Source organism: Cryptomeria japonica, chromosome 5 (assembly GCF_030272615.1).
Source record: "Cryptomeria japonica chromosome 5, Sugi_1.0, whole genome shotgun sequence".
NCBI classification, from domain to species: Eukaryota; Viridiplantae; Streptophyta; class Pinopsida; order Cupressales; family Cupressaceae; genus Cryptomeria; species Cryptomeria japonica.
In genome coordinates this window covers 142,382,017-142,526,195 of record NC_081409.1, presented here as the reverse complement: position 1 = coordinate 142,526,195, position 144,179 = coordinate 142,382,017, and the positions used below count along the sequence as shown (strand labels likewise).

Genomic DNA, 144,179 nt, shown 5'->3' with positions numbered 1-144,179 from the left:
TCAAATTTCTTAATTCTAAATGTTGACTGATTGAACTAATTGGAAAATAGAATTGAATGAATGCAATAGTTTCTTGGCAATAATTAATAAGGAAATAATCCTAATGAATTGGGAAATTGCACTTTGTCTTGAGCAATTCCATATAATTTAAAATTTTGGATTATTAGATAATATTTAATAATAATAATTATGGATTAATCAGTTATTTTTTGAAGTAAATTATATGTTTTAGGATCCTATAACATTAAAATATAGTATTCCAAGGATTTTATTATTTATAGATAGTTGACATGAGTTTTCCACAGTCCATGATATATTTACAAGAATGCTTCTAGAGATACTATGTAGGTTTTTTGTGTCAACGTTTTAGATTGCACTTAACAATCCTCTTCCTAATGATGGATTGTTGAGTGCAATTTGAAATGTTGACACAAAAAAATCACCCAATTTCTCCATAACCATTCTTGCAAATATTTATAGATGTTAAATAGCCTTATTAAAATATTGAAAAATAGTGCTTTGTGAAATTTTTAATGATTTGCAAGAAGATGCATTTACAAAATAGTAATAGGGGGGATATAATAAAGAAGGATATGGTTTATATTATACTTATACTGACAAAGAATAGGAGCCTCTTGTTACATCTCTCATGTGAGCTCCACTCAATAATGTAATATAGTCAAAAGGTAGAACTCTTGTAATTACAATTGTGTATTTTCTTTATTCTATATCAAGAATGAACTTATATCTATAAAAAAAGATTCATATTTAAATGAGAATTATTCCTAATTAGAGAAAATGAAAGAGGAAACAATGATTTGGATAAATGTGACAGTGGGATCTAGTTGGCCTACTTGATTGAAGGAAAGACATTGGTCATAATGGAAAGTCAAAATAATTGTGAATAGATGGAAAATTGGAGTGGTAAAAGGCCTATTTAGTGGCTAAGGGTTAGTCCTAAGTTAAGGGACTAAATTTGGTGAGGTATTTTAATCTATGTCTAAACTAACATTCATTACATTCCTTTTATCTATCATTATTTAATTTGATTTACAGGTTGAGAAAATTGGTGTAAAAATTATATTTATACATGTTGATATTAATGAGGAAATATTTATGAAATAGCCTTATTTTTTGTGGTGAAGGGGTAGGAGAACTTGGCTTCTAGGTTGGAGTGATCTATGTATGATTTGACATAGGCCACAATAATATGGCATCATGAATTTGATACTTTCACATTGGGTCATGAGTTTATTATAAGCAAAGCTAACCAATTATGTTTATTTTAAATTAATCAATCATTGATTGCTAATCATTGTTCGATATAGTGATGATGTTTTATCTATTGGAAATGATAAGGTATTTGTTAAGGAACTTAATGAGCAATCATCTAATATTTTAAAAATGAAATGTTTCTGGAATAAAAATTACATTTTGGTATAAAAATATGCAAGGATTGAGCCAATTAGATCCAAAAACCTATACCAGAAATATTTTGTAGTATTTTACCATAAAAGTTTATAAGCTATATATTATTCATTTAATAGTTGGCACTAGGCTTTCAATGGAATAGTCTCCTACAATAGATGATGAACATGAAGAGGTGTAGAATATTTTGTATTGTTGGAGTAATTAGGACAATTATCTAATTATTTATTAATTAGGTCCTCTAATTACTTTTTCACTTAAGCTAAAATTAGTTACTTTTTCATCTAGAGTTATGCTTTTCTAGATTTTAGTTCAACAATAGTTGAGCTTAATTTGTCTCCTCATAAGTTTTCATTAGTTCTCCTAATTTAAGGATTAGGGAACTTTTTGTTTTCTATAAAAGAAATCCTTCACTCATTCTAATTGTATCTCCAATACATGATAGGTTTTTTCCTTGCAGAATATTTTTCGCTCATGTAGTTGTATTATTAACTCCTAAATAGTATCAAAAAATAAAATTTGTCAAGTTCCTATCAACATGCTTGAGGGTTCTAACCTTGAGTGATTTTATATTATCATATTGGGTATAAACAGAGGTTGACATCATGTTTACAACATCCTAAAACCCTAAGATTGACCATCATTTCATCAAAATATGAGCAATTGAAATTTGGGTCAATTTAGCTAAAGGAACAAAAAAATCAAGGCAAACTCTAGGGGTAACTAAAAAATTTGGGCACTTGGGAGTGAAACAAAGGTTACCATGCACTCAAGAGTCCCCAAAACCCTAAAATCATCTTGCAAAGCATGAAAATCCATGTAGTTAAACAAAATTGATGTTTTTTAATTTGGTATAGTTTTTTTAAAAATTTGTATGACTTTTGTACACAGTTGTGCATCAGTGTCAGTGCAGGTGGCTTTCAAAAAAAAATTATAGGATTTTTTATAAAAAAATTGTAGGGTCAACAAAAAAAAATTGTAGGCAAATTTAATTCAAAGGGGTGGAGTTTTTTATTAAGTAAAGGGTACCATCATACCCTATCCTTGTGTTACCTTAATTTTTGTAAGTGGTGACATATGGTGTGTCTATCCTACTAGTGGCATCAAACAAAAATCCAACAACTATTTTAAGCAGAAAAATCTCAAAAGATTTTGTAGAATCTCAAAACTTTGTTGCATCCACAAAAAATTCTAGTGAGTCAACATTTTTGACTAGCAGCTCTATTTTTTGGTGATTATGAAAAAGATTCGACGAATAGGAGGGCATTCTTTTTTCCTATGGATCAAGAATATTATTAAAATATTCTAGATTGATGTCATGTTAACATCAACATGACATTATTGTACAAATTGCATATGCAATCCCAAGCCCTAATTTTTATTTTTACCAAGTCTTTGTTATTAAGCCATAACTTCATCATGTAGGCTCAAAATCAATCAAAAAAGATATCATCAGAAAGATGGTTCTGACAACAATCCAAATTTGAAAGTGGTTTTGTCAATTCTACTTGAATTTTATGTATCAGGCCTCCAAAGTCAGCCTTCATATTTTCACTTCTGGGGCCATAACTTACAAATTCCTACTTGATTTTTTGAAACCAAATATTTTTAAAAAGATCCCAAAGTCCTCTATCTAGATCGTGGGTTAGTTTTTCCAAAATATTTACTAAGTAATCAATGATCACACTTTTTTCATTTCTTGATGTGGTGATTTCTCATTTTTAATAAGTGCAAAATGGTTGTTTTATTATTGTGGGGGGTAGAATCATCATATTTCATATTCCTATATTGTCCTAACCCTAGCCTAATGTAAAAAAAATGCAACATTTGGTGGGTCCTTCTATTGATAATCTCACACCTCATAATTATCATAGCTAGAAGACCACAATGACCAGATTGCTTAGGTCTAGTGGTTTATGGTCTTATTTAGATGAGAGCCAACCCAATTTGACTTGTCAATTTGAGATCATTCCACATAGGGATATTATAAATGATGATATGGATTCGATTGGCCTACATGTTTTCGATAGCTTCTAAATCCATATTGACTCTTGCACAACTCCTAGGGCTATGTGGTTCAAATCTGAGAAAATATTTGAGGGTACTAATGAATTTTGTGCACTTTAGCTTGAGACAAATTTAACAACATTGGTGCCTATTTACCTTTCTATATATTGAGGTTTCTCTAGAGTTGTTTGAATCCTTCGAATCATAGCTACAATGTTATGGCAAGGAGAAGACTTACAAGTAGTGTATCTTCTTGATTATGTTAAAGCTTTGATTTTAATTAGCTCTTTGTTTCCTCCTTTTTATTAAATCATGGATTCTATGGGTGTCACATTCATTATGCCTTCATTTGAGTTGTTTTGTGAGTGCTTGATATGGGAGCAGGCTAAGTTGTCATAGCTTGATTTAGTTTTTGGTTTTAAATATTAGGAATTGGTACATTGTTGACTTAGTCATCTTTAGGGTCACAAGAACATGATTTAGATTCTTCCACCTCTCATAAGAGTTCTTCATCTAGAAAAGAAAAGCTTAAGTGTACTTATTGCACTAATATAGAATATGATGAGCATCAGTGTTATACAATGTAGATTGATGAGCTGAAAGAGCCTCTTTGAAAGAATCATATTTATTCAAATTCATCTAAAGCATCCTATTCCACCACTTCAAGCCCTACACATTCCAGATTAGATTCTATCACACATGGTGAATTAAATATGAAAGACCATGTTTTCATTGCACCAATACCCATTATTTATTACAAGATCGAAACACTATTTTCCTAACAAAACGCCAATTTTTAGAATCAATCTCTACTTAGATTATTTAGCAAACCAAGTTTTTTCTTTGTAATCTTTCTTTGTGCCTACATGACTGATAGTAAGAAAATACTTGCTATACCAAGGATCCATATATTTTCTTTCTATATTCTCATATGGCTCATAGTAAGAAGTTCCTCGCTAGACAAAGAAGTCATATTTTTTCTCTTCATGTGTTGCTCCTTTTATCTTGATATTAGTCTAATGAGATCCTTTGTCCTTGGGGCCTTGGTGTTTTTGTCTCTTTATAATTTTGATGAAAATCTTTCGATGCTATTATGTACTTTACCAGGAGCACAATTAAGAGTTCATAATCCTCCTAAAGTGAGGGCTAAATGTAGTATTATAAATTATATCCTTAATACAATTTAATACTCACTTGGGTCTCACTTTAGTGTTTCAATCTTCTATGCCCTGATTATGCTTGATTCTAATGACATTGATGTGAAATTTGTAATGGCTACTCTACTATGATTCGTAGAGCTATTTTTATCCTACATGGATTAGACTAGGTTTCCTAGCACCCTTGTTATGCTAGACTAGGGCTCCTAGATCCATTATACTTCTAGACTAAGGCACTAAGTGTCATAGGCTAGGCCAAAGGGGCCCAAATTTGAACCCTCTAATGGTAAAAAAAAATTGAGTAGGAAATGATTTTCGATGTTAGCCTTCTTCATAATTTTTAATATTTTTCATGAGGCTAGGTATAAAAGCAAGTCTTATCCTCTCATTTGAATAATCTCTCTCTACAAGTTTCTAATTAAAATTTAAGTGAGAAAGCAATCAAGCATAATCAGAGCAGTGAAGAAGAGGTCAAGCATTTATATTTTCAAGCATTCAAGATGGCATCTATGATCAATTCTATTTGAAGACATGCATGAGTTCTACATTACAACATTAACCTTTTTATGAAGGCTTCAGGGAAAAAGAGATTCCTAAATGAAGGTATAACATTTTAATTTAGCATTTATTTCCAGATCTAGCCTATGCTCTATAAGGGTAAGATCTCCTTTCCATTTTAGTCATCATAAAGTTAATTTTGAACCCAATGTTTTACCTAGGCAAACCCCTATCAACCCATCAACATTTTTCCTCTCTTGTGCATGTAGGTTACAAGATCATAACAAAAGGAATATAGACCCAAAAAGTATAGACTAATATAAATAGAACCAAATTTTGAAGAAACAAAAAACCCTAAACTCTAGGACTTAGCTCCATAGTTTGATACTTTTTTAACAAAATTTTAGGGAATTATTCGAAGAGAAATCCTAATTTTAAATCTATTTTTGATATCCACATCTAACACTTTTAATATAATAGGTCATATAGCTTCATAGTCTGGCATTTTTTAGCTCAAATTACAAACATTGGTTCCTCTCTTACTCTCATTTTTAGATTTGTACTTAGAGTTTGTATATATGTTCTGAAACTTCATGTTGATGTTGATTACTATCAATTTTGCATCATTAGCCCTAGTTATTGCATTTAATAATTTATTTTTAATCTATTTATAACAATTCAACAAAAAGGTAGTGAATCTAATTCGTTCCTAACTCTTTCTTGTAGGTTTGAAATTGGGCCTATTAGATCTATTTACCTTAATACGATGTTGTTTTTAATGGGTTTGATTTATAATTTTTGCATGTTTAGACTAGTGGACACAATTTTTACCCATCAAATATTTGCTTATAATATCAACGACATCTACATTATCTTGTTTCTATACCTCACAAGGGAATATTTACAATGTTTTTTTATTGTAGACATTGTTATTGACCACTGCCACTTGATCTCCAATTGCATATGAAACTACTAATGACGCTGGAATTTAACCTTTAGTCAATTTGACACATAATTATTTTACTAATACAATTTCACGACCCTATTCCTAATGATTATCGAGAGGTTTCTAAATATCATCCAACCTCTAGTACCTTCACCCTCTTGTTCTTGCAACTTACATAGAAAATTTGTCTTTAAAGCTCAATTTTGGTTCATGCCACCCACAAGATGGACATCACATACAAGAAATAGTGCATTCAATTATAATTAAGAAAAATTTAATTTTTAATATATTGATTCTTTTGTATTTTGACATGACAATTAATGACTCATAGAAACAAGTCTTTTCCAAAACACACTACAACTTGACTTTGAAACTATGACACAAATTATTTCCTTATGAACTAATAATGTATTTCTTGATATTCAATTCTGAAACTAAACAACTATGATCGCCAAACTTGGTACAAATTTCATCAAAATATCTAAAGCTCCAATCTCAAGGTTTTCAATATTTGATTTGAAATGGATAGTGAAAGAAGACAAGGAATGGTGCAGTATCATTGTAGTGATTGCAAGGGAGAATAAAATCCAAATGTGAATGGCTATTTTGAGGAAGGCTATGGATTAAGATAGAAATGTAGTATCATAAACTATATACCCTAACAAATTCATATTCTACATGGAACCTACTTTAGTGTGGTTTCCCCTAGAATATTTGAAGCCTATTTGTGCTCTATGCTACCCTATAATTTTACTAATAATCCTACAACTTAATCATTTTCAAATACAAAATATGAGACTCATCCTATATTTTGGGCCTCAACATGTTTCTTCCTCTTTTCAAGGTCCCTTTTTTAGTGGAACAATGTGCCTAGTGCCCTCCTCCCTCCAAAAGAGACACAAATTTTAAATATTAATAGTGTCATCCTTTGTCATATGTGATATGGTATCAATCTTTGCATTTTATTATTATTTTTTGGCTTACATTTCAAATAATCTTATGATTTCTATATAGTAGTGTCTTCTATCTAACATATTGTCTAAGAAGAAACTAAGAAAACTAGCTATCCAACAAGTACATCTTGTTTGTGGTAAAAATGGAAACAACAATATTGAAAGACTAAATGAATTCAACCACAAAACCCTAGCCTAACAACAACAAAGATCCACCATAGCATATGAAGATTACCTAAGACAATGCAAATCAATGAAATCGCAAAGATTATACCATCACATGTCCAATAGGGTTTGGATCTCCATTTTTCCTATCTCCATTTATCTTGTTTGATGTATTTACTCTCAAATTTTATGTGTGCACAAGAGCTCAACAAAGAACATAAATGTGGTTGATAGCTTGATCGCATATGAAAGTTTGAATGTGTAGTTGAGAGAGAATAGAATGATTAGGAGCGTAGAATGAAGGAATCATCTCCTTATATAGAAGACACTATAAGAAATGGAGGGATAAGATTAAGAGGTGTAAAAGATAAATGGTTGGCTAGGATTAGAGGGTAGGTAAAAGAAATAAGAAAATAATAAAAGGGTAGGTAGTGTAGGAATTAAGAGATGAATGACATGTGTCATAGATAGAAAAGGCTAATGAATTAATTAAATAAATAAAGATTTATTTAATTAATAGAGGAAGTGGGATCAATTTAATAAATACGATATTTATTTAATTTAGGAAAAGGACAATTTAAATAAATAAATGTATTTATTTAAATGAGGAAAAATGCTAGAAAAGGATAAAATGAGTTAATTAAATAAATAAAGATTTAATTAATTAATTGAAGAATTAGGCTTAAATAATTAAATAAATAAAAATATTTATTTAATTAGACAAGACAATTTTAGGTGTCTACACATCCAATATAGAGCTACAAACTACAAGCACTCTACATTCAAGTATGGATTCATATTTGTTATTGTTATCATGTTATTGCATTAACACTTGCAAAAATTCAAAAAAAGTATTGCATCACAAACTTTATATGGACCTTGTTAAGAAGGTTTCACCCTTAAGGTAATCTTATCATTTTATTATTCATCGTTGATTTATCCTTTGTCCTTGCAAGGGTATGAAATCTTCCAACATTAATTTTGTTGTGGAGGTGGGAACACCAACACAATATTGGAATCAATGAACACTAAGAGGGGGGGTGAATCAGTGTTCTACAACATTTAGCTTTTTTAACCAATTCTTCAAACCATTTAATGCAAATGAATAAGAGAGATAAGCATAAGCAAAACACGTACAAAAATACTACCATAACACCAAGATTTTATACATGGAAAGCCTAATCAAGGGAAAAACCACATTGGGAATCCTACCCACAGTAAGATGATACTCTGTTAGAAGTATGTGAAAAGATTACATAGGAATGCACATGCATTCAGGCACACTGCCTAGAGCTCACTACTCAAATTACATTAAGGGCTACAACCCCGGAAGGCTCACTGCCTTACAAACAAATTATAAAAGGGTAACAACAAGATTGAACAATAAATTAGCTTCAATAAATGTCTGGGATAATTTGGGTTTAAGAACAAAATACAATTGTCTCACTGCTCTATTATGCTGATTTGCTTTAATCCGAAGCAAAACTCCTTCAATTGTGCACATGGAACTACATACAATCATACATACACAACACTCACATACTCTCTGATATATAAAATAAACTTTCCAATCTCTTATATATATTCGCATCATGAATTTATTTCACCAACAAGTCGGCTTCAAAAACACTTGCAAAATATGAAACATGTAAGATGTGCTGGCTAAATCCGATCACCAATGCATATGCGGACCAAAAAAAATTGACTACACACTTCCCATATTTGGCCAAGAAACCTCAAACAAAAAATCAATCACCAAAATCATTCCATTAATTCCGCATAACACGTTACATCACTAGTCAGCCAAATAGCATTGTTCTTCCTAAAATGTCGAATATCAGACCTTCAATCTTACATGAAAGACAACACCAAAGGCTAAGATTTTGGAATAAGCTACTCCAGAAATCCAACCAACTACCTGTATCATCGCAAAGCAAACTGTGTAACCAAACTGAAGTTCTAGTCGAAATACTCCCATACTAACAAATACTGTTTTCCACCTTCTATACTTAAAAAAAATTGGATTTTATACTTCCGATAAGATGAATCTATACAATCTAGATGGAATCTCTGAGCTAGGTTTCCATCAATGACAACTCCCATATATTTAACACTTATGAAGTGTCTCTTGCCAACAATCTCCCCCTTTGGCATTGATGGCAACACTTAGTGAAAAATGACTAAGTGTCAAACCAGAAAAATGCCATGATGAATACTAAAAGGGGGGGTGAATTAGTATACCAAAAATTACTAAACTCAAACACTTAAACAGGTTAGCAGTAAACTGGTATAACAGTTTTACTAACAAACCGGTTAACACAAATGCAAACCAAATAGCAAATAAGGCATTCACCCACAGAAGCACAATCACCATAACACAGGAGATTTTGATGTGGAAACCCAAATGGGAAAAACCACGATGAGATGAAACTCACAAGTAACTATCTGCAGAATAGTAACCAGACCGGTTAAGGTCATACAATGTTATTCACCAGAAAAGATCCTGTTAGGAATCTCAATCTCTGTTAGGAGATAAGTCTGATTAAAGACTACCTTGTGAGAGGATTTCAAATCCACAGTTGTGAACCACCTTGTTAGAGGATTTACAAAGGATTTTCCAAGCCTACCCAATTAAGGGTTTCAAACTTGTCAAAGATGTCAGTAATCAACAAGTGAATGATCTAACAAATAGCACAGTCAACTTGATTAGATCCATGATAATTCATTGCTAATGCATTTCAGCATTACTTCAGTCTTCAATAAATCCACACTCTGTTACTGCGCACAGACTTGATCTTCTCTTTTAAGATCGTACATACAAAACTCATCAACCACCAAAAAACCTAACAACTCTCTCTCATATCTAAAACCCTAGACATGATATCCTTAAAAAGGAATCTGATTTCATGTCGGTCCAATAGGATTACATTGCAAGTTCCTAGGTTCATTGCATCTAGACACATTTGCTAACATGACACAAAATCACCATCAAAGTGTCGGTGGATGGTAACTCATAACACAAATACTAGTTGGTAAGTCATCACAGAGTATTACCGGTTCTTACAACTTTACCGATTATCGGTTGGTAACTCATCACAGAGTAATACCGGTTCAAATAATAAACAGATTACTGGTTGACAAAAATGAAGAGTGGGAAAATGATAACTGCCGCTTTAGTTCCTTCATTCTACTTGAGATCCTCGAATCGCTTGAGGTCTTCATACCACTTGAGATCAGTAAACACTTTCTGCAAAACACCGATAGTCTAAAGACTATAATACATAATACCGGTTTGGAACAAATACTAGTTGAGCACAACTTATACATACAAAAAGTGATCTCAAAGAAAGTGTGTGTCCATCAATGACAATCACAACATAATCATAAAAATGCCAACAATCTCCCCCTTTGGCATTGATGGCAACAATTAGGAAAAATTTGACAACTAAATGTTTTACAACAAAAATATGCCAAAATCAAAATTACTCCCCCTAAGCATATACACTATGCCTTTTGTAGAAAATACAATGTATAAAACTCCCTTATAGAGATAAACATGAAAGTATACATAACATGCAGCAAAATTTTAAATATAGGATACTACTCCCCCTTTGCCAACAATGACAAAGTGCAACTGAATAACCCTTGTTCATATTATCAAAAATAATAAGTGTTTATGACAATAAAGAGTGAAACTTGTCAAAAATTGATTTAAAGTCCTACATAAAGATCTTCATGGATACAGACCATGAATCAAGCAATGAGGTAGCAACCTCACTCTTCATTTGCATTTGGGATACTTGTTCCTCCATGGCATCCAAGGTACTCATCTCTTGAGTGACCGGTAAGGCATCCAGATTGAGATAGCACTTCTAAAGTATTTGCAGTCTTGGTAGTAGAACCAGTTGAAGTTCCTGCAAATCTTTGGTCCGGTTGCTGATCTCTAACTCTATTCTTGCAGTCTGGAGTTGAAACCGGTGAATGGTTTGCCCATATGTGGTGAAGGAATCATAGAGCATCTTGAAGGTGTTTATATATGTCTGCAAATCAGTTTGCAATTTGTCTTTCTGAGCAAGCACATCATCATAGAATAAATGGGGTTGGCATATCTTACTGAGCAGTAAATTCCCCTCATCCAGAGCATCTCTTATGTCTTTCTTCTCTTTCTGTAGTTCAGACTAGAGCTCATTTAACTTCTTCACTAAGGCAGTGTTCAGAGCCTTTTGATGCTTCTTTTTTGCATTGTCTTCAGCAACATCTTCCAGGCATTGCATCTAGCCTTCTACAACTGTGCATAAGAGTTTCAGCTAAGCTAGAGAGGAATCGGTACCTGGGAGATTGGTACTGAGAATCAAACTAGTAAGAGTTTCCACTGTAGTTTGAATAACATCTTCCTCCTTTTTCCTCCTTAGTGCTTCCAGTCATTGTTGGGCAAGCTTAATGCTTTGCAGCAACTCCAATTCATTAGCAGTTTGGAGGTCAATGGGACTAGTAATGTCAACCGGTTTGGCTTGACTACTAGTGGCCTTTGGGGTCTCCACTTGTGTGCTCTTTTCCGCTACCTCCTTCTCCTTAGCTTTTTGTTTTTCCTCTTCTATCTTCTTTTGCTCCTCTGCTTCTTTCTTTCTTTTCTCTTCTTCCTTCATTCTTTCTTCTTCTTTCCACTTATCTTCTTCTTTATCCTTCTTCTTCTTCTCCTCTTCCTACATCCTCTTCTCCTCTTCCTATTTCTTTTTCTCATCCTCTTTTCTCATCTCCTCCTTTTTTCTCTTCTCCTCTTCCTGTTGCTTCTTCTCTTCTTCTGCCTGTTTCCTCTTCTCTTCTTCCTCTTTGCTCTTTTTCTTCTCTTTTGTTTGTTTCCTCTTTTCTTTTTGTTTTCTCTTTTCCTCCTCTTGTTTCTTTTTCTCATTCTCTGCTTGCTCTCTATCAGCCTTTTCTTTATCTTGTTTCTCCTTGTCCATTCTTTCTTTATCAGCTTTTTCCTTTGGTGCATCAGGAGTGACATTTTCACTATCCAAGGCATCAACATCAATAGGGTCCATTTGCTTAGTGACCTATTCTCCTTCACTGTTATACACCTCATCCGGTTTTCCAGTTTCTGGTTCTTGCTCAGCCTTCTTGTTGGCTTCGGACACTTGGTGCAACCTTAGAGTGGCTTTGGCGTGAGAGTGGGTATCTTTTACCACTTCAGGGACTTTCCCTTCTAGCAACAAGAGTCTCCTTCTTCTCATGAAGAAGAGGCCTTTATATTTTTCCATAACTTCATAAAGTTATGAATTAGACACATCACGAAAATATAGAGCAAATATTTCCTCTCTTATTTCCTGTTCCTTTTCTATGGAAATGCACCATTTGTTGTCTAAAGAATTGTATAAAGGATCTGGTGTTAGAGATTTAATTTCTGATGGCGGTTGGTCATTAATACATAAATATTGAATAACTTCCTGTTCTACTTCCTCTTTCTCATTGTCATTGAAATCATCATAATAATCTACTAAATCACTCAACACTTTTCTCCTAATATTCTTAATAGTTCTTTGACAATTTGTCAAAGGTTTGTATGAGGAAATATCAATATTTACCGGTGTTGATGATGTCGGTTCATTGCTAGTTGCCTTTGTCTTCTTCCTTGTTTGCCTAGTCTTCGTAGGCTGTTCTTCAGATTTTGTGTCCTCTAAGTCTGGTGTGTTACCTTTTGTCTTCCGCTTTCTCTCAAATACCTTGGCGGGTGCAACTTTCGATTTCTTCTTTGTCGGTGACCACTTGGTCACCTTAGGACTTGCTGAAGTAACCAATGCCGATACAGATGGCACCGCCTTTCCCTTCTTTACTGAAGGTTCTTCAACCAATGTAAACCTTTCCAGATAGGTGTCAATTCTCTTCTTCTTAGGATCAAGCGGTGAGGCAAGTAGGGTAGAAGCATACCCGTCTAGCATATCATACATCACCTCATATCCCATAGGCTCCACTTCTTCCTTTTTGGGCTCAACTGCCTCCATTATGCACTCATCTACTTTGATGATAAAGCAGATATCTTCTTCATACTTCTTGACAATATCACGAGATATTCTTACCCTTTGGCTCATCTTGCATCTAAACTCATCAAAGTATTTGTTCAGGACTTCAGGATAACCAGTTCCAACTGCTTGAAGACTTTCTTTGATTTGCTTGGTAACCGGTTGGTCAGCAGACCATTGAATATCACTGACTCCTAGGAAATAGCCTTGGAAGTAAAAGAGCAATATGACCAATAGTTGTCCAAATTTAAATCTCAAGGCATTGTCCTATTTAATTGACTTTAGGTTCACCAAAAGTTGCCTTTGCATACAGGTGCATAAATCAAACGAGGCATCTTCCATGATCATCCTGTAGGTGGCAATAACCATTGCAGCAGAGACAGAGTTGATCCTGCTAGCATAGAACATTCAGTAACCTATCACCATGTAGGCATACTTGACCAGATCATCCTTAATGGAATTGATGGTCATTCCCCATCGGTCGCTCATAGAACCGGTGAGCTTGGTCATTTCGGTCTTGATGATCTTCCTTAGGGCTGGTACTTCTTCAACGTTGTAGAAACTAGTGACGACATGAATCGCTTCTGGTGTGATGTCATGTGTCCGCTCTAAATACATTTTGTCACCATGCACTCTGCTTAGAATGATGTAGATATGATCATCTGTAAATTCTTCAAGGAAATAGACTGCATTGTGAAGCTTCTTCTTTTCCAAGATGTTGAATTCTGGTTGTATCTTCTTGTCCTTCCCGTTGAATAAACTTAACTGAGAATGGATCACTAGAGATCCTAGGTCTTTAATTTTACAATCAATATAATCTGAAATACCTTCCTCAACTATAACACCAGCAGGTATTTGGGATAGGGCATTATATTTTGTCTTTCGTTGGATGAAATCCACTAAATCAATGAGTGTACTAGAACTAGAGTGTGGTGCAGAAGCCATGATAAACAGAGAAACTCAAAAAATACCTTCATAAGTTGAGATTTAGGGCTTGCAAATTCCACTTCATCGCACACTACTTCGGTTGCTGAATTATCGCTTTGAGTTCTACACTTGACCGATTGATATTATCTTCTGATTCTTCTTCAAGGTTTTGAAATCTCTCTGAATCGCAAGACAAATCGCCTTTTGTCGCTCTACACTTGAAAACTTCTTCGCTCGCAAACTGATAAGTGAAAATGACTTGAAAATTCCTTTTAAATGAATTCTTCACCTACCATATTAAATGCTCCACTATTAGGGCGTAAACCCTAATTTGCCTTTTACCATTTTCGATCTTCTGCCAATTGATAGGTATCACATACCGGTTAAGGTCTTTTATCATTGTAAACCGGGGGTTCGAAACATTTCACCGATTAGTTCCCCCCTAAGCTTTTATGTAGCTTAGTGTGTCGGGTCAAAGATTTCCACACTAGGTGTAGAAACCGGTTCTTCTTGAGACACTTCTTCTGGCTTCTTTTTCCATGCTTTCTTCATATCCACTTGAACAGTTTCAACATCAATATTTCCCTCTGGAGTGACCGATATATCTTCTGATATATTATTTCTTGTTCTGAATAATCTTGTTGTATGACCCGGTTTGTTGCAATAATAGCAAACCATTCCAGGTGCACTCCAAGGTCCATTATTCATGTTTCCATTCTTCCTTCTGCATGTTGCAGCAGTGTGACCACTACCATGATAAATCAAACAGGTTTCCCTCCATCTGGTTGCCGCTTGATAGCCACTGCTACCTGACTGATGATTAATGGTATTAAACCGGTTTGGATTTCGGTTCCTAGAGGGTTCAGGAAAAACTTCTTGACTCCTTTGAGGATACCTTCTGGTGTTGTGCATGATAGACCTGCATTCAAATTCTCTATACCCAAACTTGTTGCATGCATAACAACTTCCATTGAATCTATTGGATCTAGGCTTATTGTTTAAAAAGTAAGGAAAGTTATTGTAAGCCTTATTTCTACATACATTAGCAGTATGTCCTTCCTTGAGACAGTTGAAGCAAACAGGTTTGAACTTTTTCTTACCTTTATCCTTTGATGTTGGCTGCTTCTTTGATGCTACATCTTTTGCTCCAGAGGTCTCACCTTCCTCATATTTAGAGAAACCAAGTCCATTAGTATTCTTTACCAGTTTAGCTGATTCAAGCTTTTGCTCTAGCTTAACAGTGCTCTTATTGAATTTAGCAAGTATTTCCTTTGACTCAGTGAGTTCTTTGAAAATAGTAGCATTGGATTCCTTCAAAGTTGCATTCTCAGAAATAGCCATGTTTAGTTCACCTTGCATTTCCTCTTTTACCACTTTACTCTCTTGGAGATGAGCGGTAAGTGCACTGATTTCTTGCTTCAGCTTAGAGATCTCGTGATCTTTGTCTTTTACCAGATCTTCAGCTTTTCTCTGGTTCTCAAGCTCTTGACACATCCTGATAGTCAGTCCTTCAAGTTCCCTTCTTAGGTTAGCAATAAACTCATTCAGTTTTTCAACTTCTTCAACTAGGGCTTCCATGTCTGCTTCATCAAAGGAACTGTTTTTAGTTAGTTCCATCAGTTTCTCAGCATGCTCTCTTCTTTTTGCCATAGAGGCCTTATACTTGACTTTGAGTTCATCATAGGCTTTCTCAATCTGAGTGAGCCGATAAGTAAGTTCCCTCATAGTGTATTCCCCCATATCTCTTTCCAAGTGGTTAAACTTATAGAAAGGTTGGCTCTAATACCAATTGATGAATACTAAGAGGGAGTGAATTAGTATACCAAAAATTACTGAACTCAAACACTTAAACAGGTTAGCAGTAAATTGGTATAACGGTTTTACTAACAAACTGGTTAACACAAATTCAAACCAAACAACAAATAAGGCATTCATTCACCCATAGAAGCACAATTACCATAATACAAGAGATTTTGACGTGGAAACCCAAATGGGAAAAACCACGATGAGATGAAACTCACAAGTAACTATTTGCAAAATAGTAACCAAACTGGTTAAGGTCATATAATGTTCTTCACCAGAACAGATCCTATTAGGAATCTCAATCTTTGTTAGGAGATAAGTCCAATTAAAGACTACCTTGTGAGAGGATTTTAGATCCACAGTTGTGAACCACCTTGTTAGAGGATTTACAAAGGCTTTTCCAAGCCTACCTGGTTAAGGGTTTCAAACTTGTCGAAGATGTGAGTAATCAACAAGTGAATGATCTAACAAATAGCACAGTCAGCTTGATTAGATCCATGATAGCTCATTGCTAATGCATTTCAGCATTACTTCAGTCTTCCGTAAATCCACACTCTGTTACTGCGCACAGACTTGATCTTCTCTTTTAAGATCACACATACAAAAAATCATCAACCACCAAAAAACCTAACAACTCTCTCTGATACCTAAAACCCTAGACATGATGTCCTTAAAAAGAAATCTGATTTCATGTCGGTCCAATAGGATTACATTGCAAGTTCTTAGGTTCATTGCATCTAGACACATTTGGTAACATGGCACAAAATCACCGTGAAAGTGTCAGGGAATGGTAACTCATCACACAAATACCAGTTGGTAGCTCATTACAGAGTATTACTGGTTCTTACAACTTTACCGATTACCGGTTGGTAACTCATCACATAGTAATACCGGTTCAAATAATAAACCGATTACCGGTTGACAAAAATCAAGACTAGGAAAATGATAACTACTGCTTTAGTTCCTTCGTTCTGCTTGAGATCCTCGAACTGCTTGAGGTCTTCATACCACTTGGGTCTTCATACCGCTTGGGTCTTCATACCACTTGAGATCGGTAAACACTTTCTGCAAAACACCAATAGTCTAAAGACTATGATACATAATACTGGTTTGGAACAAATACTGGTTGAGCATAACTTATACATACAAAAAGTGATCTCAAAGAAAGTGTGTGTCCATCAATGAAAATCACAACATAATCATCAAAAATGTCAACATGCCATACACTGTAAACATGCAAAAATTAAAACTTCTACAGACTCTCCCAAAGAGTATACACCATTTTTAACTTCCCTACCTCTCCTTTTGACATCAATGACAAAGGCACGTATCCACATCAAAATTTTCTCAAAACTTACAAAAATTTGAAGATATTTTGCAAAAATAATGTTTTTCAATGATTGCAAATGGTCATCCCATCCCTTCTTCATATTTTTCAAAATACATATGAGGACACTGAATATATATACATGCACCTATGTTACCCTAAGATTGGTAGGAGCACTTTTACCTAATGTATTTCGAGTATCTTGTAGATTGCTAAGTAAACTGTCTAACCGGTGAGTGATTAGATTCCTTAGCTCTCCCACCCTTCCTACAATTCTATCCTTCTCCTGACTCATACTCTTAATTTTATCAAGTAGACATATCACGTGATTTTCTCTGTTGCTTGCAAAAACAGACTCAAGATCAGAAGATTGAGATAGCCTAGTCAGTTGCCCTTCACACTCATTTATCTTCTTATCAACCCCAATAGTGAACTTAGGCAATATGAGGCATGAGTTGCAGACTCTTCCTCCTTTAGCCAATGCATCTTGAATGCCTTTAACATAGGTGACCAAACTAAATTTTTGTCTCCTTCAATCATTTTCAGAACTATCTTCTTCCTCATAGCATTAAAATTTCTTAGAACCTTTTCCTTAGCATCTTTCTCTAATGATTCAAAATGAGAATCAACAGACTCAAGCAAACTCTTTATCTTACCAAAGGGTGTGTTAGATGAGTCTTGTTTGAAAGATGGAAAATTTTTCTCAAGAACACTCATTGCTAATGATATCACCTCACTATCCCTCGTGTGAGATTTCAATAAGTCTTCATTTTCTTTGGCTTCAGAAAGTGTAGCCAATTTAAGCGTTTGGACAGGGGATAGAAAGTCAAGATTGATGGGACCCTGGGTGAAATTTGTGTCACTCATGATCTTCTTCTCCTTCTCAAATTCCATAGTGTCTCTTGCCACTAAAATCTATTCAACCTTTCTTTCTATTTCCTCGACTCCATTCTCTATTTCTAGTGCCTTCTTTTCTTCCTTCTTAGGTTCAACAATTACCACCTAAGGGTTCTAAGTTCCCTCATCCACATCAACTTCCTTCTGACTTACATCTTCTTCCATAGCTATAGTATCCTCAACTCCTACATCTCCCTGAGTATCTATGTCAACCTGTTGGGCTATCTATTCTCTCGATTCAACAACTTTTGGCTCATTTCCTAGGGATGGCATTCCTAGGACTTATGAGATAGACTTTTGTACATCTTCCTAAGATATCTCAAGAATCACCTCATATAGATACTTCAAAATAATTTCCATCAAAAAAATTTCAGTCTCCTTGTGGACTTCTTCATTTTTCCCAATGATTAATCTGTTCACCCTTGATTTTCTCTAGAGCTTTTCATTGTTTTCTTTAAGAATTATATCTATTTCCACTTTAGTAGTTACTGGACAAAGTTGCAGTAACACATACTCCCTTATCCTCTCTTCCTCTAATGTAGATGTCCATTTCCATAGTTCTAAGAGATCATATCAGCTCTTGGGAACTTCTAATACAATCTCAATGATCTAGTTCTATTATACTTATTTAAGTATACAATTATGGCCTCTTCCAATGATCTCTTCCCTTTATCATTTATTAGATCATAAAATAAAGAAATTAGTTTGAAATTACCTTGTTCAGTTTTTGCTTCCTTTACTTGCTTGACTATTATTTCCGATTGTTATATTTCAACTCTTGGTTTCTTGTTAGGTTACCCCTCACCGGATGGTCTCTTCTTGACAACCTTGGCAGTTGTAGTACTTTTCTTTACTTCATTTACAACTTCATCAGATTCAGTTTCCTCTTCTTTTGCAGTGGTTGTCACATACACTCTATGTTCTTGCTCTTTCTTCCTCTTAACTACTCCATCGGATGGCTGGCCTTGAGGCTTAGGAGAATTGGGTGGTTTCTAAGCACCGGAGGAGGGTGCAAAGCTCCTTTTTTGCCTTGGCTTAGGTGGAGGGGTTTTAGGTCTGGCTTCCTTGGGCTTGACTATATCTTCATCCTTCAAGATGTTCTTCTCTCTGGCTCTCCGGAATACCTCCTTGGTGATCCCCATATTCTTTGCCAGCTACTCCACCTCCTTCCTTACCTTTTTTTGTATCTCAAGTTTCTTGAACTAAGAATGTAGACTCAAGCTCTTTTCCTTAGATGTGTCAAGCCTCTCCTCGGACATGTCCACTGGTTTCCTCAATATGTGCTAAGCATATGCCTCAATGACATGTCCTTCAACCTCATACCCCATGGGCATGATCCATGAAGTCCTTGGCTCAACGACTTCCATAAGGCATTGGTCAGTGTCTACCACAAAGCATATAGCATCTTGATATTTCTCAACTATCTCTCTAGGAATCCTTTCTCTACTTTGCATCATGCTTTCAAATGTCTTGAAGTATCCCCAAAGTATGCCTTTATGTGCTTGTAAATCTCCTAGACCCTGAAGTGTCTCTTTGATATGTACAGCCACCGGCCTGTCATAGGCCCATTGAACCTTTCCTACTCCTAGAATCTCATTCATAAAGTAGAAATATAGATAGATAATCAATGTATCAAATTTGAACACTTGCTTCTTGTCTTGCTTGATTTTCTTCAGATTGCTGAAGAGCTCACTTTAGAGTTCCTCACACAAGTCATACATCTTACCTTCCATCAAGATTTGGTAGGCAACATAGATGGTCGTACCAGATACTTAACTTTTCCAACTGGATTGATAGACTTTGTATCATGTCACCATCGATGTAAACCTAATATTATATTCAATCATGTCATTGATTTTTATTGCACTTTTATCAAATTGGGAACTGGTTGCTTCTGTTATGATCTGGTTTTTCACATTTCTTAGACCAAGTACCTCACCAATTGAATTCAGGCAGGTCACTACCTTGATTGTTGTCTTGATCTTGTGAGGTTTGTCAAGCCACATGAACTCGTCATGCATTCTACTTAAGATATATTAGACCCACTCAAGTTCATCAAAAACTGGAAAATTCACAAACTGTGCAAAACCCTTTTCTTCAAGCATTTTGAATTCTAGTTTTAGGTTTCTTATCTCATTAATCATATTATCTATGTAAAGTTTCAACATTTGAGCATTCCTAAGCTCTTCAATATTACTGTGACTATAAACCTTAATGTCCTCCACATGTAAAACTCCATATGGGACCAATGAAAATGCCCTATTTAGATCATCTTCCATCGACTTGTAGGGGTGTTTCTTGAAGTTTGGTCTTGCTCATTCAATTACATCAACTACTAGTGGGGTCGCAACACCAGTCGATGCCATATCAGAAAATTTAGGTTTCAAACTAAAAAAGTTATAAGTCAAACAAATACCTTTCCAATTTTCAATCAGATGCAAGATCTCTTCGCCAAATCTCTCTATCTCAGCAAAATCACCTTCCCCATGCTCTACTGCTTTCTCGCTTCAAATGTAAAGTGAGAAATGAGAAGTTGGGTCGCCTTTTATCCACTGCATACCTAACTTTTAGGTATAATAAATTCTCTTAGCCCTAACTCTTCCGAATACCTTGCATTCACAAAGTTCTCTTCTACGGACCTTCAATTCGGCTCAAATCTTCTGGAAATGCATGATGAGCATCTGCATTATCAAATCATAGCTTCCAACATACTGTCAATCATCTAACACCAACATATGGTATGGAGAAGTGGATTGGCATGAAAACTCCCCTTAAGCCAAAACCTTTAATCTAATTCCTGAAGGAATTTGCAGTGCTTGAATCCGGTGCGGATCCATTTCCTGCATCTAAATCACTCTTTCTCTCCCATGTCTTCTTCATCTTCTTTGTGATCTCTTCAAATTTTGGCTTTCCCTTCTCATCGGAATTTGGATTCTTATTCTTATCTTCTTGAGTCTTCTTGTTTGCATTCTTGCTTCTACAAAAATTAGCAATGTGACCGGATTTGTTGCAATTATACGAAACAACATTGGTCCTCTGATTAGGTCTAAAATTTCCTTGATTCGTCCTTGATTTGCATTGATTAGCAATATGTCCAAATCTCCCACAAGCATAGCATCTAACATTTATCCTATTCTGAAAGTTATTCATCACACTTCTACATACATTTGCCTTATGACCATACTTTTTACACTTGAAACATTGACCGGTAAAAGATTGACCACTATTGTTCATCCTATTTCTACATAGACTAGCCATATGACCAAATTTATTGCAGAAAAAATAGTTACCATTAAATTTATGGGCATTAGGTTGTCTTACCAAAGGCTTTCTTGAGTTCTTTTGTTGAGTCTTAGGATTGCTTTGACAAGATATGGAGCTTTCTTCTTTCTCATATCCGGGACCTTATGTATCATTTGGATTCTTCTAACTGATAAGCATCTCATCAAGCTTAGTTGATCTAACCCCGAACTTCTCCTTGTATTCATTAGCAGTAGTAAGTTCATCCATAAGAATAATAATCTGCCTTTCAAGATCTTCCTCATGTTGTCTAGCATCTTGCAGGTCAAGCTTCAGTTGTCAATTCTCATTCTCAAGTCTGCAACATTCTTTAGATTTTTCTTTTAGGGATTGAGCAAGATTTTCCTCATTCTTCTTCCTTTCTTTAATATATTTTTTCAATCTCATCACAATGGCTTCCATCTCATTTTTCTCGACTATATTATCTCTAGCAAGTCTCTCACATTCTTTTGTCTTTTCTTTCAAGGCTTCTTCATCAGTGCTTTGACTTTCTTTCTGCTTAAGCTGATTAACAAGCACCTTTCTCTTTTCCCTTGACTTGTTCAACTGATCTTTCAATGTTTCAATGTATTCTTCAGTGCATCTTTGAGATTTTATTTTACTGTCAGTTCTCATCTTGTGCATGATCAAGATCTTCAAGAGAAATAACCTATTGCTTTCTAAGACTACTAGAATCCATTGATTCGCCCTCTCGAATCTTCCCCATGTTGTTAGGCTTCCTCCAATGAACTAGGCTCTAATACCAATTGTTGGAATCAATTAACACTAAGAGGGGGGGTGAGTCAGTATTATGTACCAGTTCTTCAAACCATTTAATGCAAATGAATAAGAGAGATAAGCATAAGCAAAACAAATACAAAAATACCACCATAACACCAAGATTTTGTACTTGGAAAACCTAGTCAAGGGAAAAACCATGGTAGTAATCCAACCCATAGTAAGATGATACTCTATTAGAAGTATGTAATAATATTACATAAGAATGCACATGCATTCAGGCACACTGCCTAGAGCTCACTGCTCAAATTACATTAAGGGCTACAACCCCGTAAGGCTCACTACCTTACAAAGGAATTACAAAAGGGTAACAACAAGATTGAACTATAAATTAGCATCTATAAATGCTTGGTATAGTTCCAGTTTAAGAACAAAATACAATCGTCTCATTGCTCTGAGACTCACTGCTCTGTTCTACTAATCTCCTTTAATCTGGAGCAAAAATCCTTCAATTGCGCACGTGGAACTATGCACAATCACACATACGTAAAACTCACATACTCTCTGATATATTAAATGAACTTTGCAATCTCTTATATATATCCACAACATGAATTTAGCTCACTAACAAGTCGGCTTCAAGAACACTTGCAAAATATGAAATGTGTAAGATGTGTTGGCTGAATCTGATCACTAATGCATATGCAGACCAAAACGAATTGACTACATGCTTCCAACATGTCGGCCAAGAAACCTCAAACACAAAATCAATTACCAAAATCATTCCAATAATTTTGCATAACATGTTACATCACTAATCAACCAAATAGCATTGTTCTTCCTGAAATATTGAATACTGGATCTTCAATCTTGCGCAAAAGACAACACTGGAGGCTAAGATTCTAGAATAAGATACTCTAGACATCCAACCAATTACCTATATTACCACAAAGAAAAATGTGAAACGAAAGTGAAGTTCAACTCAAAATACTCCCATACTGACAAATATTGTGTTCCACCTTCTAGACTTAAGCAAAATTGGATTTCATACTTCCGGTAGGATGAATCTATACAATCCGGATGGAATCTCTGAGTTGGGTTACCATTAATGACAACTCCCATACATTTATCTACACTTATGCAGTGTCTCTTGACAACACATAGGCTTTGAATTTTGAAAGCCTCTATACATCATAACCATTTTCTCCCTATTCGATGTGTGCAGGTTCGGTTTCAATAGTGGGAAATTTATAGAAGTGTACAAAATATAATGACAAATTGTGATAGACTTGAATAAACAAAAAATCTCAAACTAGGGTGCCCTTTCCCTACATCCTTGTCTTGCCATTTGAGCTAAATTTTAGGAGATAGAAGTATAGGATCTTATGATTACATTTTATATCATCTTTCAATTTTTTTGACACCTCCAAACCAAGGCACCTAGTGCTCATGTCCTTATAAGAGTTATAAAAAGGTGTTGTTTAGTTAGTTTTATTGTTCCTTGTGCAAAAATAGTTCCATAGGGTCAATACCTATGGGTTGCGGATCTTAGGACATGTGAAATTGTCCTTAAGACTTGAAACATTCCTTGTAAAGTCCACATTATTAATATGATGAGTTTGAAGTGTGGTGGCTTGGGAAGAGTGAAGTTTGTCACTCTCAACTTGCCACTTCCCAAGGTTCTTGAACTTTGGATTGGCAACAAGGCTCACACATTTGTGAGCCGCCTTGTAAATGATGTTGAAAAGTGTGTATTAGTACACCCCTACCCTATGGTCTCACATATGTGTGAGCACTTTGTGGGAAAGTGTGTTGATTGAAAATTTATTTATGTCTTATGGAGGAGGGAGTTGAGCATTGTCTGCTTCTCCTTTTGGGAGACCTCTTGCCTATGATAGTGAGAAGAGAAAAGAGCATCATTTCTTGGTTCATGGAGTGGAAGTCTCAAGCTTGGCATGTAGATGGAGAAAGGAGGCTCATCCCTATAAAATATGTATAAAGATAAGTTTTCAACTCCAAATTTTGACTTTGAGCTTGTGTTGTGTTGTAAGGAAGATGGGTTGGCGAAAAAAAATGAGCGTATTATTATGTAATGAGAAAGTGTTTTCTTTTGACATTTTTCTTAGATACCATGATTATATGGTATTGAACTTTTACTTCGCGATGGTTTGGCTAAAGCTCATGTGGCTTTATGATGCCATTAAGGTTGGGAGGAGAGAAAGACCTATTGGTGTTGTATTTCCTTGGAATACCTCCAATGGAAATTGTATGATTGTTGAAATGATAGTTTAAAAAATTATATATGCTATTTGATTATGGGTCCATTGTGTAACTCAAGAGAAATTTATCTTCAATTGGCTTATGTTTATTAGAAAGGATCAAATCTTGAAGGTCACATAAAGGGTAATGGTAGGGCAAGCATTAGTTTCATAGTAAACTTAATGAGAAAAAAGGAAGTTTATTATGATTTATTGTAAAATAAAATGAATAAGTAATTTACATTCCACCCCTATCAACTAATGGGCTTGTGATTTATTTGCATTATAAATTTAACATTTCATGTAAAGAATTATTAATAATGAGTTCCAGGCAAAGAGAATGTTATTTATTTACCTTCAGATATGCAATTCCTTGTTCAATTTATCCAAGCAATAGGAAGAAGATATATACATGCAAATAATAGATGAATACTATGAATACTAACTATTTAAGAAGAATAGGTGAACCTAAACCTATTTTAAGTCAAACTATAAGAAAGTTGTGTTAATTTGTGTATATATATACATATAATCAGGAGTACGAAACAAATGTTTATTAAATAAAAGAAAGAAGTCTTTAAATTGAACAAAAAGTACACCCTAGATTACATGTTCCAAATGCCTAGATTGAGAAGACAAGAATAAAATGGGTGTATCCATGTATAAATGTCGAATAAATGTAATAAAAAAGAAGTGGGAGCCATTTCACTTGAAGATGAAAATGCATAAATCTGTTAACATACTGTTCATATCTATAAATACATCAGTGGAAAGGTACAATAAATTAGTAATTGAAATTAACAGCAAGGCTTAAAAAAACATGTAAGCAAGGTATTCCAATAGACTGAATATAAACCTACAAACTGTACATGCTTAGTATATCAAATACATATAATTTCCTCCTCTCCTCAGAATAATGCATGTATGGTGAAGGACTGCATCTTGTGAGGATATATAGATCAACGGTCTACACATGGGCGCAACCATCTAATATTCATAAACATTATGGAACCTGAACTATATGAGTGGTAGTTAAATGGATGGAAGACCAGGAAAATTTAATGTGTGCATTCAACTATAGGTTCTTATAATAGAGTGTAGTGCATGTTCAAACAAATTTCTGTACCCAGTCCATTTGCCCATTAAGTTGAAGCCTTACTCTGGCTCAAGAAAATCAATGATTTAGACAAAATAAAAATAAAAATGTATTGACCTGAACACCTATCTACTGTAGGTCACCCCATTTCGTGGTTGTGGCAGCAGAGGATGGTGTGGCACTTGGCCTTAAATCTTGTGATGGGCATTTTTTACAGAAGATAACCAAAAAATAAAAATAAAACAAAGTGAAACGTGGACTAAGAACATGGAGAGAGTGTCCGAGGCTCAATCCTGTCACCAACCTCCCCCCTTTGGAGCACTTTTCTTGTAGGAAGGAGATAGACTTTCCTTTCACCGTTCTCAAAACAAATCAGATAACTAGTGATTTGGTATAGATACGTTGAAAATACTCTGCAACTAGACATTAAATACAACCAGGTGCTATAGAATAACTTACACATGTCAAACCCAACAAGGGATAGGACAAACAACTTCATCTGCAATTTCAATCTTATCTCCATCTGCATTTGCATGAGACCATGACATCAATGTTAAAATTGTAAGACAAATTTGCAGGTGAATGGTGAATAAAACATATTGTAGACACCTAAAATCGGTACAACTAATTAAATGGATTTTATTCATTTAATCATTATTAAATCACCTATTAATTAAACTAAGATTTAATTAATATCTTTATTCTTATAATCACCTATTAATTAAATTAAAATTTAATTGATATACCCTTCTTCTATCTAAATCATTTAAATACCCCTCTCTAGCCATTTTAATTAAATACACATTTAATTAAAAATATCAATTTATTCCCTTTGTCAATACATTTAATTAAAATCTCCTTTGCATCTAAATAAATCAAAATTTATTTGTAAATCCCCCCCCCCCACTTGCAAAATCCTACAAATGTAAGTTGCATCCTCTTTGACTAAATTAAATCTTTTTAATTTACTAAAACTCGTATTTTCCCTCACCCACTTGCCAAATCCTACATTTCCCACTTGCCCTCCTAATTTCTTCTTGAATCCCTCTAATCCTTCATTAATTAGCCTAATTCTCCTCATCACATCCAATCCCTAAAATTGGGGAGTCACTTCCCCAAATTTGGAGAAAGTCTTCAAAATGCATTTAAGACCTTCTCCTTTCAACAAGGTAACTTGTCGAATACCCCCAAATTTGTAAGGCTCTTACAAATTTGTCCCCTAGACCACTAGTGGTTTTTCTCTTGAATAAAGTTAGCCTCCAAAGTATTCAAAAGGCATTTAATGCCTCTTACAAGCCCACACCCCTAACCCATGATGGTTGTCCACTTTAGCATCTTTTATCCTTGCACAAGAGTTTACCTCGTGGACAATAGCATGCTTCCCTAGATAAAAGCATTATCCAATGATGTCACCCCTTGAATCCTTCCCTAATGCTAAATTAGTATCTAATGTTTTCTTAGCATCTCTCAAGCCCTCTCAAGGTGACATTTGTCAACTTGGGGTTGGATTGAATCCCTCACATGGATTGATAAGTTTCAATCCTAGCCCTTGTTGAGATTGCTCAATCTCAACCATCCATTTCTCTATTTTCTCTATAAATAGAGCCCATTTCTTCAATCTAAGGATCCATCCACTTCTATTGCATCCAATATATAGTCTAATTGTGTTGTGCAGGTTATCAAGGAGCTCAATCCCCATCACCAAGCATTTAGGTCACTTTAGTTGCATTATAGCTTAGTTTGTTTATGCATATTTAGAATATCTTGCTAGCTTAATTCATCTCATTTTCATAGCATTCTCATATATCATCGTCATATTATCCTAATTATTTTACTTAATCTTTCAATTTGGAACTTATTTTATATCTTCATCTTGCATCTTACATCTTTATCCATCATCTCATCTTAGCTAGGATCTTAGTTGTAGTCATTTTGATCCTAGAATCATCATTCATAACTCGTTCTCTAGGTTGTCATCTTGAGGATCAAGTGCTCTTCCAAGTGAGGGCCACCTTGAATTTTAGAGATCTTAAGAGATAGAGGAGCATGGGATGGGCTTAGCAATCTTGAGATTTCTTGGACTAACAAGTAGATTAGTTTGCATTTTTGATCTCTTGATTTCACTAACGTAATGTCTCATGTGTGTGTGTGTGTGTGTGTGTGTGTGTGTGTGTGTGTATGTGTGTGTGTGTGTGTGATTTGTGTTTTCTTGCAAGTACAGACATTCCCTACATTTTAACCACACCATACTACCCACAGGGGAATGGCCAAGAAAAAGCATCAAACAAAACAATCCTAAAAAATCCTCAAGAAAACAGCAAATGATGCTAGCAAGGATTGGCATGTACAACTCAATCTGACACTTTGAGCATACAGGACCAGTATCCAGACACCTACAGGGGCTACACCATTTTCATTGGTGTATGGTTCAGAAGCAATTCTACCTCTTGAGGTAGAAATCCCATCTCTTCGAGTATCTTTGAAGGGCCTCGTACCAGATGAGGAATATCAAGTGAACAGGTTGCACGAGCTAGAGCTTCTTGATGAAAAATGACAATGTTCCTATGACCATCTGAAGGCATATCAACAATGCATGTGCAGAAGCTATAATCACAAAGTCATCCAAAGGGCTTTCAAAGTCAGTGATCTTGTCCTAAAGGAAAATCCCATAAATCAGCAAGATCAAGAAAAGAAGGGGGAGTTTGAACATAACTGGTTAGGGTCATTTGTCATCATATCAGCCTATGGATCGAGTGCATATCAATTGTCAACTTTATAAGGGGGTGTGCTCGATGAACCAACTAACAACATCCATCTAAATAAATTCTACACTTGAGTCGTCCAATGCACGGATCAAGCAAAAAAGCAAAAAAAATCAAAAAAGTATCAAAAATTGTCACTAGGGTGAAAACCTGGCAAACAAGCACCTTGTGACACAAAAAAAATGAAATATCAAAAAAATAAAAAATAAAAAAGAAAAGAGAGAAAAACAAATTATAAAACAATGAAAAAATCAAAAGTACAATAAAAACAAATGGTGAAAACTTGGCAACAAGCGCCACTTGTGAGAGAACAACTCTTCTATCTATTAATCATTATCCTATCTTTGATCCATCTGATCTAAACCAATAGCCATCGCAGAACACTTATACACGCAGTATCAATCCCAGACATACTTAGCATAGTTACTGTCCTTGATTATCGGATCAGTTATCTGCATCATATCCCACCATGGTTTGGTGATCAATTGTACATATTCATATCGAGTAGTATCTAGAGTGGGGGAAAGTTTGTGACCTCACTAGGGGTATTTTGCCTTTGGGTTTCAACATCCAAACAAACATGTAGCAAGACAACAAGGATTAGAACAACCGACAAATGACAACGATAGTGCAAGAAGACTAGATATCATGGAATTAAACTAATTGGAATTGAACAAAAGATCTATTTGCAAGATGTTTTAGTTGACAAAAATACATTTCCAATAGCATACATGCTTACTTATGGTTGTTAATTTTTTCTTATCATATCTCCTAAGTGACTCAAGGATGTCTCAATGACTAGAGAAGCAAGGAAGGAATGTGATGTTTGATTTGTCTGCTATCTATGAGTGAAGTCTTTTACCATACAAATTTTTCCTATGAAGCAATCACTTGGCATATCGCTGAGGACATTTTGGATTTGTATGGGACAAAGGTTAACTCTTGTCTATTTATGCAAAATACACTCGGGTCGTCTTGTTTCAATTATACATCGACGCTTGTGTCGTCTTGCAATATCAAAACCCATGTAAGTTATACTAAAGTCGTTATGGTTCAATTATACCATCATTCTTGTATCAACTTTCAACAAATAAAGGCCCGATGATGAAACCAAAGGAAGCACTGGCACTTTGATCACAATAGATGGCAATATTGAGAACGATAATGCATATTTATCTTTGCATTAGCTACACATCATTAGCATCTTAATCTTGCATTAGGTTGCATACAGTTTTAATCTTGCATTAGTATCACTTCATTATCATTATCATCGTCATGTCATTCTAACATCTCATATCATACATCTCATTTTCAAGATACATCTCATCATCATCATCTAGTCATATTTATCATTGCATCCATCACATGCATATTTATCACATCATCATGGAATCTTTCTTCACTTTCATATCTCATCATTCTTCCAACTATCATCTATCATGTCTTATACATGATGTATCTTTCCTAAAACTAAATGTTTTGATCATGTCTTATACAGGATATATCGTTCCTGAAACCAGACACTTTGATCATCTTTATCTTATACAAGAGGTGTCATTCCTGAAACTAGACTTGACCTCAATTCTATCAATCGATTTTATCTGATCCATTCTACCATGTCTTATACAGGATGTTTCTTTCCTGAAACCAGACTTTTTGATCAGATCTTATATAAGATATATTGTTCCTGAAACCAAACGCTTTGATCATCTTTGTCTTATACAGGAGGTGTCATTCCTGAAACCAGACTTGATCTTAATCTTATCAATTCTATCAATCCAATCAAACTTATAAATTTTATCAATACATTTCATCTAATCCATTCTATCATGTCTTATACAGGATGTATCTTTCCTGAAACCAGACATTTTGATCAGGTCTTATATAGGATATATATATCATTCCTGAAACCAGACGCTTTGATCATCTTTGTCTTATACAGGAGGTGTCATTCCTGAAACTAGACTTGGCCTCAATCTTATCAATTCTGAACAATCTTATCAATCTAATCCATATGATCAATCATATCATTATCCCCATACATGAGCATATCATATCGACAACATGTAGAATGCTAGATTGCATTATCCACAACGCACAAAACCACAAAACATGTTAGAAAAAATCTGCATTCATCAAATCCAACCATCATCTACATATCACCTTCTAAACATATAGTATCATTACAAACATTATATAAGCATATAAATAATAAAAATTAAAAAAACACACACATCACCTCATCTGCATCATCATCTGCAAAAGTCATATATATTAAAAGCATATCATATAGCTCATCAAAATAAAAAAATTGCTACATCCATATCATATCATCGTGCACATGTGTGACCACATGCTGATCCAAAGGAAAATCAATTATACAAGTCAGAACTAATCATCAGTCAGAACAAATAAATGTCCAAAGTCCCTGAATATCATATTACATATCGCAAATCAATCAATCCAAGTTCCATATCGAAAATGAATCAATTCAAGTTCCATATCGCAAATCAATCAATCCAAGTCCCATATCGAATCAGGACCCATGTCGAATTAGGTTCCATATTGAATTAGAGCCCATATCGAATTAGAACCTATATCAAATCAAGACCCATATTGAATTAAGACCCATATCGATTCAGGACCCATATCGAATCATGACTCATATCGACAATCAAGTTTGACACATATCGACCTATTGACCCATATCAACACTTGAACCATATCAACAATGAGGATTCATACCAACATGACCTCGGTGGACATGTGGGGCATGTATGCACTATTCCCACATTAGTCTTCCTCATTTCTTCAATATTCATTTTAAAATTTATCGGTAGATAAATATCAAAAAATTTAACAATTCAAATCATCCAACTTTGGAAAATCATACTACATCGCAACACTACCCCAAAAATCACAATTTTTCTCAATTTATCTCCCAAGGGGGCATATTGACATCAATTTCATATCAGTTTCATATTGACACCAGCTTCATACCAACTTTTCATATCACGTCAATTCTTCATATCTGGGGCATCATATCGATAATTTTGGCAACAACATCATATCGAAAAATGTTGACGACAAATTAAACATTTTCTTTGAATCAACATGTGGTCACACATTAACTCAAAGAGGGGCAAAATGTAAACACCTAAAACTGGCACAACTAATTAAATGAATTTTATTCATTTAATCATCATTAAATGACCTATTAATTAAATTAAGATTTAATTAATATCCCTATTCTTCTAATCGGCTATTAATTAAATAAATATTTAATTAATATATCTAAGACATATAATTAAATTCACATTTAATTAAATACCTCTCTCTAGCCATTTTAATTAAATTCACATTTCATTAAAAATATCAGTTTATTCCCTTTCTGATTTTAATTAAATCTAGATTCAATTAAAATCTCCTTTGCATCTAAATAAATCAAAATTTATTTGTAAATCCCCCCCCCCACTCCTCCACTTTCAAAATCCTAAAAATGCAAGTTGCATCCTCTTTTGGCTAAATTAAATCTTTTTAATTTACTAAAATTCCAATTTTCCCTCACCCACTTGCCAAATCCAACATTTCCCTAATTTCTTCTAGAATCACTCTAATCCTCCATTAATTAGTCTAATTCTCCTCATCATGAACAATCCCTAAAATTGGGGAGTCACTTCCCCAAATTTGGAAAAAGTCTTCAAAATGCATTTAAGACCTCCTCTCAATAAGGCAACTTGTTGAATACCCCCAAATTTGTCCCCTAGACCACTAGTGGTTTTTCTCTTGAAGCAAGTTAGCCTCCAAAGTCTTCAAAAGGCATTTAATGCCTCTTACAAGCCCACACCCCTAACCCATGATGGTTGTCCACTTGAGCATCCTTTATACTTTCACAAGAGTTTACCTCTTGGACAATAGCCTGCTTCCTTGGATATAAGAATTATCCAATGATGTCACCCCTTAAAGCCTTCCCTAATTCTAAATTAGTATCTAATGCTTTCTTAGCATATCTCAAGCCCTCTCAAGGTGGCATTTGTCAACTTGGAATTGGATTGAATCCCTCACATGGATTGATAACTTTCAATCCTAGCCCTTGTTGGGATTGCTCAATCTCAACCATCCATTTCTCTATTTTCTTTATAAATAGATCCCATTTCTTCAATCTAAGGATCCATCCACTTCTATTGCATCCAATCTATAGTCTAATTGTGTTGTGCAGGTTATCAAGGAGCTCAATCCCCATCACCAAGCATCTAGGCCATTTTAGTTGCATTATAGCTTAGTTTGTTTATGCATGTCTAGAATATCTTGCTAGCTTAATTCATCTAATTTTCATAGAATTCTCATATATCATCCTCATATTAGCCTAATTAGTTTACTTAATCTTTCAATTTGGAACTCATTTTATATCTTCATCTTGCATCTTGCATCTTTATCCATCATCTCATCTTAGCTAGGATCTTAGTTGTAGTCATTTTGATCCTAGAATCATCATTCATAACTCATTCTCTAGGTTGTCATCTTGAGGATCAAGTGCTCTTCGAAGTGAGGGCCACCTTGAATTTTAGAGATCTTTTGAGATAGAGGAGCATGGGACGGACTTAGCAATCTTGAGATTTCTTGGACTAACAAGTAGATTAGTTTGCATTTTTGATCTCTTGATTTCACTAACGTAATGTCTCATGTGTGTGTATGATTTGTGTTTTCTTCAAGGTGTAGGCATTCCCCACATTTTAACCACACACATACATATAGCTAAATGGGATGTTTAAGCAAAAAAAAATGTAGAAAAATAGATAAAAGACCAATAGAAACCAATTGTGTGGGAAGCAATAGATTTAAAGTTGTCCTTATTGTTGGTAAGAGATGTTACAAGTACGGTTGTCATTGCACCAAAAGATCAACTTGTTAATGCCCGATAAAACTACTAGACTTATAGAATCTATAGGAGGTGGTTAAGTCATGTCACAAACCCTAGCGTTATGTTGCACAACACAAGGAGACCAAGGACACACACCTTGCAACAATCTCCCCCCAACACAAGCGAGGGGTTTGAACCTGTGACCAAGATCTGATACCACTTGTTACAAGTGTGGTTGTCATTGCACCAAAAGATCGGCTTGTTAATGCTTGATACAACCACTAGACTTATAGAATCCACAGGAGGCGGTTAAGCCATGTCACAAACCCGAGCACTGTGTTGCACAACACAAGGAGACCAAGGGCACACACCTTGAAACAAGAGACACTGCATAGGTTATCTGATGTTGTCATTTATGGCAACCCAAGTTAGTGCACCTATCTGCATTGTTGCATGTGATCCTACCAGAAGTCAGATTCAAGATCGATTCAAGTCCAACAAGCTAGAACAACTCATCCAGCAATGTTGTGCATTTTGGTTGATACATCTTTTCTGGTACTCATCTTGTGTTGTGGATTTGGTTGTTGGTTTATGGATGTCTGGACAACCTTATTCTAGATTTTATCCTCCGGTGATGATTTGTGTTTGAGTTAGAAGCTACAATGTATCGGTTTTCAGTTTATCAGTGCAAGGCAAACGACTTGTGTGGATAATCCTTATGCAGATTATGTGGATTGATTTTGGTGATCATTTTTGTGGTCCAGGTTTTTATTCTGATGGCTATGGCATTGTGTGAACAATTTTTTTGGTCCACATTAGTATTTTGATTTTGGATTTAGCCGACAATGTGTACACATTTCATAAAATGATGTGTTCTTGTAGCCAACATGTGGTTGATCTAATATCTTGTTGCAGATATATATAAGCGACACATTTGATCATTTTAGGGTGTGGTCAATGTGAAAGGTGTTTATGATCAATTGATCACAGTTGCACATTCTCAAATTAGAGATTTATGCTCCAGATCAAAGCAAAATAGTGGAATGGATCAGTATAAGGTAGAATATGAAAAGTTTGTGTAATGTGCTTAACCAGGAACTATAATCAAGCATTTCAAGATGCTACCTTTTAGTTCATTCACTTAAGTGATCTGTTGTAATTGATTTGTAATCTAGTGAACCTTCCTAGGGTTGTAGCCCTTCTTTGTTTGAGCAATGATCTCTAGGTAGTGTGCCTAAATGCATGCATATTCTCATTATAAAACTTTATATTTGAGTATACTCATCTTGTGGGTCTCATTCCCACCGTGGTTTTTCTATTGACTAGGTTTTCCACGTATAAAATCTTTGAGTTATGGTGTTGTGGTTGATTGCTTTATGTTCTTGCATCTTTCTTCTGATTCACCCCCACCCCCCGTCTCAGTGTTCCTTGATTCCAGCAATTGGTATCAAAGCCTATTTCCTTGAAAGAAGTCTAACAACTTGAGGAGGATCTAAAAAGGTGGTGCAATGGATTCTGATGGTCTTCAACATCAACCTCTTGTTGCACTTGATGATCTTGATTAGTCTAAAGCTGAAGTCTAAGAATTGAAAGTGAACCTTAAGGATGCTAAGAATTTCATTCAGTCATTGAAGGAGCAATTGAATAAGTCTAGGGAAAAGAGAAAGGAACTTGTTGATCAGCTAAAGTAGAAAGAAAGCTAAAGCATAGATGATGGTCCCTTGAATAAAGCTTTGAAGGAGAAAATGGAAGAATGTGAAATTTTTGCTAGAGATAATGCAGTCCAAAAAAATGAGGTGGAATCTATAGTAATGAGGTTGACAAAGGAGTTTGAGGGAAGAAAGAAGAGTGAAGAGAACCTTAATCAGTCCTTAAAAGAAAGATTTGATGAATGTTGCAGAATCAATTGTGAAAATGATCACCTGAAGCTTAAATTGCAACAATCCAAAAACAATGACGAAGAGCTTGACAGGAAGATTGTCATTCTTAGGGATGAACTTGCTACTAGAAATGAGTACAAGGAAAAGTTCAATATTAGCTCGGGTAAACTTGATGTGTTGTTGCAAAGTCAAAATAATGAAGATGACAAGTGAGGCCTTGGATTTGAGAAAGGAGAAAGCTTTGGATCTGGTTAAAGAAATCCTAAGTTAGAACATCAGAAGAACAAAGCTAAAAGGTCTCTGGTAAGACAACCTAATGCTCAATAGTTCAATGGTAACTATTTTGATAAATTTGGTCATAAATCTAGTCAATGCAAAAATAGGATGAATCAAAATAGTCCATCTTTCTCTGGTCAGTGTTTCAGCTGCAACAAGTATGGTCATAAATCAAGTGAGTGTAGAAGTATGACAAATAACTCTTTCAATAGAAGGAATGTTAGATGTTACACTTGTGGTAGGTTTGGTAACATTGCCTAGACAAAGAAATGTTGTGTGCTATAATTGCAACAAACCCGATCATATTGCAAAATTTTGTAGAAGTAAGAGTGTGGACAAGAAGGGCCAGACGGACAAGAACAAGAATGTGTAGATAGATGATAAAGGAAAAGCGAAAGTGGAGGAGATAAAAAATCAAATGAAGAAGACATGGGTGAAAAAGAGTGATTACAATGCAGGAAATGGATCCGCACTTGAATCTAGTACTAAAAATTCCTCCAAGAATTAGTTTAAGGCCTCTAGTCTAGAGGGAGTTTTGAAGAAAATCATTTCCTCCCCTTCTAGTAGTTGGTACCAGAATACGACAGATTATCAATAGTTGCATTGATGTATTGAAGATCATTTGGAAGGATTTCTGGAAGTATTTGAGCAAAATTGAAGATCCGCGGGAGAACTTTTGTGAGTAGTCTGTGGTAACAGGGTATCTAGAAGGGTTAAGGCAAATGCATTTATTACATCAAAAAGTTAAAAGTGCAGATGAAAAAAAGCAACCTTTACCTTTCATTTTTCACGTTGCATTCTATGAGAAAGAGTAGAAGCAAGCATTGTGCGAAAGATTTCAAAGTGATCGAAGTGTGAAGGCAATTTGGTGTGAAAACCCTAATCCGACGAAGTAAGGTATTTCTGTATGAAGTTTGTAAATTCAATATCTCTGCAATGGATACACCTTTGGTAGTTGATATAACCGAGAGATCTTGGCCCAAATTCAAAAATCACCCTTTCAAATAAGTAGAAGATGATCCTCTAGGCACATTTTCATCAGTTCCATATGGTGTTCTTCATGTAGAGGACATTAGGGCATACATACATGCAAATATTGAAGAATTAGGAGGTTTCTAGTTGTTGAATCTGTACACCAATCACATATTAGGATAGGATTTCAAGATCAAGCCCGAATTCAATGCTTTGAAGGAAAAGAACTTTACGCAAGTTGTTAGGTTTCTAGTGTTTGATGAGAATGGGTGGGTCTAGTATGTTCAGAGCTGAATTCATGATGAATTCATGTTGTTAAACTAGTCATTCAAAATCACAAAGGATCTAACCAGATCAATTGGTTCTTACATTGAATCTATAACTCGATCCACCTTTCCCTCATCAATAAGTGCTAGAATCATCAATTGGTGTGCTTGATAAAAGTGCTATGACAATAAATGATATTGTTGAGTCAGATGTGAAATTTGCTTCAATGATTATCGGATACAAGGTTTATCACTCTAGCCGAGAGAATTCAATGTCCAGTACAAATATATATGTTGCATATTAGATGGTAAAGGATAACAAGGAGTATGATTTGTGTAGGTACTCTAGAGCCAGCTGATGAAGAATATAACTAGTATCAAGAAGGATAAGAAGAATACATTCAAATATGGCACCTTCATCTTATGTTTATTCTTCTATTTAATGAATGAGGTTCTTGGTATTAGTAATATACAATGGGCTAGTGATAGACTGGTGGTAGTCCAAATTAGAGATCTTTTATATACAATTGGAGACAGCAAGACACAAAGAGCTGCACTTTTGGGATACTTCAAAAAAATTCAGAGCATAATGCAAGCCAGGGAAAGAATCCCTAAATTTGTTGCGGATAAATACAAGGACACCATATGCTTCATAGTAGAGATTGATCAATGCTTAATGGAAGCAGTGGACCATAGGACTGTATGGATCATTTCCATGGGGTATGAGGTTGATGAGCTGGTATTGGAGGTGTATGCTCAACATTTATTGAGTAATCATGTTGATGCTTCAGAGGAAAGGTTTGGCACCTTTTCTAAAAAGGACTTGCAATGGCATAGGCAGTTCAAGAAGCCTGATATGATTCAAAAAGTGAGAAAGGAGGTGGAGCTCTATGTAGAGAGAATTTGCATTACTACCAAAGTGATTAAGGAAGATAGGAAGAGGAGATAACAAGTTGAAGAAGGAAATATAGTAAAGGTTGAGTCAGTCAGTCTGACAGCTTCCTCCGCTAGATCTAGACCAACTAGGAGCTCTTCACCCTCCTCCAGTTCTCAAAAGACAACTAGCACAACAAAACCCCAAGTCAAGCCATCCATCATAAAAGGGAAGATGAAGAAGGAAAAAGTCACTTAAGAGTGTATGTTGTTGTGGAAGATGATGAAGAGACTGAGTCTGATGAAGTAGTAATGAAAGTAAATTCAAAGGGCACTAAAGCTTTGAAAGTGTCTAAAGACAAGCCCTCTGGTGAGGAGAAAGCTAGCAAGAAGGTGAAGCTAGATCCATCTGGTATGTCTGTTGAAGATGTTGAAAAAGCTCTCACTATTCAAGATAATCTCAAGCCACTCTCTAAATATTATGACAAATTTGATGAGTCTAGTCACAAAACTCTAGAAGAAGTCACTATTAAGTACTTTAATATATTCAATAGGGCTCTTGTTGAGATTATGTTTGAGATCCCTAAAATCCTACATGATGTATTAGAAATGAGAAGATTGAGTGCTAAAGAAGAAGATAACAGACTTGAAGAGTGTACCTTGGTAAATCTTTGTCTCATGATCATGGTAGAAGAGGTGAATAGAGTTCTCAAAGAAACCAAGAGAGAGTTTAGAAGCAAGACCAAAGTAAATAAGTTAATGATTGGGGAGACTAAGAAGGTAATTAGAGAAACATATAAGATTTTGAAATCAGACCTGCTAAGGAACCAATTTGATGTCTCAAAAGAGGCTCCTATTGGTGGTGAGTCATCTATTCCAGAAGCTTATGGAATGCAATGTAAATATGAACAGGCTGAGGTGAATGCTCCTTTTGCTCTAGATGAAGGAAAGTTGAACAAAAGTGGTGAGGAATCAATCAAAGAAGATACAGTTGAGGATACTCAGAATCCTCTGGTAGAGCAAGCTAAGACATCTGTGAAGAATGTAGTCCCATCTAGTGAAGAAGTAGTGAAGGTGGTGGAAGTTAAGAATGAACTAGTCATGGAAGCAAGAGACACTGCAGAGGTAGTGAAGGTATTTTTGGAAAAGGACAAGCAATAACTAGATGATCTTGAGTTGATCCAAGGACTTATCGATCTGGCCACTCTTTCTCCCATCCAGAAATTGTAGCTAGCATCATTTGCTTAGGCCAAAGAAAGGGAGGAGATGTTGAAGTCTCATATTGAGGATAGTGAGCTACTTACTCTTGCATCCGATGTCTTGGAGAAGATCATGCCTTCATATTCCAAGGACACATCAGATACTCCCTCCAGTCAGCCGAAAAGCCTAATAAATTTGGTAAGTATTTTGAATCACTTGAGAAGTCAACTGAGGTTAAGGCCTGAAATGAATTTGATGACAAGAGGTTCAGTTCATTGAAGAATATGATTGCAAATGATATAATCTTGTTAGATACCTACATGAAGAGTATTCAAAATGCTTTATCAGAAGGAGGTAGTGCCTACAAGTCATGTCTATTATCTTCTAATTTTACTGAGGATATTGAGAAGAAAATAAAAGAGAATGAGAAGTTATTGGCAAGTATATCCCAATCCTTTGATCCCTTGACTGTTCTGTGGCCAGTCAAGATGGTCAAGTCATTTCCTTGCTTGACAAAATCAAGAATTTGATGCATGAAAATGATAGGATTGTTGGAAGAGTTGGTGAACTTCAAAGCCTAATTGGTCCCAAATTGGAAACTTTATTCAATGCTTTGAAGGAAGCCCAAGATGTCACGGTAACAAATGAACCCTCAGATCTTCAATCAACAGAAATGCAAAAAATTATTTTCAGGGGGCGGATTTCAATTTTGGAGAGTCTCGAGAAAGGTTGGGACAATTATCTAATCCTATTGAAGAACATTTTTGTAGATGTATTTAAATATTTGTAAGTTAGGAGAGTTTGTTTGTATATATGCAGTCTATTCATAAGAATTTTGTATGAATTTTGGCATGCGGATCCCTACCTTTTTCATTGATGTCAAAGGGGGAGTGTAGGGCAATGAAAAATTTTATATTCATATTAGGGGAAGTTTCAAGATTTTTGGAATTTGGAAGTTTGTTTTGTAGTGTGTGTTCTTATTTGGTTTGACATAGTCATTTTTCATTAAGTGTTGTCATCAATGCCAAAGGGGGAGATTGTTGGCAAGAGACACTGCATAGGTTATTCGATGTTGTCATTGATGGAAACCCGTTAGTGCACCTATCGGCATTGTTGTATGTGATCCTATCGGAAGTCAGATTCAAGATTGATTGAAGTTCAACAAGCTAGAACAATGCATTCGACAGTGTTGTGCATTTTGGTTGATACATCCTTTATGGTACTGATCTTGTGTTGTGGATCTAGTTGTAGGTTGATGGATGTCTAGATAGCCTTATTTCAGAGTTTTAGCCTCTAGTGATGATTTATGTTCGAGTTAGAAGCTTCGGTGTACCGTTTTTCAGTTTATCAGTGTAGGGCAATCGACTTGTGTGGATAATCCTTATGTAGATTATGTGGATCAATTTTGGTGATTATTTTTGTGGTCCAGGTGTTTAGTTCGATGGTTGTGGCATTGTGTGGACAATTGTTTTGGTTCGCATTGGTATTTTGATTTCGGATTTAGCTGATAGTGTGTACACATTTCATAAAATGCTAAGTATTCTTGTAGTCGACATGTGGTTGATCTAATATCTTGTTGTGGATATATATATAAGCCACGTATTTGATCATTTTAGGGTGTGGTGAATGTGAAAGGTGTTGGTGATTGATCGAGCGCAGTTGCACATGCACAGATTAGAGATTAATGCTCTAGATCATAGTAGTATAAGGGAGAGTATGAAAAGTTTGTGTGATGTGCTTAACCGAAACTATAATGAGGCATTTTTAGATGCTACTTTTTAGTTCATTCACTTCAGTGATCTATTGTAATTGATTTGTAAGGCAATGACCTTTCCTAGGGTTGTTTCCCTTCTTTGTTTGAGCAGTGAGCTCTAGGCAGTGTGCTTGAATGCATGTGCATTCTCATTGCAAAAATTTATATTTGAGTATACTCATCTTGTGGGTCTCATTCCCACCATGGTTTTTCCCTTGATCGAGTTTTCCATGTATAAAATCTTTGTGTTATGGTGTTGTGGTTGATTGGTTTGTGTTCTTGTATCTTTCTTATGTTTCAATGCATTAAATGGTTGAAAGAGCAACTTAACAAAGTTAAAATTTGCAGAACACTGATTCACCCTCCCCCCTCCCCCCCCGCCTCCCCCCCTTCTCAATGTTCCTTGATTCCAACACTTATGAGGTGAGATAATCCTTGGAAAGGAATGAGTTATGTATCAACTTGAAGATTGAATAACTGATTGCATTTATAGTGGATAAACACCCCATGGAGGGAGCCTACAAAATGGGAAAATAGTGGAAATAATGCTCTTCTTTTTCTTGTGCTAATAATCATAATGACGAGTATGTGAGGCCTCACAACGATCATCCCTTATTAGAAATAGCATTCTTGTTACAAGTTAGGTGGAAGGAGCAAGTGCAATGTAAGAGTAATCAGTCTGAGTAGATGTCACACTCTACAGTGAATAGATTTGATTGAAGGCAATGCAAGCATCATTGAGACTTACGGAAGAGTATTAGTTATCTTCATGTTCTAATAACTATTCATTCTTTGCACATTCAATTTTTCAATTATTAACTTTAAAAAACATCAAACATAAATAACTAAAAGTTCATTAATAAATTCACATGTATCAATAGCTATTCATTTTTTACATTTTTGGACCACAATTGACCCATTTGTGCACCTTTATTAGTACCCATAGTTCACAACTACTGGGGCATTTGTGCATAAGTATTGGTGAATTAAAGTGCATGGTTATTGGGGATCTTTAAGCAGGTATCATTGACATGTGTACTTTTTGATCCTTGCACACATAACGGATTCCATAACGTGCAAGGATAAGAAAGTACACATTACAATGATACTTATAAGCTCAATTAAGTCACATACAGAAACAACAAAAAAATGGCAAAATCTGATTATAAAATTTAAAATTTATAGATACACGAAATTAGCTATAAGAATTGCATATACACTTCCCCTATTCTCCAATGTACTCAATAGATCAGTATGCGAGGGTGGTAAAAGAAAATTGTGGTGCAAGAGGGTGAGTTCATACCTATACCTTGGGCAACTGCTACACCTTGCTAGCTAATGACTGCACCATTTACGAATCTTCACTTTTGGACCGTATGAGGGTTTGGAGTCATAGATGGTTGTCAATGGATAATCGTCAAACACCCTTTCTATGAAGATACTATCTTATCTTCTAGATATTTTTAATGAAAGCTTTTCTATTAAACCGCAGAATATTGTCACTTCTGAACTAGGTTCATAATAAATATTCTTTAAAAAGGGAATGTGTCTTTAATGTTTTCATTGTGATGGAGATGGCAAGTCGAAGAAGAATCAGATAATGTAAGATATTTGCTCAGGCGGGATCACTGATGTAGATTTGAAAGCATACCATATGACTTTAAATAAAAGAAAACGTATCTCTAACATTTGAGTTGTTTAAAAAAAGATGGCATAGAAGTTTGTATTAAAAAAAAAGTAAAATAAGATCAAGTCTTTGACAAAAATAAATAAAGCTTTCCGTTGAAAAGAATCCAAGTTACTTTGCCGTTTAATCCCAAACTTAATTTGTGACGTTAAGCGAGCATGTGAGTGTATTTTAACTATGAGTTAGAATTTTAAGGTGGGAAACTTGATTATTTCACAGAGGAATTTAGATTATAATAACGTTTGTTTTAATTTCAAGGATTAAGGCGTTAGTGGTATAGTGCTTCTGAAATTTAAGTTATGAGCTTATAAATAAATAACTAGCAATTGTATCTTGGTGTCAATGGGCAAGTCAAAGAGGTGTGGAAGGTCAATTAGGGAAATCTTAGGTCAAATTTTTCCGTAAAATTGTGTAGTACATGAGATCAATTGGTAGGCAATCAAGAAAATGATGTTTGTGCAACAATGGTCTTAATGAAGAAGCTTTCATTAAAAATATCTACAAGATAAGATAAAATATCTAGGAAAAGGAGAGAGGGAGAGGGAGAGGGAGAGAGAGGGAGATTGGGAAAAGGAGAGAGAGAGAGAGAGAGAGAGAGAGAGAGAGAGAGAGAGAGAGAGAGAGAGAGAGAGAGAGAGAGAGAGAGAGAAGGGGGGGGAAGAGAGAGTGAGTGAGAGAGGGGGGGAGTAAAGAGATAAAGATAGAGATGTAGATAGAGATGGAAATGAAGATGGAGAAAGAGGAGAGGAAGATGGAAAAAAGGAGAGGTATAGGAGATAGGAATAGATAGATGTGGAAGATAAAAAAAAAATAGAAAGAGAGAAAGGGAGAGATAAAAAGATAAAGATAGAGATAGGAAGTGATATATAGAGAGAGGGGGAGATACAGTGATGGAGAGAGATAGGGATAAAAAAATATAGATAGATGGATAGATGAAATAAGAAATATGGATAGATAAATATAGAGAGAAAAAGAGATATGAATATAGAGGTCTAAAAAGAGAGAGAGGGGGAGGGGGGGGATAAATATATAGAGATAAAGTAGGGGAGAGGAAGATAGAGTGAAAGAAGAAAATAGGACAAATAGATAGAGAGATATAGAGATGTAAAGGGAGAGCTAAATATATAAAGATAGACGGATAGAGAGGGAAAGATAGAGAGATATACATATGGTGATATAGAGTGATAGATAGACAACTCAATTTAAGGAAATATAGAGAGAGGGGGAGGGGGAGAGAGATAGAGAGATAGACAAAAATATATGGAGAGAGAGTGAGAGAAATGTGGGGAGATAGATGAAGAGATAGACATATTTTAGAAGAGATTGAGAGAGAAATATATATATACAAGAAAAGAAAGGGAGAGAAGGGTAGTGATAAATAGATAGATACGAAATAGAGAGGGAATGTGTGTGTGTGTGTGTGTGTGTGTGTGTGTGTGTGTGTGTGTGTGTGTGTGTGTGTGAGAGAGAGAGAGAGAGAGAGAGAGAGGGAGAGAGGGAGAGATATAGATAAAGTAAAATATAGATAGAAAAAGAGGGATAGGGAAAGAGATATAGAGATATATACAAAGAGATAAAGAGTGGGGCAAGAGGGAGATAGAGAGAAAAGAGACATAGATATATTGTACAAGATAGACAGGGTGAACAAGAGATAGAGAGATAGAATATTGTACAACAGAGATGGAGAGAGAGAGAGAAGGTGATGGAGACAAGTAATAGAGAAATGTTCAGAGTGAGGGAGAAATAGAGAGATAAAGATAGAGATAAGGAGGAAAAAAATTTGTGTGTGTGTGTGTGTGTGTGTGTGTGTGTGTGTTGTGTGAGAGAGAGAGAGAGAGAGAGAGAGAGAGTGAGAGTGAGAGAGAGAGTGATGGGAAGAGAGGGAGATATGGGGATAGAAAGAGGGAGAGAGAAAAATAGGGATAGAAAGAGGTAGAGATGAGAATAGAAAGGAGAGATAAAGTAGATAAAATTTGTGAAATATAGAGGGGATGAGAGAGTGAGAAATGGAAGGAGAGAGAAAGAGGGAGAGGGAGAAATAGAGATAGAAAGAGGGAGACAATGAGCGAGAGGGAAATAAAGAGATAAGGATAACAATATATAGGAAGTGATGTATAGAGAGAGAGTAGGAGACATGAAGGGAGTCACATGTATAAGATAGTAATAGATATAGAGACAGGGAGGGAGAAACGGGGAGGAGACAAGTAATAGAGAAAGGTTTAAAGTGAGGAGAAATAAAGAGATAAAGATAGAGATAAGGAGGAAAAAACATTGTGTGTGTGTGTGTGTGTGTGTGTGATGGGATGGGGTTTGGGATAGACTAGCCTAGTCTATGCTCTTGGATCCTTCCCTTGGATCACTTGGTGTTCTCTCCACACCCTAGGGTCTCTAGGAATCCCCTTGCTTGAGGAATCCCTTGACCTTGCCCAATCCACCCACCAATGAGTTGCAATGCTGCTCCTAAGGTCTCACCTACTCATGAGACTCAAAACCCTTACTATGGCTAATAAGGGCTAAGCTTGTTCCACACCTTCCAAGGTCTTAGCAAAGATAGTTCAGGTCTTTTTTGTGGTTTTTCCACCCATACATGTTCCCCCAAGAGGTTTCAAGATTCCAACCCCTTACCGATTTCACTATTTTGTGTTTTTGCCTTCAAATAGGGCTACAAGGATTAGGACTAATTAGGCCTCCTACCCGGTCCTTTAGGGCTCCCTCTCACAAACGATGCACAAACTACCCAAACTCCCAAAATGGACTACCATTCATTTGGCTAGGGCTCAAGGATTTCTCTAGTTTTGGGCCTCCAAGTGGTTGTACAGTGCCTTGGGCAAATTTTGGGGTTTTTAAGGGTTTTATGAGGGTTTTTAGGGTCTGCCTAGGTCATAGTGAATGTTTTGAGTTTTAGCCACCTTGTCTGGATTGGTGGAGGCTCCTCCTTCACACCAATTATGCTTCACTCACTCCTCTACACCTCCTCCAAAGGGTGCACTCTCCTCTAACCAACCTTGCTCTCCAAGACCTCTGCAACTTGACCTTTCCTAGCCAGGCACTATTTAGTCTCGCCTAGGAGTGAGTCTTTATATGGCCTCCCTACATTTTCAAGGGCCCTACTTGCATTGAACTATGGTACAAGGTCTGCACTCTCATTCCCCATGGTTTCATGGTGATTCCACAATGGGGAATGGAGTTATGCATCCATTTACTCAAACCAGTCCAAAACTGGACAGTGAGAAGGCAATTTACAAACTATTTACAAACACACACAACTTGAAATAAAAACCTAATCTAATTGCTCATACTGAAAGTATTTACACCATAGGAAACATTCCACATAGTTTTGCATGCAATTCAATCCATTAACTTGCTTGGGTGCTTCATTCAAACTGACTGGTAACCAATTTGCAGTCTCAGTCAGGTCACTTTGCTTGGGTCGTACCATGTCTGACATCCAACCCATTAATTTAGAGTTTGCAACTACTTATACTACCTTTGCCTTGATCTATGTGCCCATATTAGGGTTGTCCACGCCAAACTAAAGGTTTTGACCTCATGGTGGAAAAGTCGCTTGACAACTTTTAAAAGTTGTCATGCAACTTTTGCAACTTTTGAGAAACTTTCCCAATGTTGCTTTTCTTGACTCCTAGACCCACATTGGGCCAACCTAAGGACACCACCATGCTATGAAGGACCCCTAAACTCCTCAAAAGCAAACATGCCCTCTATTTCCAAGAAATACTCAATCTTGACTTAAGACCCTAAGAACTCAACTAGGACCTTAACTATGACCAATGAGCACATGGCTCTTTATTTTATGTACAATGGCTTCAAAAGAAGCATAACACCAACAAAACAAAGAAGGAGGAAGAGCTTGGAAGGGTGCTCCTACACCTGTGTGTGTGTGTGTGTGTGAGAGAGAGAGAGAGAGAGAGAGAGATGGGAAGAGAGGGAGATATGGGGATAGAAAGAGGGAGAGAGAGAAATAGGGATAGAAAGAGGTTGCTATGGGAATAGAAAGGAGAGGCAAAGTAGATATAATTTGTGAAATATAGAGGGGATGAGAGAGAGTGAGAGATGGAAGGAGAGAGAAAGAGGGAGATGGAGAAATAGAGATAGAGAGAGGGAGACAATGAGCAAGAGGGAAATAGAGATATAAGGATAATAATATATAGGAAGTGATGTATAGAGAGAGAGTATGCGAGATGAAGGGAGACAAGTGTATAAGATAGTAATAGATATAGAGATAGGGAGGGAGAAATAGGGAGTCTATGTTTGTGTGAGTGATAGAGATAAGGAGGGAGAAACAGGAAATGTGTGTGTTAGTGAGAGAGATATGGAGATAGTTATAGAGAGGGAGAAATATAATTATAAGAAGAGAGGTAGAGAAATAAATAGAGGCTAGAAGAGAAGTAGAGAGATATAAAAAGAGAAGTCATAGCAGAGAGGGATATTGAGAGAGAGGGATAACAAGAGGGAGATATAGAGATAGATGTGTACTTATAAGTAAGATAAATGAATTAAAAAAACTATAAATTGCGATATGGTCCCACTTAAAAGCTTTTACAAGCTTTGATAAATCATGATTTAGTTCCTCTCTCTTTCTCTCTCTCATATGCTTCTCCCTATCTCTATCTCTATCTCTATCTCTATCTCTATCTCTATCTCTATCTCTATCTATCTCTTCCTCACTCATTCTCTTTCTCTATCTATCCCCCTTTATCTCATATTCCTGCTATCTCTCCCTCTGTCTCTCCCTCTCTAGATATTTCTATCTCTCTATCTTTCCCTCACTATATATGTCTTTCTCTATTTCTATCTATCTCCCTATATATCTTTATCAATATTTATCTTTCTATCTCTCTCTTTATCCCTCCATATCTTTCTTTATCTCTGTTTCTCCCTCTTCCTCCCCCTCTCCCTCTCCCTCTATAGCTAAATTTACATAAAAATTTGTAGAAAATAAGACATGTGAAAAATATAACAAAAATAAATATAAAAGTGTAATTACAACAATTTAATATTTAAGTGTAAATTCAAAACCATAAATATGTTTAGTTTTTGATATTTTATAAAAACATTTAAAAAGGAAATAATAATATGTACATCACTAAACATTTGTATAATTTTTCAAGTAGAAAACATGCAAATTTATTTACGAGATTTTAAATAAATAGTAATGTGAATATCTAATTTAAATCTATTTGACTCTTTTAAAAAACATTTATAAAATATACACATGATTTATTAAAAAAAAAAAAATTTATTTTCAAAACTCTCACAATTTATATAAATAATTTTCTATTATAACTATATTGAGATAACGAAATAATTATTAATGACTTATTAAATTTTTAATAATTATTTTTTTCAAGAAAAGTACCATTGATTTGCACTCATGTTGATTCTCTTCTCTATTATTTTTATTCAAGAGTAAGAAACAATCCAACATGTGTAAAGGTTTAAAAACACACATGGATGAAAAATTCTACTATTAAACATTGTACATGAGTGAAATGACTTTAAAACAAGTGGCCGACCTTGTTAATCAATTTTTTTCATGATGTTAATCTATTTAAACTTTTATATATATAATTTTATATGTTAAAAAATTAATTATATTTTACGATAAAAATATTTAAAATACAACTGTCAAGCCATCAAATTTAAGCATTTGAAGAATTGTTGTATAATGATGTATATGAAATTGGTTTGGTGGCATGAAATAGGTTTCTCATCAAAACCTTATATAAAATATAGTCTATCAACTAATTTTTTATTTTTTTTTCGGTCAACTAATTATTTTTATTATTAATATATATTAAAACATTATGTTGAATATATATTATTTTTTATTATTTATATGTATTTTCTATTTTAAAAAATCTACACTTAATCATTTAAAATTTTGAAAAATGAGAAAACTCTTAATTCTTACTATGTTCTACAAATGTCTTGTGCAAAGAATTGTAAATCTAATAGGGGGAGTGTACTAGTGACCATTATAGCTAACTTCGCGCACCATAGATCCTAAATGGTAGGTACATACTTAATTATTTATAGCGATTATTTAATTGTTTTGGCTTTTGAGTAGTAATGATGCACACTGTGAGATCCATTGTTCACGCCAGAGGGAAAAAGTGGTCATTTCAAAGTGTCATGTGATATCTAGTTAAAGATGCTCCAATAACTATACACTACAACCACTTCAAAAATGGTTATTGTACAAATGTCCGAATAATCATATTTATTAATGAACTTGTAGTTATCTTTTTTTATTTGTTTTTTTAAAAGTTATTAATTGAAGAATTAGTTAGACTGAAAAGAAATGAACAGTTAGACTGATAAGAAGTGAACAATAATTAAAAAATAAAAGTATGACAAAAAAAAGTGAAAAGAATATGAAAAAAAAAAAAAAACAAAACAAACAAACAAACAATAATTGTCAAGTAGACAGTAAAAAATGAACAATAGTTAGGACATAGACTGCTGTTCGCCAGTACCTCAGTTTGAATGTGTGGACACCCGCAATCCATGATATTATTTTGAGACCTCTTCTCTTTGTATTTTTCAATAAAAGTGAGGAAGACGTGCAGAAAAGATTCGGTGGTCTCTTTCACACATTTTCGTACAAAGCATATAGTAGACGAACACGGACGGCTCCTCCTCATCTTTTGGCGTATTGCTGGCCATTCAGTTCCATTCGCATCTGACTGACTTTGTGTCATGCGTATCGTTGTCATTCGCCTTTTGGCGTACATGCTAAATTTCCTTCCACCCAAATTGGTTCGCCTTTACTCCACTAAAGTCTATGGTTTCCTTGACTTAGTTGCTCTGTGTGAGTTAGTATATCCTTATGGAAGAGGTGTTTACAGTCTACGATGTTTTTATTAATCATAGAGGACCAGATGTCAAGAGAACTCTTGCCAGCCTCATCTATCACCGTCTGGAAGCTCATGGTTTGAGAGTGTTTCTCGATGAACAGGAATTGCAAGTGGGAGATTCCTTAACCCCTGCAATTAAATCTGCCATTTCTACTGCCTCTGTTCAGATCGCTATTTTCTCCAAAACATATGCACAATCCACTTGGTGTTTGGATGAGCTCGTATGGATGTTTGATTCAAATTCTAGTATAATTATCCCCATCTTTTATGACATTCAACCTTCAGATCTTCGCTATGTTGACCAGGGAGCATATGCGTGCGCCTTTCAGGACCATAGAAACAAGGGCAGAGTTACCATACGACAAGTGGAAAGCTGGATAACCGCCCTCAAAAAAGCCTCTGGCATTTCCGGCGTGGTAATCAACACAGAGAAAGAGTGAGTATTTACATGTTCTGAAAATATTTGATGTACAATCATTTGCGTGAGCTTCTGCTAACGAAGTCTGGAATTATTTCAGTGACCATGGAGAGCGTTTGGAAAAAATAGTGGAGATTATATTAAAGGAGGTGAGAATGGAAGATCTAGATGTGGGTAAATATCCCGTTGGACTGTGTCAGGCGGCAGAGCATTTCGAAAGGGAGGTTTTGAATGAAAGTGAAATAAGTGGAATAAAGGTTGTGGGCATTGTAGGACTTGGTGGATCAGGCAAGTCAACTCTGGTTACTCATCTCTACAACTCCAAGCGTTCCCAATTCCACAGATGTTGTTTCTTGTCTCAGGTGAGCAAAACCGATTTACCCTCTCTGCAGCAAACTCTGCTAAGGGATCTGCTGTGTGATCAGAAATCGCATTTTCAGGACACGCGTAAAGGGAAGAGCATGCTTAAGAAACGTCTTCTAGGGTTGAGACGTGTTTTGATTGTTTTTGATGATATAGATAATACAGAGCAAATAGAGAATCTGCTATTTGTAAAGGATGTTGTTGGAAATGGCAGTCTGATTTTGGTAACATGTAGAGACCAATCTTTGCTTGTCAGTTGTCATATAGAAACATACAAAATCAAATTATTAGATTCAGAATTTGCCAAAGATCTTTTCTGTTGGCACGCTTTCGGTCAGTCTGAACCAGTAGACCATTTGCAAGATATGGTTGAGGAGCTGGTTGGAATGTGTAGTGGGTTTCCTTTGGCTTTGAAAGTTTTAGCGGGTCAGCTCCACAATGAACGTGATCCAAGGAAATGGAAGCAGCAATTGGAAAGCCTCCGTAAACAACTGCCGAAAAACGTATTAAGGCGGATAGTAAAGGATAGCTATAAATCTCTTGACATTAGAGAGAGAGAGGCGTTTTTAGACATTGCCCATTTCTTAATTGGAGAAGGCGCAGATCTGGTGGAGAGGGTTTTGGATGGATTGAATGGTAGTGGCTCTAAATGCCTTCAAGCGCTCAGTCATAAATGCCTGGTGGAGTTTGAAAGTGAAGACATAATTCTTCCAAGAACAATACGTGTAAGAATTACCTGCAATCATTTAAATAGGCGTAGATCTTTACCATGCTCTAAAAAGGTATTTAGAAACTATATATTGCCATAATGTAGCTGATGAATATATTGTCAGGCTGAATTCCTAAGTTGGAGGATAGGCGTTTGGAGAAGACCAAAGCGAAGTTTGAAAATAGGAATGCACGATTTAGTGAGGGAGTTGGCAATACAAATCGGCAGAAAAGAATCACCCCTTCGCCTTTGCTGCAGAAACGACACAATGATCCCCCCACGGGTAGCTGATGTAAGTTCCCTCATATTTTAAGCGTAAAGTTTGGATTTATATTTAAGGTAGCACTTACATGGAAAATATGTGTAATGGCTGGGTTAATTGTACAATGCCTTATAAATTTAATAGGAGGTTTTTAGTTGAATTTATATCATAAGTATGTATTTGTAAATAAAAATGATTTTTAAGTTCAAATATATTTAGGTATATTTTCTTTGGTTATTATAGATAAAAATTAAAAAGAGTTCTTTTTTCTTAAAATAAATATTAATTTAAAGATTATTTTTTCATGTTTTTTTAAATGACTAAAATTTAATTATCAAAATATTTCAATATATTTTTTCCTTCAAATATTTACAAAAACTAAAATCTTGCACATTTCATAATAATTAAAAAAATCTCTAAACATTACAATTTCTCAAAATTTCTTTAAATGAGTAAAATCATACTATCAAAATATTTTAATATATTTTTTTTTCTAAATATTTCCAAAAACTAAAATCTTTGGCATTTCATCAAAATTAATCAAAAAAATCTCTAAACATTAGAATTTTTCAAAATTTTCACAAATGAACAATAAATAGAGAAAATATTTCTCTAGGACATTATTTTTCTCTACATATCAACCAACAAATAGATGCACTGTTCATATTTGAAAGGACATATCAATAGATTTTTTTATCAAATTCAAGAAAATTAGATTTATCAATTATGACTCTATTAAGACATATTTATAGCTATTAATTAGAACTATAATATAACATTAATAGGAAATAAATATAATATTAATACATATATATTACTTCTGTATATTATTAATAGTGGTATATAATTATATAATAATGATGTATATTAATAATATTCTATGTTATAAATTATTTGATAATTAACCAAAACATACATGTTGACCATTGTCCCACATTATAAATTTTGTTAGTTTCTTCACTTTAGAGTTGACATCCACGCGTCCTTCATGGGCATTCTCACATGCAATACCACCCATCCCAAGACTATTTTGCCCCCTATTTGTGTACAAACAATTGTTACTATTGTTTACACCTATATGGAAAGACATGTTAGCTAAATTGTAAAGGCGTACTTTTAAGCTCTAGAACATATTTAATTTTACATTTATTGTGAATAGACTAAAGCAACAACTATAAGGAAACTGGTTTTGGTTTGTGCAAAATCTTGAATTAAGTCACTTGAAATTGTTTTTCATCGAGTTTCTCTTAAACTTGTATTTACTGACAACTTACTAAATCTGAAGAAACTTATAAATACACAAAACTAATTGTGGACAAATCCAACACTACAAAATGTTACTCTTAAACTAAATTCAATCCATCTATATCTATATTAAAATTCTTAAATCATCAATGATTACTTGATTGTAGACAGTTAAGACATTGTTTGATACCATTTCATTGTTTGTTGATTGTCCACCAAATTTTGTTCATTGTGTAAATTTCAAATGTCTTTCTTTTGTTTTAGTCTTGTTCAAAAGGAATTCTTGTCTGTGTAGTCATTTTCTTTGTATTATAATTAGTAAATGTTGAAGATAAACTAGAAATTTAATTCATAAGTGAGTTGCTTGTTTCTCACAGTAAATAGTGACAATCTAAAGTAGTTGGGGATGAATAATTGTTTATTAGGTTTTTTGTATAGTTAAGTACTTGTTTCCAATCAAGTATTTTTGTATAATGAGTCATCCATAATGTCCATCTTAATAGGCATGAAGTGCATATGATTAATTTTTAGTTATATGTGTTGTAATTAGGTTTGTAAGTAGCTAACATGGTTATTAGGTGTTCTTTGTACATTTAGATTGTAGTATTTTTTTATGTCTATTTTCAAATATATTATATTTCCATATTTCTTGGCTACTATTCCTGTATATCTTAGACATTTATAGTATTTCAAGCCCTAACACATGCTTTAATAGGCATGGACAGTGAAAATTTTAGTGGCTAATATTTGCCAAATGGCTATTTTTTGAAATTTGGGAATCAAAATTTGGCTAATAAGTTCAACTTTTAAGGTGACTTGAATCGCCTCATTTTTACAAATTTTTATGTTAGTGTTATTTAAATCACTAGAAAATTTATTTTATTAATTTTTTTAACTCAAAGATTAGCCACAATATTCGATACTGCCAACATTTTATAATTTATTGTAGAAACCTAAATTAATTCACCAATAATATATCATAAATATTAATTACTTTAGGGTTATATCAACAATATTTAGTTGCCACCATTTATTTAAAATATAATCTAATGACCTTCATTGTATTCCATGAGGTAAATTGTACCTACAAGTTGTAATGCTTGTGGGATTTGAAATTGCTTTTGAATTGTTGATCACAATGAAAATCAATGGCCTAAAAGCAATTTTTGGCCCCATGAGTATTACAAATTGTTGGTACATTTTATCTCACAAAATACAAAGAGAGCTATTTGATTATTTTAAATTAATCGTAGAAACTAAATAGAGTCTACCCCTTGAACTTATTAATGATTTCCACCTTGAAGCCTTTACTTTTCAATATTTTTTTATTTTTTTTAATGAAAGGATTTGCAATAGTAATTAATGTATACTCTTATTATTTTCCAAGATTCGCCATTATTTTCTACCAAAAAAAATTGATATAAAAAAAATTTGCCAATAAAATTAATATTTTTCTTTTAAAAAGGGAAAGATTCAACAATGAAAATTATTATTATTTTTTAAAAAGATTAAATATTTGCCAAAAATTTATAAATTTTTTTGAGAGGGGGTTTCTTAAAGTTATCACTGGGCATGGAGTGTTGTAATGTCCCCTTTCTACGCCTTCCAATTCTGATAGGCTTGATTTGTTTCTAGAAATTTTAAGGTTCTAGAGAATGTTTTGGAGTTGTTTGACATGTTCTAGGATGATTTCGGGCAACTAGACTGAGAATTGCTATTTTTTGTAAGTGCCAGTTTCAATATCATTTGATCAGTTGAAAGTCTCGACTAACTTATTATTTTTAGTAATTACTATTTATAATAACTACTATTTCCAACAACTAGTCATAGTTCAGTGTTCTCCATACTTCAATATGCAACATGTTTTGTGTGTACTTTCTATAGCTCTTTTTGGTCACTTTTGTTCATACTTACTATTTATAATAAGTAATGAGATGATCAGTGGGTATCATGACAATTTTTTAATAGTAATTATTCAAAAATAGATAGCGTCATGGCAATTGAAATTTTATGAATTTATAGAAAATAACATTTAAAAAATAAAATAAAATAAAATATTTAACTCTACATTATTTAATAAGATAAAACGACTTTATAAAATTATTTTAATAAATAATATAATAAAATTATTTATAAAAATTATTTTATAAAATGACTTTTAATGAGATGAATATTATAAATTATTAAAAATCATTTTTAGTTTAAATGTGCAAACTCTAATTAGGGTGTTGGGATGAAACTAGCTCACATTTGGGATATAATTGGGAGCTCTAAGTGCATCTCCAGGAAATTGAGGAGGAAACCTTTAGAATTTCTTGGTAGTCCCAAAGATGGCCCAAATCCATCTTTGGTATGGATTCGTCCATAATTCATCCTTGAAAATTTCAGCTGGAAATCTCTGTCGAAGATTCGAGGAAATCCCGGAGGTGCTGAGATCAAAGGAAAGGATACGTGGTTATTTGAAGGAGGCTTACAACATTAGAAGGTAGATTTGAAGGAATAAATTTATTGGTATTGCTTTGTCTAATATTTTGTGGCTGAGCGCTCATTTGAAGCCTGGGTTTTGTGAATTTGACAAAGATTTGATATTTTCTGGAACAAGTCGTGGGGTCCAGCTAGCCGCCTCTGTCATGGAGTTTCCTGGGAGGTAATGACTTTGTTTTGAATGCTACAATGTTCGTACGGCTACAGTGTTTGCCTTGGACGTGAGCATATATAAATTGACTTTGCAGATTTCAAATCCGAACCAAAACTATCATTGCTTTGGAAACTGATGTGACTTCATTCCTAATCAGATTTATGTTTTGAGAGTTCAATTATATTCATCTTCAGATTTGTACTTACAGAAAGGCAAATAAGTTATATTGGGGAACAGTGCTGCTGGTAGCGAATAAGACTTCCTGAAGCTTTGCATTGAAGCTGAAGGTCAATATAAACTGCCAAGCAATAATTTTCTGAGTGTGGAAATCTGCTGTTGCCTTAAAACAGGTCTGAAATCAGATCTTATCCTCAGTATTTTTGTATATCAGGATGCATTGAAATATCTATAAATTGCTTGATCATTATGTATTGTTTGATATGTATACTTTCCTGATGATTATAGCATGAACTTCATAAACCACAAGCAAGTATCAATATCATTGCAAAGAAAATGGGAACATACATCTGCAGTTCGAGAAAACTGTTTGTCTATATGTCTGAGTACTGAATTAAGGAAGTGAGTGCAAAATAATTGTATAACCAACAGGGCGGGATACTCCAAGTGCATATGACCAAGTTTTAATCATGTGGGTTGTAATTAGTTTTGTAAGTAGCTAACATGGCTAGTAGGTGTTCTTTGCACATTTAGATTTCAGTCTATATTCTAGATGTGCATGGTGCATATTCAATCTAGGGAGCTTGGAATGCATTTTGAATATTTTTGCCTTCATACTCGCAAACCCAAAAGGTTTTCATGGGCCAAATCAATGGAATTGGTAACGAGATACTTGTAGATAAATTTCAACTTAAGATAATTGTTGGGTCATCCCAATAATCTCCAATGTTAGTCTCAGTTCCTGGGCAGATTGATCAATAATATCAGTAATTGTGTTGAAGATGAATAAATTCTTATGTCTTTAACTTCAAGACCAAGCAATGGTATCATCAATAGTAATATTATTTATAAAAAATGATTAGATTATATCCAAGCCATGATGTTTTTTATTACGGAAAAAACAGGTATTGAAGGTATCCCGAAACCCTTTACAAAAGATCCTTAAAAGATAATAGCATTAAGAAACAAGAAAAGACATTCTGCGAAAAAACCAAAACAGTTCTGGGCAAAAACCAACATAAAAGCCCAACAAAACCAGCAACATCCAGCCATAACAGAAAAAGACAAAAGACAAATTACTTAATCTTTTTAAGGGCATTAGCCAAATTTCCGCTAATCCCTTGCAAATCTTTAATATTATCCCTGAGCATAGGGATTTCCTTGGAAGAGGCCAAAGCAACTTTTTTCATACTTGTCCTAGTCCTTTTTGGCGCGCCACCAGGAGCACTTTCCACGTTCCCCGCCTCAATAGAATCCTCATCAACATCTAGGTCCACAACAGGTTTGGAAGTGCTGGAGCCATCAAGGAACTTGGCAATTTCCTCCATATTCTTGGTCATAGAGGTAAGGATATCTGGAATCATAACCAAAAAGTTCTTCATGGCTATTTTTCCTTCCTCCAGTTTACTAATCCGAGCTTCCAGCTTCTCCACTTTTTCCTCCATAACCTTTTTCCACTGCTCCTGGTTATATCCAAGCCATGATGTTATTTGCCATGGAGTTCTGCATATTTTGCCAAAGTGAACTACCTTAATAGTATGAAGAATCAAGATAAGCTTTTTGAGTTACTTGTTCAACTTATGTTGAGAAAAATAGTTATTGACAATGATATAATAGTGTTCCACGACCGTTGGGGATGGGGGATGGGGGGACAAAGGGTCTAAGTCTGGGGATGGTGGGGGGTGGTTCTGATATACATATAGTACTCGAAAAACTATTTGTGAAAATATTTATAAGAATCACATTTCAAATGGAACTATGGCAAATTAGTAAAATAGCAAAATTGCAAATACTAAATACTAAGATTTCTTGAATGTAATAAATTTGACAAATGAAATTGTCAAATTGGAGATTCCTATTATATCAAAAATATCATAAAGATGATTACATCATTAAAATGAGTAGCACTAGCATTACAATTACTAGCATGATATCAAAATAAGTAGAAATATCAAAATGTCAAAATGTAGTGAAGGGAGGCCTCTAATCATCAACAAACTCTTCATTGGAACTACTAGACTTCTCACGGTCAAGATCCCCCAAACTAACACCAACCAACCTTGCATTTGAAGTGGTAGCATCCTCATCAACCTGTGATGGCTCCTTTGGCTCTACATTCCATTGTGCCTCTAGACTGTCTTTATACACAAGTGCCTTGTAGTCAATGAGATGCAACGCACTATGTACAAGCCACAATCTTCTCTTCTCTTCTAGAGGTAAGTTTGTTCCTCTTAAGATAGTGGATGAAGCTATATGTAGACTAGTTCCTCTCAACAATTGAAGAACTAGAAACCTGAGATAGCAAATGAATTGCTAGCGTGGTAGTCAAAGGTTTCTGACCATGACAATTCCACCACAAAAGTGGGTCCTCCTGTGCCATAGTTTATATATCCATCTTTGTGATGTCTCCATCTTTTACACATCATGGCAACCAAGTTCTTCAATTTTGTGAAGTCTTTGGAGAGACAAAATTGTATCAAAGTATATCAAAATCATGCGATGATAAGTTGCTAAAGACAACAAGCCCACGCATATCCATTGTGCACCACGGGATTGCTAAGGAATAAAAGACCAATAGCCAAGCAATGAACAATTAATGAATATCAATCATTATCAATGATGGACAAAGACTAGTAGGTAACGATTCAAAGATATGATATGAAGATCAATAGCAAGCATGGGACATGGCTACTCATACAAATAACTAATCGATAATAACAATGATCCTACCATCGAACAAGTTTCCCATATACTTCCAAAAGATATAGCTATACAAAAATGATAAACTAGTTATGGATGATGAAGACAATTATCATCTAGTTAGCGGTTAGGAATAAATAACATTCTTGACTAAGACAGCGATATAAAATGATGGATGTTATTCTTAAACTTCACAGAAGGAAAGTCAATACAATTAACGTAGACACTAAGTCGGTATAATGGATACGTTGAGCTTACGATCCTCTCTCTAATCTGCGATGGAGGATTATTAAAGCAACTAAGTCTCATCAGGATTAAAATGAATCAAGGAAGTCAAACCAATCTTACGTGGCTGAGGAGGTGCACTTTGAGAACATAAACAGATCCATATTAACATTGAACATCACTGGTTATAAAGACTACGATTATAACAAACACCGTTAGGGATAAGTTGATAACAAGGATCAACTAGACAATGGTCATAATGAAAGACTAATTGGGTTGTTATGAAGAGAATCTTTTGGAAGAGATATGTCCATCATTCATGAAGAGGTGTAACCTTTATAAGTACAAGATATAGAAGGCAATTATTATCACTCAACTATTATCAAACTTTTTTTATTTATTTAATTGTATCCTATTTGGATCTTCTCATTCAAGCATTATTGCCTTTGGCATAACGGTTTTCATATTTCAAAGTCTACATCAAATATAGCACCAAGACATTGCATATTTCTCAAGTATAAATCAGAGACAGCAATTCATCTTTCATCAACATAGGTGAAAGGGAAAGTTTATCAAAATAATTCCATTGACAGATCAGGCACAGCTCAAATAGCATTATTGCTATAATCTAAGGAAGGAGATTCAAAGTATACATTATGCAGTAATGTATCAGAAAGAGCAGCATTCTCTCTTCAGTTATGCATATTGGATATCTCATTGCATATTCTTTCAAGTTAGATCAGGGACAGAAGCATCCAAGCAGATTATAAGTTGCAGAACAGATTTATATATTAATCAAATCACCTTTCATATATTTAAGTACCCTATCAGAGATAGCAAATATATATATATATATATATGTGTGTGTGTGTGTGTGTGTGTGTGTGTGTGTGTGTGTGTGTGGTATCAATTGTATTCCATAAGGACAATCATTCATCAAGTGATATCATAAATTATTATTCTTTCTATAACTTCAATCATTATTATTTTAAGTGTTATTTAAGACTTTAAGGAAAGAAGTCTCTTGCAATTGACTCTTTTAAGTTAATTGTCCCTATTTCCATAAGTCATTAGATAAGAGGACATTACAATCTTTGTCGTGTCTTAATAACTCCTAAGAGTGGCGAATTTGGTCCACTCAATGCGAATTGTGGAGGCATTTCTAGCATCATACATCTTATCAATGCACATAAAGAACCCTGCCTTCACCTCATCATCCTGAATCGGTGTAACTCTACCAGCCCTAGTCTTGTACCACTTAGGATTCAAGGCATAGGCAATCATATGCAAGGGAGTGTTGAGATTGTCTCATCTATGTGAATGATTGACCGAATGTGCTCATTGTATAATGCTAAAATAGGGTCCTTCACTCGCACAACAACCCTCATCTGGTCAAGCATAGAATTGATGCATTCGTACACCTCTCCAAGTGTAAGTGCGTGCATCCCCATCTCCATATTTGATGACCTAGAAAATTGGAGCAATGATGGAGACTATGTATTTTGCATCAATTAAAAACACATTACTCTTCACTATCTCCTTCACCCTCCTCCCTTGCTCTGTCTTGGCCTTGACCCACCTGTTCCACTTCGTTGTCATAACCATAATTTGCAATGCCTCTTGCAATTCAATCATTCTCTCCAAGAGAATGAAATAGGATGCGTATCTAGTCTCAACTAGTTTCAAGAACTCCCTTCTTCGAGAAGGTCTTGAAGAGTGCATGTGAAGTGTGGTGGTTGTAGGTAAATGTTTGCACATCTCTCGCATCTCTAATCACTCTTCTAATCCAGTCAATCTACCCTATGTCCTTGAGTGCATTGTTCATGGCATGTACACAACATAGAGTCCATCAAATATGTTTGTAGGCTGCCTCAATAAGTTTCCTTGCAACTCTGCACACATGTGCTACATCTGTCAATACTTGGACCACATTTTGTGGCCCAACCTCTTCAATAGCTTCGCTGAGGACCTCAAACTGAAAAAGCAACATCTTTGTGATGTCCTATACAATCAACTGCTTTGAGAAAGTATGGGCCCTCTGCACATGTAACCGTGATTTTGATGAGTGGACGATGGGTAATGTCTGTTCAGCCATCCATAACTATGCCTCATCCAAAATCCACCCAACATGCCTTCATCTTCTCCATCAAAACATTGATCTTGGAATAGTTCTTATCCAAGATCGTGGTCCTCGATTTGGTCTCACCTGGTGGCACATATGATGGTTCTCCCCTTGCCACCAATGATATCATCTCCTTATAATAAGGAGATTGAGCTACATGCAATGGGATGCCATTGGCAAAGAAGAACTTGTCAATGCCATCATCTATCTCATCCTTGAGCAGCACATTGAACAAATCAGCTATGGGGGTTACTTTGCAACTTGTGTTTCTTGATCCCCTTAACCTCTCATGATTGGGCCACAATACTAGAAGTGGACGAAGGTCTTGACATTAGTCCTCCCGTTTGCATTGTATGAGTAGATGTATGCTGGCTTTGTTGAAACTGTCCTATTTGACAAAGTAGTAGGCATTGCACCTGCACTGTCATTAGGAATGCCCCAAAGCTTGTTGATCTCAATTCTATATTAAATGTTTTTAGGATCTTCCAAAAAATGACATGGTTCCATACCTTTTCCTCGTAGAAAAAGGAAGTGTGCATTAACTCTAGTCATGTTGGCATACCATGTAAGACCACAAATGTTGCATTGCCACTTCCTTGTGCCACCACCTACCCTTGAGGAGATCTAGGATCATAAGGACCCTTAGCATACTGTGCCAATAATTTAAAAGGGCAATTTGTACTAGCTGTTGCACTTGCCATGGAACTAGATTGGGCTCTAGGATTAGCCCCAAGGTCACCTGCCTTAGCCCTAGGTTCATATTCTAAATCATTTCCACTATGAAAATGCATTTCTATTTCATCCTCACTCATCATGAGAGCTCATTGTGATAGTAACATTGCATTTCACAAAATCAAAATGAAAATAAATTCAATAAGCGTGTAGTTTCAGCCTAGTTTAATACATTTCGAATTTGAAAGCAAAATTTAAATTTTAAAATTTGATGTTGAATTTTGAGGGCAAAATGATGAATGAATCATTCATCATTTTTCCCTCAAGATTCAACATCAAGTCTGATTTTGAAAATGAAACAAAGAAAAAACAGCAAATTCAATCACATTTTTTTGAGTTTTCTCCCCTCTTCACCTAAGTTGGTTAAAAAAATCAGAAAAACAAATGTGACTAAACTCAGTCATTTTAGGGGGGTTTTGTAATAGGGGGCATAGATGGGGCTCACATCCAACTAGGGTTTGCAAAAAACCCTAAAAAAGCATTAAAAATATGAAATTTAATTTTGTTTTACACTTTTTATGACTTGCGACGGGAAACTCCTAAGCATCTCCAAGATGCTCCAGGGATGTGTTGTGACCTAATCACACATCACCCCATTCCAAATGGGGACCCTCGACATTTTTGCCCACTTGGTCTTTTGGTTGTGGTCTTTTGGGGAGTTTGGCAGCAAGTTCTTTGATCTCCTCAAGTCCCCAAGTGTTTTGGTGAATTTTGGCCAAGTCTGCAAGTGTTTTGGAGAAATTTGCTAACTTTGGAAGCATGTATTGTCTATTTTAGGGTTTTTACTCTTCAAATTTAGAAATGGAGTCAATAAACTAGGGCATAGTGAAATTTGAGCTAAGCATTGAAAAGAGAATCCTTCAAGGAAGCTATTAGTGAAATTTGAGCGAATACTAAGGACTTACTATTTTTAGTAAGTTTCATTGTGGCCCAGATTGGCCTAATTTTGCGTTTAAAGAAACTTACTATTTTTAGTCTCAATGTGCTTGGATTTTCCCTAATTTGGTGTTTGGAAGAAATTACTATTTTTAGTAAGTCTATTTTTAGATAGTCCATCATTAGCAACTGGCAAAGCACTAACTACTGAGTGTTCCTGAATATCCAGTTCTAAATCCAGAAAAGCAAATAAGCAAGCAGGTGATCGGATTTTGTCAAAGTCTAGAAATCCTCCTCAAAAGGAACAAGGAATGAAGAAATTTATCTTGGGCGTTGTTATCACAAAAGCTCGCACCCTTGCTGAGCTATCAACTCAGCAACCTTGTGAAACATGGAAACAACCTTGAAGTGTGGGACCTTGCACAAGGGGGTTGAATCTCCAGAGAAGGTTGACTTCCTTCCCAATCCAAGTGCAGGTGTTGAACCAACTCAACACTTCAAAACTAACTCCTAGGCCCATCCTAACAAATTGCAGAGGTAAAGGGAAGAGAGAAATGCTTAAAATGAAGGAGGTGATGCACCAAGATAAGAGATTGTTCCTCTCCCTACCCGAAATGGCACGAGGAATCAACTGAAATACCCAAGAGATGCACAAACTTCAGTTGCATGAGTGACCCAAACACATGTATGGAGGTTAGAATTTGCTAAGTGTCAAGAGGGGAGAAGGATTCCCACAAGTCACACTCAGAAAAAACAAGTTAACACAACATATATGGAGAGAAGAGTCACAAACATATATTTATGATGAAGGTAAGGAAACATACACAGCATGCATAAGTTGAAGGAAGGCAAGAATGTAATTTCAATTCATTCAAAGGCCAAAGGCCAAACTTATAGTTGCAGAAATGCAAAATATAATTACAAATCTTCAAGAGAAGAGAAAGAGCATAGGAAAGCTCAAGGCAGCAGGGAGAGAACCCTTTACAATGAGGCTTAACAGCCTTATATAAAAAAAATGGTTACAAGAGTGATCATGACCTCTGCATGTTAGTCTGGGAGTGCAAGGAAGTGCATGCACATGACTTGTACATGCAAGCAACCTAGCCATACCCACAAAAGGCAATTCTGAGAAGGGTGGATTGACTGACCTTCCAAAGTCAGAGTATGTAGACATGACATAAGTCACCACAACAAGCATGGCCCCGAACCTCCTTTATGGAAATCCTGCTAAAAACATTAAGTGCACCCCTGTGGCTCCACAAAAGAAGGTGCATAAGTCACCAAAACTGTTGGAGCATTTAAAGCTTTGAGTGTTAATCACGCCATCCAGAAGTGTTGCTAGTCAGAAGGAAGTCCGAGGACTTCGGAAACTTGGGTTCCCGAAGTGAGGAAGACAAGGAAAGGACTTCGGAACCTCGGGGTTCTGGGAAGGAGAAAGGAGAGCAGTAGGGAACTTCGGAACCTTGGGGTTCCGGAGTTCTGGGGGAACTAGAGAGAAAAGGCAAGGAGGGAAGAAACTTCGGAACCTCGGAGTTCCGGAGTTCCAAGGAAGAGTGAGAGGAAGAGGCAGCAAAGGGAAGGAACTTCGGAACCTTGGGGTTCCGGAGTTCCGGAGAAGGAGCAAGAGAAGGCAAAGGGGAAGAACCTAGGGGGTTCCGGAGTTCCAGGGAAAGAGGAAAAGGCCAAGGGAAGGACATCCTTCAGGCAAGGAAACACTTCCTACTTCATGATTCCTCTTCTTAGTCCTTGGTCAATTAGGGCAATGCTGGTCCATGGATCGTATCTCTGATCGACTCTTACTGATGGACCAAGGGTGTCATAAAATGACAACAGGCGCATTTTCCAAGAACAAGAGGATTATTCCAAAATTTAGAAATTCCTTCTCTTGCCTCTAGAAGCACTCAGTTAGCCTCCTTGGGCACATTTCTCAAGGAGAGGAGGATTATTTCAAAATTCCTCCTTCTCACCCAAAGTGCGGCCAAACTCCCTCCTTGGGCGCATATCTGAAGGCAAGGAGGATTTTTCCTTGAGGAAGAAATTCCTCCCTAACCCCTCAAAGTCACCCAGGCAGGCTCCTAGGGTGCAAATTCCTAATTGAGGAGGATTATTCTTCGCAAGCAGAATTTGTCTTCCAGGGCCAAAATGCACCTTGCATGCAAACAGTTTTGGAAATCATGAAAATGGCTAAATATAAAATTCTTCCTTCACATCAAGAATGCGCCTAGGTTTGCAAAGACCATGGAAATGAACAAAACGTTAATGGCATGGAAAATCCTTTAGCAGATCCAGAATGTACCCAAGCCAAGAGAACTCTTCCACAAGAACAAAATTGGTGCCCAAGCATTCAAAATTCCTCCACCTCTAAGAAAGGAAAGAAAGGATCATGAAATTTTTCTAAGGCAAGGAAATCCTTTAGGATATCTCATATGCACCTAGGATAGAAGGAAATGTGTGAAAGGGAACTTGGTAGCATGAAAAATGGAATATTCCTTATGAATGATGCATAATTCAAGACATTATGGAAGTTCCTATTTTTGAAGTGAAGTATGACAAGCGAGATCCACTGGAATGACAAGTCGTCTCCCCCTCATTAAGGAAACATGAAGTGTGATTGGGATGGATTCAGTGCAGTTGCTAAAACTGTCTCATTGCCAACTTAGCAACTTGATGGACGAATTTCCTATTTAAACAAGGCTTAAGATTTCATTCTTCACAACATGTTTTGAGAATTCAAGTAAGAGCAAGACGTGAAGAACAGCTAGGGCGTGATTTTTATAATCCAAAAGTTCTTAGTTTTGGAGGATTTTATTTATTCCAAGTTTGGAATATGCCGCATGGAAATCTTCCATTAGTGGACTTTTAAGATTTTCTTATCATGAATTTAATGTTATTTATTTTGTTTTATAGGAATGGTAGAGTCAAGCAAGGTGGCGAACACTTCCAAGCAAGCACAAATCAAGAACGAACAAAAAGGATTCCTCGCTGAGTCAAAGATTATTTCAAAGAAGTGGAGGGAAGTCAGTGACACCAACTTATGAACATTCAAGTTGGAAGAATTCAGAAAAAAGGATATTTGGTTACAATGGACATCCTTGGTCAGCCATCGCCAAGAAGATAGTTGGAAGCGAAATTGTGGTAGTTGTCGATTTTCCTCCTGCCATCCAATCCCTAGAATTGATCATAGAATGTGCAAAACACTATGACACTGAGAGGAGCAATTATGGCACGTGATGGCAAACTCTTGGCACCACTGAGGCAATTGGTGCGAATTTTAAACTTTTTTATCAAGTTCAGTTGAAATTTGACTTCATGTTCATACAGAAAATGTGCACCTTTTTTTCATTTAATTTGTTTTGAAACACTTGTTAGGGTTTTCGACAATAATTTTTAGGATTTTTGGTTCATTTCCTTTATAAAAACATGTTCGCCGCCCATTAAACCACACAGTAATTGTAATTTGTAAAAAAACATTTCTTTTGCAAAGCACAAAGCCACTTGACGCCTCCAGTCTTGTCGAGTAACAACAGTTTGGTGCAACTCCTCCTCTCTGTCACACGACATCTTCTCCAACTCCATTTCATTGCAATGCTTTCAACCTCAATAATTAAATGCGACTCCATTTCCATGCGACGCTTTTGACCTCTACAATTCACTTTGTTGCGACACTGTCTGCCATGATTATTTCACTTCGTTTGATTTTTTTATAAGTTTAATTTTAGGTTATTGAAATGGTTTTAAAATGTTAAACATTAATATTTAATAATATAAGCTCTTAAACTGTTATATAATTAAATGTAATTAAACTATTATAATATTTTAAAAATTTATATTATTAAACTGAAACATATAAATTTATTATAAATATAAGTTTATAAATTTATTTTGTTAAATTGTTAAATATATATTGATATATGATATAATATTATAATAATGTAATTTAGAAATTGTTATAAATTTATAAATTTTATATGACTTATTTTAAAATTTAATATTATAAATTTATATCTATAAAATTTATTAAATATATTATCTAAAAAAAATAAAAATTGTATGAGGCGAATTTAATGTCGATTTTTTTTCCGATTTTTTACCCTTATCGAACTTCATCCAAATTTTATGGTTGTTGAATTTGAATTTGAATTTGAATGTTGTGACTTAGATTCTGGCATAGAGAGGTGTTGGAATCGTCAACAAAAGGTGGATGCAAAAGCCAAAGCCTCACCATTCCAAAATGCCCAAGCAACTCACCAGCATGGACTTCAAACAAGAGTACGGTGATCTCATTTTGATGATGAGCCGGATTATGGGATGTCCACAGGCATACATCTTTGAGCCTTGGATGTTTTACTTAATTGAAGAAGTGATGGATGCCATAAAGATGGTGGATTGGGCGCAAATAATTAGCAACAACCTGGACGAACAACTGAGGAATTTGAAGCAGTCCTAGTCCTTCTATATGAGCTCATATATTGTCTACATGTTGGCTAGAATGGGCAAGCTTAGCGGATTATCAGGAAAGGAACCCATGGGCGGTCCAAGATAGTTAAGAGTCCGCGAGTGCTATCCATAGTTGCACTTATATTGTACTAATTTCAAGAAAGCAAGTGACACCTTCACCATGCACATTGCTAGATCCTTACAAGGAAGTGTTCACACAAGGTTGTCATAGGAAGCGAGGAAGTTGGTAAAGAAGTATGGGGCTTGGCACATTGAATTTCCAAGATTTACTTACACCCAGGTCCAGGGATTCTCTACCCAATGCTATAGGCTCCCAAGATACCCAACAGATAAAATAGTGTTGCTTGAAGTAACAAGACAATTGATTGCCTATGATAAGATTCAAAAAAAGAAGAGGAAAGGTGGGCTCGAATTTCCAATTGTCATGGGAGATTATGATGAATTGTGCCCATCATTGGCAGTAGCGAAGGAATTGCAATTCTACCACCTCACACCCCACACTGCAAGATCAGATTTTGATCTATACGATAAGTATGGTGGTTGGCATGAGACACAAGCATAAAATATGGGTAGAAGATTATTGGGCTAATGCCAATGATGATTATGAGATCGGGAAAAGAATGTTTTTGAGGTTATCTCTAAAGATGATAAGTATATGCGAAATCATCCAAATGCCATATCAGGTAGAAGAGGATGTGAACATCATTCACCTCGATTATGAAAAAGAAAAAGATAAGCCAATCCAAGTACCTAATTGGTCAGAACCATAAATTGTTGATTTGGATATCCTAAGCCAGCCAATTACAAAATTCACAAGGCACTGGGTTGAATGTCATGTCAATAAGATGAAGGCATAGAACACTCGCCTAACTTACAATTTAATGGGAGACTTGGAATCCCAAGATGAGGCCATTGAGGGATCATCAAGATCTCAAGCCAGAGAAGAAGCAACTCCGCGGGAAAGGACATAATGTGGAAAGGAGAAAAGTCTTCCCGGGGATTCACAGATGAGGAAAAGGCAAGAGGTTCAAAGAGAGGAACCACCGCAGAAGAGACAAAGGTTAGAAGAAGCATAGTCACCTAATAGCTCCTCAAGTGTGCATAAAGTTGATAGCTTCACGGGAGTAGGAGGAAATCACCCACAAGAAGAAGGCCAAGACATTTCACAGGCATAGGATATACTCAGTTTCAATGCTTTCTGAAGGCCTGTTCAACAAAGAAATGAGGAACAAGAATTTCCTCCAAGTACAAAACAACATATCCAAGATTGTTTCAGAGAAACAACAATGGGAGACTTAGGACTCCTCGAGGAAGTAACACAAGGATGGTAGTAGATAGAGGGACATGATCAACAAACAACGCTGCAAATTAGTTGAAAGAAAGAATGAGGAAGGAGCTAGAGGAAGAAATTGATCCTACACTTGAAATTGAAGAATTTCTAGGCTGAATAAATAAACTAGTGGAAAAGAAGGCGGCAAAGAAATTCTCTCTAGTCACCAAAAATGAGTCGGGATCCAGAACTTTGCATGTGACAGTACCCAAGGTTGATAAGGATAGAAACGGGATCACTCCAGATGATTATGATGTTACAACAATTGATTTGGGATGTGCTACTAGGGCACAAGTGATAAAAGATTTTGATGATTCCTCTCTAGCACTGAAGGAGCGGATGAAGAAAGTGGAAGAGAAAAATAAGAAGTTGAATTATGAGAACAAAACTCTATGTGAATATGTGTGATGTTTAATGCATCTGTTCAAAAAGGAAGATCAGACTTTTGTTCCTCCCTCTTCTCTTCCAAAGGAATCACTGGATGGACTTGAAGAGATAAGGAAAATCACCCAATGTTCTAAAGAATGGGTAGAGAATATCTTCATTGCAATAGGCAAATTCATTGAAGACTTGGCTCAGTTTTATTGGAGAATCTTGGCTATCCTTGGCAGATTGGAAAGTGTGGACCAGTCATGAGAGGACACACACATCTATCAGAACATGACTATTCCATGTCTTGAGGCACTAATGGAAATCCCTAGGCAAGCGTTAATAGATGGAGATGTCATCATAGAAAATGAAGCATATGACTTCCCTTGGTGGTACTGTGCGGTAAATACTGGGAAGGAATTCTTCGAAAGATCAAATATGGAGTTAGCTCTATTGAGGATAGTGGTCAAGAAAATTCAAGAAGAAATCCTGAATACTGTCGAGGCATTGTTTGCAAAAAGACTAACTGATGAGGATTTGACAATGGATAATATGAAAGACAGACTGCATGAATTCTTCTTCGTGGATTCCTTCTCAAAGGGTCATCTAGAGAATGTTTCCTTATTCTCAAGCATCATGCACAAGACCTAGGATACAGTGTCAAGATGGCAGAAGGTGAAAAGGATTTTCTATTTTTGAGTATAAGTTGGAGACTATGCCAAGTGTCTCCGTAGGGGAGCTCGAGGCTGTCATGACTAGGTTCATCGCATTCACTATTAGAGAGAGAGATAGTGGTCGCTTTATTTTGGGCGAGAATCTATTAAATGCATGATGGATGCCTTATTTGGAGTGGTGGGCTACTAAATGCATGATGGAGGCCTCATTTAGAAGCAAGGTTGCACAGGTACGGGGGTACTTGGAGACTAGTGCTAGTACTGGTATGACTATTTTTTCAAAATAGGAGACATGGGTACTTGGAGATGCCAATTTATTTTAAATATAATTTAATAATTAATAGAAATTCTGAAAATATAATGGCATTGAACATTAAATATAATATAATAATTTAGTAATGGTTGTTGCAACGTTTTAAGAAATCCTTGTGACCTGCATTTGTTTTGAGCATTGTTTTTCTTCCGTTTGTACTACTTTTTGATTATTTTGTTGCCTGTGTTTGTTTGTTTTTTAACATTTTAAGGTTTCCTTTTTTTTTGTTTGGCTTGGAGACGGTGGGAGACGGTCGGATACATTAGCGGGAAGTCTCCTCTCTATGGAGACGTTTCCAACCAAGTTTCCAGTGCGGGATACACATTCGAGTCTCCGATACGAGTACCCAGGGGCTGGGTATGAGTACCCATGCAACCTTGTTTAGAAGTGATGGGTTATTTAATGCATAATGGGTGTGATACCTCATTTATGGCCAATCCCACTACTTGGTGCCACATAGGTTATTTGGGTCAAACCCTAATTAGGGTTTTGCATGAGGGAATCTTAGCTATTGATTTCAGTGTAATCTTGGCCGTCCATTTTTTTTCTTGGGGCCTATAAAAGGGGGTCACCCCATCATTTATAAAGTGAGGGAGAATTTGTATGAGATTGTTGCTATAAGCTATCAAGATAATAAGAGTAATACATTTGATTTTGGTGTTTACTTGTGTTTTATTGAAGTTTGCATGGTTTCTCTTCCTCAAGTAGTTAGATTTGTTTTCAAGCAATTAGATGAATGAGATAGAAAACTTTGTTTCATGGTGAGATCATTCTCTCATACCTTTTGCAAATAGATGATTTCTATTTGCAGTGCAAGGTTGGATTGAGCCTCTTAAATGTGTATGTTTAACTTCGACTATCAAATGAGCATTGTTCTTTGATGGTTTTCGTTGATGATATAAAAATCTTTTGCACAACCCTTGAAGATTGCAACTCCTTTGCATAGTTGTCTAGAGTTGGGGAAACAAAGTGTGGTCGATTTCACCTGAGCCTTTGTTGTCTTTTGAGTTCTTTAGATTTAGATTAGAACCTCTCCAAACCCCCCTTTCCTATTTTCTTTCCGCATATTTCATTGAGAAAATGTTCCAAAAATACTTATCATTGCTAAATCATTCACTATACCTCCTTGAAGTTTGAATTTGTTAAGTCTCCTTAAGGATTGTTCAATTTTTTGTAATGTCCCCCTTGGATTACTAGCAAACATCAAACCAAATGAGCTCATATCCATCACGAAGTCGTAAGTTCACAATAGGAACCTTGGAATCACTTGTATGATCTTCCACAATCTTAGCATACATGAGATTTTTCTCAAGAGAGGATAGAGTGACCATTGGAAACTTTATTCTGTGTTGGTGTGGTCATAAAACACTCGCCAACAAGGATGCCTGGGCATCTCTAAGGCATCTCAAAGATGCTTGGATGTTTTGTTGTCTTCAACAATGATGGTAGGACGACGAGAGACACCTGGTCCTTGTCCCCACGTCTCAAAGATGTTCCTGTCTCCAAAATATGGGGCTCGGGGGAGAGGTGGAAACACGTGCCCGTGTTTCACTAGATTTACTGATAAATTATTGTTAATTTGTTACAACATGTGGTTTTATTGATGCTATTAGACTACCTTTCTTGCTACCTTCGTCATTTATTTGTTGCAAAATCAAAATAGATCCATCACTACTTTTAAATGCCCTTTAGCATTTTGAATATAAAGACTACTAATTTGAAGGTCCTTTTAATATCTATGGGCCTTAAAGAGTATGGACAACTTGATTTGACTCTATCATTGCATCTCACTCTTCATGTTATTCTTGTTTATGTTAATTTTATATCATAACAATGAAATTTGTGCTACGTGGGTACTATCATAGTTTGAGGACTCTCTAGAACTCTCCAGACTCCCAAGTCCTATCTCTAGCTGAGTCCACTTGCCATTCATTCCCGAGGCAAGTCTAGAAGAGTTCTGGGGGGTACTCATCCAAGTCTCCCCCTGAGACTCTTGGAGTCCTAGACTTGGACTCTCGAGTTTTGGGTGTGGACTCTTGGGTCCACTTGGGTGCCGCTAGGGAGGTTAAAAAAACATTAAAAGTGACTTTTCCTTCACTTCGTTTTTTGTCCAATCTTGAACAAAATAGGGCTGAACACCAAAATAGCACCAAAAAGACACTGTTGAAGAAACAATTTGTGATCATTTTTATACCGTAGCACCTTTTATTTCAATGCTTGACAAATTGAGTTACATTAGAAGGGGAAAGAGGAAGATGTAAATTGTTTTTGTTCGTTTTTCTTATTTTGACATATAATTATATGCAAACATTTATAAATTTATGACGCTGTTATACATTTGAAAGTTTGAAACTCTGCGTATGAATTATGAAATTTCAAATATTGAGTGTTTCAAGATCATATGACTTGTGTAATGTTGAATTATGACAAATTGATAGTCAAATTAAGATTTCATATTCTCTAAATGAATTAATTTCTTTTCTTTTTATGGTAAAATTACTGTATTCCTTTTTGCCAACTTTGTGCTGAGTTCCGAGTTTGAGTCCTATTTTGGGTTGCCGAGTCCGAGTTTTCAAACTTTGGGTACTATCATAACAACAAAAATCTTTAAGAGAAAAAATTTGCAAAACAAAAGTATAAGATTTTTTGAAAAATTTGGAAAAAATCGCAATCAAATCGAATTTAAAAAAATATATAAGTAATTAATTTAGAACTTTAATTAAAATATTTAAATTTTTTGATCTTTATATGGTAAATTATTAAAAGATTTAAATAAATCATTATAAATTTTAAATATTAATAAGTTCAAAATTTCATTTAAATAACTAAATTTGTTCATATTTTGTTTTTATATTGAAGATAGTATATAAATCATTGGAATACAACAAAATCAGAGTATCAGTTCATCTTATGGGACTTCCAACAATAGAGAAGACCACACAGGATCTTAATCTGACCAAAAAGGAATACAGTTACTAACCAGAGAAGCTGCTGCTGATATACAGAACATACAATTACTATAGCAGCTAATCAAAAACAAGTCTTACACACTTCTTCTATGAACCAGGCAATAGTGTGCATCATAGAAATTTCTGCTTTCACTGAACTACTCTAGATTCCGCCATCCAATTGGAGGATCTATGACCGACGATTCATTGTTGGATCTGACTGCCTCCACACCAAGATCTTCATTTTCATGAACATTATATCTCACTTTATCTTGTGTTCCAGCACCTTTCTTCATCTCCTTAGGGGGTACTATGCCATTTTAGTTTTTCTGTAGGTTCAATAAGCCTTTCAAGAATGGAGTGTTCTCAGTCTTATTAAATGGCCAAGTCTGGCCATACCTTATCTCTGATTTGTTGACTATAACTGTGCCATCATTTAGTAGCTGTAAAAATGTGAATCTGGAGATCTCCAAATGCCATCTTATAAAACGTGAGATTTTTACAAGACTCCGTAAGTGACCTCATTGTAGCCTGAAATTTTTCCTCATTCCTAGCAATCCATATAGTCTACAAAATTTTAGTAGAAAGTATTAACCAAAACAAATTACTTTCTTTATTCAGCTTATTTATAGACTCAAATAGATTTTCTATCCAATTAATAGTACCCCCTAGCCCTTTAGATCAAAACAAAATAATTTTCAGATTTCTTTTTGCATAAAAAACATTCAAAAAAGATGTGTTTGATAGTTTTAGGCTGTGTACAAATGCTACATGTTTCTATATCAGAGTAGTTATTTTTATATGGCAATTTATGAAGAATCAATAACCATTTAATTTTTTAAAACATGCTTTCTTAGGTTCAAGGATATTAGACTAGAGCTGTTTAAAGATAGCTTGCCCACTATTTACCAGTCAGGGACAAGCTCCATGTCATATTGAGGTAATCAAACATAGAAATTTTATTGCATAAAGTTTTATAAACCAATTTGGTATTATCTTTTAGAATATTGGTACCATCAGTCCATTTAAATAGTTTGAAGCTACAATTTCTTGAATACAATCTTTTTGCATATGAAGGGGTATACAAGCTTCCTTAAGAATTATGTAAGTTCTCCAATGGGTGGGAGGAAGACCAAATTCACACCTCAAAGAGGCCTATGATTTTGACTCGCCTTCACTTAGGATATCATTGAAGTTTAAAACATTTAATCTCTTTAGCAGACCAACCTTGGAGAAATGCTAAAGATTCACCTTTATGCTCAAGGTTCCACCAAATGAATCTATCAACATGTAGTTTGTTATTACTATTCAATAAACCACTATTGATAACATAATCTTCACTAAATACCATGCCTTCAAAATGCTTCTGAAAATAGTAGACCCTAAAGGAACAACTAGAAAATTACATGTAACAGGTCACAGAAGGGGACCATTTTCCAAGAATTGGCCTGCTTAGGAACAGCCTGCTGGATATTGCTCCTAACCAACACTTTCCAGGCTTCATTCCCCTCAAGGGAATTAAGAATCCATTTGACTGCAAGTAAACTTCCATGAAGCCTCAAGTCCTTCAAACCCAAGCCCCCATATACTTTACCCTAACAACACCACTTCCACTTGACTGAATGTTTCTTTTGCTTTCCTTTGCCATCTGACCACACGAAGTTACTAATCTTCTTCTGGATCTCATTCACCTGATAACTGTTGAACAGCTAGACAGAGTAATAATACTTCACAAATTATTTTGGGGGGAGTCTTGCAAACCAAGCATTAGAGTTGGCATTGGACAATTTAACACCTGAGGCATAGCAGAAAAAGTTTAGTTTCTGCATAAGATGATCCACATTGCCTACATCAAGCTCCAAAAACAGGGTAGTTTCATTTGCAAACTGCATATTTAGCAGGTCTTTCTTATTGAGGAGAGAGATACCTTTAATCCTGGGCTCAACGAGGACTCCTCTAACAGGTAAAACAATGCATCTGAAGCAAGGACAAAACGTCCTTGAGCAAGTGGACATCCTTGCTTAATGGATCTTTCCAAGGTAAAGGTCTCAGATAAGGAACGTTTTACATCAATTTGAACAACAACATCATTCAGTAGGGTCTTAACCAAGTTGCAAAAGTAATCTGGGAAGCCAAAGGCTTCAAGAGCCATGAGAGGAATTTGTTCATATTAAAATAAAACAATATTATATTTTTTAAATTTAATTTAAATACTTGAGTGTGTTAAATTATTAATTTTATATATAATAAATTAAAATTATTAAAAAAATTAAAAAATTATAATAAACTAAAAATATTAATAAGTTTAAAATTTAATTTACATGATTAAATTTTTTAATATTAAAATAAAAGAATATTATATATTTTAAATTTAATTGAAATATTTGAAAATGTTAAATTTTATAGATTAATAATTAAAAAATTAAATTATATATTTTAAAATATTAAATTTTAATTTATTAAATGTTTATATTTTTAAAAATTATAAAAAGAATAATAAAAACTAAAATAATATCAAATTGAAATAATGTGGCTTGATTGCATCTCAAGAAAGTAGGGTTTTCCTTTCATGTGTTTTTCTCTTCTCGTCGCACCTTCTGCTCCTAAACAGTGATTTCGAGGTTGTTTTAGGGTTTCATGGGGTTTTTGAGCAGGTTTTTTGCAGCGACTTTATTGTCCTTATTTCTTGATTTTTTGGTAATTTTAATGTGAAAAATTGTTGACAATCTAGCCAAAGATTTTTTAATTAATTGTGCTTAATTTAGGGAAAAAATTCTCCAACTTATTGAATCACGATTAGTTGCAATTTTTATGATTATTGCTTCTATGAACCGTATTATATTACGTTCCATGAGTTTCTAGCTTAATTACTTCTTCAGGGTGAAGACCAATTTTTGCCCATTGATTATAGCTCTTTACTCACTTCTGTTTCATAGGATTACAACCACATGATTGGTGGATAAAGGCCTTGCCCACACTATCATAAGGCATTTGATTACACTTCAAGGTGCAATATATATATTATTCCCTACAAGTGTATTGTAAGAATTAGTCGATCTGTGATGAATGTGAAGACCTCAAGATTTCCATATTTGCTTGCTTTTATTTAGTTACTTCTTTAGGGTGAAGACCAATCTTCTCCCATTTGGCTGGATTATAGCTCTTGACCCAATTCGGTTCCATAGGGCTATAGCCACATGATTGGTGGAATTAAGGCCCCACTCACACCAACATAAGGCATTTGATAATGCTTCGAGGTGCTCTATATATTATATACCCTAAGAGAATATTATAAGAATCAATCAATCTGTGATAAATGTGAAGACCTCAAGATTACCATATTTGCTCACTTTTCTTCCTTATACTTCCAATGGCCTGCAAAGAGTGTTAAGACATAGGATTAGGCATCACTTTTCATCTTCTTTGGTTTAAAAATTGGAACATTGAGATTTTTTTATTGTGGTGAACCTTGGTAAGAGGCTTTTAGGATTGGTATACTTTATTAAAATTTGAATGGATTCCAACCTATTTTACTTTAGTGAGCCTTCAAGCACTTTGATTAGAATACATGCCTAGATCTAGTTGTACCCCATTGTAGTGGCAACTGGCATACATCCAAAAGCATCTCACTATGATTGATTGCCATCACCTCTGCATTGCCAAGAATATCAACTATTCCTAGACTCAAATTTCATAAAAAATCCAATTAGCAATGGTGCATGCAATCATGATTTAGAGGAAAAGGAAATTTCAAATTGTTTTGTCATTGTCATTCACTATATGGTTTGCGACACTTGTTTTAACTATATTAGTGTTCCCATAGGCATCTTCTTAAGGGCCAAAAACATATTTTGAGTGAATGCTTCATTAACGATAATTGTTATTAAATGCTCAATGCACCATTGAGAGAGAAAAGGATTACTTTTCCTTTAGTTGATACCATGGAATTACTCCAAGGCCCATGTGCTGCCTCTAGATTCGAGTGAATCTCTAGAAAGGGTTGGTTCCCTTTGTGTTTCACCTATGCTAATCTTTCGTACTGTTGCTTGTTGGAAAAGGGGTAGAAATTAACATAAAAAGAAGTCTAGATTCTAATGGAAGGTGGTACAGCAAATGTTTATGACCTGTACTTTCTTGTTGACAAACTAATTTGTTCAATGATCAAGCTAAATCATGCACAACTTATATTTTGACATACATATGCATTAATGTTTCATAAAAAAGTTGAAGTTTCAATAGTTATAGGAGGAAATCTGATGTTTTTCACAACTAAGAGCTATTTAAACCAGTTACATAAAATATACATATTTCTTCATATAGGTGTTTGAAAGTAAGGCATGAAATTAAGGATTGTTCATACTATCACAAAACCACAACAATCACTTCATAACTTCACACAACACAGATTTTAGAAGGTAACATGCTTGTTTCATTGATAAAAGGGTGCTATTTCACCGAATACAAGTCTGAGAATGCTCTATTTCTCTTGAAAATGGAACTTTTTAATACTATTCTTAAAAGGCAAGTTACAATCATTACCCAAAAGTTGGAAAGAACCCCCTTGTAAAACAACCTAGGCATCCTATTTCTAATCCAACATTGGAGAGAAAGTAGGGCATGCCCTTAGACTATTAAATGACATTTGCTTGCCTTATTCTGAATGTTTGACTACCACTTAGGCACTGGAAAGAGTCCTCCTTTGCTTTGCCTCCTTGAAATACTCCTAGGTGGCATTGGAGAAGGATGATTATTGGAGTTGAGGAAAAAATCAACTCTACAGCTCCCAAAGATCACCTGCATGCAAACCTGTCACAAAAGGAGAGAAGCAAAAGGCTATGGAGGCCAGAATTCAAAGATCCAAAAAAGAGGAGTCATATTGATTGTGCAACAAGAATGCACTTCAATAATTACAATTGTTATGAAAATACAAAGAGAGAATTCTTATAAAAGGATACTCGAAACCCTAAAGGTGAAAACCCTAAAGAATTATAAGATTCCTAAGTTTAGCTTAAGCATAGAGTATAATAGACTAATAATTAAATAAATAATTATTAGCTAATAAAAGATAACTCTAACACCCCCCCTTAAGATGAACTTAGGGAGTAGCTAAAAAACAACTAAGGACTAAAAAAGCATGTAAAAAATGCATGAAAGCAACAATGGGTCTCGACAACTAGGCCTGATGAGGTACCCAAGTACAAAAGAGTCTCTGTAAGGCGGAGAAATAGAGAAAACCACATGGGAAAAAAACTCTACTCCAAAAAGAGATGAAGACTAGTGAAGGTCTGAAGAAGCCTCCAAACAAGAGAATGTCCTAGAAAACAGGAACAAAGGAGAGTCATGAAGAACACCATTGAAGCATGAAGAAGTTGCAAACACTGTCGAAGAGTAACTGCTGATTTGAAGAACCTCCACCTAAATAGAACATAACCAGGTAGAGAAGACTGTAATCTGCATGAGTGCCCTCAAATGACACTACTCGAATCAGATGGCAAACAAAGGCAAACGACTGAACTCGAAGATGCAGATGGCATAAAACACCAAAGCCTGAAGAGTTGATCAATCGAACCAAGGAAGCAGTAGAACAACAGGAGAAACCCCCCCATAATGTTGACAAGGGTGAGGGACAGGTACAGTGAAAAGGACAACCAACAAGAACTCCAGGATGAAGAACCAGGAACATCGAAGGTGTAGAGAAAGTACATAGTGTCGTGGAAAGAACACTCACTTGACACACATCATGAGGCTAATGTCATGGAAGGAACACTCACGTGACAAAGGTAGACGACAAACAAGGCAAACATCAACCCCCCCATGGCACTTTATAATGTAGTGCATGTACAATAAGGCACAAGATGTGCAAGATCCCAAGTATACAATGCATAGTGGCACTTTATCTTCGTGCGTTTGCATAAAGAAGATGCTTACAAAAAAAAGTCTACAATGATCAGAAGAGAGAGAAGGCTGGAAACACAGAAAGAACAACCAAAGACGAGACATCCTACTCAAAGAAAGAGATCCCAAGACCTGAAACATCCAAGATATTCACCAGAGTGTTGAAAAGCAAAAAACTAAATAAAATGTACCTAGAGAAAAATCTAGAAAGAAAACTCATATGACTGGAAAATGCACAGAACAATATTTCCAACGATATAAAGTTTTCGAAAAACGGAGTTCAAATGCTCAAGTTATGTCTCTCGGAGTGCAAAAATGAATCTCTGGCTTTGACAACAATAAACACCATCAAAAAAGAAAAATAAAAAATTCAAACCTCCACATCTGGATAGAGCTCGGAAAGATCTTTCCGACAATATAAGATTTGTCAAAAAACGCCTTCGTGAGCCCAAGATATGGCCAAAAGATTGAAGGTGCTCTGGATGGGCCCAAAAGTGGCTTGAAGGCTGCCTACACAGTGCTGACGTCATCTGACTGCGAGCATAAAATTGACAGTCGTATGGCCGTCACCACCAAAAAACCAATCTGCTTGGAAAATCTCACCGGAAAAAAATTCAATCGCCGAAAAAGGACAAAGGAGAGGCCAGAAATAGGGCGGCGGCCGGGTAGAGCAGGCGGCGGCTGCGGCCACTTGGCGGTGGAGTGGCTGGTAGGGGTGGCGGGGTCGAGCGGCTAGGCATTGGCGGCAGTGGCGGGCAGTTGGGCATTGGCGGCAGGCGGTTGGGCATTGGCAGCGTCTCTTGGTAAGTGGCTCCCGGCAAGCGGTGGTTACTGTGACCACCACGGTAACCGTGAAGCTGGGGGCAGGGCTTGTGGTGAACTGCCAGGCTGGCCTCAACGGGTTACAGACTGCCAGTGGCTCGGCCGTGTCCAGTTCGACCTAGGCAAGTTGTAAAATTGCCAAAAAAAATATTTTTTTTTCGATTTGCATGCAGATCTGGAGCTCCCCTTGAAATGGAAAATAACAACTGCACAAACCCTCGAATACACAGATTTGAAGAACAAGGCCCAAAAAATCTCATGAAGAGAACAGAGGCATGCAAATCTGGAGCTCTAATACCATATTGGATTTGAGGAAAATATCAACTCTATAGCTACCAAAGATTACCTGCATGCAAACCTGTCACAGAAGGAGAGAAGCGAAAAAGCTATGGAGGCTAGAATTTAAAGATCCAGAAAAGAGGATTCATATTGATTGTGCAACAAGAATGCAATTCAATAATTACATTTGTTATGAAAATACAAAGAGAGAATCCTTGTAAAAGGATACTCAAAACCCTAAAGGTGAAAACCCTAAAGAATTATAAGATCCCTAAGTTTAGCTTAAACATAGAGTATAATAGACTAATAATTAAATAAATAATTATTAGCTAATAAAAGATAACTCTAACAATGATCTTGACCTTTTCAACCTCTTTCTCCTCTGTCAGCTCCTACATCTGCTCCTCAGCCCCTCAGATGCTTGTAACTGCTATCTCCACTCTCCTAGATAGGTGGAAGGTTAGTCAGACTGCCTCTTAGATGTATTCAACTACTCTATCTCATCCTAACTGTCATAGCCCTATCTGCATGTTGATGAGCATGTGTGCAAGGAGTTTCAGATGATTAAAACTCGTGGAGGGTGTAGTGCCTGAAACTGTCACGTGTCTTACTCATTTATGGTCTCTTTCATTCTTATCCTTCTTTTTGCATACTTTTACTCATATGATCTGTACACTTAACATGGAGTACTTCACCCATATATCTCTTTTTAATAAGTCTTCAATCCTTTGCATGCATATAAAATCCATTGTCTTCCATGATGATGTAAACTTATATATGTGTTCATGTGCAGGGTCTTCGTATCCTTATACACATATCAGAGATGTTTCATGCCTCTTGGTAGATTCCTCAACCTCTAACAAGCCTTATACCTCTGCTCTTCTTCCATCGTGTATTGGCATTGCATGTGCTCTGGCCTTTGTTCTTCCATACATGATCCTACTCTTTGACTATCATTCAGTGCCTTGACTGTTCCCTTGTTTATAACTGTACACTCATGACTGTCCCTGCATGAGGGTATATGCTTATCATAAAGGTCAATATCCTTCTTCACTATATGATTATCCTCTATGCATTGTGATACTATTTGAGAAGCAGGCATATCTTACATGACTGTACCTTCAGAGGATTGTCATACAAGTTTACCACTGTACATTGTCTTCTTAACTGCTATTTTGCCTTTAAAGACCTACGGACTCTCATCAAATCTACACTCTTCATTGATGACAGACATCTCTCACTTATTATGTGATCTGCCTTTATTTGACAGGGCTTTTAAATTTTAACAAAAGGAAAAGTTTGATAGGTCTAAACTCTTGACAACCTCTTTATCATCCATTGACACACTATCCCTTTGTGTTTGCGTAGTCTCTTTTTCTAACTGTGTTATCATAAATCGTTCTAATGTGGACTTTCATACCTTAATTTCTGGTCTCTGTTCACTGTTTTTTGGATTGCTTTGAACCTCTATTAAGCTTCACCCTATAGCATTCATTTTAAATGGTGATTCAAATCCCATATAATGTCTAAATGGACAGAGTGCTCAAGTAGGTTTTTAGAGAGTCGTAATACTAGGGTTTAGAGTAGTTCTTCATCCTTCTTGACTGTTGCTGTCAGTCTCCTCATAAGCTCTGCCATAACTGGCCTATAGCATACCATGGCTCTGCTCGCTTCCCTCTACCTTTTCTTCCTTTTAGTCTCTTGTCATGAAGCTCTTAGGAACATGAGATCCCTGCACTGCTCAATATGATCTGCAGTTACTTCTTGCTTAACATCCTCTTTGGACTTTGGATCCAAAGCATTTAGCATCTCCATTAGAAAATCCATAAGGACATGAGCATTTCTAATCTCTCCAATCCTAATTCTGTTGCCACTAATTGATCCAATAAAAGAATAGATGGGAGCGATTCTTCTGTACCTCCTCCAAAGTGAGACATGGACCACAATTTTACTGAAACCTTCGAGAACAAAATGAATATCTTCCAAATCGTTTTAGTTGATATCCCTCCTTGGAAGCCTCAACATGGTAATCTATTCATCCAATGGAAAGCCTGAACTATTCTTCCACATGTATTTCACTCTTGAGAGGAACCATTTCACCCTTGACAGGCCTTATGATGAATGCTTTGACAAATCTCTTAAATGTGTATGACCTCCTCCTTTCATGATCATAGCTCTTTGAAACCATAGTCATATCCTTGTCTTGACTATTAATCATGCACTTTAAATCTCTGTACCTTGGTCTGTCATGCTTTCTTTCAACTTTGCCATATTTCACACAGGGCATATTGAATTACCTCTCTAGAAGGTCATATGGACTCTTAAGTTTTTAACTATCATGCATTTTACTCGTATGAGTATCATACATGGCTTGATTGATTGGGCAGTAAATTGCTCTCACTATTATTTGTCGCTTGACTGTTTATTGATCTAATTTTTTACTATTGCCACAGAATCACCCAACTTCACCTTCCAATCTATCTTAATACAGGCCTGTAGACTGTGATGCCCTCATTTTACGGCTTTTTTGACCCTCTTGACTGTCAACCTTAACACAGATTTGTATCTTTTTTTCAACATTCAAACAGTCATATGATTGTGATGTGCTAGGCTTTTATGATTTTGTAGGTTATTGACATCTTGAAAGAATAAAATAAACCCTTGACAGGGCTTGTCAATGATGTATACTTGGGGATGAAAGGCTATCATGAGGAAGGGTGGAAGGCAGTCATCTTGTGAGGAAATGCGAGACATCTTATGGCCTGATTTAGAAACAACGCACAAGGAGATCCATATCTATAAAACATGAACTTAATCTTCTGAATGTCACCCCATGTCAATGACACAACACATAGACTTCCTTCATGGCAGTTTCTATCTTTAAATAACATCTACATGTGTCCTTTCATGCATATGATACCTGAGCAAATGTATGTCCTGATATACATGGATATTGATAGCCTCTCACATACCTTGTCTCAACATTTGATGAATACCTTTATGCATGCATCCTCAATGCTTGACAAAGTCTCTACAGGTGTTCATGCATCATGGAGATGAAGATTTGCAATGTATTAGGCCAAAAACCATAACTCTAAAGTCTTACAACGTTGGGTTTAAAGACTCCCTTTTTTGAATTAGGATTCCCTCTATGTATGCACATGAGTTTTGACAAGGCGAAGGATTTTGGAAGACTTTTACAATGTTAAGCCTTTTCAAAGATAAGAAGACATTTTAATCTTAAAAACATAGACAACAAAACATTTTGTTATATCTTTACCTTTAAAAATACTTTCAAGACCTCTAAAACCTATGGTTAGACACAAAACTTCTAAAACTCCAAGGACACTCCTTTAGTGACTATTTGACGTAAAAGGTAGAAATAGGCTAACATTTTTGGTGACCTCTATGGGTGTTTTTCCTTCTAAAACTCAGAAGAACAGTAGCCTTGTTTTTTCCATTGGACATAAGAGTCATGGATGACCTGAAGCGAATTGAGAAATAAGACTCGAGACTTGAAGAATAGTTGTTACTACCTTTCAGACATCCAACAAACAAAAGACACAATAGAAAACTACTTATGAGATGACTCAAAAAAGCACCTAACTACTTGTGCATCAGCATGTGGCGGAATGCAAAGCTAAACAATGTGCAACAACACTTATTCAACTTGAAAACGCTACCTAACCTACACGCACCAATAGTGATACTGCTCAAACAAAACCATTGATTGGTTATGCAAAATAAATTTCCTTTCTTATTAACTCAACATGCTTCATGTGCTTATGGAAACAGAAGAAGAGATGAAGACAAAGGACAAGTCTTTAGCCAGCTGTTGCAATGCTTCTTGAAGAATGAAAGTAAACTTTCTCACCCATTGGAGTTGGTAGTGCATGCTGCTGTTCTGAAGTGGATAGGTAAATTGAATTGTCTCCAGCTGTTGCAAGACTTGTGATGTCTTATTGGCGTCCATCTTGGCTGGATGTCTAATAGACACCCTCATGAGCAGACAAAGTTCAAACCACCATTGCTGGCCTCTTGCTTATGGACTGCTTCTCTATTATCCTGCCGATTGGAATGGTTTACTTTATGTGACTAATTTGATGAAAACATAATAATTTCTACACTATGCTCATGTTGTTCATGATTCCTTCTTCACGAAATTCTAGTTTGGCATCTAAGTTTAAACAAAACACTTCTAATTCATCCCAAAACATGTCTTCTTTGAACTCTTCTTTACTTTTCTGTATGAGAGGGCTAATTTTGACTTCATTGAAGATCTCTTGAAGATTTAAAGAAACATCCATTCCTTTCCTTTGAAAAATAGGTTCTTGCTTGATAACTTATTCAACTTGACCAGCAACTTTGTGTATGTAAACTTCTCCATTCTTAGAAACAAGGTTGTCCTCATTTTCCTCCTTATGGACCAACACCTTATCATGGTCATTTGTATCTTCCAGCTGCTCCAAACCTTGTGTTGACATTGACATTGGTATGTTCTCTTCATCCTTGTTAACAAAAGAAGAAAGTTTGTCAAATAAAACTGTCAAATCTTCATTTTCATCACCTCTTTCCTGCTTAGTACCTTGCTGTCCCAGTTGATTATTCTGCTGATCTTCTTTTTGCATGTACTTTTCGGCTTCAAGAGTTTCCAAGGAATTATCACTATCCTTCTTTTCAGTTGATTCCATCCCTACTAAATTTTGCACAAGTTGTATTAAACACTCTTTGTAATGTCCCCACTTTGAAATAGAATTTAATAATAAATAATAATAATAAAATTTAAATATTAAAAATTAAATTAAAATATAAAAGAATATAATTAAATATAATTAATTAAAATTTAATTAAGTTAATGAATGGTCAGAAGACATGGAAGGAAAAGGTGTGAATCCCTCAGCAATGAGATATAAAAGGGACAAGAGAACCTCATTTGGGAGGGGTATAAATTGGAAATCAAAAGTGCACATCTGATTTAAATAAGTGTAGATCTGATTATGAAAGGTTATGTCCCTCTCAAAGTGCAGAAATAATGAAGAGTTGCACTCTTTCAAAAGGTGCTAATGGTGAAAGGGTGTGTCTCTTGCCAAAAGGTATGCATGATGAAGAGGTGTGACCTCTCCCTCACATTGAGAGATATAAAGGGAAGTGTTGATGTGTTTTTTATGACTACATCTAACACAGAATAAAGTTACCAACAGTCACCTTACTCTCTCTTGATCAAAATTAGTTTGTATGCTAAGATTGCACAAAAAGTTCAAACGGCTAACTCCAAGGTTCCTTCAATGCGCGGACGTGACTCAGTTGGCTGATGTGTTTGATGGTAATCCAAGGGGCCTTACGCTTGATTGTTCTTTCACTTCTTTACTTTATCATCAGATATAGCAATTTGGTGATGCTTCTACTTCGAATGAAATTGGAATGAACTGAAATTAAAGGGGAAAAGGTTTAGAAGGATCTAAATCTACTCCTAAGGGCAGTGATATCAACAATTAATGCTTTGGTGGACAAATTACCAAGCTCTGCTTCGCCAAGTTTAACTACAACTCCGCAAGAACCAGTGCAATCTTTTAGGATGTTGAAGGATTTTCAAATCGAGAAAGTGCATTCGAATACCCAAAACGGCGCAATCCAAACGACTGTCCACAACCGAACTTAGCACATGTTTAGTGGCTCAGGCTAACTTTACACTGCAACTTACAATCAGCAAGATGCAAAAAGTATGAACCATGGAAATTCATCAAACACAATTACATTCTCCATTGAAATCAAAGCACTTCATCTAATAACTGAGAAAATAAAATTCTACTCTAAGTGAGGAAGGTGAAACCATGCAAGTCTTGAAAAAATAACTTAAGTGGACACCATCAGAGAACAATGTTTCACTGTTATTATCTCAAAACTTATCGCAACTAGACTTCAAAAAATTTGAATTCTGATGAAATTTGGTGTTTAAAACTATAAATTTCAAAATTTATCCTGAGGGGATTTTCTGCTTTTCATTACTCCTTGACCCTTGGATTTTCATGCCTTAGACAAGTTTTTCAGTTTTCCAACTTAGGCGTGGAATTCACTCTTCATGGTGGAATTCATCATTTCATCCTTGCCTTAGCCATTTTAATGCCTTTCCTTAACTAGGGCATTGATTCTTCCATGCCATGGAATTTCAAACTTTCTCCATTTTTCAATGCCCTGTGTGTTTTGGTGCCCTCCTTCACTGCTAGGCGCTATTCTTCATTGAGGGAGGAATTCATGATTTTAACATTTTCCTTCATCCACTCCATTTGGCACCCTACTATTTCCCAAGGTGTTATTTCCCTTTGGTCAAGGAGTTCAATGAATTCCAAATTTTCCCTACTGACTCCATTTTGGTGCCCTCCACGGTGCTAGGGTGGAATTTCACACTGAAGGAGAAATTCATACTTTGTTTGAATTACCCATCATCCCTTGAATTTGGCGCCCTATGACCTTCTTGGGCGGATTTTTGACCTTGTCATGGAATTCTCTATTTGTCCTTCCTTCCATGCATATTACATTTTGGCACCTTAACTCACTCATGGGCGGATTTTTACATAGGTGGAGGAATTCACACTTCTTTCAATTCTTCCCCGACCACTCCACTTTGGCGCCCTCCATCATTCCTAGGCGGCATTTTGCTTTGGTCATGGAATTCACACTTTTTCAAACTTTCTATGTTGACTTCATTCTGGCGCCCTTGACCTTCTTGGGCAGATTTTGGGTGGTGAGGAGGAATTTGGCAATTTCCATGCTATCCATGGAGACTTCATTTTGGCGCCCTCACCTAGCTTTGGGCAGATTTTGACCATGAAAGAGGAATTCTTGGAATTTTTCATTCCTCCCTGACTCTTTCATTTTGGTGCCCTCACTTGGCTTTGGGTGGATTTTGACCATGAAGGAGGAATTCACACTTTTCCTGCTTCTACCGGACTTGGGTGAATTTCTAAGCTTCTTTCGGATCGGGCTACCATATATGGATTTGAGGTGATTTCCCAGACTTAGATAAATTTCTCGAGCTTTCCACTTGAGGAATGGGCTTCCAACACTTAGCCATTTTTATTGATTCTATCTTCTTTTTAAACCTTCCGGATTTAGAAGTAGTTGTGAATGCTTGATCTTCATTGCCTGCTTGAAGGGTCTTGTCAGAAATAAACTTTCAAAAAATAGAAACTTTCAAAATGTCAGCATTAGACCCCAAAACATGACACAGGAATGACTTACTATAAATAGAAACTTACAAAAAATAGAAATTACTAAAAATAGTAAGTTCGAATTTTTGGTAAAATGAAGACATTCCAAAGGTCAGTAAAATCCTTAAAAAATAGGAACTTTCTAAAAATAGAAAATTGCTCCGTTTTCGCTCAAATTTTACTGGGAGGCTCCTCGAAAGGTCCTGATTCTAGTTCCATGTTCAGTTCTTCGAAAACCCTAGCAGAAACCCCTAAAATCTAGGACTAAAGGCAAAAACCCTAAAATTGACGAAACAAGCCCTAGACTTCACCAAAATCACTCAAACGAAAAGCAGACTTGACCAATTTTAACCCCCCAAACACCTACAAAGAAAAGAGACTGCTACGAAAAGACCCAAAAAACAAAGCCAAAAGACAGAAAGGGCTTAACAAGAAGGGGGTCCCCATTTGCAATGGGGCGATGTTGTGAAAACGTCACAACAGGAAGGAATCAAAGCATCTAGTGTCATCACCATCGATCAGATCAGATCAGATCAGAACTATTATTAAGTTGCAGGCAATAACACCCTTGTTCTTGGTGGTATGCATGGGGATGTGTTTAATAAGTATGCTTAATATATGAAGCCCGATAATGTTCTTATGCAGAATTAATAGTAATATTAATATGGACTGCAATATGTATGACAGTCATAATTATCTTGATATATATTCATAATACATAAGAAATTAGTATACTTATAGTCTAAATCATGTTATTACTATCAGTACTTAAGAAGATGGGAATGAGATGTTCCAAAGAGGGTCAATCTAAATCCAAGCAATAGGTTAAGTCCCAATATAGGGTGGGGATCAGCGACCCATAAGCCTTGAGGGTATAGACCCAAGATAGGTAAGGGCTTGGATCTGTAAACTTTGAGGGAACCTATTGTATTTGGTCTCTAAGCGCTTTGGAAACATACATAGACCCTTCTCACTTAAAACTAAAGTAGTAGCAAGGTCTGATATCTATATTAAGAACTACGAATAATGAAATTAATCATCTAATAAGGAAGATAAATAAGCACTTGTTAATAACTAATAAAATGAAGAATAACAATGACTAGCTTCATGATTAGTCTCTCAGTCAATTTTAGTATATTGAAATAGATTAACTATGTTAATCAGGTAGGGGACATTACACTCTCACCTTGCAACTTTTGCATTCTATTCTCGTTCTCCTCATGAAAGGCAGGAGAAAAACAATCAAATGAAACAAACTCTAAAGGATTCAATATTTGGCATGAATCAACATCCTTTACATTTGTGATGCTCATTGTCAGTTTGAAACATTGGAGAAACAACAACAAATTCTTGTTCTTCTCAGAGGGGAACATGCTCTTGCAAAGTATGAAGACTTCTAAAACTTGGAATTTTGAATTTTGGAGACTTACTTGAAGATCGAGGATGCTTATTTTGCTTGAAACTTGGAACTTCGAACCTATAAATCTCATCTTTCATATGTGTTTCCTCAAACCTTTCTTCTACATAGGTTAACATCTCACCAAGATCATTCATATCTTTCTGCTACCTTATATCCTGCTGTCCCAACTGATTTTGCTCATTTCTTTCTTGCAGTAAGTCTGATTTTTCAATTTTCACATCATGTGCAGGTTCATCAGTAGCAAGTTGTCCTACTTTAGCCTCAAAAACCTCCCTCTGCTCACTAAACCAGCTATCTTACCAAACAATAGGTCCACTTTTGCAAAGGTAAATAGTGCTAGGACAAGAAAGCTGATTTTGTAGGGAATCCTAGGGAGTTTGTTGAGTTTCATGAGGAAGTACAGATTTTGGAGGGGTTTCTCTTGTGGAGTCATAGGCTAGTCTTGAATGGACACAGGTTCTTGCACTAAAAAAGTACCTCTAAAACTTGGTACTTTGATTTAGGAGGCTTTGGAGAGACTAGTTTAGGGGTGTTGCACAATTCTTTTCTCCATAGCTGCCAACTATTTTGTTGCACAATTCTTTTCTCCATAGCTGCCAACTATTTTATTTGTTCTTCCTTAGCAGCAATATCTTTTGCAAGCCATTCCTCATGTTGACCTCCTCTATGCCTTCATCTCTTTCTGGTGAAGATGAGTTTGATAAGAAAACTCATCCTGCTGCAAGTCATATTCTTGTTCTCTTCTAACAACCTCCAATTATTCTTGAATCTCCAACGCTACATCCTTGAGGCTTTTGTTTGTACCTTGAAGTTTGACTAGGATGCACATGTTGATTAGAATTAAAAAGCACTTCTCGAGGCTGATAGCAAGCATATGTAGACTGCCAAGAAGGTTGAGCAGGGATGGGAGGGTGGTAAACATGATGAGCATGTTGATATCTTCCTATGATAGGGTCATTTTGGATGGAATCAACAACATTTTCAGTTTGATATAAATGGAGAGGCATAGGAACTACATTTTGGTAGTTTGACACATAGATGGACTACTCACCGAAAACTTGGCAAGTTTTCAAAAACTCGCGAGTTTTTTTTCTTGGCGAGTATTTACGACTTTAACTCGTAGAAGAAACTCGAAAAAACTCGGCGAGTATTTACGACTTTAACTCACAGAAGAAACTCGAAAAACTTGATGATTTTCCAGGGAAAACTCGGCTGCATAAAAAAAAGGCCCAAACATGTCAAAAATTATCTATTTTTTTCTAGTGAGTCTCCTTCTCTTATACTTTAAATTATATTTCATGTATATATTAACAAGATGTTTGAGAGTGGTTTCAGATCTCTAGGAGCTATAATGCAAATTCTAGGTTTTAGAAGATCTTTTAAATTTTCAGACTTAGTCAAATTTTAGTAATCAATAGGCTCCTATTAGCATTCTCTCGCTCTCTCTATCTCACTCACTTTATCTAACTCTAATTTTAGACCTATCTATCTCCCTATCACTCTTCCTCTAACCCCCTCCATCTCACTCTCTCCTCTCTCCCCCAAGATCTAGACCTATCTCTCTACCACTCTCTTTCTCACCCTCAAACCCCTACAAGGGTGCTACCCTCAACTTAATTTTATTTTGCAGATGCGTGGTGGCAAAATTGGAGTGAATATACCCCAAATCTCAAAAATTTTGCCTTCAGAATCTTATGTCAGCCTTATAGTTCATGCTACAAGCTAGGGTTGTCGTTGCACCAAAAGATCGACCTATCAATGCCCAATACAACCACTAGACATATAGAATCCACATGAGGTTGTTAAACCATGTCGCGAATCCCCGCGAGGGACGCTGGCCCATTGCCAACAATCCCCCTCCCAGCGTCACTCGTCGCGGCCTGCATGATTTGAACCTGTGACCAAGCTCTGATACCACTTGTTACAAGCTAGGGTTGCCATTGCACCAAAAGATTGACTTGTCAATGCCCAATACAACCACTAGACTTATAGAATCCACAAGAGGCTGTTAAACCATGTCGCGAATCCCCACGAGGGACGCTGGCCCACTGCCAACAGTTCATCTAGTTGTGAGTGCAATTGGAGCTTGTTTAAGGCCATCCACATGAAAAAGAGGAGCAAGTTAGCCCAAAAACGCCTCAATGACCTTGTCTTTGTGCAATATAATCTTTGGTTGTGCATAAGGAAGGTAGAGGAAGCACCAACTGGTCCAATTGATTTGGATGATATAAATCCTTATAGTGATTGGACAACGTAGGAGCAACCTCACTGTTTTTAGAGGATGACATCAATGATTTGGAGAGGTAAGCTACGAAGGAGGAAGGGGTGGATTTGGTTTCACACTGGATGACTTTGAGGAGGATGAGTCATTGCCAGTGCCAAGTGCAGCTAGAGGCAAAGCTACATCCAAGATGGAGGACAAGCCACAGCCTGAGCCAGTCATATCAAGCGAAGAGGCACAGTCACGCGGCATGCCCACAACAAACTTCTAGGACTAGACCCTCTAGTTCTACCTCTCCCGTACTGTTTACTAGAGCTGGGAAGAAGAAGATGTAATTGTATTGATGTATTTACTTTTAGTTCTACAAAAACTATTTACTATTTTGCTTCTAGCCATCAACATTTCTCATTAGGATGCGATTTTGTACCCACTTTGCGTTTAAATATATCTAGACTCATCTTGTTTCTTTTGTGTTCTCATTTATTGACTCATTGGATGCATCTTCTCATTGAATTTTGCAAAAAAATGCATTTCTAATTAAATTTAAGCAACTTTTTAAGTTCCCAAGTTTTTTTGGGCCTTGGCAAGTTTTTGGTTTTGGCGAGTAGTTCAACTATGGTTTGACATGCTATATCATTGACATAAGCTATACTTGCATTAAAATATTCTTTCAAAACAAGAATAATTAGGTCCACTTTAGAAAAATAGGCACATACCAAAAAATCACTAGGTGATTGTAAGACTTCTCTCCAAGAAAAAGATCATGATATCGCCAAAAAACTAATCCTTGACGGTCTTTGAGCACTTGGACTGCTTATGCCGGTAGTTTCTGAACTGTGAGTCACTAGGTTTGTGAAAAATTGCCTCCAAAGGCAGAAATTACTGACATATACACCAAATATCAGCAATGAAAGGACAAGTTATGAATTATAATAGTTGAAATTGTCCCATTGGCCATTCCAAAAATTGTTATCAAATGTTGAATGCACCCTTGAGAGAGTAAAAGATTAACTCTCCCTTTAGTTCATACCATGAAAACACTCCAAGGCTTGTGGGTTTCCTATAGATTTGAGTGAATTTTCAGAGAGGGTTGGTTCCCTCTATGTTTCACTTATGATGTCTATTCTCCTATTGCTTTCTGGGAAAAGGGGTAGAAATTAACATAAAAATAAGTCTAAATCCTAATGGGAGTTGATATACCACATGTTTATGACACACAAAATTTGTTCAATGATCAAGCTAAATCATGCACATCTCAGGTTTTAACATACCTATGCATTAGTGTTTCATAGGAAAGTTGAAGTTTCAATAGTTTTAAGAGGAAATTTTATGTTTTCAACACTAAGAGCTATTTAAACCAGTAACGTAAACTATGACCAACCTAAGATATACATACTTCTGCATATAGGTGTTTGAAAATGAGACATGAAATTAAGTATTTGTCATACTATCACAAAACCACATCAATCACTTCATAATTTTTTGCAACACAGATTTGAGAAGGCAAAATGCTTGTTTCATTGATAAAAAGGTGCTATTTCATTGAACAATTATGAGAATGCTCTAGTTCTCTTGAAAATGAAACTCTACCATGCTGTTCTTGAAAAGTGAGTTACAATCTTCAGTTCTAAAGTTGGAAGGAACACCCCTAGGAAACAACTAACCTAGGTGTCCTATTTCTCAATTTGACATTGGAGAGAAAGGACATGCCCTAAGACCAAAGAAGCATTAGTCGTGAAAAAATTGCAATTGATTGTGATTAATTTGCAATCGTCAACTGTGCCGATTTTTTTCCAAAATATTGTGGAAAAATTGGTCAACGATTTTCCTTGATTTTTTGTACTTAAATCGCAATCAAATCATGCACTTAATCGTCATAAAATCGCCATAAAATATCGACACCTAGAAAAGTGACGCAAAATCCCTAAACCCGTGAGAACATAAAAAAAGCTGCGAGAATGGTATAAATCAGGTCACAAAACTGTTAGAATTCATTTTGGTGGTATAAGAGGAGATCAATCATAATTTTTGAGGGCAAAGCAGCAACACAAAAACGTTTAGAGCTTCCATTTCCAGCAGGCAGGCAACCAGGTATTCTTTAGGTCGGAATTTTCTTGGCCTTGATAGTTCTCCACAAAAGTCATGAAATTTTTTTTAAGCTGTTTAATATGTATTCTAAATGTTTAAATTTTTTCCTTGAATCTCTAAATGTTTTTGAGTTTTTTTTTAAATGTATGAATGTTTCAAAAAAAAAAAAAAATTCAGTTTTTATTCATGGAGAATGTATCTATTTAAAATATTTAGAAAAATAAAAATTTCCATTGAATTAAATAAATCAACAGTATATTGTGAAAAATTAATATATAATATACTGTAATTTATTTATTATGACAATTTAGTAATATACATAATGTAGTGATTAACAGTATATTAAGTAATATGTTAATTTATAATATATTGTAATTGATTTAATATTTAAGATATAAATAATATATAAATTTATTTAACAATTTTCTGCAATTGCTAGATTTTTCATAATATAAAATTATAAATGTAGAAAATGCTAGCAATTGCAAAAAATTGTTAAATAAATTAATATATTACTTATATCTTAAATATTAAATAAATTACAGTATATTATAAAATCTAGCAATTGCTGGAATTTTTAATATATTGTAATTTTTAATTATTACTGTAATTATTTAATAATTTAGGAAAAGTTCTAATATAGAGTAAATTTGTTTAATATAGACTATTTAAATCCTATAATTTATCTAATATACACAGAATACAAAGAAGCATTACATGTCATTTGTTCCGTTTCTGTTCTTAGGAAAATGAAACATTTAAATGCATAAGCAAAAATGTCAGTGCATATCGCTCACAAAAACAGGTTTTACTTGTTTCTAAATATTCTATATTTGCAGTCATTTATTACCATGTTGAACATTAGGAAAGCTAAATAATAGTGCACCTTGAACCTTTTTGCATTTGTACTATTATGTATCAACCTCCAAAAACAAATCAATTTCATTCAAGTTGGATCATGCCTTTTGGTCTATGTTGGATACATATTGATTAGGTATGCATTAATGATGACTTAGGTCTTCACATCCTTGCTTCATGGATTTCTTGGTTTGATCTTTTTTAAGACACCATAGTGGTATTGTGATCTTATTTGTATAATTGATGTATCTATGAAGTTGATTGGACAAAAAGCAAAGAGCCTCAAGACTGAAAATGATGCAATTTCTTCTTTTTCTTTGACTTCTTTTGTTCCTATAATGAGGAAAATTTATGGATCCTAGTTCAGTTGCATTCCTAAACCATCATTAGGAAACATGCCGCAAAATGTAAAATAGTAGAATGAACTAATAAGAAAATTAGGGCATCAGCTTGTGCAAAATTGATTGCATTTGCATTTCCTTTTGTAAACTCAAAATATCCACAGAGCGGCAAAATTTTTTGTTCTGTATTAAAAAATGAGAATGAGAAAGGTACACCATTTATGCTTTCCCACATTATATACTCAATGGAAAAGGAAGCCCTAAAAATTCTAACCTAGCTTTCGTTAATTCTACGTATTCCAACTCAAAGCAAAAACTAATATTTGCTGTTGTGATTTTGCAAGTGGCAACTATGATATGGGCATCACTTATCAACACACAACTGCAACATCAAAATTCTGAAAGACTGAATTAAAATGCTTTTGCAGATTGATTCTTGATTACAATGCCACATCAAAAAGACTTTGTGTGGACCCATTGCACACAAATTGCTGGTAGCACAAAGATTAAATGCAATTGGTGTTAGAGTGAAATCAATGGTGTAATTTATCACTTCAAATGACATTTGGCAAAAGAAGTAGGAATTAACACCACCATTTGCTCATTATGCTCTGCAGATGTCACACATTAGACAAAACAAGCTCTTGATGTGATTTTTGAGGGTAAGGCCAAAAAGGCAAGAACCAGGATTGACATAGTTTCTAACTTTTTTACTCTATTGATTTGGAAGATGGTGCACATGGGGGTTTTAGGGAATCTAGGTCAATGCCTTCTTCTATAGCATGTGGTCCAAACACAAGTGGAGGAAACATTAATGCTTTCTTCACACCTCGTATTACACCAAGATCACAAAATACTTTGAAGGGTATCGAATGGAGGAAAAATGTCCATGAACAAGCAAAGAAGGTGATTGCAAATTTTTGGTACTCCTTTAGCTTGCCATTTCATATTGTCAGAGCACCATATTGGCAAGGTATGATGGGTGCTATTGTAGCTGTAGGTCCTCGGTATCAAGCCCCACTTTACAAGACAATGAGGGTTGGTGTGCTCAATAAGACAGTAAAGGATATTCAAGATGTAAAAGAGCATCAATTATAGTGGGCTAGTAGTGGTTGCACCATTAGGTCAGATGGATGGACAAATAGAAGGAACCGAACCCTTATAAACTTCCTTGTCTCTTGTGATATTGACACTATATTTTTGAAATTTGTGGATGCATTATATACAATCAAATTTGCGGATGCATTATTTGAGATGTATTGGTAGTCATGGATGTAGGGCCACAAAATGTGGTTCAATTATCCTAGACAATGTTGATGTTTGTGTTGTTGTTGGGAGGTTTCTGATAGACAAATATCCCGCTATGTTTTTTACTCCATGTGCAACACATTGCCTTGATCTAACCCTAGAGGACATTGGAAAAATTGAATGGGTTAAGGAAGCATTGCAAAAGGCTTGCATGATTACCAAATTTATCCATGATTGCACAAGGGTTTTGTCTATCATGTGTTCTTTCATAGGGAGCAAGGAGCTAGTTTGACCAAGGTGACAAGATTTGCAGCACACTTCTATGCGCTCTAGATTCTTTGTCAACAAAAAATGAATTTGAGATGAATGTTTGTTTCAATCGAGTGGATGGAGTATGGCTCCACAATTCAAAGAAATGGCATAGTAGTGGCAAAGTATATGTATTCTACTAGTTTTTGGGATATGGAGTATGGCTTCACAATGAAGTGGCTTACCCATGCATGGAAAGTTTGTGTGGCTATTGCGGAGGATCAATATACGATAACTAGATGTTATCATTTTTTTGTGTGGACGTGCTAATGAAATGACTATTGCTTCTAAAAATAGCCTTTATTTAATTAACATTTCACGTTGTGATGGTGTGTGAGCTAGAAAATCCTGGCACAATCTGCCTTTGGGTAGTATTGGAAAACATTGGCATGCTTGGAATTTATGGAGAGGGATCTTTAATTATTACTACTATCATGACACAGTTTTTAAAGAAAATTATTTCCAAGGCCTTAAATGCTTTGTTTTCAGCTAGTTTTGGTTGACTAGGTGTTTTCAGAGCTAAGTCTTGGGTTTGTGTCCACCTTGTCATTGTGGTAATTGTTTTGTTTTTCAGTATGGGTTGGGATAGTTAGAATTGAGCCTAGTGTTCATGCTGAATTCAAAAATGACCTTGCGGTTTGGCATGTTCGTAATGAGGGTGTGGTTGTCGAGTTTATACAGGGTATGAATGGTTATGATGAAAATCTTTCGGTTCAATTTGCTAGGTCTTGGGTTGAGAGAAAGGTCATAGTAGGAAGCGTTTCATTTGAGATAAATGAAGAAGTCATTGCTATTGCTACGGGTCTCTTTACCAGGGGTAGGAAATGGAAGAAGCAAAGCCGCGTGATGGTTGATGAGAGTTTGGCTCAATTCTTTAGGGAAAAGGAGGAATTGGTGAAGCTGCATGGGCGCTTTATGTGCCAAGCTGCCAGAGCCTTGGGACAAGGTGTGTTTAATGATAACGAAGTGTTTTACCCTTGAAGGTAAGTTTAAGGTGTACTAGTTCTATCATTTTCCTTTGTTGAATCACTTTTGAAACCATGACTTGCTTTCTCTTCCTTTCTTCCTATTAACCTCCCTTGAATGCTTTGTGCTTGATGCTTTGGAGGTGGCCAAAAACCAAGGTCAAAAACCTATAACGCTTAACCTGGGCCTAATTTTTTGCCTTTATCAATTCCACCTTGCTCTTTGTCCTAAACAGTTGACCTTAACGGTTTCCCCTAAAGCCCCGAGCTCTGACTTGCTCCTTGCGGCTACCATTCTTGATTCCTCAATGGTTGGAAAAAGAAATGATTACAATTGCCTACCTTTGCCAAAACCCCCTCTTGCCCTGGCTCCCTTGTGACCCCTACCTTGTCACACTCGTAATTAAATAGCAAGCTTCCACCTTTGGAGTGAAGACGAGGAAGACCTAGGGACCCTTTCCTACAGCCAAAAAAAAAAAGACTGAGGTTGACAATGAGGTTGAAATGGAGGTTGGGGAGGATGTGAGAAAGAGTGCAAGTGCCAATCATAGGTGCCCCAATTGGTTGGATGGGCGCTTGGTGCGTAAAGCTACTGAGTAGAATTTGGTGGGGTATGAGGAAGACTCTGAGGAGGACATTGCTGAAAGTGAGGAAGCAACTAATAATGAGGAAGATGTGGAAGATGACACATGGAAATCTAAAAGCTCAGCTAAATCTACTAGCGAGCATTTTGAGAAGAGTGGGAAAAATAAAGCTTTGGACCTCACCCAAGATTGTGATGCCAAAGGAGGTGGACAACAAAAGTGACAGTGCAAGTAACTACATTATTTGCAGGACCACAATGGAGGAATTGGATGCCTTGAAAAAGAAGGTGTTGGAGATTGAACATAAGATGATGAGTGTCTTAAAATTTAGCGTATGGGTCATGCACAACTTGGCTACCTCAATGTGTCTCATGTAGAAAAAGGTTGTTGGCAAGGATGCCGACATTGAAGGAAATTACAAGGAACTTGTTAAGTTCCTTACTATAAATTGGAGCAATGTGCTCAAGTAGTTTGTTTTGGCTAGTTCTTGATGGGCTTTTTGTTGTCCCCCGCTATTTCTAAGACTCAATTTCGTTTAATATCTATTGCTAAGACTTTTTATGTTGTTTTATTACTTTAAGTATGTTTCTGTTAGTTTGTTGTTAAAGTGTTGTTACTGTTAATGTTGCCAATGGGCTATTTGTGTAAAGAGCCAGCACCCTAGTTTTGTTGCTTTTTAATATAAAAAACAATCCATGAAATTGGGATTGAGATCATCATCTAATCCAACTATTGTTAATGTGTTGTGTTGCCCTCCAACTATTTCCAGCTTTTCCTACCCTCATAGTAGGATGGTCTCTTCCCCTGCAAGAACAACATGTCAAGTATCAACATGCTATTAACAGGAAAATTTTAGATTCATATCCAAGGTAATTTTATGATGTATGTTGTAAATATCTCAAAGTAATATCATTCACACAGAGTAAAATATTGGACACCTTGTTTTGACAATAGCATCTTTCATTACTGGGTATTTGTAATTTGATGCAAAAATGGACTTTAATGAAGTATACCTAGTTAATTTGTCCACAAGAAACATTGGAGTTCAATTTACTCACATTTTAAACATGCATCACTTATATCAAAAGCACCCAAGTAGATTTTAAAGATTAACAAAGGTAGACATATCAGACTTCTGGTTTACTACCATCCATGTTGCAGTTAACATATTTGGCATAGTCCACCTCCTATCATGAGCAATAATCTGTGAGGGATATTCATTTGTTCAAAACTTACATTGAAAATTTGAACTTTGGGACTATAGGAGGATGAGGTGGATGAACCCACTCAACAAATGCACTTGCAACTATCTTCTCATATCATAAGGAACTTGGTTGCTACTTGGAACAAGTATAGTATTTAAAAAGTTAAATTAAATTAAAAAATCAGCAATGAATAACAAAATTGATATGATACTTGTTGCCTGCCAATTTCAAAAAATAGATCTCTGTTATCCATACCCAGCTTTAGAATACATCTCTGATTTGAAACCTTTGTTGTGAACATAGCTAGATGGCCTTGATGCTAGATGAAAATGTTGAAGTATTTGGAACCAATTTCCCCTGTGAAATCAAAGAGATTCAACATGTAATTAGTTGATAATCTGGCTCACTCACAAATAACAATCATAAATATAAAATCACTAAAATAAATTATAAACTTTGTTGGAAGCCCAAACACACATTTTTGGCAATGTCTAGTTAACTCATCCAATTTCAATATGTAAACCATGTAGGGATATCTAACAGTATATGCATTCTACCTGACAATTACTGCACTGAGACCTGTTTACCTAGAGTCTTCTAATACAACTTCAATTTTCTTTTTGAGTATAAGGGATGTAATGGAAAAAACCCAATAAAAAGCTTTTCCTCTTGCATTATTGTGTTTTATATGTTTTTTTTTGGTGTTGCATCAGTATAAATTAGCTTCCATCTATTTTTCTCTTATAGCTGGTTGTGATTACCTGTCCTTACTTCCATGCTTTCATCATTAACAAGAGTTTTTTGATTGTAAACATAACTATCTAATGCAAATTTTGAATTGACATTAACTATGAAAGTGGCCTGATTTAAAAACAATTCAGTTTATTTCATATAAGAGCTACATTGCTAAGTCCTCCCCCTGGCAAGCTGGGTACCACTCCGGTTTGAATCCAGCTCTGATCCTAGTCCGGTTCTAGTTCTAGTTTGATATTATTATTTTGATATTGAACTTGAAGTATTGCTATGATTACAAGTTTATGGTGGTTTTGTTGTTTTTATGATGCTATGTGATATTCTAATCTAACCGGGTTCTCGAACCTGAAGAACCTGAATTTGAACGCAAAACCGGACCGGCAACTTAGTATAAGAGTAATTTCATTTTCTTACTGAAATTGCATCCTTTGTGCCAAATTATTTATTATGAACTGGCTTGATATAATCTATATTCAGAAGTATCAAAATTACATATGTTAGATTCACATGAAAAGTTTTATCTCCATAGATTTGAGGCTAGAATAATTTTCTTTTGTTGATACAGTGGTTTTTGATAATTTGTCTCCTCAAATTTGTTGCATCTGTGTAACACTATAAAACTTCAGCTATACATATGACTACTAAAAGTAGACTGCAGAGAAGTTGTCATGAATTTTCTAACACGAAGTCCAGATTCCACCATCAACTTCAACTCTGCATTAAAACAATCCAATAGATTACATCAATATTAGAAAACAATAAGACTGTTCGTATAAATCAGCAAATAGAATAACTGATAAATTGATTATTTATATTTTAGGGAAATTGGCAAAGTCTCATTAGAGAATTTGGTCAAACTGTTTTAATTCTGGTTTTTATTTGTTAATGTAGTGTAACTAAAAAAACCTAATGGTTGGTATAATATACTTGCCTGTGGGCAGGAACTAACAAATATGATCTAAAATCTTACAATATGCGAATATAGTCTACACAAAGTTTGGATGCAGTTAATAAATGCTACCCCTTCCACCACATCATGCAAATGTATCACAATGAATCCCTCTAATTCATTCTTTTCTGTAGATGCTTGGAATAAATGCTATGCCTTTCCACCACACAATGCAAACATAGCACAATGAATCCCTCTAGTTCTTGTTTTGCACATGAACCAAAACTTCAAAAAAATCTTTATGAAAAAGGAGTATAAGAAAATGATATAATGTTGACTAGGTCACTTGTGTTGTAGTTGTTTTCTGTTGCATTTATTGTTCGCATGCTTCTCCTCATCCATTGCTGCCAATCATGGATATTTTCTAGTGGAGGCTGCAAGAATCAAATGCTTGACCAGTGCACCATCATCAGTAGGAGATGCTCAACTCCTAACAAGGAATGTTGCACTCTCTTTATATTATGCTCCCTCCAACTCACATATGTACTTTGCTTCAAATATCTTGGGAAGGATGTACTGTCAAAGTGGTATTAACAAGAAGAAAGAGATGGGTATCCATGAAGCTCCAAAACTTGTGCATTCTAATGTCAAGAACCCTCCATACAGTTTAGATATTGAATTTTTCTTAGGTCTGTCCTAAAAATAATAGTAAACAAAACAACGAAAATCTATTGGCTAAAGAAGAAAATGTAATCACGATGTACTTGCAGAGAACATTGGTCCATGGGAACAGATACCATGGTTTGCTGAATCGAAATTCTAATTCATCCAATGCATGTTGATGCATTCATATTGTATTAGACAAAAGTTAAGAAATTATATGGATGGAGAGCTAGGTCTAAAGACTAATACTTATGGACACAACTATCAAGGAGTGACAAAAAATTCTTAACTTGAATCTGTGAGCTGAAGTGATGAAAAGCACAAGTGGCCTCTCCCAAAATTGATTCCTTGGCAAATTCTCTATTTCCATGTAAGCAAAGTACCCCATAAGACATAATTAGGAAACATTTTAATGATGAGCATCAATCCCAAAGATCCACTCAAAAGAATATATTGAAATAGGTTCACTGAAATATTGGCATATATCACTGTGGGTTCACTAAAATATTGAATTCTAAGCTTTGGTTTTGTAAAGGCCTTGTAACTACAATGCCCCATAGGGACTATTTTTTTCCCTGATCATATAATCATTACAATTTGTGAAGTCCATTTACCATACTTTGGCATCACTATAAGTTGCAAACAGTATACATTTTAGGTAAGGTATACACATCCTGAAACCACACTCAAAATATATAAGAGAAGAGTAAGAAGTATAGGAGTCATCTACTCTTTCAATCAATAGGTTACAAAATAAATAAATACCTTAACTCTTGCTTACAAATCCTCCTTCATTTCCATAATCGGAGGAGAGAGAGAGAGAGAGAGAGAGAGAGGTGACATCCACCCTACCACAAACAATTAGCTTCCCCATGTGTTGATGTGTATTTTGTACACAACCAAACACAGAATAAAATACCCAAAGGTATCTTACCCTCTCTTGAATAAAGCCTCTGAATGCTGAAGATGTCGCGAAAATGATCAATCGGGATGACTTCAAGGTTCTTCGTTGCAAGATCTCTATGTGTGGATAAGCACCAGTGGTCGTTGTATATGTTGTTTCTTCAAGGGGCCTTACGTACTTTCAGAGAAAGCTTGTCCCTGTTACTCTCTTTTCGACTGCAGGAACAGGATTTTCCTAATGCTACAGATTTTCAAAAAAATGTCAAAAGGATAAGGGTTTCGAGGAAAGATATGCTAATCTAATCCTAAGAATGACTCAATGAAGGCTAGACTTGGTAAGATTCTACCAATTTCCGTATCGCCAAGAAATTACAACTCTACTGGGATTGATGCGATCTTCTAAGGTGATTCAGTAACTTTCAAATCATCAAGGATATAGATACTATCATAGAGATACATATCAATACTTCCAAAAATGATTGAATTTTTAAGCAATGTCAATATTTCTAGTTGACCACACAAGGCGTCCTTACAATTAGTAAGAAGCTAGTGGTTTGGAACGTGAATCTCACCAAAGATCAAGCACAACACTTAGTCCTTCAAACTTAAACTTAGATACTACTTCAACTGAGAGTGATTCAAGAAAATAAACAATCATGAAGATAGCCACAAGTATTGCAATAAAACACCATAACTTCAATATTTTATTGATCTCAAAGCCAAATAGACAACAATTGTTCAAAATTCTTTCTTCACTACTCAAGCTTGCTACACAATTACTTTTTTCTCTCTAAGCTCTCTCTCCTTTTTTCTAACTTCTAACTATAAAAATGAAAATGAGTGAGGGTATATATACCATCCTCAAATACAATGAATGGCCCAAATCGAAAGAAGATCAACGGCTGAGGCTTTGACACCTAAACCTTAATTAGGGTTTGTTACAAAAAGGTCCCCATTTAGATAAACATCATTAAATGCATAACCAATAATTAATTGGCACAAATATCGAGGAAACATAGACCAATAGGAATTAAGCTGCCACATCATCCTATAACAACTTTTCATCTAGAATTTTGTTCCCTTTCCTATGCTCTTTCTTAGAATATTCAATGAATCCGGACACAGCTCTCTCGATCTCAGCAATGGGAATCTCAGGAAGATTCTTCATTTGTTCTTCCAAGTGAAGGACTTGATCAAAAGCAGTGAGAAGAGCTGTCTCCCATCCAGGTTCAAGTTCTTTGGTCCTCTCAATCAGGAACATAGTAGTGTACATCTAATCTCGTTTCTTATCTGTGATGATGTTATCCTCTTTGCAAAAGATAACCTTGACTCTCTCCTCCAACTCTTGGATGTCCACATCTGTCTCAATCTCGATCCGCCTGCCAAGAATGGTACATAACACCTCAAACACCTTACCTTGAATTGGATGAATGATACCTTCAACTTGACTGCATCTAGTGTTGATGTCCTCAAAAAGGACCTCTTTCATCTGGAGCAGCGCTGACCACTGTAGGAGATTATGGGTTCCTCCATCCATTATCTTTTCTTGTGCCAGAATCCGTCTTGGTGTTTTTCTTATCACTTGTAAGACAGGAATGATAACATCTCTGGTGTGAGTGAATGCAGCTACAGTTATCATTAGATTATGAATAATCTCAAGGACTTGGATAGCTCGATGAACTGTCTTCATCATTCTTGTTGCAAATTCAATGGCTACCATGTGGGATTTATCAATCCAAGAGCTCATAAGCTGAACCAAGCTCTTCACTCTTTCTGCCTCACCCACTGATTCAAGAGGGAGTGCTTGAAAAGGGGATACTGTTGGATCCTGACGTCTCAAGGGCTGATTGAGATGACTAAAATAGCTTCTCCAAGCACTGACCTCCTTCTCAAGCTTCTTATTTTTTTCCATTTCTTTTTTAAGTTTGTCTTTAAGTGCTTCAAATGAATCGGTTGCTTCTTCCATTGCTTGTTCAGAGGTAAGTGGACCAAGCTCAAATGTTTCTAAGTCATACTCATCTGCAAGAATCTCACCCTCATATTTGTCCACTACGGGTGTAGCTACTTGCAATTTCCTGGATCCTATCTCATCTCTAATTATCTTGGACATCCTTGTGGCCTTCTTCTTTTCCATTACCTCTTGAGAGTTTCCTATAAGGCTTTCTAAATCAAATACATCTTCTTCCTCTTCAACCACAACTACCCTTGTCAGTCTCTCTTTTAACCAATCCGGAATGGCGGATCTTGTTTCCCTTACTTGTATTTCTTTAAGTAGTGGTCTATCCTCTCGGCAAGGAGATGTCGCTTCATCATCATTCTTCTCTTCATGTAGCTCATTAGCATCAACTTGGGGAGATTGACTCGTCGACTGCTGAGGTGTCTGTCCCTTTTTCTTGCTTGTCATTTTGTACCATGGATTCCATAGATTCATCAATTTCATATACCATCTTCCCCTGATCGTCTCCTTGATTTGCCTTCTTTTCATGTCGAGAAGATGTGCTTGGTGAGTGATCGGGGTTTGTTTTTTGCTTCTTCCTGGTGGGTTCCCTTTTCTCAGGTCTTTCTTTCCTCTTTGAGCCTTTGGAATGAGAAGTGTTCTCACTCACGCTTGCTTCTCCTTCTTCTGGCCTTGCCTCCAAAGTAAATGTCATTGATACATTCTGCTCTTTCAACTTCTGATGTTGTACATCCACCCATCTGCGAGTGCATGATAAAACGGGAGCCATCAAAGCTCTCAAGTCTAAAACCTCGGGCTCATTCCAATCTATTTTCACTTCCTTGTCCTCTTTCTCATAGGATGATTGGAGGTATCTACCATTGTCCTGGGCTTGATCAGCTACTCTATAAACTTTGCATTTCCTAATGAGATCTAAGGGTAGCCTGGAATGCATCTTTCTTTTAACCTCTAAATCACCAGGGAGATTCATCCAAAAGTCCTCCACCTGAAACTCATGCTTGTACTTCCTGCCGACTGTCTCCTCCATATAACCATGAGGATCAAAATTCTCCTGCGAGGCAAAGAATGAGAATGAGTATAAAGATAATTCCTTCTCTGCATCTTCCGAGGCTTGAGTGTTAGGACACACCTCAACTAAATTCCCTAATATGATGGGCATGGGAATTCCATTTCCATGCTTGTGTCTGAATGCCTTCACATAAGCTGCCAACTGTCTGGTCACCTCAAGTAGTATTATTTTGTCTGTTGGATACCTTGGCAACATGTAGGGAGGTGAAGGACACCCATGAACTCTGATGTATGTGAATTTCTGAAACTGGATGAACCATGCACCATACTTCTTCACAAGCTCCTGCGCATCCAGAGATAGTCGATTGTGAATCCCAGCTTGCAATATCCTGGTAATGTTCATCGTGAAGGTGTCATTGACTAACTTGAGTCACTTCTAGGCAGATGATGCAGATGAACATAAGAATCACAAACCCTCATTTCTCCGGGTCCTCTTCCGATCACTCCTCTGTGAGGTAGCCCTGCATACTCAAAACTCCTGATTAAGGCATATATAACATATGAGCTCATGTGGAATGATTTGGTGGGTCTTAGCCTCCTCAACTGCACGTCCAGACAATTGCTAATAATTCTGGCCCAATGAAGCATTCCTTTTCCTTGGACTATCATTTAAATGAAGAAGAACATCCACTTTTCGAAGAAGAAGGCTTGAGGAGCCCCTGTAACTCGATTGAGCAAAGTTATCAAATCCTCATATTCCTCCTGGAAGTCGATCCTATGTGGTGTATTGGGAATCTTGTTCAAGCGAGGCCGACTCTTGAGCAACCAATTCTTATTGATGAGATTTAGACAAGTCTCAGGATCATCTTCATAGATCGACCTTGCTCCTTCTAAGCTTTTGTAAATCATATTTTTATGGTCTATAAGATGAAGAGCTTTGCTTATAGCTTCCTCTGAAAGGTAAGCTAAGATGTTCCCGTGTTTGGTTACGATCATCCTTGATTGTGAGTGATAGTGGCGGGCACACTCGATCATCAGGTCATGACACTTTACTGTAGGAGGGAAACCTGCCGTCTTGATGATGCCACTCTCGATTATCTTCCTCGCAATAGGTGATGGCTTGCCAATTTAGGGGGCCTCTCAAAACTTCTTCACATGGAAGTTTCCCAAGTTGGTGTCCCCGATATTACTCCACTTGGACACAATCCTGGTCTCCAATTCGTCGCTCCTCTGATCTTCCTTGATGAGAGCCTGTCGACTAGTAGATCCTCTGTCTTTGGGGGTCGCCATTTGATGCCTACACAAAAATTTCAAAATTAGTCTTTAAGCATCATACCTTAAAGCATAGAAATTAAGACTCTTGAAAGGGAAGATTCAAGATGTTAATGATAAATCTAGAATTCCTCATTTCTCAATTAATTATGAATGGAATCAAACTTTCATGTCTTAGACCCTTTTCTAAAAAAATTGCTTTAAAACAAGCTTTGAATAAGATCATCAAAATGATTCCCCATACCTTCCCTTGAGTGCTTAACTATAAAACCTTTGGAAAATGATGAAAGAAAACTGGACTTTGCTGGACAAGAGTTAAATTTTGGTCCTCTTTTGTATGAATTACACCTCCACTAGCCTTCAAAAGAGCTTCACCCTCCACTAGCTTTTCAAAATCTAGAAATTATCCTTCAACTCTTAGCAAATTCTGGAAATTTAGCCTCCAATCTGCTGGATTTTGCTCCTCAATCTGCTCCTTAAAATCGCACCTAGAAGGAATGAATGAATGATTTGAAATTTGAAGCAACACTCCCCCTTTTTATAGGGCGCTCACCCTAATCCCTTCAAGGCCGACTTGGCAAATAAGGGGTAAAAATAAATAAAAATCCCTTGAAAAGGTGGCCGACTTGCCTATAAAGGCACAATGATGATTTTGAGCGCTCATTTTGTATTTTTTAATTTTTAAAATTAATTTTAATGCCTCCAAGGTGAATTTTTTAATTATTTCAAGGCCTAAAAATTAATTTATTAAATTAAAAATGCCTTTAATTAATGCGAATTTAATTTAATCCTCCCAAATGTTTCGAATTTAGCAAATTTGGTGATTTAGTACAAACTGGAGAATATCAACGTTTGATCAAGGCTTAATGAAGTTTTCTAATGATTTCACCCTGGACCCTCTGGGAGGGTCAGGAGCGATTTTCTCAATTTAGTCCTGAATATCTCATACCTTGACTCCAAAATCTTCTGGAGGGTGAATTCATACCTAACTAAAGTCTTGCATTTCAAATTTGGGTATTTCGCATGAGGAATTTAGGTGAAAAAGTGTATTTCGCCCTGGGCCCTCTGGAAGGGTCAGGAGCGAATTTTTCATCCTAGGCCATAATCCACCTTAGCTTGATCATAACACTCTTCCAAATCAATCTCCAGGGTCCATTTCCTTGCATTACTGAGTTAGCCTATCAAAATTTTGAAGGAAGTAATGCATTCTAGGGAATTTCACTCTGGAAGGGTCAGGGCGATTTTGACATTTTCAGGCCCTTGATTCATTTCATTCTCCATTTAACCAAATCAACTCCCTTTCTTCACTGAGCATGCTTAGCTGACTCAAACTCAGAAACAAACAGGACCTTACCCAGAAAAACCTTCCTTCAATCTAGACCTGACCTGAGACCTATCCTATCCTTGACCTAACTAATTTGACTCTCCTGAAAGGTATGTTCCATTCTGGCAATCTTGAGTCTTCAGGTAGACGATTAACAATCTTCCAAAATTTGACTAGACTTAGCATGAAAGAAACCCAAAACGAGCTTCCAAGGTTTAGCCTAATCCAGCCAGCCCATACAGATCACTCACTCACTCAAAATCCTAAAAGCAGAGAGAAAAACAAAACCAAAAGCAAAAGAGGGGGTCCCCATTCTAATGGGGCGATGTGTGAAATGGTCACAACACCATGCTACTCCACTAAAGAAGCCTGGCCCAGCACAAAAGATCTAGTTTTATGTGGAAACATGCATGATGAAATCTAGCTCACTGCGTGAATCACTATCAAGCTAGCATACCTATATTCTCATGCAATGTATATCTAATGTACTCATTCATTGAACATATTTATATGAAAGAGAATGCATATCAATCTAATTCATGCACTCATGGGTATGAATCAATGATAATCAATGATTACAACATAAAATTTTCCAATCATCTCACTGCAATATTTGGACATTCAATAGGATAGATAAACAACACTAGAAGACAAATCCCATAACTGACATTTAGTCATATAATGTTCAAGATAGATAATGTATTTTTAAAGTGATAATATCTACTGATTAGTCCACTAGAGAGGAATAGTTAATAGATGATTAGTCCATAATGGAAGCTAGTTCATAACACAAAAAAGACTTCCATAACTCCACCCGATGCTAAGTGATACAGAGGATCTAACTTTGTTCTCATGACTTAATTGGTGATAGGTTTTCACCAATAAACATGAAAACCAACCATCGAAAGGATGGTAACCTATCTAGTAATTTTCACTCATGTATATTCATACCTTTATAAATAATAATACTTATATGTTAAACTTGTGTGATTGCAATCTATAATCAACTAACAGCTTCCAACTTGCATATTGTAGTGAAAAAGGACAGTGTTCAAATGGTCATAAATTTTTTGTCCTTTGGCCAAATTTGAAAACTTCAATATGTTCTGGAAAGGGGGAAGAACAAAGAATAAAACCCGGAAATTATTTTACAAGAATCCTAAACATGCATGAGAAGTTTTCTCTGCAACTCAGCTCACTAGTTTCCTACCCAGAACAACTGTTTGGTCAAAGGGACAGTCTTACTATTTCCAAGTTTTTTAAGGTTCAAAATTCTTACATTTCAATAATATGGTTTTACTCAATTAATTTCTAGAACTCTTTCAAGTTTTGATAGTTTTTAAGATCCCTCAATTCTCTGCCTTTCCCTCATTTCTTGTGAGGATACTTGAAACTCTTGGAGATATATCCACGATACAAATTGTTTAAATGCTTCTGCTGATGCTTCTAATCTTATGGATAGGCGTAGCAGGAAGAGTGATTGGATCTGGATCAAACAGCAATGTGATTTAGCTCGACCAACAAATTTTAGCTAAAACATAAGATACAACTCCTCATTCACTATTTACGTGGCAAGGAATTACTAAGTGCCAACTCAAACTACCTCATATATACTACTTATACAATTTCATAAATAGTTTTGATGGGATTGATTTTCTTTTTGGTGAGCCCTGCCTAGGAGATTATTATTTAGTAATTCTAAATAAACTCCTTTCCCAAAACATCAGGGCAATGGATTATATGAATCCAATTTAATGACACTTATAGTTTAGGATTGTCTAAATAATTACTCAGGACTAATTTTTGGACATTAAGTAATATTAAATAATGTAGATAAACAACTGACTCTTAGAAATTGACTCTTCTAATTTCCACAAATTGGTTGCAGTGCTGAAGTTCACATCACTTTTATAACAACATATAGGCATTGACCTATGTCAAACAACCAGTGCTGAGAATTTCAAAATAGAATTTTTAGGGTACAAACATCTTAACACCCAAGCAAAGATAAATTATATCATTCATTTTCATAATTTTTTCCTAGTGTCTATAGTTTACCAACTTATCCTTGTAAGCATCCATTCACCCAACACTTTTCTTCGCCTGCCTTATATCCACTATAGTAATGTCCAACTTCAGAGAAGTTCAATGTTTGGAATGAAAGAGGAGTACAAAATGCATTTTGTAATGTCCCCTTTTAGATTTCTATGCCTTGGGGACAATCACTTGCTTTCCTTAGAATTACAATATCAGATTTGTACAATAAATTTATGCAATTGGGAACATGAATACAATAATGAGCAATATCACTTGCTATCTCTGATTTGTACAATTAAAGGATATGCTTAAGTGAATTGATGAATACTTGCACTAAGTTCAATGATCACTAAGATCTCTCCTACATCAAATATGGTAGTGTAAATATGCAAGATGATCTTGTTATATTGCTAGGTCTGATATATAATATCGCCTATAGTGATATAGTTGCTGTTTCAAATATGGATTTATAACCTTGCAATAATAATCTAATGTTGTTTCTGATATATGTGATCTTTCCTTGCAATCAATGGTGTTGTCTCAGATATGGATTTATGAACTTGCAATTGGTTTAGCCAAATAGGCTGATGCTCAAATGAACGGATCTAATATATGGATAAGAGTTAATAAGTTTCCAATTCCCCCTCTTTGATTTGAGTTTGGTTCTTATTAAATATCTCCCAATAGGGAGTGGTTGCATCTCTTCACCCGAACTAGACATGTCCCTTCTTGTTCGTGACTCTTCCTACAAGTTAAACGCATCATTTCAAGTATTTAATGAATGGAGATTCATTAAGGAATAACGATTGGTTTCTCTATCTTTATTATCCTTAATTGTGCCTCTTCATAACACAAGATTTACATTGATTGGTTTTGTTATTCATATCACACCATTAAGGATTGTTGTTATCTCTTAATTGGTTTAGTTAACTTCCTTACACATCGATGTACTTTGAACCTGGAATATGATTGAGATCGAAGGACAGTTGGTGTTAATGATGCAATCTGCATATTATATCGTAATTGATATCTTTATCATCGATTCTAAGGAGACTTATCTTGATCTGGCCGAAGGTTTCTTGATAACATTCGGTCAATATGCTGATAAGGACAATGACATCTCCAGTCTGATTATTACCATGCTAGTTTACTGTTGCATAGTTCTTTGAGTCTTCCTTTGATCTTCTTTGAGTATTGTTATCACCGATTCTTCTAATCATTATCTTCGAGCCATAACCGATCTTCATAGTGTTGTCAATTAGATGCTGGTTTGCTTCATTGCCACCAAGTACAAGGATGTTGTTGCCTGTAACTTAATAACAGTACTGATCTGATCTGATCCATGGTGTACGCTGCACTCTAGAATTCTCCATTTGGTTGGGGATATCACAGTTCCCCCCTCTTGAATTTGCTTGGCCTCATGCAATATAGGACTCTCTCCACCTTGTCTCTTGCCCTTGGATGATCCTGCACATAGGTTAGAAATTTCTATACAAGACATACAATTGTATATATCAAAGAAACAATGGATTTAGAAAGGCTACTGCTATTGGAACTTGGAAGAATTGGGTTTCCTTGAGCCATTTCTACACCAAGCTTAAGGGGAATTGTTTTCTACAATTCTCTTACACTACATGGTGGCTCAAGTTGGCCTTCATACTAGTCTTTTGATCATACTAGGAAGGAATTGGGACTTCCCTTGAGCCATTTCTACACCAAGCCTAAGAGACTTTCTTGCTTTGCTTGGCAGCTCAGGTTAGCCTTCGTGCCATTTCATTCCCTTCTTGGGAAGAAATGGGAAGCCTATTTGGAGCCGTTTCAACACCAAGCCTAAGAGAGGTTGTTCCCTACAACCCTCTTACTTCCCTTGGCTGCTCATGTTTGCTGTCCACATTCTGTGATATCCCCTCTCTGACCTGTCCTAGAACTTACTCTATCACAAACTTGCACTAGGATTTAGTAATAGATATAATTCAGATTATCTACGATTACTTCTGATGTCAATAATATAGTACATGCAAATGTTATGGATATCAATATTTTAACAACAATGTCTGATATACTATTAGGAAACAGGTTCTGTATATGATGCTTTCTATCCCTTATACTGACTGTATAAGTGTACTGGTCTGATATGTACAACAAGAGTATGTAATTGATAATATTGCTTCAGCAATAGCTGCGATTTCTGACTTACCAACATAATATGCCACTTATATATATGATTGCTAGAAATGATATACATTGTCTCAGATGACTAGCATAATGCTTGCACTTCCACAATGGATGTCGTGTCTGATCTCTAATCTTGATCTCTCCACTGCCTTAGATCCAATTTCTGATTTTATTTTGTATGTTTACTCCAATAAGGCTAGTTTGTAGTTACTTTCCAAAGGATAGATTCGAACAGAGTTCCCCAAAAATTAGGTTCTGCCCTCTTTGATTTGAGTTTGATTCTTATTAATATCTCTCAATAGGGAGCGTTGGCATCTCTTCACCCGAACTAGGCATGTCCCTTCTTGTTCGTGACTCTTTCCTCAATCGTGCCTCTTCATAACACAAATTTACCATTGATTGGTTTTGCTTTTTAAATCTCACCATTAAGGATTGTTGTTATCTCTTAATTGGACTAGTTAGCTTCCTTATACATCGATGTACTTTGACCTTGAAATTGGTGTTAATGATGCGATCTGCATACGATATGATTAGATGCGGGTTTTCTTCCTGGCCATTGCGCACAAGGTTGTTGTCTGTAACTTAATAACAGTTCTGATCTGATTTGATCCATGGTTGGGGATATCATAGTCTTCCCCTCTTGAATTTGCTTGTCCTCAAGCAATTTAGGACTTCCTCCACCTGTCTCTTGTTCTTGGATGATCTTGCACATAGGTTAGAAATTTCTATACAAGACATATGTATATGTGAAAGAAATGATGGATTTAGAAAGACTATTACTTAATTGCTATTGCATATATTCCAACTTGGAAGAATTGGGCTTCCTTGAGCCATTTCTACACCAAGCTTAAGAGGAATTGTTCTCTACAATTCTCTTACACTACTTGGTGGCTCAAGTCAACCTTCATTCTAGTCTTTTGATCATGCTAGGAAGGAATGGGGGCTTCCCTTGAGCCATTTCTACACCAAGCCTAAGAGACTTTCTTGTTATGCTTGGTGGCTTGGGTTACCCTTTGTGCCATTCTCATTCCCTTCTTGGGAAGATATGGGAATCCTATTTGGAGCCATTTCTACACCAAGCCTAAGAGAGGTTGTTCTCTACAACCATCTTATTGCACTTGGGGGCTCGTATTTTCTGTCCACATTCTTACTTCCTTATCTACTCTTTGGGAAGAAATGGGGCCTTTATTGAGCCATTCCTACACCAAGCATCTACTTGGCAGCCTTTGCTAACTTGACCACCATTCTCACTTCCCTCTTTCTTGGTTTTTGAAACCAAATTGCTTTAAGGCCCGGCCCTTAAGGTTATTAATGTTCTAAACTGGACCTTGTCATGATTCATTCATCCCAATCATTCTAACTTTTACTCTTTATCTTATATGCATTATTAACTCTTTAGGTAATTTTTTTAATGATAATTACATTCTTACATTGATGCTAGTTATGATCTTTAATACAAAAATGTTTTCCTATATAGGGTACCTATTCATGTTCAAGCAAATTTAGTTTTTCTTTGAATGTTTTAATATCTTCTTCCTTTTCCCATGTGGCATCTTCCTCTGGTAGTCCCCTCCATTTGATTAGGAATTCAGTGATAGTTATATTTCATAATTTCTTCTCCCTAGTATCTAGCATGCTTTATGGTTCCAATATGAGTTTCCCTTCATGATCGAGAGGTGGTAATTCTGCACATGGGGCAACTTGCTGTCCTAGGACCTTTTTGAGCCTTGATACATGGAAGATGTGGATTTTCTTACCTTCAAGAAGTTATAACTCATAAGCTACTTCACCAACTTTCCTTAGGACCTTGTATGGTCCATAGAATCGGGGTTTGAGTTTTTCTGCCCCACAACCCTTGATTGTTGGGTGTTTATAAGGTTGTAATCATAAAAAACACCAAGTGTCCAGCTTCAAATGTCCTCTCCACACGGTTTCTATTTGCTTATAGCTTTTGCTGGTTTTGGGCATGATGAAGGTTCTCCTTGAGGGCATTCATGATATCTACGCTTTGCTGGACAAAATCATTAGCTCCAGGTACTTTGCTATCTTAGATGATGCTCCCAAATGATGTGGCTTCATATCCATATAAGGCTTTGAATGGAATCATCCTTATAGACATGTTATGAGTGGTATTGTAACAGTACTCTCCTAGATTCAGCCAGTTAAGCCATGCATTTTGCTGCCCAGTAACATAGTTTCTTAGACATCCCTCTATCCATTTGTTGACAATTGGTGCTAGGGGTGAGTTTTGCTCTGCTAACCAAAAGGGCTCTTGCCAAAATTGACTAAGGAAACAGTTGTCCCTGTCATTGACTATGTTCTTGGGTAAACCATGGAGTCTAAAGATCTTAAAGAATAGTTCTGCTATTTGGGCCGCTTTGTATTCTGTAGATGTTGCAAAGAAATGGGCATACTTTGTAAGTCTACTACCACATATATACAATCCTTCCCATGCACCTCGGGTAAACCTTTTATAAAATCCATTGAAATGCTTCTCATTTCTGGTTTGGAGTGGGTAGGGACTAATAAATCTGCTGGGTGACTTTGCTCTATCTTATTTTGTTGGCATGTCATACATTCTTGCACATGCTTGAGAACATACTTCTTTAGTCCTTTCCGGGAATATCTTTCTCTAATTTGCTTGTATGTCTTGTAGTAATCGTGGTGTCTTGCCAAGGGATTGTCATGGTATTCCTTCATGATCTTACTCTTCATCCTTGAATGTGATGGAAGGTATACTCTTCCTTTGTATAGGATAAAGTCTTCCCAAACCTTGTATTCATCATTCGCCATCTTTCCTTCTAATATTTCATTGGCCTGGGGATCTTTGGCATATTCTGCGATGGTGCCATTTTTCCATCCTCTTGAAATGCTAGTAATGGTGTTTAGGCAAGGTTGCCTTGACAGTGCATCTACAACCACATTATCGGATCCTCAATGTCAAAATCATAAGCTTGGATTTTATCTATCCATTTGTTGACAATTTATGTTTGCCCAGGCCTTTGTGGATGGCAATTGGTGCTAGGGGTGAGTTTTGTTCTACTAACCAAAAGGGCTCTTGCCAAAATTGACTAAGGAAACAGTTGTCCCTGTCACTGACTATGTTCTTGAGTAAACCATGGAGTCTAAAGATCTTAAAGAATACTTTTTCTATTTGGGTCGCTTTGTATTCTATAGATGTTGCAAAGAAATGGGCATACTTTGTAAGTCTACTACCACATATATACAATCCTTCCCATGCACCTCAGGTAAACCTTTTATAAAATCCATTGAAATGCTTCTCATTTCTGGTTTGGAATGGGTAGGGACTAATAAATCTGCTAAGTGACTTTGCTCTGTCTTATTTTGTTGGCATGTCATACATTCTTGCACATGCTTGAGAACATGCTTCTTTAGTCCTTTCCGGGAATATCTTTCTCTAATCTGCTTGTATGTCTTGTAGTAATCGTGGTGTCTTGCCAAGGGATTGTCATGGTATTCCCTCATGATCTTACTCTTCATCCTTGAATGTGATGGAAGGTATACTCTTCCTTTGTATAGGATAAAGTCTTCCCAAACCTTGTATTCATCATTCGCCATCTTTCCTTCTAATATTTCATTGGCCTAGGGATCTTTGGCATATTTTGTGATGGTGTCATATTTCCATCCTCTTGAAATGCTAGTAATGGTGTTTAGGCAAGGTTGCCTTGACAGTGCATCTGCTACCACATTATCGGATCCTCAATGTCAAAATCATAAGCTTGGATTTTACTTACCCATTTCTGTTGGTGATCATTCGGGTCCTTTTGATTCATAAAGTAACGTAGGCTATTATGATCAGTTTTGACATGGAATTCTCCACAAACTAGTTATTGCCTAAGCTTAGCCAAGGTATGCATGATGGCCAACATCTCTTTATCATAAATTGAATAAGACCTTTCAACTTTTGTAAGCTTCCTGCTTTCAAATGCTTGCTTGTTTCTCCTTTCATTGAATTGTAATTAATTATCAAATGAATTAATGAATTGCATGGATTTCTCAAAATATGCATGGTAAAGAGGTAGTAGAAAACTTGTGCTTGGATGACCTACTAAGCATGGTAAGAAATGATCCTTGTATGTTTTGCTTTTTCCCTATATGTTTCGCCATTTCCTTCTTGGGCTTGCAATTCAAATGTTCTCATTCATTAGTTGGGTTATAGGTTCCATTCACATCATGGTCTTTCATGCTTCTCTTTCCCACTAAGCAATTTCAATGTGGAAATCTACCTCATCTTTGTCACTAGTTTCTCACTTTCACTTTACTTCATTTTAGTATCTCCTTGGAGTTTGTTTACATCCTTTTTACATTATGTTCTTTCATTTCATTAAATTTTACAATGTTATCATTGTAAAAATTTGATTTCTACCATTTTCTTATGATAAAATGTGCACATGCCAATTTAGTTGTATATATAAAATTTTATTTCAATTGAATTCTTTTAGTAGAATGTATTGTGCTTAAATAAGTTGTTTTCAACATGTGCATAGAGCTCAAGCTCACCTTTGCTCATTTTGTAGAGCAATTACCACCACAACTCAAAGAAGCCATATAACATATCGTGGACAAAGAATCCATTCTCATCATGGTGAATAGAGGTCAAAACCGTGTCCAATAGTTATTCAAATATAGTTCTTTCATTTTGGGACATTATCTCATATAAGCATGTCAATAAACTCTTTTTTAAGATTCTATAGAATCCTTGACTTTTCTATTGACCCAATGGTACTATCAAATTTATTAGACATTAGCAATACACCTCCATTACAATCTTAGTGCAAAATTATCAAGTTGTTGACCAAAACAAACAAAACACTAAGACCATGAAGCAAATCTCATAACGAAAAATGATAACTTGAAGATGAATGATCAACCTAATGTCAACATCGTAATTTAAAATTGTATACACAAAAAATACTAATTCTAAATGAAATTGGTACATTTTTATGCACTTTGTTTAGGCCATGTGTATGGTTTCTAAAATTATTATGCATTTATTTCTTAACAAATTTTTTTATTTTTAAAATATATTTTTTTCATAAATTAATAAATTATGTTTCACCGTATTTAAGGTTTTCGGCAATAAGTTCGATGTACGAGGAATTCGTAGATATGACGCAAATTGCGTAAAGAAGGGCAAATTTACTCTTGGATGGAAAACGGTATGGGTGAACTCATTATTCAAAAATCTATGGAACCCACGAGCTACATGCCGAGACGATGAGGATCACTTGCCATTATTTTTGCAAAATCAAAATATATGCGGATTAAAACTTCTGGCGTTTCAAAATTCCACTCTTCTTCAGCGATTTCATAGTGTGTCCGGAGATTTGATATGGTTTCGCTTGCGCCAATCCAAGGACGCTTCACAGAGAAGTTTAAGCAATCTCATTCCTTCTACTCTCTTACTCAAAAATTTAAGAGTGTTGGAAGTTAATGTTGTCAACTCTCAAGATTTCTGCTTGTTTGATGATCCCGCCGTATGTACATCCTTCCTCACCCAAGCTTTCAACTTCAACAAAGTTTTTCCATTTTGGCCAATGTAATCGTAGATATTTATAGTAATTGTAATTGTATCGCAGCCTACTTTACAGCTGCGTGAATTGACAGTCACCTGCACAAGAGACTATCAAATGTACAGTTCATATTCGCAGCTCCGTGAATCGACAATCGCATGCAATAGAGATTTTGGAAGCGCAAGCACAGCTGGTGCAACTTCAGATAGTTCAACAAAACCGAGTTCAACTTCAGATAGTTCAGATTCGACATTGCATTCATGTCAAATGAATCCTGGACACTGGCTTCGGTGGTGGGTAGGAAAACAGAATTGGAAGAGTTTGGGGAAGATAGTTTTGCAAAATATTCAAGGCCTGAAAACACTCCCTATTAAGTTTGAGGAAGTAAGTAACCTCAGACATGTAGATCTTTCTGGTTGCACCGATTTGGAGGTTTTGCCAGATTCTTTTACTCAAGAATTATCACAACTTCAATATTTAGCATTGAGTTATTGCAGGAAGCTCATTCTCCGAAGTTTGGGAAAAATCTCCACGCTTGAGTACCTCGATTGTGAGGGTTGCTCTATGCTAAATAAACTGCCTAGGGGAACGGAGGTTCAAAAGTCCTTAAAGTATTTAAATGTGCTCCATACTGAGCTGACGGAGTTGCCTCAGCATCTAGAACAGCTGAAAAATCTGGAAGAACTACATATAGGGAGCTCAAAGTTGACTGAGTTACCATCTTCTTTATATACTTTGAGCAGTTTAACAGACTTGATCCTATTAAAATGCAAAAATCTACATTTTATTGACAACTCTATTGAAAAGTTAGTGCATTTGGAAAGGTTTAGAATGTATAATTGCGGAGTAAAAGCATTACCAGAAAGAATTGCATGGATGAATATGAAAGTTTTGGATGTTCAAGAGTGTCCACTTGCTTCCAATCATTTAATGATAGGAATGGATTCAGGAAATATGCCACCGGGTAGTTCTCAGGGGCAGGGAAGCATTGATCACGGTGCTAATCACAGTCGCTCAAGTTGTTTGACAGATCTGATTATAAGAGACAGCAACAGTTTAGAGATACATATTCCTTGGGCCCAAAGTCTTTTTCCCAAGCTTGAAATTGTTGATCTCTCCAGCAGTATCTACTTGAAAGAGATTGGTAGCTTACCAGGCAGTTTGATAACCCTGAACCTGACGGACTGTTTAAAGTTGAGAGCACTGGCGTGCCTCTCTACTTTGGCAAGACTTAAAGTTCTTGATATAAGTGGATGTGCTAAACTAGAAACACTTAATGTGGAAGGTCTGAACTCAATAGAAGTAATTAAAGCCGACAAGTGCTGGAATATGCAGAACATTCAGGGCCTGGGGCAGTTGCGGAAGTTGTCTTATTTTCAGATGTCAGTCGATTGTTTGCGCAGATCTAGTTGCACTGACATTATGGTGAGTCACAAAAACTATTCATAATCTTACCCAGGAAAAACAATCTCAAACAGTTTTATTTACTATAAATGACAAGATCAAATTATGTCTATGGCACTTAACTGATTGTGCAGACTTGGGCTCCTAATATATCAACGGCTCTCCTTTCTGGAACAACTATTAAAATGGAGGACGTTGATAATATGGTAGGTTCAGACTTTTACTCCTGCATTCTCATCTCTGTTGAATGACATTGCAGAATGAACATTGAATGGCGCGTTTCCTTTAAATGTACGCAGGACAGAGTTGCTCGCAGATTTGAAGGTGTTAAAGTCCGGAGGATTTTACAGAGGGAACAATTGGAGCTTAACGAGAAGCCGAAAGGTGCCATTTTTCTATATCTTATAACGCATGAGAATTGCAAAGTTGAAGTGACATTCTTTGGTCATGTTTACACCGCCCACTCTTCTCCTATTAATTATCCAGTACATATACTGATGTGGACGGAGGATTCAGAAGCTTATAAAGATTTTAAATCCTCGAGTGATAAGGAACAAGATTTTAGTTTGTTGAAAGCACGAATGAAAAAAGGATGGATAGTGCAAGCGAAAAAACCACAGGTTTGTAAGCAGTTCATAAAATATCTCTTCTTTGAGGGCTACATATGAGGAGCAAATTAGAGTAAGTCCATTGGACGAAGGATGGGGCAAAGGCAACATAATTTGAAGACGTGCAACCGTTAATATATTTGAAGCTTTGTATTAAAAAGTAATAAAAAACTCACCGGCTCCGTCATCTTAAGTTTAGTTTAAACCTTATTTGAACTTCTCTTCATTTCTTTGAATCAAATCGAGACAGTTCAGTAGACATGAATAAAGATGTAAAGATGTAGGTACATTCCATTCTAGCAGTCTGCATGGTTCAATAATATGAACTTTGTCAAATCTTTGAGGGTGAAGCCATTATATAATAGCATTGCTGATTAATAGTGTTAGGGTGACAATCTTTATCTAGCATTTCAGATGTATCTTTGTTTTTTCATTAATTGAAATTTAAAATTATGTTATATTTTTAATTTCAATTAATTAACTAACATATCTATATTTTAATAAAAATATGTAAAAGATGTTGAGATATATCATTATGGAGATAGTTATTTTTATTTGTTTGTTATTCATCTTAAATTTAATAACAACTAAAATGACAATCAATAATTATAATTATAAAGATAATTTGTAAATAAATACCTTGGGGTCCAACAAATTTTTGATAGATGACTAAGGATTAAAAAGTAATATTGCAACGAAAGAGTTGTGAGAAAATTTAAATCATTAAAAAAAAACCATGTGTCCTCCCCCGCTTTCTTCTATTAGAAGTTAGTTTAGCTTCATAAATTATTGACATTTTTACTTCTATTAAATTGTTATTTTATCCATTTTTTAGATTACCCTTAAGATTCATAAAATATGGGGCCATGGGATTCAACCCTTATAGTAAAAGCTCCCTATTTCAAGAAACTATTGTAACATTTAGGAAATTTTATAAACAGAATAGAAAAAAATAATAGCTATAAATAGAACAAAAAAAAATAGGTCTTTAAATTTTTAAATTAATATATGGTGAAGAGAGAAGGTTTCCTCTTCGCTTCTTTTCCTATATTATAGGTTCATATCATAAATAAAAGAAATTCAATTAATTATTTTGTATGTGCTCACCCCCTCATGTTGGACTTACACTCTTCCCATATAATATCCAAGTCTCACAAACTACTACCTAACACTTAGGATTTACACCAATCAAATTGTTAGTTTCTTAGAGATTCCTAGAGTATAAGAAATTTAACACTTTTGATCCATTTTAAATTTGATACTCAAATTATTAGTGCATGTGAAGATTCTTATTTTGTCTTTCGAGTGAAGGTAGTAAAGATTGAAAAGATAAAGATAATTTTTTTCAATGCATACGTCATTGACATATAAATTTGTTGTGTGCATGTTATTATTCATGGGAGTTAAAAGTCTTGAAATATTGTTTAGTATGTTCCCAAAAATCCAATCAAGGGCTAACTACAACATCAGGTTATTGTTGGGATTAAGGCGCCTCAACCTTAGGAGTCCCAAAGAAATTATTTAATTGATTTAATGGCCTTGTGTGTTGGTTTTATTTATTTAACGGAATATTTTAAGTTTCCTAAATGCAAAGCTTAATTACATGGGGGCTTCACTGGCTAGGCAATATTATATCACATACATTCATAATGGGGGGTTTAATATCCCAAAAATGAGGGTGCAATATATTTGGTAAAAATAGTAGGGGTGCTTTTAATTCAAGTTGTGTATTGGGAGGGGGTGACAAAAATGGAGTTTAGGGCAATATTTTTTGAAAATAGGGGGATTCTTTAGTATGCCATGAGCACACATGCTATAACCTAAACTCACTAAGTGAAGCCCACATGCTTAATTGTGGGGCTCGATGGCAAGTTGGGTGCAAAACAAATTGAAGAGAAAGAGAAATTGTGACACTTGTCACAAAGAGGGAACTTTGAGGAAGAAATTTTCTTTGGAGCTCTTCAAAGCCCCCTCCTTGCAACAAGTGGCTGCATAGTTTGTTTTCCTTTCTTGTGCACATTTGGGAAAGATTCTTAGTGTGACCAAATCTTCCACATGGATAGATGTGGAGAAACATGGAAAGTTTTACATTAGCAAAAGGCTTGTTTATCTCATTTTAGATGACTTGTATTTGTGGATAAATAATATTTGTATTAAATATTATTTATGCAAGAGTTATGAAAAAGGAAGTTTCTATTTACATTGAATGTGGATGCTTTTGGGAGGTTTTTTTTTTTGCATTGTAAGTTGTATAAATATAAGGATTGCCAGAGGAGTTTAATAAAGGAGAGAGGAGTACATTTTACAGGGGCTATGCTGACGAATTTTCTCCAAGATGTAGCATGATGTAAATCTCCATGTAAAGACCTAGAGCTTGAAGATTGTATTGTAAAGTTGTATTTTTGTTGCTAAATAATATAATGGCCATTTGATTTTGGAGTGTGGGATTTTTTACCCGAAAGGGTTTTCCCATGTTAAATTTATGTTCTATTCTTCTATCTCTTTTCTCTATTTTATAATTTTGTGTTGGTGAATCTAAATGTATGCATGCTGCTAAAAATACTATTTGATTTGGCAAAGATCTTAAATTGTAATTACTTTCCTCTAAGGGTTAATGTGGGAAATAAATTGTCTGATTCCATTTTATGGCATAGTAGTGTGCGTTTGTAATTGATGTTTGGGATTCTTGTTTTCCCTTCATTTGGTATCAAAGCTTTGTTCCAAGATTTGCAGGTTGCTTGCATGTGCATTATGTGAGTTTCATGTACTTGCATGGACTCGCATGTTTCTTGCATGTTAATGCATGTGAACATCCTTGGTATTTCGTGTTCTGTGTATTCCTTTCATAAACATTTCTTAGCCTAGCAAGCTTGAGGAAATCTGCAGGAATCAACTGAAGATTGATCCTTTGGTGACTGTAAGTTTTGTAGTTGTTTCAATCTCAGGAGACAACACACATTTTGAAGGATGGTGAAGACGAAAAAAATGGAGTTAGTCACATTGAAATGATGTTAAATGAAGCTCATGTTTGACAATAAAATAATTCCTTGTGCATGAGATGTGCGTTTTATTCTTTGTGGTTGCATGCAACAAAGTTTTCATATTAGGCATCTGTGAATGACTCTTTGGTAATATGGAGAAGCTTGGGTTTATTCAACTATAGAGTGATGTGCTTATACTGGGTGCTTTCTTTTCCCAGTATTGGAATGTGGTGCTTTTATTGCCTTGAATGCATGGAGGCTATGGAGTTGAGCATTCGATGATATGGGAAATTTTAGAATAGTCTGTCTCCCTCGAATGCATGTACTAATGGTGGTTATGGAGTTGGCCTACAAATGGGCCTAGAGTTCCTGAACTGCTTTTTGCTTATGGATGGTTGTACTTGCATGGTTTAGATTCATGTTCCTTGGATCTGAGGGTTTTATAGATTTTGCTTAAAAATATATGGTAATGCTCATCTATGATACTCCATTATTCTGGGTTAACCTATTTGGTGCTTTTCCAGACCTTTAAGTCTTCCATATGTGAAGTGGATATGGATGTGCATGGGTGTTCTCAAACATAGTGGTTTTGTAGGTTTTACATAGTCAAGGAAAAAACCTGCGATTTTGTAGAGCTGTAGAGAAGCTATTTTCTAGACCCTATTTCCTTTGGGGTGTTACTGGATGAGATAGTTACATTTCTGCATGCATGCTTTGTGCATGTTGAGAGGAGGTGAGATGCTTTCTCTGCATGGGGATGTTGGTATGTGATTAGTCACTAGCAGCATTTCTGTGGTGATACTTGGTGGATTCCTCGACTATGGTGCTCAATGTGGACATGATTGATCAGATGTGTGCTTGATTCGGTGTTTGAGTCATGTTGTCTACATGATTGTTCTCTTTGAGATCTTGGTTTGCATGCCACTGATGTGATAGTGGGTTTGCATGTTTTTGATTAAAAAAGAAGCGTTAACTAGTGGGTTTGCATGTTGCAATGATTACATCTATGGAATATGTAGTTGTGTGGGCTAATCACCTATTTAGTTGCAGTGGGATAACTCAAATGTGGATTGTCTAGATCCATGATGTTTGATTCAATGTTTATGAAAACTTGGTAGTTAGCCTTATCGGCGTTAACTTATGTAGTGGTGAGTTTGATTTGAGACGAGAGGATGGACGATAAGTGAGTATCTGGATAGTCAATTATGGGCTCTTGTAGCATGGTGTATTTCCTTGGTTTGGATGTCTTGGTTTCACTTGGTGTGATTAGTTGTACACTTGCATGTGTGTGGACCTGGATGATTTTCAAATTTGGGAGATGGTGTGTCATGTGCTTGGAGAGCTTGGTATCACACTTTAGTGGGAATTTTAGCAATGACTGTGTATTAATCACTTGGTGATGGATGATCTTCTTTAGTGATGCAGATGGTTTGGAGGGAATCTTATTTATCCTATAGTTGTAGAAGGGTTCTTTCACCTTTGCATGTGCACTATTTGAGGATGTGTAACATCTTGGAGTCATGGAGGGCTCTTAGATTCTTTGGTTTGAGGTGTTGGTGGTTCTTGATAGGTGATACTGGTTTAGAGTATGTTGGTGTTATGTCATGGGATACTCTTGTTTGTGCACATTAGAGTTTGGCATGATACATTGCTCATGAGACCATGGTATGTTCATTTGGATAATGTGATCTCCTAGGACGGGATGGTAAGATCACGATGTCATGATGGGATCCTAATTCAATTGATTGGAGCTTGGATAGTGATCTTGTGTGTTCTCTTTGTATTGAGTGCATTGGTCATATGCCTGAGAACTTCACGGGAGTGTAGAGATGCATTTGGATTTTGGCATGGATTGATCATTTGCTATTACTCATGGATATATGGAGACTTAGGTGAGGTTGTAGTTCTCTTGAGATGAGAGACATGTGCTGAGATGGTTACTCTTGATGAGATTTCAGCTAAAAGCTCGAGGAGCCTACACCTTGATTGGATATGAGTTCAATAGAGACCTATGAGGAGATTACTCTTGGATGAGTCATGATGGCTTAGATATTTTGGAGGAGAATTATCATTCCCAACTCTTGGTCTACTCAATGGTTTATAACTTGAGAGGTATTGCCCATTGTTTCCCTCAGGTGGGTTATGCTTTTCTTTCATATTCATGGATCTTGAGCTAAAGTTAGATAGTTTTGGAGGATTCATTGTGAGAGATAGATAGCATGGTTATCTCCTTGAAATGTGTTTTCTTTTATAATGATCATAGGGGATGGTAGCGGGCTGATTTCCTTGAATGGCAAATGGAGTATTTTGATATTTGATAGGCTTACATCCATGTAGATTCATGCTACATATGTTATATTTGATCTGTTGAGGTAGAACGGGTTTGGATATTGTTATTTTTTTTCTCACGGGGACATGAAGGAGATCATACTTGGCACAACTGACACTTAGAGGTGTTTGTAGAAGGGCATGCTACATGTTTATGGTTTGCAATTTCTCTTTCTGGTCTTAGTGATCTTCAAGGAGGTTCGGATTCACTTGGCATTGGATGTGAGGTTCTCTATAAAGCTGCAATGATCACTAGTGTGTGGTCATATGTTGTCACTTGGGTGATGACATAGAGGTTCATGTATCTCTTTCTTTTGTTTGACGTGGTGAACTTGGGAGAGTTATGGAGACTTGTTGAGAGAGATGTTTCTTGTAAGAGTTTTGATTGCAGGATGTGCATAGCTTTGTGGATGGTCCTTCGTACTACATGGTTACACTCTCTATGTGTTATGATTGGTAGACTCAATATGCCTTCGATCCTGTTAGATTCAACATTACCCATGCAGTGGAAGTTATTGAATATGGTTGGTCTTCATTGACTAGTTTGCACATGGAGCTTGAGGTTGCAATTTATTGGGGTTGGTTATGTTGGTGGCATGAGTTTATCGATAGTGTATACCTTCGAGATATGGGTGATTGGATGGATTATAACTTGTTGTGGGTGCTATTTTCAATTGCATAGGTTTATCAATTAGATGTAAGTAGTCAATCTGCTTGTTGTTCTAACTGGTGTTTTATCTTGTATTTTGGAGGATTACTTCACAGTTGTGTTCTAGTCACGGGCTTTGAAGTTGATTTTTTTTATCCTTTTATATAGCTCATGAGCATAGTGGAGTGGTAGCAGTATCCTATAGCCTTTGATATTATTGGGATCTTATGCTTGTGTTCTTTGGACTGGTGTTTTTTCACCTTGTCTTGTTCCTTTTCTTCCATGGGTGGCATGTTGGAGGATGACATGGATTGTTGTTTGAGATGGTGGACATCTTGGATGTTGTTTGCATATGTTTTGATGGAACATGAGAGCATTTTTTGGATCTATGTGGTTTCATGGATGGCAATGATGATTTGTTTTCATCGAGTGGCTTTTAGCAGTGCAAATCTTGTGATGAGATGACTCGTGTAAGGTCTTCATCAAGTGGGAGATTGTTGGGATTAAGGTGCCCCAACCTTACAATTCCCAAGGACATTATTTAATTAATTTAATGGTTTTGTGTGTTAATTTTATTTATTTAATGAAATATTTTAAGTTTCCAAAGTGCAAAGCTTAATTGTGGGGCCCAATGGCAAGTTGGGTGCAACAAGATTTGAGGAGAAAGCAAAATTGTGACACATGTCACAAGGAGGGAACTTTGGAGAAGAAATTTTCTTTGGAGATCTTCAAAACCTCTTCCTTGCGACAAGTGGTTGCATAGTTTGTTTTCCTTTCTTGTGCACGTTTTTAGAAAGATTCTCAGTGGGACCAAATCTTCCACATGGATAGACTTGGAGCAACATGGAAATTTTATATTAGCAAAAGGCTTTTTTATCTTATCTTGGATAACTTCTACTTGTGGATAAATAATATTTGTATTAAATATTATTTATGCAAGAGTTATGCAAAAGGAAGTTTTTTATTTACATTCGTAGATACATTGAATGTGGACGCTTTTGGGAAGCTATTTGATTTTGCATTGCAAGCTCTATAAACATAAGGTTGCTAGAGTAGTTTAAAAAAGGAGAGAGAAGTACATTTTAAAGGGGTCATGCTGCTGGATTTTCTCCAAGATGGAGTAGGATGCAAATCTCCATGTAAAGGCCTAGAGCTTGAAGATTGTATTGTAACTGTATTTTTGTTGATAGTCAATTGTTTTCGGATTCCATTGTGTGTGATTTTTTGCATCAACATTTCAGATCACACTTTGTGATCCATCATCAAGATTAAAATAGTTAGAGAACATCAACTATATTTTTGTTGTTGGATAATACAATGGCTCTCTGGTTTTGGAGTGTGGTTTTTTTCACCCAAATTTTTTTTCCCCACATTAAATTTGTGTTCTATTCTTCTGTCTTTTTCTTCTATATTATAATTTTGCATTGTTGAATCTAAATTTATGCATGCTGTTGAAACTACTATTTGATCTGCTAAGATCTTAAATTGCAATCACTTTCCTCTTAAGGTTAATGTGGGAAATTAATGGTGCCTAATTCCGCTTTATGGCATAGTAGTGTGTGTTTGTAATTGATGCTGGATGTGCATACTTATCTTAGATGGTTTTTGTGGGATGCCCATTTTCCTTCCAGTTACACTTGAAAATTGCATAGCCAAACATGCTAAAGTAATTTCAAGATCACATTCATGCAGATAGAATTTTATTTATATTTCACTCTCCATCTGCATCCACATCAATATTAAGAATTTTTAAATGAGAATAAAAATAAATACAATTGAACCCTACTCTAGTTATAAGTTTGTAAGCTTGAAAAAACAACCATATATCATCAAACATAGTTATCAAAAGAAAGATACTACTAAATTACTTATATCTTATTGTTTGCCAATTGGAACAATTGTGATCTTACCAAAAAGTTAGCTAAAAGGATTTTTTTACAAAATTTTAAAAAAAAATAATAAAAGGGGAAATGCATAGACCTCAAAATAGTTGAATAGAAACCCTCATATTAGAAGATTCATACACCAGATGTTTTCTTGCTTCACTACAAGGTGGGGCCAAAGTTACAAGCACAAGGAGACAAAAAAAAAAAAAAATTGAGGTCCTCACCTCATTTGTAGTAGTAGTAGTAGCAATAATAGTAGTTAAAAGAATATTTAAATATTTATTATGGAAGGTATATCACATGTCTATATAATTAGATAAATATATAATCACTCTCAAACACACACACAACTAATTAATGATAACTAAATTATAAATAAATCAAACATCATGAACAAAACAAAACACAAAGATGAAAGAAAAACCTAGTTGATTTCTTAGATTTACAACTTTTTAATTTCACTGATATCCCTATACTTTGCCACAATCTCTAACCTCTATTACTAATATCACTTTACTCCTCCTTACCATCTATAATCCATCTTTTGCAAAATACTTAATAAATTAAGATGCTAACATTTTGATATTATAAGTTTTTTTTTCTTACTATGAGATAACATGATACTTTTCATGAAAAAAATAACAAAAAAGTCTATTAAATAAAGTGATAAAAAGGGTATGATATCAAACTAGTATAATACAATTTATTACTGAAGCTGTAAAGATAAGATAGTTTTTCTATAACTTTGTGTCATAGCTTTAAGTATACTCTTCTTTTTTCTTTAAAATAAAATTGCGCAAATACATTACAAAATTTTAACAGTCCATTAAAAAAGCATTAATAATTATAGAATATTATTTTTTATCTTATTTAATCATTAAAATTTATTAAAATATTAGCTTCCTTAAATAAGTAATAGATGACATTCTTTCCACTTTTGCCTTGTAACCAAAGCATGACTTATTGCACTCAAGATTCATTTAAGGTGGGAAGCTATCTTTAACCACGTAATAAAAGTTACAAACGGCGTTTTAGTTCAACCAGGACACTTTCTCTCTCACGTGCACTTGGGGGAGAGTATTTTTTTGGAGGAGGTCTCCACTGCATGAATGCGTGTCATTAGCTTTACCATAGGAAGACAGACATCGAGCATTAGAGAGTCTTCGTTTTATAGAGGAAGCAAAGAATGAAGGGATAGGAGAAACAGGTCGTCTTGCACTCTTCATTAGTAGATTTCACTCTTTCTAATGAGGAACTTGTGGGTGATTGGAAATAATCGGAGGACATCCAAAAATCATTTTGTGTATGCCCTGCAACAAATTTATTGAAGTATTCCATTCAAAGAAAGGGAGAGCTTGGCGACCGACAGAGGGCGAGACCTGAAAAGAAGGACCACTGCGCTGCTCATTTTGTTACAATTTCTCGCATCGTGAGGGAAGCTGCTCACTACGGTTGTTTTATCCTATTCTGGAACAGTTTTGTCATTGTCTGATAAATGAGACCATTGGCTCCGTGGTTTTATCTATCACTGGTTTGCATCTGTTTAAAAAGTTACTAAAGCCTTTTTAAACTATATGATTAAGTGAATTATTTTAAATCAGATATTTTATGGTGTTGTATTTAAGAAATATGTCTTAATTGATTATTTTCATGAGAGATCTAGATCTAAAAGTATTCACATGAGATCTTATTAAGCATCTCATTCTATGCACACTACATGTCTATTTCTTATCTTTCATTTTTGTTGTCTTTTTGTTCATTTCTCTCTCTCTCTCTCTCTCTCTCTCTCTCTATATATATATATATATCTCAAATTATTCATATCATTATATGACCTCTTCTACCCCTCTTCTCTATTGCCTCGTTTCTACATATTTGTATCCTTCCCATTCCTATCTCTCCCTCTTTCCATGCCCATCTCTCTCTCTCTCTCTCTCTCTCTCTCTCTCTCTCTCTCTCTCTCTCACACACACACACACACACACATAAACACACACACACACACACACACACACATACACTCAATCTATCATTCTCTATCTCTCTATATTTTCCCCTCTCTATCCCTCTCTCTGCGTTTCTCAATACCTCTCTCTACTACTTGTCTTTGTCACCTTCTTCCTCTCTCACTCTTGCACTCTCTATTTCTAAACTAACCAAATATTTTTTTGTTTTGTACTCTGAACTAATCATTCTATTGGTAAAAACTTGATGCATTGTGTCACTTGTTTCGTTTGTCTCTCAAACTTATGTATTTTATGCCTCCTTTGCATAAAATAACATAATTAATATTTCTTATTTGTCTATTTTCTATTACATTTCAATATTCATATATTATTTCTACCCCTATCAACCTGCAAGGGCATTTACCATGCCTATATGTCCTGAAGTAGTTTTCATTGTCATCTCATATATTAAAATATTGACATAAAAATTCTAGATGAGCTACATAAAAAATCTGTTATCCCACAAAAACTTTTTATTTAAAGACAATTATACATCTCAACCCTAAACCCTTGCTACACTAAATGTAACCTCTAATAATAGATATCTCATTTATAGTATACAAATGATTTCAAATTATATTGGAAAGATTTTAGATATACTTGACGATTCTTATGGGTGGGGTGGTATTATTACCAAAAGTTATTCAAAAATTATTTTAAAAAAATTTGGATAAAATTATGTCAAACATACTTAATCTTGATGTAACCATTATTTCCTTTTTTAACATTGTAAGGATTGAGATTAAATAACTACACATGGGATTGTGAAGCTTTTACATATTATAAGACTATGTAGTGTAGAAAAAAATAGGCTCACAAGTCTACAAAGACTACCATAGTGAATGATATTTCTTCTATTTGACCAATGCAAAGTGATCTATAAAAAATGTTGGATTTTGCCAAGATCAAGAAGTCATTGAAATGTACATGAAAGAGACATAATATGGGATAAGAATAAACTGTATTCTCATCAATAGAAAATGATCAACAACTGTTACATACAATGTAGATGAGCCTGCTTATATAGGCAAGGCTAGGGATATGTATGAGCACACAAACATGACATGTGGCTCAATAAGAAACAAGGGTAGGTAGGAAATAGGTGTGGGTAGGTAGGAGAAATAATATAATATTCCACATGAGGTGGATCACCCACCGAAGGTGGAATTATCACTCCACAATAAGTGGATATGATAGTGTAATAACAAGATCAACACCATAAGAGGTGGAATTTCTCCTACACACACTATCCCAATGTGACACAAACACCCAAGTGTCTCATATCCAAACTACTATGAAATGCATTATCCTAAGTAAACTTAAGTAAGTGTAATAATATCCATGATGAATAATTATTTACACCAACACCCCCCCTTAAGTGCAACTTAGGGGAATGCACTTAAGTCTACAATGCAACTAAGCAATGCAAGATGGGTCCCGGCTACAAGGCCATGTTAGGTACCCATGCACAAATGCAAATGCATGCAAACCAATGTAATGAAATCTCTCACAAAGTGGGGAAAGAGAGAAAAACCCAATGGGAAAAAACCCTCCCCCAAAAAGAGAGATGAAAGCTTATACAAGAGAACTCTCAAAGAAGTATGTGAGGAACAAAACCCCATGTGAGGAAAAAGTCCCCCCCATATGAGAGAAGAAGAGAAGTCAAACTGTGATCCTCTCTCAATGAAGAATCTGCACCAATGATAGAAGCTCGATGTATGAAGAAACTGCTCCACGAACGTCGAACAACATTCCTCCCCTTAGGAAGAAACAAAACCAAAGGTGTATCCATGAAGTCTCCCCAATCATGAAGGGAAGATGTATGAAGAAAACTCATGATGAAAGGAATCTCTGAAAACTGCTCAAGTGTCCCCATGTCGATGCTGAAAGATACCCCTTCCAAAGGTGGTGAACTGCTCCACACTGCTGAAAAAGGAACTCCAACATCTAGTGGAGATGGATATAGAACAATATCCAAAGACTCGTGTGTCTCCTCAAAGAATAAAGAGACCTCCTCCAACTGTTGTACATAAGTATCCACAATCATGTCAACCTCGAAAGAATGATCATGTAGAGAATGAACAAGAGGGTCAGAGTGTGCCCTCGCAACAATCGAAGAAGGATCATCTTCATCAAAGAGAAGATGTATGTCATCAATGATGTCTCCCAAATCTGCAATGTAGGATTCCACAAACAAACCTGCAATATCTGTCATGTAATCATCCCATGAATCTGAAGCTGGAAGACAATGTATATCCTGCTGCACTGAATCACATGTAGGCAAAACTGTCGCACTATCTGCATCATCAGGTACAATAGGTGATGTGATATCAATATGAGGAGATGAAGTACAAGACTCAAGAACAGGGTCACATGTGAGAATCCCCAAATTCAAGTGTCCAAAGTTCTCCTCAAAATCTGAATCATCATAATAAGTGTGATCAACATGTGTAGAATCATCAAATGTGAAATCATCATCATCAACAAAATCTGAAAAGGAGTATAACCGAGATGCATGATCAACCACCCCAGTTGCAATGATAGCTCTAGTCTCCATGTCTCTAATAAAAACTGAGTCAGGTGTGAACTCCACAACTCTCTTAGTTGCGCCATGTGTGATTTGATAGATAGAAAGGAGATTGTTTGTCAAGTGGGGTACACACAACACATCATTGAAGGAGTTATCCCCAATGTCAATAGATCCTTTCCCAATCACATCCATGTATGTATGATTGCCCATCAAAATCTGTGGCATGGTGCAAGGCTCAAATGTAGAGAACATAGACTGTGAAGATGCCATATGATGAGAAGCCCCTGAATCTAGAAGCCATCTCTCTGAATCATGACTGATAGTAGCACATAGAGCTTTTCCTTTTCTTGTTCCAAAAGAGTGAGTTTTTCCACTTGTAGAAGCCATGAATGCTTGCCCTTTTCCTTTTGAATGTGAGGAAGTGGAAGTTGATGAATCATCCTTCTTGTAGACTTTAGGCAAATCAATGTTATGCTTTTTGATGATATGTGTGAGCTCATCAATCTTCTTAGTATGGCAACGATGTTCCTCATGACCAATCTTTTTACAATAAGCACAAGTAGGTCTCTCTCTCTTTGGTGAATTATCTTTCTTGGAAGAAGATGAATCTCCTCGTTGTGGAGAAGATTGTGCTTTTTCCTTAGGCTTTGATTGCCATTTCTTCTTGTTTGAGTTGTCCTTTCCTTGATTTCCTTTGTTCCCTTGATTTGCCACTAATGCTTGAGACTTAGAAGAAGTCTTAAGAATGCCCATGCTTATCAGCTTAGTTTGTTCCATCATCAACATTTCATTGAAAGCATCAAATGTAGGCATTTTGTAGCTTGAACCCATTGTCATCCTATGAGTTTGGAAACTAGAAACAAATGCTGCATATTCTTGTGGAAGCTTCCCTATCAAGTTGAATATCAATTGAGTATCCTTTTTATCAATGCCACAATCTTTGAGTTGTGCCCTCAACTCATTTGCCTTAGTGACATAATCTTGTATAGTATCAAAGTTCTTGGGATCTAACATGGTGAGATCACTATCAATTTGATATCCCCTAATCTCATCAACTTGACCATACAAGTCTTGAAACTTTTGCCAAGCATCCTTGATTAGAGTGCATTTCTCAATATGAAAAATGAGATCCTTTGATACATACTTTCTTAAGGTACCAATTGCCATAATATTTTTAGTGAGCCAATCTAAGTGACCAACTGGATCAGCCTTAGGATCAGCTGGAGCAACAATAGTTCCATCAATGTAATGAGTGAGTCCTTTTTCCATAAGTTTACTCCATGCATCAATTTTCCAAGTAGCATAGTTATGTGGAGTTAAGAGAGGAAACTTAGAAGAACCCATATCAGCAAAAAGGAAAGAACACAAGAGCACAAAAGCACAAGAGACACCCCCCAAATTCAATCAATCAAAGTACCCCCCCAAAAGTGATGATTTTGGCACTTTATACTTAGTGCGATTACAATGAGCCACTTGCAAAACAAGGCAAAGTGGGCTTATGATGCAAATTTTACAAATTCTCAAATGAGATACAAGAGACTTCAATCAATAGTGCAATGAATCTAACTGAGATTCAAGCAAATATGCAAGTACCAAGAAAGCCAAAAATGGCCAAGATCTAAAAGCACAATTTCTACTTACAATGACATCAATCTGATAGTATCATGTGAAAGTAGACGAAAAAATACGCACTTTCAAAAAAAACGGCACCTAAAAAGGAGGTCGGATGACCCCAAACGAAGCCTCTGAAGTTGCAAAAACTGGGATTACTCAGGGACAGTCACCAAAAACTGCATTTTCTGAAAAATTCGTGCATCAAAATCAAAAAATTCTTTCACCACTGCGGAGAGCACGAAATTCTAGCCCATTTCAAAAAAAATTGCACCCAAAAAGGAGCAAAAATGAGCAAGTTATGGCCATTTGAAGTTGAACTGCAAAATCAAAAATGCAAATGAGAGGGGGTCAAAAAAATTTCAAACCCTGCTGATGTGGCGCTGACGTCAGCAATTCACTGGGTTAAATTTGACGGCCGTATGACCGTCGCCAAAACTTCCCTGCCTGGCTGACTGGACGTCCGTACTGTACGGACGGATGACGTGGCAAGCTGATTGTACAGTCCGTACTGTACAGAATGATGACGTGGGCAAGGTGACTTGGCTGTCCGTACTGCTGACTGTTCGTACGGAAAATTGTCGATGTGTCTGTGTTTATGTCCACGGGCCACGGGCCTCCTGCCACGTGGCGGGCGTGGATTCGCCTGTCTGTGTCCGCGTGGCGGGAGGTGGCGGGAGGCGCGGGATCCGCTGCGGTGGCAAAAGGAGCCGGAGCTGAAGTTCGCCGGGGGACGCCGCTGGCTGAGCGGCGGAGACGGACAGCGAACGTGGTGTGCAGACTGGGGTGGCGCCGGCGGAGGAGTGCAGTGCGTGGACGCTGGTACGGGAGCCGGAGGCCGAGGGACCTGCGGGAGGTGGCGGGACCAGGAGCCGCCGGCGGGAGGAGCACGGGTGACGGAGCGCGCGGCAGGTACAATATCTGCGGGATGTACAACGCAGACAGGTACACCGCGGGACGGGCAGAATCTGCAAGGTACGAGCACTGCACGCGAAAACCTGCGGATGACAGGGTACGGGGGTCTGCGGACCCCCAAATCTATTTTTTGATTTTTTTTTTTTGCTGTTCAAATTTTTTTTTTGATTTTTTTTATCGAATTTTTCAATTTGTTTTTCAAAATTTTTTTTTGATTTTTGATTTTTTGAAAACAAATTTCTCAGAACAAAAAAAAAATTTTTGAAAAAATTATAGGAATATTCGAAAAATCCGTACGAATAGCAAAATTGGGGAAAAAAATTTTCCTCACCAAAATAGGCCAACTTTATAACCAAAATTCATGGAAACGGCTTCCCGGACGCAATGGAGAGGTCGGATCTGGTCTAGGACGCCTCCAAATGACGATGCTCCTCAGATCTGCCTCTTGACATCACAATAATGCCTCTTCAAGACGAATCAATGAGACTCCAATAGCTCTGATACCATGTTGGATTTTGCCAAGATCAAGAAGTCATTGAAATGTACATGAAAGAGACATAATATGGGATAAGAATAAACTGTATTCTCATCAATAGAAAATGATCAACAACTGTTACATACAATGTAGATGAGCCTGCTTATATAGGCAAGGCTAGGGATATGTATGAGCACACAAACATGACATGTGGCTCAATAAGAAACAAGGGTAGGTAGGAAATAGGTGTGGGTAGGTAGGAGAAATAATATAATATTCCACATGAGGTGGATCACCCACCGAAGGTGGAATTATCACTCCACAATAAGTGGATATGATAGTGTAATAACAAGATCAACACCATAAGAGGTGGAATTTCTCCTACACACACTATCCCAATGTGACACAAACACCCAAGTGTCTCATATCCAAACTACTATGAAATGCATTATCCTAAGTAAACTTAAGTAAGTGTAATAATATCCATGATGAATAATTATTTACACCAACAAAAAAGTTGGAAGGTCATGTCTAAACACTTTCTTTTTCTTTTGTACATGCTTGTTAATCCTTAATACCTATCATGCCTCACATTTTTTTTTTTGCTCGGTAAAAGGTCGAAGCCATATTTTATTTAATAAATAAAATTACAATCTCCGCTCAATGCGGGTGTCGATATGAAAGAGCGGAGAGGAGAAAACCTTCGGCCTTGCCTGGGACCTTAGGTCTAGTCAGTAGCTAGTATTACAATTCTACATCATTTATTACATATTTTCCTTTACAATCCCTTCATTCTGGGCGTAAAAAGGGCCCTTCACAGATAGTATCTATATCTTTCAACAGACTTGCTTGTGAATATTTGTCGCTTTTACCATATATCATGCCTCACTTATTAACAATATATAACTTCACTTAATATTGAAGTGATATTTTATATTGTATTTTAATTAATTTAAAACCATTATATATATAATTATAATTATATTAAAATGAATCGCTTTTAAGTTTAACCTCTTCGATTGTTCCCACCACAATATTGTTGTTGAGTAGGACCCAAGCACCTTATGTAGAACATGTGCATGTTTGCTAAAATTACTATGCATTTATTTCTTAATAAGGCAGGTGTCTCATGAGGGGGGCTTAAGCTCTATTTGTAAGGAAGAGAAAAAAAGTTTGTAATGTGGGATTATTTGGAATCTTTTCCAAAAAATAGAAGCCCCCACGTTTTAGGCATGCAAATTTGAGCGGGTGAAAAAGGGGTGGGGCTAGAAATTGCCTCACAAGCTTAGGGATGTTATCAGCTACTTGTCAAGCATCCAAGTTTAATTTCTATTAAAAAATAGTTATGGAAGAAAATAAATTAGTTTTACTTGTTTTTGTTATGCACATACAAAGATATAATATTCATGAGACCACCGACTTCTTTAGCTTAAATTTTTAAGCTGAACTACACTACAAAATTCATGGGACCAATGGCTTTAAAATTTTCCTAAAAAATCTCAGCAACTCCAGCTCTATTTTTTAGGAAGCCCCCTCCATGAGACCCTAGCTTAAGTGATTTAAAATATATATTTTATAGATTGATAAATTATATTTCATGGTATTTAAGTTTCTTGGTGATAAGTTTAATGCACGAGAATTTGTAGAGGAATATATATACGAATTAAAACTTCTGGCATTTCTAAATTCCATTGTTCTTCAGCGATTTAAAACTGTGTCCCGAGATTTGTTATGGTTTTGCCATTCTAAATAGATACTGCTTTCTTTTCAACTAATTTTTATGGACGTGACATGTGGGAAGCAATCTTCTTACACAAGCTTGTCTAGAAATTACTCATTTTCTATTTCAAGTGAAAATATATCAAAGAGAAAACAACAAAACTAGTAGATTGTGTCAATCTTTATATACTTCTTGAAAGTAATGTTTAGAATATTCGAAATACTGATCAATTAGCCATAAGTGGTTGAAGATAAGAAATACATTTCTTTTAAAGAATTTAACGTCATAAAATTTTCACAACTATGAGACTAATGTTGTTTGTCTCTAGATTTGATTGTTTAAGTTTTTTAATAAACTTTGAAATACTAATCAATTGAAAAAAGTAGTCGAAGATAAAAAATAAAAAAAAGGTTTCCTTTAAGAAACTCAATGTCATCAGATTTCCACAATCCATGAAACTAATGTTGTTTGTTTTGGATTTAATTATGAAGTTTTGAATTACACTCTATTATCCATCATCAAAATGATAGAGAACTTAAAATAGATTAATTGCAAACTCAATTGACTTAAAAAAAGAGAGAGAAAAGTGAAAAAAAAGGGAAAAATGATAAGTGTTGGAAAAGAAAAAAGAAAAGAAAAAATTACCAAGGAATTATCAAGTGAATCTAGAAATATTTCCCCCAAAACAAGTCCAAATAATTTTTTGGATTTTATTGAATTTACAACAGATTGTGTTACAAGCCTTGCCTTGCCACTTCCATGACTCCAGACGTAAAACCCACTGCCACCTTCTCTAACATTCTTGAAACCAATTTTGCTTTACACCTAGTAAGCACATCATACTATTTTTTTATTCAACTTTACAAAGCACAAGAAAAATTTAAATCAATTTGGCATCTAAAGAATGCCATGAGAAGCACCATGAGAAAGAGATTTATAACTACGGTAATTAAAACATACACATGCAATTTTCAATACAGAACAAAATTGAAGAAAAATGTACCCTTGCATTTATGTCTTGTTAGTTTGTATGCGATTATAATCAAATATTTGATATCCAAGAGTTTAAGAAATATTAAATATAATAATATTAAATAATCAATACTCAATATTAAAGTAAATTAAATTGCATTTTCTTTCTTTTTTTGTATATTTCAAGTTGAGGAAAGGATTCTCCTACAACATTTGAAGAGGACCATTACAAAATTGTTGGATGAAAAGAAGAAAGAATCACATTTGATCAACTTAGTCTAGTTCATAAAAATTCCCAAAAATTATTTGGGAATAATGTCCCTCCTCATTCTCAAAGAAGAACACATATCTAGAAGACATTTAAAAACCCAATTTTCTATAATCTACTGAAATTCTTCCATGTATTGTAATTCGTGTGTAAAAGAACTTGTCTTTGTTATAAAAGGTTTGTTCCAACAAATTTTGAATGGAAATTTGTAGCTCTTGGGAGAAGTATAATCCAATAGGTAACCCAACTTGGTCATGTAACTCCCTAATTTTATACATGACTAGCATAAAACATCCCCTCCTTAAACATGATCAATATTTCATTTCTCAATATTTTTATGTAATTGGTATGTAGATCTAGAAAAAAAAATCCATTTTTAAGTCTTATAACCTCCTAGCTATTGTTAATTTAAAAATAATTACATAATTTCCTTCATCTCTCTTTACAAAAAAATAAAATAAAAATAGACAAACATGCTCAAGCCTCTTGTAAATTATTTATTTTGTAAAGAATATGCAATCCATTATATTCATCCCATTGAGAATTTGTTGGACATCAATTTAAAATCTATATTATTGATATGTCATTTGTATATAATAGTGTTATTAAAATACTTAAAACTTATTTCTGCCACGTGTATTTTATACCCCCTACATATAATATAATTAAAATTTGTCATTTATTTTATTTCTACTTATCAAATTTGTGTTTTTGATATCCCCTTTGCATATACTATTATAATTAAAATATTTCTTATTTGCCTATTTTTATATCTTCATATTATTTCTATCCTATCAATCAAGAGCACATCCTACACCTATATCTAAATCATAACTACTTTTGATTGTCATTTCATATATTGAATTTTTGAAATGAAAACTCTAGATGAGCTACATAACAAATATGTCATCCTACAAAATCTTTGATTTATAAATAATTATACATCTCAATCTCAAACCCTTGCCACCAAAAGTTATCTAATATAATTATTTTTAGGAAATTTGGGAAAGATTGTGCCAAACCTACATAAGTTTGGTGTCACCACTATTTCCTTTGTTAACACTATTAAGGTTGGGATTAAATAGGTGGATTGTGAAGCTTTAGCATATTATAAGATTAAATATTGTAGAAAAAAGAAAGCTTTAAAATATTATGAAGACTACATACTGAATGGCATTTATTCTAATCTAGTGAATGAAATTTCTTCTAATTGATCAATACAACTTATAAGATGGTGAAAATTAGGGTTGCGCCACCTTAATGGGTAAAGCCACTAATTTCCATGGGATCATCTTACATTAAGGGAAAAAGGGAATTGAATTTGATTGATCCAATCCTAAAGGGTTGAATACAAATCAAATTAATTCCTTCCTCCCTTGTTAGATTTGAAAACTTAATTTAAATTAGGGTTGATTTGCTAAATCTAGGACAAACAATGAGAAATTGATGTAAAACAATAATAACAAAATTCTCTTGACATCATGCACAGCTATAAATTAAGATCTAATGAGAAAAAGGGATCAAAACCTGTGATGGAATATTCGAGCTAATTTGTTAGGATTGAGGGGAGTGGGTTGCCCTAGTCCTTCAAATGTCAAGGGTAGATAGACTGGATGTTTTTTGGATCAAAATGATGCAGAAAATCCACTTTTAGAAGGTCATCGAAAATACTTGAGACCAAGGGGAGTTGATTGTCTTGGTCCTTCACTTTTCATGCCTTCAAAATTTGAGTCTAATTGTCATCGTCTACATTTGTTTGATTTCTCACTTGTAGCTCTTGAGACAATTCCCTGCACACAAAATGAAGGAAATATGTTTGGTTGATGGGGGTTTGCATTAGGTCAAACCCCAACCCAATTTAAGAATTAACCTTCAATTGAATTGATAATTGAAATGGAATTGAAATAGAGCTGAAATGGGATGCCCTCCTTTTGAGGGAAAGGCTAAATCTGATTTGAAAATGCTTGAACTTGATACCTTGATGGATTTTTCTTGAATCCTCATGCAAAGGTTTGTGATTCAATGTAGAATATCTTCATAGAAGGTTGATCATAGATGCTTGAAGATGAATGCTTGATCTGGATTTAGGGTTGGAATAGATCATGTGATATTGTTTATAGAAATTTATAAATAATAAAAAAATAAAAGTATTGACTTATTTTAATTTGTGATAGATAATTTTTTATGTTGCTTTGATCATAAACTTTAAATTATAATTTTGAATTGCAGCGTCTTATATGTATCAGAAGTAGAATGATAAAATCTAAATTGGATCATTCTTAGAATTTGTTGAATCATTCTTTTGCACTGCAAGTTCAATTCTAAGTGTCACAAATCTCACATTCTATGTGGATTTCATCTATAAAGCATATGAATTGAACTAGCTAACTATGTCTATACATGGCCTTGTTTACCCTAACCATTGATGTCTAAGGTGTATAAGGACTAGTGATAAGTAACAATATCTTGAGGAAATGTTTTAATTATAAAGAGTCAGTTCTCCTAGGATGACCACTTTGATTAGAGAAAGTTCACTACCATGAAAAAGATTAAACACAAGGCTGTGTGCACAAAGCTGGTGGTCAGAAAAGTGGACACCACCCAAAAAAAACTTGGAAAAACAAGCAGCGCATACGCGGTTTTAAAATTTCAAATTCCCGCGTATGCGCTTAGGTTTGTTCTTCCCGAACCTAGAAAAGGTAGCGCGTACACGTTGCTTTTAGGAAAATGAGCGCGTACGCGCTACTCCTAGGAAAATGAGCGCATACGTGCTAATAATCCAAATAAAACCGCGTACACAGTCCTGGTAAAAAAAGTTTAAAAAAAACACTGTCTCATTTACCCGTAAATCGTGTTTTTAACTTCATTTTTTCCCCATTTTCTCACCTAAACCACGAACGGGGTGCTAGATTTGTCCTCCAGGCTATGGATCAAGGTTAGTTTTTGTTTAATTTTTTCTTTCTTTCTGTTTTATGCAATTTGTTTTATATTTTGAATTTAATTTCATTAATTTTGATTAGGTTTTTTCATTTTTTGTTTCAAAAACCAGATTCTTCTAATCCAAAACAAGAACAACCAAATGCACCTCCTGAAAACCCACAAGAACAACCCCCAATTCCTCCTTTTGACCGCACAGCCGAAACACAGGAAGAATTAATTAATCAGTTAGGACAAAATACATCTAAAATCAATAGACTGATTGTAAAATTTAAAACTTCTGAACTTGACCATCATCAATCCCTCACCACTAGCCTAGAAACATTAGCTAGTGGTTCCATAGTTGTTTCCACAAAAAATACCAAATGGGGAAGCTTTAGGGATAGGTGTCATCAATTCTATGCCAATGGGCTATCATACGATGGAGTAAAAAACAAAAATATTTCTAAACAACAAATATGTGCCCTTTTTGTTGATCCCAAAACTGGTCAGTCATTACCTCTTAATGCAAAGAGGTTTCCCATACATTGGTGTACCAATGCGCAGATGAAGAATCTTTTTTGGCAGAGATGGTGGATGGTCTTTGATGATTCACCTTGTAATAATTATGAGGTGCCATTATATTTTTTGAGAAAAATATATTGTGAGTTTGTGCTCAATGTGCGACCAAACTATTTTGACATGAGAGAGTTTCATGGTAGAGGTGTTGGCTCTGCCGAAGATAGACTTGGAGCCCGTAGGCGATTAGCCATGGAGAGTCGCTGCCCCCTAGCACCCAACCCAAGGGGCATCACGTTGTCTCATTAGAGCTGAAAGAGTTGATGGAGCTACTGACGCTTCAGGTGGCCACAACATTGACTGGTGCCATCATCCAGCATGGGACATCATTAGCACACCCTATTGTATTGGATGATGAGCTGTTATAGGGCGACATAGAGCCCATCGAGCATATGTGTGTCAGTTGCTCGGGGATATGCTCGGGGATAGATGATGCAGTCAGTGCAGATGGATACTCATATCATCTGTGCACGATTTGCAATTGTAGATGTCAGGCTCATACGATTAAGGATGTCGCGCTGACAAATGAGTTGATGGACATGTTGTTTGCCCATGAGCCACAGGCAGAGGTGTGTTGATTTGAATTCATAACATTTTATTTATCAGTCACTTTAAATTTGTAATTACATAAATGAATTTTCATTTACACATCGATTTAAATTGAGACAAATAATATGCATTTCAGGATGCTACAACGATATCCCATACACCTCCGCCAGTTACCATAGCTGCAACTTCGATGCTTGAGGTATAAATTTTGTAACATGTTAAAATAGAATAGTACACTTTGAATTTAAAAAATAACAAGATATACTAACTATCTTTAATGCTTGGTCCAATTTTGGGTTTTTAGGTGTTGACAGGGGACGAAATGTCCCAGATTGATGACATCACGCTCTCAACGATCGATTTTGGCCTACAAGGCTATACGGTATCATTTTTTTTACAACTCTTTTTATGTATTGTTTTGATGGAATATGCAAGTCGTTTCATTTTAGATTTTTAAAATTATGTTTAATTTATTATTTGTACTAATATCTCATGTTAATTTTGTGTTTTTAGGGTACCCCCTCCGCGTCTAGGGCTCGTCCTAAGAAAAAGAATTCCTCGAAGATGTCAAAATGTGTGAAGAAGGTAATTGAACACATTTTTAGTTGTACAATTGTTTGAAAATGTTGAAATCAAGTATTAGTTGGGGTTTGTAGATTGATTAGTGTTTTTTTGTCTATTTTACATGTACAACGACCATTGAGCTTTGTGGATATGTTGAATGCACCCGATTCGCCCGCGAATCAAGGGAGGGCGGAGGTATGTATCTCTACTTTATTTTCTTGATTTCATGATTATATGCATGCGTACATGTGAACTTGTGATATATTATAATCTTATAATTTTTTCATACAGGAAATATCCATACTTATTTCGTCAATTGCGAACCCTCGTCCTTGCACTAGAGAAGCATCTCAGGATCCGGTACACTTTTGTTTGATATGTAAAATTAATTGTTTTCAACATTCAATACTTATCATTAAATTAATTGTATTTAATCTTTGTACATTTTTTGTATAGGTAATAGCGACAGTTTCTACATTGATGGTGAGCCATCCTCAGTCCATTGGAGAAGCATCTCAGGCACATGTACATCATTGTTCTCTATATTATAGCTTTTAAGTGTTTTTGATATATTTATGTTATTACATTGTATTAATTGTACATTTAATCTACAATAGACTCCTTCGTAGTACGACCATAATGTGGATCCATTTAAGTATGTCTTCAAGAAAACTCCTAAGAGTGACAAGGAGAGGAGAGCGAAGACATTAGCTCCTGGATCAGCCGATGAGGTAATCTACATTTCAATTGCAAAGAAATTAAAGTTAAATGCATAGTTATGTTGTTAATTGTGAACTATTTTCTACAAAATAATTCTAACTTGGCTTTTGAATTGTGGTTTTGCAGCCATCTATAGAGCCGTGTACTATGTCAAAGAGGCTTGATTTTGATGATCCACCACAAATTTAGGATCATATAGTGTTAGTTTTGGTCATAGAATGACCAATACATGTAGATATATTCTACATTTTTATTGTATATCGATTTGAACATGGCGTATGCCACATTTTTGTAATACTTGTATTGACTTGGTAGACATGCCTTTTTTTATATATATAAATATCGATATTCGATCCAATAAATGTGTAATGAGTTCATTATTTTGTATTCGTTGTATTTTGTGGTTGTCCTTTTATAAATTTAAATGAATATTTGCATATGTAATCAACAATATGAATATAAACAACAAAAATATATGATATAAAACATTGCAATCGTGGAATATGATTTGATAAAATTTCTAAAATGTCGAATTAACCCTTCAAAACTCCTTGTATTCAGTTCATTATTGTGTATTCACTATATTTGGTGGTTTCCCTTTTATAAATTTAAATGAATATTTGCATATGTAATTAACTATATGAATATAAACAACAAAACTCAACAATATGAATATAAACAACAATGTGTTTGGTGCGAGAGCACCCTCATGATCGCAATTGTCAAATTTTGTTCGTCGTGTGCACAAACCGACGTCATGAGCACGTCCGGGTGGGCAAGTTTATGCTAGGCATGCCCCTATCGTGCATCCCAAAGCACCAGAACGTCGAGAGTCATACCCTACCGATGTGATCTCTCAAGTGCCCCGAGTCCAAAAAATTGTCAAAATTTGAAGGACTGTTTCTTCCAATCCATGACACATACGGTTGATCTATTTGATCCCATGGGGTCACGTGAGGCTCCTCTACAATGGCCTATCTTAGTTTTCAACGACTCAAAGCCATTTTCAATTAGTAGCATTTTTCGCATGCTCCAAAAACCGTCAGTTGCTTGCAAGGAAAAGTTTCAAGATTGGCTAGAATTGATTTTGTTCGTCGTGTGCACAAACCGACATCGTGACCACGTCTGGGTGGGTAGGTTTACACTAGGCATGCCCCTGTCATGCATTCGAAAGCACCAGAACGTCAAGAGTCATACCCTACTGGTGCGATCTCCCAAGTGCCCTGAGTCCAAAAAATTGTCAAAATTTGACGGACTGTTTCTTCCAATCCATGACACATACGATTGATCTATTTCATCCCGTGAGGTCGTGCGAGGATCCTCTACAATGGCCTATCTTGGTTTTTGACGACTTGGAGCCATTTTCAATTAGTAGCATTTTTTCGCTTGCTCCAAAAACCATCAGTTGCTTGCAAGGAAAAGTTGCAAGATTGGCTATAATTGATTCGGTTCATCGTATGCACAAACCGACGTCGCGAGCGCGTTCGGGTGGGCAATTATACGCTAGGTATGCCCTTATCATGCATCCCAAAGCACCAGAACGTCGAGAGTCATACCCTATCAGTGCGATCTCTCAAGTGCCTTGAGTCCAAAAAATTGTCAAAATTTGACAGATTGTTTCTTCCAATCCACGACACATACGGTCGATCTGTTTGATCTTGTGGGGTCGCGTGAGGCTCCTCTACAATGGCCTATCTCAGTTTTTGACGACTCAGAGCCATTTTCAATTAGTAGCATTTTTTTGCCTGCTCCAAAAACTATCAGTTGCTTGCAAGGAAAAGTTGCAAGATTGGCTAGAATTGATTTTGTTCATCGTATGCACAAACTGACATCGCGAGTGCATCCAAGTGGGAAGGTTTACGCTAAGCATGCCCCTATCGTGCATCCCAAAGCACCAAAACGTCGAGAGTCATACCCTACCGGTGCGATCTCTTAAGTGCCCTGAGTCCAAAACATTGTCAAAATTTGACGGACCGTTTCTTCCAATCCACAACACATACTGTCGATCTGTTTGATCCCGTGGGGTCACGTGAGGCTCCTCTAATGACTCGGAGCTATTTTCAATTAGTAGCATTTTTTCGCCTGCTCCAAAAATCGTCAGTTGCTTGCAAGGAAAAGTTGAAAGATTGGCTAGAATTGATTCTGTTTGTCGTATGCACAAACCGACGTCGCGAGTGCATTCAAGTGGGCAGGTTTATGCTAGGCATGCCCCTGTCGTGCATCCCAAAGCACCAAAACTTTGAGAGTCATACCTTACCGACGCAAAACATAGTCACAAAACATTGACACACAAAATAGTTACAAAACATTGTCACATATTATTCAAAAATTTGCCTCTAAATATGGTCAAATCAGCTCTTGGCTATTTGATTATACAAAAAATTGTCTTACAAATCATCTCATGGGCTTTTATACAAAATTTGGCATTACAATATGTGCGATTCAGCTCATCGCCATTTTAATATATAGATCATCTCATGGGCTTTTATACAAAATTTGGCATTACAATATGTGTGATTCAGCTCATCGCCATTTTAATATACAAAATTTGGCATGTACATATGTACAAATCAGCTCATTGCCACTTAAATGTACAAAATTATGCCCCTAAACATGTAAAAATCAGCTCATGGGCATTTATATATACAAAAAATGAATATAGAACAATTCGTCGATGATTTATACAAAATTCTCAAAATCATTCTACTCTGAACCATAGAATCAATCAACTAAGCCTTTAGGATTGGCTCTAACCCGTATTGTGTCAAGTATTGCCTTGTGGTCAGATTCATGAACTTTCCATAAAATCTTGTTATGAGGTCTACCACAATACTTCATAAAATGAATATTTGTTGCAACAACAAGGTTAGAGAAATGAAGAATATGTCTGTGTGTTTCAAAGTCCTCAAACAACCAAACATCATAATTCTTGATAGGGTATCTCTGAAGCCATGTTCCTGTCACGACAACAAACCCTATTGGGTACTCAATACCCTCTTCGTCAATGACTGTGGTTGTCAATTTTCTTTTAGGCTCAACACAACGACACAAATAGTAATCTGTTCCTTCTTCATTGT

General features: G+C 35.8%; 1 protein-coding gene across 1 annotated transcript; it reads left to right on the top strand.

Annotated features, from left to right (window-relative positions):
- Positions 1 to 48,804: 48,804 nt before the first annotated feature.
- LOC131028459 (disease resistance protein Roq1) lies at positions 48,805 to 117,769 on the top strand. The gene is made up of 7 exons (XM_057958714.2): positions 48,805 to 49,340; positions 49,423 to 50,410; positions 50,519 to 50,686; positions 114,978 to 115,385; positions 115,488 to 116,846; positions 116,960 to 117,031; positions 117,125 to 117,769. The coding sequence occupies exons 1-7, from the start codon at positions 48,877 to 48,879 to the stop codon at positions 117,491 to 117,493; spliced, it is 3,828 nt and encodes a 1,275-aa protein (XP_057814697.2). The 5' UTR covers positions 48,805 to 48,876; the 3' UTR covers positions 117,494 to 117,769.
- Positions 117,770 to 144,179: the final 26,410 nt, after the last annotated feature.

Coding starts and splice junctions, on each gene's coding strand:
- LOC131028459 (XM_057958714.2), top strand. CDS start 48,877: ATGGAAGAGGTGTTTACAGTCTACGATGTTTTTATTAATCATAGAGGA. Junction 50,687..114,977: donor TCCCCCCACGGGTAGCTGAT/GTAAGTTCCCTC, acceptor ACCGTATTTAAG/GTTTTCGGCAATAAGTTCGA. Junction 115,386..115,487: donor GCTTGTTTGATGATCCCGCC/GTATGTACATCC, acceptor ATTGTATCGCAG/CCTACTTTACAGCTGCGTGA.